Here is a 144,179-nt window from a genome sequence, read left to right as displayed (position 1 = left end):
GACTTGGCCAGTCGCGGTGGCTCACGCCTGTAATCCCAGCACTTTGGGAGGATGAGACAGGTGGATCAGGAGATCAGGAGATGGAGACTATCCTGGCCAACATGGTGAAACCCTGTCTCCACTAAAAATACAAAAATTAGCCAGGTGTGATGGCGTGGGTCTGTAATTCCAGCTACACAGGAGGCTGAGGCAGTGGAATCGCTTGAACCCGGGAGGCGGAGGTTGCAGTGAGCGGAGATCCCGCCACTGCACTCCAGCCTGGTGACAGAGCAAGACTTCGTCAAAACAAAACAAAACAAAAAACAAAACAAAACAAAAAAAAAACAAAACGAAAGGACTTGCTTTTGTTTAAAATTTTTAGGTGTTAAAGAACACAAATAATATGTAAAAATCTTTTTTTTTTTTTTTTTTTTTTTTTTTTGAGACAGAGTTTCGCTCTTTCGCCCAGGCTGGAGTGCAGTGGCGCGATCTCGGATCACCGCAGCCTCCGCCTCCCGGGTTCACGCCATTCTCCTGCCTCAGCCGGAGTAGCTGGACTACAGGCGCCAGCCACCTCGCCCGGCTAATTTTTGTATTTTTAGTAGAGATGGGGCTTCACCATGTTGGCCAGGATGTTCTCAAATTCTTGACCTCGTGATCCACCCACCTCGGCCTCCTAAAATGCTGGGATTACAGGTGTGAGCCACCGCGAGGGCCTTCTTTTTTTCTTTTTCTAAACTATGTTTTGGTCATTTGCTAGTAGAAGTCATATGAATATTCTATTGGCAAGGACAATTTCATGGATTAAAAACCTATGCAGTTTTACAGGACCCTGTGGTTCTGCTAATGCTCTGATACCATCACTTTGAAATGAATAATAAATAATGAAAAAGTAGTTGCACATATGTATTTTGCACTAGAACTTGCAAATTAAGTGCCTGGTCTTGGCTGATGGATTTGGGTGAAGATAGGCAAACATAATTCATTTTTTTTTAAAACACTCTGGGTTATATAAAACAGGTCTTGATGATTAGTGTGCTGATAAAAATACATCATTGCTCTTTTAAAATACTTTGAAAAAGAAAGTAATTCAATTGAGATATTTTGGGAACCACTTCAATAATAATATGCAAACAAATTTCTTTAAGAATATTTTAATGAAACAGGATTAGCACAAGGAACTAAGTATTAGAGGTGTGGAGAATTTACAGACGTGCCTGAATGCAGCAGGACTAGTTTCCTAGGACGTTTCTTTACAGAGTATTATCAAATCTATCATAAATGCTTGTGATTAGAAAATGACTTAAATATAGATTATGTACTATCTATCACTTTTCTTTCTAACTCAGTGACTCTCACACTTTTCTACATGCAGTGGCATGCTCAGCAGTGGTTTTGAATTTAAGTATTCTGGTTTATTAAGCCCAGCATAAGGCCATAGCAATCGTTATTAACAAACACTTGTAGGTAGTCCTAAATGAGGCTCATCCATGCATCATGCTTTAAAAAAATACTGATCTAGCTATTATAGCTCTCTCTCCATCCATTTAGGCTCCCGTAACAAAGTACCATAAACTGGATGCCTTATAAACAAGCAAAATTTATTTCTTACTATTCTGAAGGCTGGGAAGTCCAAGATTAATACAGCCTTTGTGCCTGATATGGGCCCACTTTTCAGTTAATGAAGAGCACCTTCTATCTATATCCTCACATGTGGAAAGAACAGAGAATCTCTCTAGGGCTTCTTTTATAAAGGCATTAATCCCATTTATGAAGGCTACGTCCCCATGACCTAATCACCTCCCCAAAGCCCACTTTCTAATACCGTCATGGGGATTAGGATTTCAATGTATGAATTTTGGGGGACACATTCATACCACAACAATATCCAATTGGTTTGAAGCTGAAAGTGCATTTTGTACCCATTAAACAACCCTATCGCTAGATTCCTTATTAATGAATTGAATGCTTTAGGTATACAATAAATGTTTTTGAAGAAATAAAAAATTTCAGATAGGAGTTACACTTTTGGTTTTATGGAAAAGTTTTCTCCAATGAGCAGAAGATCAAAATCCCTCAGTAGAGGAGCTGGATAGATAATGTTATGAGAAAGCTATGGTTAAATCTAAAACAAACATGTAGAGAATTTATACTATCCTCTTTGATGGAATTATACCCTGAGTTATCTTTTAAGACAAACAGTATGCGGACTGAAAGAAGAAAATCACGTACTAGTAGCAGGAAGAAAATTAATCATACTACTAAGTATTTTTTTCATTCACTAAAAGTAAAGGTGGAATAATTTAATATGTAACAATGTTATTGAAAAAATGTGTTTAATATTATTTTGTATTTATGAAGAAAGAAGCATTACTCAAAACAACATGAATGCCAAGACTCAGTTGGCTTTTTATGTATTAAGTGATTAACAGTTATATTTTATAATCAAATGAAACTATTATAGAACCAGAAAATATTCTCTCGTGTGTGTGCTTTTTTCTTCCTTAGCATCTAATTTTAACCAACTGAATTATTTTAAGCATCATCTTATTCAACATTTGAAATGAAAAATGTGCTTTTTTAATGGAGAATCTGCATTCATCATAAAGATAAAACAAAAAGTTCTTGGCAGAGGTTTTCTTCACAGAAGCAGACTATTTTCGTACTGTACACTTAGCAAACTGTAAAAATACAAATTCTAGAAATTGCATCTCCAGAATTTAAAAACAAAAAAGCATGTATTTAAGAACCATGTTTTGTCCATTATATTGCTTTTAAGTAACAAAAAAATTTCAGTGATGACATTATTATAATTATTTTTAAAGCCAATAATTTGTGAAGATGTATTTTAAGGGGAAGTTGAGAGGATAGTCAACTACAAATATAATCAAATGAAATGAGATCAACATTGTTCACTAGTTGCTTATTTGGGAAAAAAGAAGACCATGCTTAAGGAAGATTATGACCTGTATGAGGCAGCTCTTCAGATAATGTAATAGGGGAAGATAATATTTGATATATATTTAAGTTGATATCAATATCATTAATAATATTACTACCTAAAATATAAAATATCATGGTGACTAATATGGTTTGGCTGTGTTCCCACCCAAATCTCATCCTGAATTGTAGCTCCCATAACCCCCATGTGTTATGAGAGGGATCTGGTGGGAGGTAATTGAATCATGGGGTCAGGTTTTCTCATGCTGTTCTTATGATAGTGAATAAATCTCACAAGATCTGATGGTTTTATAAAGAGCACTCTCTTGCTTTCTGCTATGTAAGACAGGATTTTGCTTCTCATTTGCCTTCTGCCATGATTGTTGAGGCCACCCCAGTCATGTGGAACTGAGTCCATTAAATATCTTTCTTTTATAAATTATCCAGTCTTGGGTATATCTTTATTAGCAGTGTGAGAATAGACTAATACAGCAATGATGTAATAGAACTGAGAGTCTATATGGAATTACATTAGTCAGAACTTGAGAATAGCTTGTTTGTTCAGTAGCTTGTTTCATTGCATGTAAAAATGTCTTATCTATAATAAGATGATAAACTGGAGAAAACATAGATATTTTAATAAAAAATTATGAACACAGTCAACTGGCAGCAAGTTGAATGTGAGTAAAAAGTATTTCATATTTATTATTTTGAATAAAAAATAGATTCAAACCAAGTATATTTATGATTATATGTTTTTATCCTAGTTATAGATCTAATGACAACATCAAAAACACTATTTCCTTTTCTAGTAAAAGTAATAACTTGTGTTCCATGTACATGCAGTGCTACTGCCATAAAAAAATAACATACTTAAAAAGTGACTGCTTCATTCTCCAGAGGCCTATCAAAACATTTACCATGACTGATGAAATAAACATTTTAGCTCTGATTCTTCAGAGCTGAAGTAACTTCAATTCTTCCTTCCCTACATGTCACATCGCTACCTACAAGAAAACAATAGGAGAACTCAAATGAAATTCTTTTCCTAAAATTTGTTAACACTAAATTGTTCATTGACTCATCTGTGAGGTTCTACTTGTGCTCTAATTATTTGTAGCAGAGAGGTGATTACCTACCAGCAAGAGATAACAATAAGATTATTTTTCTTACTACAATGATTAACTAAACTTAAGACATTATTTGGATTTCACAAGTTTTGCCATTAATGTCCTTTCTATCCAAGATCCAGTCAAAGATAACACTAGAGTGCCTTGAAAACTGCATAGGTTTTAAAGTTGTGTTGCATCTTTTCTAGACTTTTCTCCCATTTTGGTTATCCACTTGTTATTTCTGTTTTCAACTATATTAAACAAGTTCTAAATGGCATCCTTCCAATAAATGGTCACACCTTTGATATAACTCAGCAAATCATCCACAATCCGTGTCTCGCTGACTCCATTTCCACCTTCAAAACTGTGTTTTTTGTATGTTATAACGTACTTCTCTGTAAATATCATGTCTCTTTTTAAAAAATGTACTCATCTGAAATTTATTATTTCTTTACAAATCTATATTAGCAGACTCTAAACTCTAAACTGAATTCTATTTACCTGTCTCCAATTTTAAAAGTTAAAACTATTTTGTGTGTCCCATCAAAGTTTAAATTCAAACAATGTAACAAATTTTCCTTCTCCTAACACTAATCTCTTATTTCTATCAGTGGATTAATTTCTCCAGTCATTCAAATTTTAAAACATAAAGCATTTCTGATTTTAACCTTTTTTCTGCCTCACATATTAGCAAATCTTAAAATTCTATCATGTTCCTTAAAAAAATAAAAGTTTATTGCAATTTCTTAGATTTCTATTGACCCAAATAACTCATGACATTTTTAGCTTACTTCTAGATATTTTAGAAGCCTCCCAACTTGCCTGCCTTTATCAAAATATTCTTCAATAATTCATCTACAATTTCCAGAATACTTATTCACAAATCTTATTTTCCAGGTTACTCCTTCAGTTCTAAATATTGGGGATTTTTCCCTTACTTACGGGGCAAAATCTGAATATTTAATACTGGCACTTAACTCCCACTTCCACAGGTTCTTACTTCAATGTACTGTACCACTACTCCCCAGCTGTGTTCATCATTCTACTCCAGCTGGGATACTCATGCATTGAGGGTAAGATCTATGCTTGTTTGACACTGCCTTCTGGAGTAAGGAAATTAAGAACTGAGTGAACATACTGTACCCCTAAAAGCAACAAAATTTGGCAAAATAATAAAAAGCAACCATTTCAAAACTGTGGAAATTAATCCAGTTCACAGAATGAATGGAAAGCACCCATTCGAGAACTACTACTAAACCTCAGTCGGAATAGCATGGTCTGTGACATTTTAACTTGGGGATAGACCCATCCTGCCTTACTCCCCACATCCGAGTATGGTAGGCATAAAAGCTAGCCCACGTACAGTCAAGCTTCCATTTGGAGCTTTGTTGAAAACCCCATTCTCAGAGCACAGCCTAGAGTATGACAAGACAAAAGCCTTTCTGAAAAAAAATATTTACTCCCAGGGCTTTGTAATTATTTAGTTTGGGGTTCAGCTCTGCAAAACAAACAGCCAAAAACCAACGAACGAAATCCCTTTCCCCAGGACATTACTGAAACCAATAGTAATTTGTTGGTGACATCACAATAGCCCAAGACAGTGAGTGCAGTTGGGGTAGACAAAAGCCTGGCCGAAAATTTAATAGAAACCAACAAGTTGTTTATCTTCTCTATAGTGTTGTCTTTTCCAGACTGTCACATGAATGAAATTGTGAACTCAGTAGCCTTTTCAGATTGACTTCTTTTACTCATCGATATGCATTTAAGATCCATCCATGCTTTTGTGTATCTTGATTCTCTTTTTTATTGCTGGATAGCTATTATATGGGTTGCTACAGTTTGTTTTAATTCATCCATTAAAAGATAACTTAGGTGCTTCCAGGTTTGGCAATTATGAATAATGCTGCTATAAACACCTATGCATATGTGCAATTTTTGTGTGCACATACATTTTCAAATCTATTGGATTACTACCTAGGAGTGTAATTTCTGTGGCAAGACTATGCTCAGTTTTGTAAGAAATTACCAAATTGTCTTCAAAATAACTATGCTGTTTTATACCCCACCAGCAACGAATGCTACCCATGCCCACATCCTGTTGCTACACATCCTTGACTAGCAGTTGGTATTGCCTTTTTAAAAATTTCATATATTCTAACAGGTATGTCATGTCATCTCATTGTTTTTATGTGTAGTATTCTAATGACAAATGTTGTTGAGCATTTTTTCCTATGTTTATATGATTTTTCTGTATCTGTTTTAAAGTAAGCTGTTTATTTAGGTATATTGGTCACTCTTACTTGGGTTATTGAAACAGAATAAGGCCCTTAAATATGTTGACACCTGAATCACTGGAACATTAAATGGCCTTGCAAATATGATTAAGTTAAGGCTTTTGAGATGGGAAGATTAACCTGGATTATCTGAGTGGGTCCGATGTAATCACAAGGGAACTTAATAAAGGAAGGCAGGAAAATGAGAATCAGGGCTGATGTGATGTTGGAAGCAAAGGTTGGAGTCATGCAGGACCATAAGTAGCCTTTAGAAGCTCAAAAAGGGAAGGAAATAGATTTTCCCCTAGAGCTTCCAGAAGGAATGCATACCTGCTGGCCATTTTTGAACTCATGATCTCTCAAAACGTAAGATAAATTTTTATTGTTTTAAGTCACTATCTTAGTTCATTTGTGTTGTTATAAAGAAATACTGGAGGCAGGGTAACTTATAAAGAAAATAGGTTTATTTGGCTCATCGTTCTGCAGGCTTGAGGTGCCTATAAGGGGCATGAGGCTGGCATCACCTGGTTCCAGTAAGGGCCTTGGGTTGCTTCTACTCATGGTGAAAGGTAAAGGGGAACCTGTGTGTGAAGAGATCACATGATAAGAGAGGAAGCTATTAACTACTAGAATGACACCAAGCCATTCAGGGGGATTTGCCTCATAACCCAAACACCTACCTCCATTACACCCTCCCTCCAACTTTGAAGATCAAATTTCAACATGAAGTTTGGCAGACAAACATCCAAACTGTAGCAGTGACTAAGTTTTTGATAATTTGTTACAACAGAAACAAAATAAACTAGCACAAGTTATCTAATTTGTCATTGTAAAGTCTTACAATTTCTTTGTATCTTCACAAGGTAGGAATTTTTTTTCTTAACAAGGCTTTTTAATTTTAGTAAATGATATGATTTGGATCTGTCACACAGTTTAAAGCTCATGTCAAATTGTAATTAATCCTCAGTATTAGAGGTGGGACTTGGTAGGAAATGTTTGGATCATGGGGGCAGAGTTCTCTTGAATAGTTCAGTACCATCCCCATTAGTACTGTATACCGAGTGATTTCTCACAAGATCTGGTTATTTAAAAATGTGTAGCACCTTTCCCACTCTTTCTTCCTCATGCTCTGGCCATGTAAGATATGCCTGCTTCCCCTTTGCCTTTTACCATGATTGTAAGTTTGTTGAGGCCTTTCCAGAAAGCCAAGCAGGAGCCTCTATGCTTCCTGTTACGCCCTGCAGAAATCTTTTTTCTTTAAAAATTTTCCAATTTCAGGTATTTCTTTATAGCAATGCAAAAATGGACTAATACAGAAAAGTACAACTCAAATTGACTATTTTTTTTTTTCAAGGATCTTGATGTTGTATATAAAAATTCTTTACCAAATCCAACCACATAGATGTTTTTCTTAATTTTTCATTCTATAACTTCTATATTTTCACATTTCATTTAGTTCTATAATCCATTTTGACATAAAATTTGTGTAATATGTAAGGTATAGGCCTAGGTTGATATCTTTGCATATAGAAATTCAATTGTTCCAGCATCACTTAGTGAAAAGACTTTTCTTTTACCTTTGAATTGCTTCCATGCCTTCATCAAAAAAATCAATTGACTATATTTCTGTAAATCTATCTCTGAGCTATTTCATTCCATTGACCAAAGTGTCTGTTTTTGCATCAATATGATACTCTCTTGATTACCATAGATTTGCAGTAAATCTTGAAATAGGAAAACGTGAGTCCTCCAACTTTGTTCTTCTAAAGTATTATGTTGGCTACGCTAAGTCCTGTGCCTTTCCATATAACATTGAAAATTAATTTGTCAATATTGACAAAGTCACTTTCTGGGATTTTGGCAGGTATTGCTATTGTGTTAAATTTGTGCATCAGTTAGAGAAGAATTGACATTTTCATCATATGGTAATAATTATGAACACAGAGCATCACTCCACTTATTTACATCTTTTATTAGTTTTTAGCTTTATGAATAGGGAACTTAAACAATATTTTGTTAAATTTATACCTAGATACTTCCTTTTGTAAAGTTACTGTAAATAGATTTTTTTAAGTTAAAAATGTCAGTAGTTTAATAGCATATTGATAATATACAAGAAAGTTATTGAATAAGGACTTATATTCCACAGACTTGCTTATTAATCCCAGGAGGCTTATGTAGAATATTTGTTGTTGTCTACATAACCAATCATTTCAACTGTATATAAAGCAGTTTCATTTCTTCCTTTCCAACTGTCTAGGTCTACTTGGGCTGCTATAACAAAATACCACAGACTGGGTGACTTATGAGTAAAGGAAATTTATTTTTCATCAGTTCTGGAGGCTGGGAAGTTCAAGATCAAAGACTCATTAGGCTCAGTGTCTGGTGAGGGTTCACATTCTCATAGAGAGCCTTCTTCTCACTCTAACATTACATGATGAAAGAAAAGCAATCTCTCTTGGATCTTTTTTTGTAAAGGCACAAATCTCAATTATGAGGGCTCCATACCCATGACTTAATCACCTCCCAGAGGATTTACCTCTCAAGGTTAATACTATCACCTTGAAGTGATTACTTCAGCATTAGAATTTGGAGATATGAGGAGTCACAAACATTCAGGTCATATCACCAAACTGTATACATTTAAATCCATTTTGTTATTGCACTAGCAAGGACTTATAGAATTATGTTAAATTGGAATTTTAAGAGAGAATGCTCTTGACTTGTTCCTGATCCTAGAAGGAAAGTGTCTAATCTGTCACTGAAATTGCCCCAGTAGTCCCATAGATATGGATAAACATAGAAATTGACCATTCTGGTCTTAAAGCTTGAACCTTGCATTTGTTCTATGTGAATTCCTCCCTCAGGAAGTGACCTTGGGGCCTCTCACAAAAAGTATCAAAGAACTGAAACTCACCAGATCACCACATTCAGACAATGAAATGCTGGACCCCTATTCATGATTGCTTCCTTGACTCTCCTTAGTTTCTGTTTTCTTACATATTGTTACATTTTTTCCCTGCTATAAAAACCCCTAGTTTTAGTAGGTCACAGAAAAGGATTTGAGACTGAAGCCCCATAACCTCAGCTGCAACAACCAATTAGAGACTTCTTCCTTGGCATTACTCGTTGTCTCAGTGATTGGCTTTCTGTGAAGCAAGCAGCAGGACCTTGACCAAACTCCTGTTGTTTTGGTGACATCACCATTAAATATATTGTTAGCTCTAGTATTTTGTAGATGTTCATTATTAATTCAAAGAAGTTCCACTCTATTACTAATTGGCCAAAAATTTGTATCCTAAATGGATGTTAGATTTTTTTGTCAATGGGTGTTGCTTTTTGTGAGTCAATTGAAGTGATCATATGTTATTCCTTCATCAGCCTGTAGATATGGTAGATTTTATGTATTAAGTGTTTGTATTTTTAAATTTTTAAATTGAGTCAGCTGTGCATACATGAAATAAATCTCACTTGGTTGGGTAATAATTCACAGAATAAATTCCACTTGTATGAGATCTGTTGGAATATCCCATTTCTAGTTTCATTTCTGATACAGGTAATTTGTGTCTTCTTTGTTTTTTTTCTTGGTTAATCTGGCTAGATATTTACCAATTTTATTGATATCTTCAAAAAGACACCTTTTGACTTTATCGATTTTCTTTTTTTTTTCTTATGAATTGGTTGATTTCAGTTCCAATATTTATTATTTAATGGGTTTTACTTATTGTACTGTTAGTCTGCTATTCTTTCTCTACATTCTTAAGGTAGAAGCTTAGGCTATTGATTTTAAGTCTTTCTCTTGTTTAATATATGCGTTTAATGCTGTGCATTATCCTCTAAGCATTAATTTTGTTGCATCCTACAATATTTAGTAACATATATTTTTGTTTGGTTCAAATTATTTTTATTTCTCTTGAAAATTAATTTTGATCTATGTGCTCTTTTCAAGTGTATTTTTTTGGTTTCATGTATTTAAGAATTTTCCATCTCTCTTTAGGTTATTAATTTCTACTTCAATTGCTTTATGGCCTGAGAACATATTTTGTAGGATTTCAATGTTTTAAATTTGTGAACGTGTGCTTCATAACCTGAAATATGATGTATACCAGAAGTTTCCAACCCCCAGGTCATGGATCGTGGTCTGTGGACAGCAGGAGGTGAGAGACAGGCAAGTAAGCAAAGCTTCATCTATTTTTACAGCCACTCTCCATCACTCACATTACCACCAGAGTGATGCCTCCTGTCAGAGCAGTGGTGGCATTAGATTGTCATAGGAGCATGAACCTTATTGTGAACTGCATATGTGAGGGATCTAGGTTGCACGCTCTTTATGAGAATCTAAGTAATGCCTGATGATCTGAGGTGGAACAGTTTCATCCTGAAACCACCACCCCAATCACATCCCCGGTCTGAGAAAAAATTGTCTTCCACCAAACTGGCCCCTGCTGCCAAAATGTTTGGAGACTGCTGGTCTATACTGATGAATGTTCCAAATGAGCTTGAAAAGAATGTGCCTTCTGTTGTTGTTAGATTAAGTATTCTATAAATGTCAATTAGACAAAGTTGATTAATTTGTGCTATTAGGTTTATCTACATCCCTATTAATTATTTGCCTGCTTGATCTATCAATTCATCTGAGAGAGGTGTGTTAAAAATCATGAATTATTATTGTAGATTTGTTTATTTTCCCACAAAGCTCTGTCAGTTTTTTCCCCATGTATTTTAGTGTTCTGTTGTTATGTGCAGAAGCATTAAGGCTTATTATGCCTTCTGGAGGAAAAGACTCATCAGTATGTAATGCCTCTCTTTTCCCATTATAATATTTTTTGTCTATAGACAAAGAAAATGAAATATAAAATAAAATATGAAAATGAAATATGAAGATTTCAAAATATGAAATTAACAGTTATGTAGCTTTTTAAATTACTATGCGTGTGATTAATCCTCCTTGCTCCTTTTAATTTTAAGCCATCAATGACTATACATTTGAAGTGGATTTTATATAGACAACATATAACGGTGTCTTGTTTTTCTCAAGATATTCAACTAAGTGAAACTATATTAAATAAAATAATTGAAAGAAAGTATGAAAATGATGTTTCATCAAATAGAGAATACCAAAAAAGGGATCAACATTATTATTATCAGTGGAATAATGATAAAGAACTAAATAGAAATTTGAGGACTAAAGATTACAATAACTGAAAGGAAAAAAAATTCTAGAGAAAACCAAACTTACTAGAGGAGCTCAACAACAGATTTCAGTTAGCAAGAAAATGAAATTTTTAAATTTGAGCATAGGTCAATGGAGACGATATAGACAGAGAAACAGAACAAATAATTTAGAAAAAGTAAGAGATTCATAGATGTGTAGAATATTCCTATGATTTGAATGTTTTCTGCTGCTCAAATTCATGTTGAAATTTGATTTCCATTGTAACAGTATTAAGAGGTGAGGCCTTAAGAGGTGATTAGGCCATGAGGGCTTGCCTCATGAATGGATTAATGATGTTCACAAAGAAGTGGGTTCATTATAAAAGGATGAGTTCAGCCCCCTTTTCTTTTTCTCTCTTTGCCCTTCCACCATGTGATGCCTTCTGCCATTTTATGTGGCAATAGGAAAGCCCATGCCAGATATAAGTGCATTGACATTTGACTTGTTAGACTGCAGAACAATGAGCCAATAAATTTCCCTTTGTTCTAAATTTCCTAAATTACCCAGTCTCAGGTATTCTGTTATAGCTGCACAAAACAAACTAATACCAAAATCATTGAACATACTAATGTCAGAAGAAAGGAAGAACTAGAAGAAGAGAATGATGGGAAATCTGCAGAAAAAATATTTGAAGAAATTATGACAAGAATGTCCCCAAATTTAATGAAAACATTTAATCTACACATTAAAGAATCTCCAAAACTCTAAGTAGAGATCTCTTTCAAGAGATCTCAATTTGGATACATCTTAATTAACCTAATGAAAGTCAACGAGAAAACCTTGAACATAAAGAGAAAAATGACTTGTGATGTACAGGTACTCCCTGTAAGATCAACAGCTGACTCATCTGAAACCACAAAGGCCAGAAGGCAGTCAGAAAATACAGAGTTGACTCTTGAACAAAGTGGGGTTCAGAGGCACTTAATCCTCATGTATTCAAATATCTGTGCATAACTTTTGGCTCCTAAAAATCTTTTTTTTTTTTTCTTGAGATGGATTCTTGCCCTGTTGCCCAGGCTGGAGTGCAATGGCATGATCTTGGCTCACTGCAACGTCTGCCTCTCAGGTTCAAGTGATTCTCCTGCCTCAGTCTCCTGAGTAGGTGGAATTACATGCACGCACCACCACGCCTGGCTAATTTTGCATTTTTAGTAGTGACAGGTTTTCACCATATTGGTCAGGCTGGTCTCAAACTCCTGAGCTCGTGATCTGCCCACCTAGGCCTCCCAAAGTGCTGGGATCACAGGCATGAGGCACTGCACCCAGCCTTGTCTCCCAAAAATCTTAACTACTAATAGATTGCTGTTGACAAGAAGCCTTATCTCTATATATAATATTTTATATATTATTTACATATAAAATATATAAAATAGACTATTATATATTATATATAACATATATAAAAAGACTACTGTTGAAAAGAAGCCTTATGTATATAATATTTTATACAATTTTATATAAAATATTATCACAGATAATATATTTTATATAAAGATTTTATATAAAATACATTTGATATAATTATATATTCTATACAATTACATAATTATATAAAATATTACTATATATAATATTAATTATATATTACAATATATTGTAAAATATTGTATTATATCATATTATAATAAATTAATATATAATTATGTACAAAATATATAATTATATAATAAAAGTAATTATATACAGTATTATATATATTATATAATAAATATATAATTACAATATTATATGTTGCAATTATTATAATAATATATTACTGTAATATTACAATATTATAGACATCATAATATATATAGCTATAATTATATCTATATTACATATTGTAATATTTCATCTATATTATATATAATATATATAATTATATATTGTATACATCATATTACATATAATAGTATGTTCCATTATATATTAACATATGTATTGGTATATTCCATTATATATAATGGTGTGTGTCTGTGTGTTGTGTATATATATACCATGACTCAATAAAATACAGGAACAAACCATGGGTAGATACCTTGCTACACCATAATTAACTTCAGAAAAATTTCAGTGAAAGTCACCAAACATGTTCAGTGAAAATACCCAACATAAGACATCACATATTGTATAATTCATTTTTTAGTGAAATATCCAGAAAAGACAAAGCTATAAAGATAGCAGGTAGATTAATGGTTGCCCAGAATGGGGGCAGGAAAGGATAAACAGTTTATGTGCCCGAGGGATCATGTTATGGTGATAAAAATGAAAATGGATTAATTGTGATCGTTTTTTGTGGTTTTTTGAGTGTTACAGCTCTTTTACTCCTGGCACCCGCAACTTGGTGAGCAGGACCGTTACATGTCGTTCGTTGCAGCAGTTCGGCAAGTTCCAGGTTCTTGTCTTGCGACTAAGAGGAATATGGTACCTGGATACCTGAGAGTGAGTAAGGCAAAGCAGAATTTTAATGAGCAACAAATAGAAAGCTGTCAGCAATGGGAGAGGAACTGAAAATGGGTAGCCATCTGTGAGTCTAAATCTGGTGTTTTTATCAGCTTAGAATGGGGGAGTAAGTGCTGACTGGACCATGGGTAGGTCTTGGATAAAGCACCATTCGATTGGTTAAAAGGCATCATTCAGAAGGAACCAATCGAGAGAGACAGTGAGTAAATGGGGAAAGGGATAGAAGTTTTTACCCCTGTCACAAACTCTGTCTGGAACTGGCAGTTTGGTTTTCTGACTTTAAACTGTGCTTGGCTTGTAGGTCGAGTTTTACTAGGGACCTGTCCCTGTCTGCCTAGGAATTTGTCTGTCTCCTGTCCCTATCAGTTTCACAACTTCATATATTTACTGAAGTGTATTGGTTTGTACACTTGAAAAGATTGAATTATGTGATATGCAAAATATGACTGGTTAAAGTTATTTAAATAAAACAAGTGGGAGGAGGAAGAAACTATTCTATCGACTGAGAATACAAAGACGAATATGGCACAATCCCTGCCTTTATTAGCTTGCAATGTAGGGAATCTAGTGTGTGAAACAGACATGCAGAAACCAGTACTACGAAAAAGCTGAAAAGAGAAAAGAATCTACCGATGAGTTCTAGTGGAATTTTTTGTTTGAAACAAGGTTGAGTATCGGGATTGCACATTGTCTTGCTTGAGGAACTGAAAGAAGCTGTATCTTGTTGAACCTATAGTAGCATGTAGTGGGTTGTTAAAGGTGAAAGCCAGTTGACAATTTTGAAACAGAAAAGCGTCTATTTTTGCAGTGTGTATAATAGATTAATTCATCAGCAAAATGACAATTAACTGAGCTAAGATAATGAAAGAGAGCAGCTTAACTGGAAATAAGAATTCGGTGATATTTAAGATGTACACTTGCCCTGATTTAGCATGAAGTGACTGGATAATTGCCAAAAAGTAAATTCAAGGAATTTTGCATGTTCAAATATCTAAAGCAGGATGATTCTAGACAAAAAATTATATTTACAATAGTGCTTATTATAAATTATGATTTGAAGATAAAAGTTTGTACTAAAAATGTAAATACGCCATTATACTTTGCAGTTGAGGTCACCATGCTTTCTAAATTACAGTGATGGTTGATGTTGCTTAGAATTAGAGAGTTGTGAATGAATAGTATATTTTCCACAGAAAATCTTCTACCAATCAACACTTAGGTGTAAGCTACGTGAAGTCAGAGAGTTTTGTCTGTTTTGTTTACTTTTGTATCACCAGCACAAAACTGTTGCCTCTATATAACAGGCACAAAATATGTATTTGTTGAATAAATGAATGTACACAAAAAAGAAAAAGCTTTTAAGAAAGAACATGTTTGTCATCAAAGGAATCAATGTTGAAGCAATTCTTTCAACTGAGATGATATTACAATATTGAAATTTCTCAGGAATTTGCAACAGAGTTAACCAGAGGCGCTTGTTCCAATTTACTTTGGACCCAATCATAATGAATTAGATATAAAGAACTAGAAACTTACATCCCTCTTTAAGAGCAAACCAAAAAGAATTTAAGAGATAACATATCCTCATATCATTTACAGAAACAGAATGTCTCTTGTAATTGTAGTGATGAAGTCAAATAATTTAGTAAGACTTTGTGAAGTAATGTATCATGCCCTATGAATAAAGCACTTGGGCAGCAACGGTGTCATTGCCTGAAGGCAACTAACTCATTTCAAATCCAGGGAGCAGGAGTGTGAAGATTTCCTCAATCTAACCTGCCCATGCTTATCACCATGTTTTATTGTTACAATTCTCATGATGATTTATTGAGACTTGCTATGGACTAGAAACTATCTTAATTGCTCTCTGTCATTATCTAATATAATCACAGTAACAATCTGAGTTTTTGTGCAGATGAGGAAATTGAAAATTTAGACACATTAAGTGCAATGATATAAACTCCAAGATAGCAGAGCTTTTGTCTACTTTATTCGGAGCCAAATTCCCATTGCTACTTTTAGGTGCCTGTTATGGGCTTAATTGCATCCCTGCAAAATTCATACATTGAAGCCCTTTCCCTCAGCACCTCAGAATGTCACTGTACAGGTTGAACATCTCTAATCTGAAGCTCTGAAACCCCAAATGCTCCCAAATCCAAAACTTTTTGACGGTTGACATGATGCCACAAGTGGAAAATTCTACACCTCACCTCATGTGGTAGGTTTCAGTAAAATGCAGTCAAAACTATGCTTTATGTGCAAAAGTATGTAAAATATTGTACTAAATTACCTTTAGGTTATGTTTATTTGGTGTTTATGGAACATAAATGAATTCCATATTTAGTTGGGTCTCATCCCTTAAGATATCTCATTTTGTGCATAAAAATATTCCAAAATCTGAAATTAGAAATCTATAACACTTCTAGTCTCAAGCATTTCAATCTGTATTGGGAGATAAGATCTTTAAAAGGGTGATTAGGTTAGAATGAGGCCATTAGGGTGGACCTTAACCCAATTTGATGATGTTCTTAAAAGAAAAGGAAATTTAGACAAATAGAAAGACACAGGGGTGTGTGTGTGTGCACAGAGAGAGCCAACAGGATGTGCACACACAGACCAAAGACTATGTGAAAGCATGGAGAGATGGCAGCCAAGGAGAGTGGCTCTCAGTAGAAACCAACTTTGCTGGTACCTTAATCTTGAACTTCTAGCCTTGAGAACTGTGAAAAACAAGTTTCTGTTTTTTTGTTTGTTTGTTTTTGTTTTGAGACAGAGTCTCACACTGTCACCCAGGCTGGAGTGCAGTGGCGCCATCTCAGCTCACTGCAAGTTCCACCTCTCAGGTTTACGCTATTCTCCTGCCTCAGCCTCCCGAGTATCTGGGACTGCAAGCACCTGCCACCACCTCATTTTTTGTATTTTTAGTAGAGACGGGGTTTCACCATGTTAGCCAGGATGGTCTCGATCTCCTGACCTCATGATCCGCCAGCCCCGGCCTCCCAAAGTGCTGGGATTACAGGCATGAGCCACGGCGCCCAGTCAAATTTCTGTTTTTTAAGCCACCCAATTGGTGGTACTACTTTATGGCAGCCCTAGCAAAACAAGCTAATACAGTGCCCACAGTATCTTTTGTAAAGAGTAAATATTGTGTTAAAAATCATAACATCTGAAGTCTAGCATGTCTGCAATCATTCTGCAGTCAATTTGTTGCAATTATCAGAGGAAACCTGTAGCTTGTAGGAGCTAATCTTTTATACTCCTGTGACAGCCAGATTCTATAAGCAAATTCCAAATTAGATACCTTCAATTCAAGACTCTTTTGCCATGGAAATGTTCCCATTTTCAATTTATAAAAGATGAATTTTTCTGTAGTGTAGGTGTTTGAAACAATCTTTTCATGATGTTGAGAATTGGTCATGGAACCTATTTCAAGATACATATTGAAGAAAATGTAGCATTTATCCTTCAGAGTTCCCAAGAACTAAAGAATATTCTCTCCAGGCCAGACATAGTGGCTCACACCTATAATCCCAACACTTTGAGATGCCAAGGTAGGAGGATCTGTTGAGGCCAGGAGTTCAAGAACAGCCTGGGCAAAATAGTCCTAGCTAATTTTTGAGTATTTGTAGAGACAAGGTCCTAACTACTCAAGAGACTGAGGTAGGAGTATTGCCTGAGCCCTGGAATTTGAGGTTACAGTTAGGTATGATCGCACCACTGCACTCCAGCCTAGATAACAGAGTGGGATCCTGACTGTAAAAAAGAAAAAAAGAATACTCCATCCAACCAAAGAAATCAGCAGGCAACATACAGATAAAATGAAACCAAATCCAATATAAATAGATCCATAGAAAATTAAACAAAAACATTATATTGAGATAAACAGCACCAATACAACTGAAATGCTAGATACTTTCTGAATCATAGAATATATGTATTTTTAAATATTCAAGAAAATAAAGTATTCACATCATTTTTATTTCTCCTGTTGAATCCAAATGTCAAAGACCAGAAGATTTGGTTGAGCCAGATATGTTTTTGGACTTTGCAGATATATTTTATGGTTTATTAGCAGATTTACTTGATGTGGGCCACAGAATTACCTTTAATTTTTGGGAGTATAGTAGAATAATTCAACTAAAGAACACTGGGAAGAAAATAATTAAGTTTATAGAGGCAGAGGCAGGCATGTGCGGTTGAAGAAGCTACATAGATAGGCCCAGATGGCAGAAGTATTCAGAATACATGAAATAAAATACCATAAGAAAGAATACAATGGCACTGTCTGAATTTATTCCTAAACTACAGATGATCCTCTCTTTAGGATGGCTCAATTTAAAAATTTTCAACTTTACGTTTATTGTGAATGTGATCCCACCATAAATCAAGGACCCTCTTATACCTTAAGATGGGGTTACACTTTCTACTGAATGCTTATTGCTTTTGGGCCATTTTAAAGTCAAAAAGTTATACATAGAACTCTCCTAACTCAGGGTCTACCTGCTGTGTTGCCAGCATTAAATGCACTCTCTTTTTCTTTTCTTTGAGACAGGGTCTCACTTTGTCACCCAGGCTGAAGTCCAGTGGCAGGATCATGGCTCACAGCAGCCTCAACCTTCCCTGCTCAAGCGATCCTCTCACCTCATCCTCCCAAGTAGCAGAGCTCTCAGGTGCATGCCATCATGTCCATCTATTTTTTAAAATATTTTGTAGAGAAGGGATCCCACCGTATGTCCAGGTTGGTCTCAAATACCTGGGCTCAAGCAATTCTCCTGCCTTTACCTCCCAAAGTGCTGAGGTTACAGTCTTGAGTCACTGCACCTGACCTAAATGCATTTCTTTCCATTTATGATATTTTCAATTTAAAAAGAGTATCAGGAGGTAGCCATATTGTCAATCAAGAAGCATCTGTAGTAGATTTGATTTTTTTTCACATGAAGAATTAAAGCTTAACTCAAATATACCTTAGGAGAAGGCTGCAGGCCATAGTCAATATTTATTCTCAGTTGTGAACTGCAATCACACTTTCAATTCTGCATTCATTTCCTCTCAGGGATTTCCTACAGGGAAAGTATTTAATAGTAATTGTGTAGGTCCTTGCAAATCTAAATAACTTCTTTAATATGACAACTGAATAGTACTTAATTAGGTAACAAGGATCTCTTCCTAAAAAATCCATTCTGTTGCTTTAAGAGATTATAATACAATGTATTAAAGACATTTATGACCAATAAAATATGTCACTGATGAAAGAATCTGTCTGTGTGTGTATGTGTGCATGTGTGTGTCTCTTAATCTCTGTCAGCAGTCTACCTGTTCTGATGAGCTGAAGCAGTCTTGCGACTCCTATAAATAGACAGCTTACCAAAACTTTAGATTCTATTATTAGCAATTAGATAGATAACAACTGATCAGCATTAACTATCCTAATTGTACTGCATTTGAATTCTTCAAAGCTCCCTGCAATCTTGTCTGTTGATAGTGAAAAACAAAAAACACAAACTCTAGTACTCTTATTTTGTATAATTTTGCCAAAATTATGATTTGATAATAATAGAATTTTCAATAGCGAGGCAATTTTCCTGTTTTTATCCCAAAGTCACATCAAGTGAACCTGAGTCCATGATGAATGTCTACATTAAAGCTATCATTGCTAATAGTATTCCATATCATTTGTCTTTGGTTCTGTGGGACCAAATTACAATCACCACATGACTGTAGCTTATCTTGTGATTAATGGTGGTTTTACTAAGTCACTGGCAGTGAAGCTTCTGGGAGGAAAATGGTAATATGGTTTGAAATTTTAAATTGCACATTTAAAAAATCATTACCTGGTTTTCAAAGAGATAGTTAATTTGTTCATGATAGGGGGTAAAAATCCAGGCCATTAGCCACTAAAGAGAAGAATTTCTCAAGTTAATTACTCCAACTTTTAAAGGTTATAAGGTGCTATAAATAACAAAACATTTCCAGAAGAGGTGCAAACATCTCTTAGAAAAGATGCAGAGTTTTTCAGATGAATAAAAATATAATATGCAAAAAAATACTAAGACTCAGGAAAAAAAAACAGTAAATAAGATTGGGTGATATATTGAAGAGTATTCTGTATGATATATTGTAGATTCAGAAAACTGCTCTGCACCATTTCCCTGAGAGTTATCAGTGCACGTCTAAGTCATTAGTGAAAGAATATTATCAACATCCATTGGACTTTTGATGTTTTCCTCTAAATTATCTCTGCTTCAAAACTAATATGAACTTACATTATTACTACTGGGACTAATTGGCATTGGTTCAGTTTAAGCCAAGAGAAATTTTAAAATCCATTTTGCTTTAGGAAAGAGGTGGCCACTATTAGGGAATTTGCTTTTATTTTAACTTTATCTATTTTTCTACATAAAATTCAATACCTTATTTTGCAAAAGTAGCTTCAGTTAAGTTACATGATAATAGACTATTTGCAACTCAAATGTACATAGAATAATCTCAAAACTCTGATTAGTCATAAATGGCTTTTTTGTCCTATATTTTGGTAAAAAATAGAACGGTGAATTGGAAACTTCATTTCTTTCCCTTCTACAAATCAATTGACCATATCTTCTATGATTGAAATGGTCAAAATATGTCCATCTTTCAAAAGCCCATAATCCTCCAAGTGACTGCAGCACTAACAATGTCAGCTTGGATTGTTATTTTATTTCTGTGCTTTTCATGCTAGGTTAGCTACAGAAAAAAATTTTTTGGTACTGTGTTGATTCTCTATGGGTACTTGGGCTGAAATAGTTCATCTAATGCTTGATATGGTATTGTCTCAAATAATATGAGCATCAAAAAATTGATAATCTCTTGACATTATTACTCTCTATTCAACAGGGTGTATGATGGTGACTTCTGTTTTTAGTGAGAATCATCAAAATGTTGAGCCTGTATTGCTAAATCTGGGCAAGTGATCAATCCTACTTGCGCTCACTCTGCTGTTTAGAAGACTAATTATTGTAGCACTATTAAATGATTCTATTGTGCTAAGAGAGCTTAATGGAGACAAACATTTATTAGAAACATATTTGCCTCTATGAACCTCTAAAACAAGGATATTACTGCATTTTAACCATTTATTTCTTAGTAATGGTGCTGACATTAATTTTTGATGCTTATAAAGCTATTTTTTCTTAATTAATATAATCATTTAATGTATTGTTCCAAATAAATAAGGCAGATAAAGTAAATGATATAGACCATATGAGTGGTGACAAATGACTCATGCCATATTTTGTAAAAAGACCAAGTTAATGAGACATTAGAGGCAATTACTCAAAAAAGTAAAATTATTGAAAGATGTAAAAGAAAGGGAAGAAACTACATTTGTTGAAGAACAGTCTTTGGTATGACTGCATAAGGAATCTTTTGGACCCAATTCCTAGTGAAGTTAGTGAAAATTATTATTTAATAAAAGCACCAGTTAAAATGTCTAGGAATGGTGTTAAGGGCATATAGCCAATGAAGAAATATCTATTCAAGGATATCTACTAACATTCACTAATAGTCAAGTCTATGGTGTTTGAACTTAGATTGCTTCCTCCCTACCCAGTCCCAGCTCAGTCAGCCAGAAACTCCACCACAGACTGATGCAGCAAAGAACTCAGGAGTCCCTCTCTCTCACCTCCCAGTAGAAGGACTACCTTCCCAGGACAGTCAGGATGTCACCATTTCTTATCCTGCCCTAGATGTAACTGAGTCCTAGTTCTGGGTAAGAGGTGGCTGTGGCTCCATTTTTCTGTCCAGTACCCACTGGTGGGAGGAAGCTCTTTCTTGAGCATTGCAATACTGAGAATTATCAGTGTCTAATGACCATTTCCAGCTTATAAAGCAGTGGCTGGCTCCATTCTCCAGATGCAAGCTGAGAAGACCCGATGCTACTGCCTCTCTCCCCTGCTACATCTAGCACTCAGTTCCTACAGCAGGGATGTCACTCAGGGAGATATGCACCATTGTCCCTAATCCCAGCTCCAGAGATATGAACAAATAATTTTACTAAAGACTGGTGCCTGGTAGAGTGGGTGGTGAGTGTAAGAGGTGGGAAGGGAGAAGAAAGTCATAAAACAAACAGCTTCTGATCTCTTCCAAAGTAACAAACTCCACGCTCAATAGTACGTGGAGAAATCAAAACCTAAGTGTGCCTTCAAAAGCAATGGAAATTGTGGTGAAAGAAATTTGGAAAGTGATTTATAAATTCACTAAAAATAAAGGTTAAATTATTGGCTGCCTCATTTGCCAGAGAACCTTCTTGGGATCAGACCAAATCTCAAATACTAATCACCATACTATTTTTTGAAAGTCTCTTTAAAGAAACTTTAATTTTATTGTATTAGTATATGGAGGAGTCTATTTCCGCGGAACACTCAGCCAGCAATTAGTGGATCTCAAGAGTAGGATGTGGCCAGAGAAAGAGACAGTTAGAGAAAACCCTGCAAAAACAATTATCATCCCAAAGTGACTATGGGTGCCCAGTGGGAGTAACATCAAAGGCCTATTATTGAGGGAGTAAAACAGACTTCACTAAAATAATCTAATGACTTCCTAAACAAACAAGCAAATAGAAATAACAAGTGGCAGGTGAGGAAGCAAGAAGAGGTGGTACTTACAGTTGCCATATTATCTAAAATGTCCAGATTCCAACAAAATTTATGAGATAGCCAAAGAAATTTAAAAGTATGACCCATTAACTGAAAAAAATAAACAGCTGAAACTGCCTGTGAGTGACTAGATGTAGTATTTATCATAAAAAGACTTCAAGCGGGCATTATAAACATATTCAATAAATAAAGGAAAATGTAATTAAATAAGTAAAGTATGATGACAATTATTCCTCAAGCAAAGAATATAAAGACATATAAATTATCTTAAAAAGAACCAAATGGATATTCTTCAATTAAAAAGTCTAATAACTGAAATAAAAAATTCACAATAGGGCTTAACTGTAGAATTGAACTGGCAAGAATAAGAATTAGTGAACTTGAAAGCAGGAAAATAAGAACCATGCTCTTTGAAGAAGGAAAATATGAAGAAAACTCAACAAAGATTCAGAAAAATGTGGGATACTATTAACACAACAAAATATGCATAATGGGACTAACAGAACCAGAAGAGAGGAAAGAAGAGATCAAAATATGATGATAGCTGAAAACTCCAGAAACTTATTATAAAACAATGATCTGCACATCCAAGAATCTCAATAAACTCTACATAAGATAAATACAAACAAATCCACAAATAAAAACATCAAAATAAAACTACTGAAAGCCAAAGACAAGGAGAAAATTTTGAAAGCAATAAATGAAAACTGACCTCTCACAAGGGAAGGACAATAACATTATTTAGAGCTTACGTATCATCAGAAACTATGAAGACTAGAAAGCAATGGGTTAACATATGCAAAGTGCCCAAAAGTTTAAAAAAAAGTTTTAAACAAATCAACCCAAAATACTATATCCAGCAAAATTATCCTTCAAAAATGAAGGTAAAAGAAACACTTTCCCAGATAGATAAAAACCAGAGAATTTGATACTAGCTGACCCATCTTAAATATTAAAGAAAATAATTCAGGCCAAAATTAAGTATGAGAGAACTTCAAGAAGTTTATGAAAATGAATATTATGGAAAAAAAAACAGTGCATAAATTTCATTTTTTCCACAAAATAAACGCGTACTAACTTTTTATAACATATCTGAACAGGATCAAGATTGAGGAACTAAGAAAAATAAGACATTCATTTGAAAAACAAAACAAAAAAAACCCTATCAGAGCAATATACATTCTATCAAAATTGAAGTACTAAAAAAAACATCAAATTAATATGAAGCTTGAGTGTAAGAATAGTGAAATCCTTGATACTTTACAAAAAGTTTAGTAAGACAATGCCTTAAAGAAATCAACAGTTTACAAATGGATAATTTATCTTAAGAAAAAAGATGACGTTGAAGAAAAAGCCCACATAGACGGACATCCAACTTTGTGAGAAAAAAACTGTCTTGTTCTTGCCCTAATTGAAAAGAATCAATGATTAACAGCAGAAATAGGCAACACCATAGACATCTCAGTTGGTTCACATTCCACAATTTTCATTAAAAAATTAGAGTTGAGCAAATTTTCCATTGAGTGATTATCAAAACCACCCAGATCAGCTTCAGACAAGAGTAGGGCATCAATGGAAGTTATAAACAAGTGAGATCAAAATTATGAAGCATGTCTTCAAAGAATTGCAACAGGAAGTGAAGCGTGACTTTACCAGTAGAATTCTGAAGACAAAGCACAAAATATTAAAAAAAAAAAAAATGGAAGTCATCCAGTCAAAGCAAAAGCATACCAGTCAAGAGAATATGTTACGGCAAGAGTTTTTAGGGATGCTCAAGACAATTTGCTTGTTGAATTTCTAGATGAACAAAGAATGATAACATCTGCTTATTTTGAGAATGTTCTGAGAAAGTTAGACAAAACTTTAGCAAACAATGTGAAGGAAATCTTCACTAGAGAGTTCTTCACAACTACAAATGGTCTGGCTCCTTTCTCTCATCAAAAAAGGCAATTTTGTGAAAGTTTCAATGGGAAATCATTAGGAATGCACCTTATATTTCTGATTTGATTTCTTCTGATTTGCTTTTATTTCCTAATCTTAAAAAAAATCTCTAAAGGGTATGTATTTTTCTTCAGTAACATAATATAAAATAGATGACATTGACATGGTTAAATTCCCAGGACCCTCAGTTCTTTAGGGATGTACTAAATGGCTAGCATCATCACTTACAAAATTGTCTTTCATTTGATGAAATTTATGTTGAGAAATAAAGTTTTACATTTTCATCTTTTACTTCTTTCCAGCAATTTTTTGAAATCCTCTTGTATTTTGAATGCTTGTACAAATAAATAGCACCAGAAAAGGTAATTATGTAATTATAAAAGACAGTATACATGTATATTTTTATTCTTTATTCTCTTAATTGATTTTAAAAGCAGTTAGATAAAAAAATAGCACATAATATATCTTTGTGCCTGTATCATATAGAAATGCGACACATTTGCCAATAATAGCAAAAAGGTGGCAGGTAGAAGAAGTTTTAAACTAAGAATATGACCCCAGATAGTAACTGGAATCCACAGAATGAATAAAGAGAACAAAAAATGATAAAAAGAATGTTAATATAACTAAAGTTATGTAAAAAGTGCCCCTCTTCTTTAGAGCACTTTTATTAATTACACGTACTCATTGAATATAAAGTGAAACTTAATTATTGGTTTCATTTGCAATATGGACATTGCTTTGGGAAGAGTATAGGATAAATTAGCCTGAATTAATGATATTCAAAAGAATTATGTATTTTCTTAAATTTTAAATAAGTTATTAAAATGTTATTTTAAATGTTGATTAAACAGATTTCTCTTGTTAGAATAGTCACTATAAGTTAAAAGGAAACAACTTTAAATTGCATTTGTGAAAATCTACAAATTGAAACAAGCCTTTAAACAAGAGATTTGACTTAACAAAATAGCTACCATCTATTGGGTACTAGGCTTAGTACCACAAATTGAAACAAGCCTTTAAACAAGAGATTTTGACTTAACAAAATAGCTAACATCTATTGGTTACTAGGTTTAGTACCTGGGTGACAAAACGATCTGTACAATGAACCCCTGTGACATGACTTTATCTATATAACAAATCCACATATGTACACTTAAACCTACACGTTTTAAAACAAGATGTACAGAAAGAAAAAAAATGTCTAACATACAAACCACCACTATTTTGTGATTATTTCACCTGCTAAGTCTTATAGATTTTAGCAGACTAACTCTAGTTTGAAGCCTTTCAGATATATATGCCATAATTGACATTTACAGATCTCAACATTAAATGAATAATGGCAAGAATTCGTCTTTAATGTATGCAAATTTGACATTACAAAACTAATTAAGAAGAGTGAGAAAATTTGGATATTGTCATAGAGTCATTTAGCTCGTTGTTTTGCCCCTAGCGGAGTTTTTAAGCTATTTCACAAATATGGAAATACATAACATTTTAAATCACATCTAAGAAAAGAGAGTCCCTGGGAAATACTTTCCATTTTTTAATCCTTTGTAACAAAAGAAATAAGTTTAACATGACCTAAATAAGTCTATCACTGAAGTATTTTTAGTTCATATGGAAAAGGTTTCTTGATAATATATCTATTCATTACATTTCAATACTATTTTCTCAAGGAAATGTTACAAAAATGTTAAAGAATGAGAGGTCAGAATCTCAAGGTATAGTTTTCATTGTGTAGTATAATTACTGAAATAATTTTATAGTCTGTCTCTCTGAAGCTCAAAGTAGAAAAAGCAGTAAGAGGAGAAACGGAATCTTAAGAAAGACTAGACATCTTTCATTGTCTTTTAAAATCATCAGAGTTGTAATTAGAAGTTACACTAGATCTTATATATGAAATGTCTTATATACATTGTAGGTGCTTGATATGTTTGATGAGGAGGAAGGTAATGTCTCACTTCCTCATTTCAAAAGCAATGAAGTAAAACAGAATAAAGAATAATCATAATTGAGTTAAAATTATCTCTACCAAGATTTTCTTAGGTAGATGCCCTACACAACCTTTATGTTGAAATGTCAGTATTCTTGCACATTAATTTTGTATCCTGAGACTTTGCTGAAGTTGCTTATCAGCTTAAGGAGATTTTGGGCTGAGACAATGGGGTTTTCTAAATATACAATCATGTCATCTGCAAACAGGGACAATTTGACTTCTTCTTTTCCTAACTGAATACCCTTGATTTCTTTCTCTTGCCTGATTGCCCTAGCCAGAACTTCCAACACTATGTTGAATAGGAGTGGTGATAGAGGGCATCCCTGTCTTGTGCCAGTTTTCAAAGGGAATTTTTCCAGTTTTTGCCCATTCAGTATGATATTGGCTGTGGGTTTGTCATAAATAGCTCTTATTATTTTGAGGTACGTTCAATCAATACCGAATTTATTGAGCGTTTTTAGCATGAAGGGCTGTTGAATTTTGTCAAAATCCTTTTCTGCATCTATTGAGATAATCATGTGGTTCTTGTCTTTGGTTCTGTTTATATGCTGGATTACATTTATTGATTTGTGAATGTTGAACCAGCCTTTCATCCCAGGGATGAAGCCCACTTGATCATGGTGGATAAGCTTTTTGATGTGCTGCTGAATCCGGTTTGCCAGTATTTTATTGAGGATTTTTGCATCGATGTTCATCGGGGATATTGGTCTAAAATTCTCTTTTTTTGTTGTGTCTCTGCCAGGCTTTGGTATCAGGATGATGTTGGCCTCATAGAATGAGTTAGGGAGGATTCCCTCTTTTTCTATTGATTGGAATAGTTTCAGAAGGAATGGTACCAGCTCCTCCTTGTACCTCTGGTAGAATTCAGCTGTGAATCCATCTGGTCCTGGACTTTTTTTCGTTGGTAGGCTCTTTATTATTGCCTCAATTTCAGAGCCTGCTATTGGTCTATTCAGGGATTCAACTTCTTCCTGGTTTTGTCTTGGAAGAGTGTAAGTGTCCAGGAAATTATCCATTTCTTCTAATTTTCTAGTTTATTTGCGTAGAGGTGTTTATAGTATTCTCTGATGGTAGTTTGTATTTCTGTGGGGTCAGTGGTGATATCCCCTTTATCATTTTTTATTGCGTCTATTTGATTCTTCTCTCTTTTCTTCTTTATTAGTCTTGCTAGTGGTCTGTCAATTTTGTTGATCTTTTCAAAAAACCAACTCCTGGATTCATTGATTTTTTGGAGGGTTTTTTGTGTCTCTATCTCCTTCAGTTCTGCTCTGATCTTAGTTATTTCTTGCCTTCTGCTAGCTTTTGAATGTGTTTGCTCTTGCTTCTCTAGTTCTTTTAATTGTGATGTTAGAGTGTCAATTTTAGATCTTTCCTGCTTTCTCTTGTGGGCATTTCGTGCTATAAATTTCCCTCTACACACTGCTTTAAATGTGTCCCAGAGATTCTGGTATGTTGTATCTTTGTTCTCATTGGTTTCAAAGAACATCTTTATTTCTGCCTTCATTTCGTTATGTACCCAGTAGTCATTCAGGAGCAGGTTGTTCAGTTTCCATGTAGTTGAGCGGTTCTGATTGAGTTTCTTAGTCCTGAATTCTAGTTTGATTGCACTGTGGTCTGAGAGACAGTTTGTTATAATTTCTGTTCTTGTACATTTGCTGAGGAGTGCTTTACTTCCAATTATGTGGTCAATTTTGGAATAAGTGCGATGTGGTGCTGAGAAGAATGTATATTCTGTTGATTTGGGGTGGAGAGTTCTATAGATGTCTATTAGGTCTGCTTGCTGCAGAGATGAGTTCAATTCCTGGATATCCTAGTTAACTTTCTGTCTCGTTGATCTGTCTAATGTTGACAGTGGGGTGTTGAAGTCTCCCATTATTATTGTATGGGAGTCTAAGTCTCTTTGTAAGTCTCTAAGGACTTGCTTTATGAATCTGGGTGCTCCTGTATTGGGTGCATATATATTTAGGATAGTTAGCTCTTCCTGTTGAATTGATCCCTTTACCATTATGTGATGGCCTTTTTTGTCTCTTTTGATCTTTGATGGTTTAAAGTCTGTTTTATCAGAGACTAGTATTGCAACCCCTGCTTTTTGTTGTTCTCCATTTGCTTGGTAAATCTTCCTCCATCCCTTTATTTTGAGCCTATGTATGTCTCTGCATGTGAGATGGGTCTCCTGAATACAGCAGACTGATGGGTCTTGACTCTTTATCCAGTTTGCCAGTCTGTGTCTTTTAATTAGAGCATTTAGTCCATTTACATTTAAAGTTAATATTGTTATGTGTGAACTTGATCCTGCCATTATGATATTAACTGGTTATTTTGCGCGTTAGTTGATGCAGTTTCTTCCTAGCCTCGATGGTCTTTACATTTTGGCATGTTTTTGCAAAGTCTCAGGATACAAAATTAATGTGCAAAAATCACAAGCATTCGTATATACCAGTAACAGACAAACAGAGAGCCAAATCATGAATGAATTTCCATTCACAATTGCTTCAAAGAGAATAAAATACCTAGGAATCCAACTTACAAGGGATGTAAAGGACCTCTTCAAGGAGAACTACAAACCACTGCTCAGTGAAATCAAAGAGGACACAAACAAATGGAAGAACATACCATGCTCATGGATAGGAAGAATCAATATCGTGAAAATGGCCATACTACCCAAGGTTATTTATAGATTCAATGCCATCCCCATCAAGCTACCAATGAGTTTCTTCACATAATTGAAAAAAACTGCCTTAAAGTTCATATGGAACCAAAAAAGAGCCCGCATCTCCAAGACAATCCTAAGTCAAAAGAACAAAGCTGGAGGCATCACGCTACCTGACTTCAAACAATGCTACAATGCTACAGTAACCAAAACAGCATGGTACTGGTACCAAAACAGAGATATAGACCAATGGAACAGAACAGAGTCCTCAGAAATAATACCACACATCTACAGCCATCTAATCTTTGACAAACCTGAGAGAAACAAGAAATGGGGAAAGGATTCCCTATTTAATAAATGGTGCTGGGAAAATTGGCTAGCCATAAGTAGAAAGCTGAAACTGGATCCTTTCCTTACTCTTTATATGAAAATTAATTCAAGATGGATTAGAGACTTAAATGTTAGACCTAATACCATAAAAACCCTAGAGGAAAACCTAGGTAGTACCATTCAGGACATAGGTATGGGCAAAGACTTCATGTCTAAAACACCAAAAGCAATGGCAGCAAAAGCCAAAATTGACGAATGGGATCTCATTAAACTAAAGAGTTTCTGCACAGCAAAAGAAACTACCATCAGAGTGAACAGGCAACCTACAGAATGGGAGAAAATGTTTGCAACCTACTCATCTGACAAAGGGCTAATATCCAGAACCTACAAAGAACTCAAACAAATTTACAAGAACAAAACAAACCACCCCATCAAAAAGTGGGCAAAGGATATGAACAGACATTTCTCAAAAGAAGACATTCATACAGCCAACAGACACATGAAAAAATGCTCATCATCACTGGCCATCAGAGAAATGCAAATCAAAACCACAATGAGATACCATCTCACACCAGTTAGAATGGCGATCATGAAAAAGTCAGGAAACAACAGGTGCTGGAGAGGATGTGGAGAAATAGGAACACTTTTACACTGTTGGTGGGATTGTAAACTAGTTCAACCATTATGGAAAACAGTATGGCGATTCCTCAAGGATCTAGAACTAGATGTACCATATGATCCAGCCATCCCATTACTGGGTATATACCCAAAGGATTATAAATCATGCTGCTATAAAGACACATTCACACGTATGTTTATTGCGGCACTATTCACAATAGCAAAGACTTGGAATCAACCCAAATGTCCATCAGTGACAGACTGGATTAAGAAAATGTGGCAAATATACACCATGGAATACTATGCAGCCATAAAAAAGGATGAGTTTGTGTCCTTTGTAGGGACATGGATGCAGCTGGAAACCATCATTCTTAGCAAACTATCACAAGAACAGAAAACCAAACACCACATGTTCTCACTCATAGGTGGGAACTGAACAATGAGATCACTTGGACTCGGGAAGGGGAACATCACACACTGGGGCCTATCATGGGGGGGGTAGGGGGGAGGGATTGCATTGGGAGTTATACCTGATGTAAATGACGAGTTGATGGGTGCTGACGAGTTGATGGGTGCAACACAGCAACATGGCACAAGTATACATATGTAACAAACCTGCACGTTATGCACATGTACCCTAGAACTTAAAGTATAATAATAATAAAAAATAAAAATTTTAAAAAAAAAGAAATGTCAGTATTCAACTATGGTTCAGTCTTAAAATTTCATTGTTCTTTATTTTTGCATCTAAAAGTCATCTGCAACAGATGTGACTCATGGGAGTATAAGGAAACCCGTGTCACAGGAGAGAATGAATATGTCCACCCTAAGTGTGGGATAGTCCATATCTCTTCTCTCTGCATTCCTTTTAAACCTGTTCTTTTCTTCTATTTTTCCTCTCATTCTGACTTTAATATATCTTTTAATCACTGATCTTCTTTTCCTCAATGCTTAACTAAGCTGTGTAAGAGGAATGTGTTTGTGTCATATATATATGAAATCAAGTAGAAACTTGAGCCAGCTGCTTTCTTTATGTTAGTCTCAGTCTCTGCCTTTTCATTTAATTAGTGATGTCTTTCAAATAAGATAACTATTTAATTTTAGTAAAATCTCATTTATCAATTTTTTCTTTTATAATTTTTCCTTTCACTGCCCTGTTTAAGAAAGTTACCGCAAGGTCATAAAGATTTTTTTCTATGTTTCATCTAGAAGTTTGAGAGAGAGAGAGAGAGAGAGAGTGTGTGTGTGTGTGTGTTCACATCTCCGCTTTGAGTTAATATGGAGGTATATGATCCTTTAAGCATCAAGGTTCATTATTTGACCATATAGACATATACATCTCCTACTACCATTAGTTGAAAAGACTGATTCCTCTTTATTCAGTTATTTCAGCACTTGCTTTTAAACATCAATGAACCATTCTGGGTTTCATCCGCATTTTCCTGATGACAAGTGACACTGATGTTAAGCATTTTTTCATATACTTGTTGGCCATTTGTACATCTTTGGGGAAATGTCTGTTCAAGTCCCTACCTCATTTTTTAATTGGGTTATTAGTTTTTTCTATTGAATTGTAGAAATTCTTTATATATTTTGGAGATTAGCCCCTTATAAGATTTATGGTTTGCAAATATATTCTTTTATTCTATATTTTATTCTATAGGTGGTCTTTTCACTCTGTAGATAACATTTCACACCTGTTGGGATGTTCATTATCAAAAATACAAAAAACAAGTGTCAGCAAGAATGTAAAAATATTGGAACTCTTGCACATTGTTGGTGGAAATGCAAAAATGGTGCAGCTGCTATGGAAAACAGTATAAAGGTTCATTATCACTCTCATGTTCATCGTAGTCAAAACGTAGAAACAGCATAAATGTCCATCAACAGATGAAGGGATAAAGAAAATGTGGTATATATGTAAAAGAGAATACTACTTAGATGTTAGAAAGGAGACTGCAATATGCAACAACATGGATAAACCTGGAGGACATTATGCTAAGTGAAATAAGTCAGTCACATAAAGACAAATACTGAGTGATTCCACTTACATAAAGTGTCTAAAATAGTCAAGTTCATAGAATCAAAGAATGGAATGGTAAATTCCAGGGGTTGTGTTAAGGGAGAAATGGGGAGTTACTAATCAATAGGTATAATGTTTCAGTTAGGCAAGATGAATAAGCTCTACAGATCTGCTGTACAACATATGTGGGCATATTACTGAATTCTCTATTCTGATGTATTGATATATTTAACTATCCTCATTTCAAAATCATTGTATTGACTATTGTAACTTGATAGTAAATCTTGAAATAATGGGTGGGAATTTCTCCAACTTTGTATATCTTTTCCAAATTATTCATTTTAACGTTTGTATCTGCTAATCCCACTGTCTCTTCCATTTCTGTGATTTATTTCCTCCTATTTATTGCTCACATTTTTCTGCTTTATTTCATGTCTAGTTTTTTGTTTGAATACTGAACTTACTAATTTTTACATTGTTCAGTATCTGGATTTAGTTCCCTAACTTCATGAGTGTTGAGGTTGGTTGGTTGGTTGGTTGGTTGGTTTATTTATTTACTTATTTATTTTTGAGACAAAGTTTCATTCTTGTTGCCCAGGCTGGAGTGCAGTGGCATGATCTTGGCTCACGGCAACCTCCGTCTCCCAGATCCGAGTGATCATCTTGCCTCAGCCTCCCTAGTAGCTGGAATTACAGGCATGCACCCTTACCATGCCTTTCTAATTTTGTATTTTTAGTAGAGATGGAATTTTACCATGTTGGTAAGGTTGGTCTCGAACTCCTGACCTCAGGTGATCCACCCACCTTGGCCTCCTAAAATGCTGAGATTACAGGCATGTGCCACTATTCCCGGTCAAGGTATATTTAGTCAGGTCAGTCAGTTATTTTAATAAGCTTGGTCCTTTAGAGGCTGGTTTCCAATTTTTGTTGACATGAGTCTAGAGTAGCCATTACTATGGGACTATTTTAGTCCTGTAACTTCTTTTTTTCTTCCCTTCTGGGTCATTTGTTTGATGACCTGTGTGTTCCACAAGATCTCTCCACTTTGATGCCATCTCAAATATCTCTAATAATGCTTTAACATACAGATCTCTAGTAGTGCTCTGTTTGGGATATCCTTACTGTGAAAGAGGAGCTTCGATATTTGGCAAAAGAGTTAAGAAGACCTAAATGCAGATTTAAAGAGCTTTTTATCTATACAGCTTCTTATTGAGACACTGGCTTACAAATTCCAGCTGTCACAGCATTCCTAAACTCCGATTTTTTTTTTTTTTTCTCAGCTCAGTGAAACCATTGTGCTTTGTGTTTGCTTTTCATGTGTCAAGGTTCAGAAAGTTTCTGCAGACAGAATGTCAGGCATTTCCTCTCCTCTCAGGAGTTACAATCCTTCATTGTCCATGATCTGGTATGAGAAAATGTTTGTTTATATTTGTTGTTTTGTGTTATTTGTTTTCTACTTGCCTATAGTGGGAAGACAAATATAGTGCTAGCTGCCTCATCACGGCCAGAAGTGAAAATCTCTCCAATTTATTTTACAAGGCTAGCATAACACTGCCAAAGCCAAAAAGCAAAGCATAAGAATACATTAGAACTCCATTTTACTTATGAATAAGAGGTCAATGATCTTAAATAAATTAGTGTCAAATTGATTCCTGCAACATATTAAAGAATAATGCCCTAGAACCAAACAAAATTGTTTCAGCGTTTCCATAATGATACAATGTTCTGGAAACTTAGCATCATGTCCATAGGTCAAAGAAGGAAATCCTTTTAGTTACCATGGTAGGTCCCAATAAATTCTCAGTGTGCAGCTAGCAAAAACAAAGTTTTAACATAATAAAGCATATCCATTTCAAATCCAAAGTTAGTATTAAAAAATAATGAATTGAATAATAGAATAATTTGTAATATATATACAAGGAATATAGAAATGCTTGATATCAATATGAATATTTAATATTTGTCCAGCACTCAGAACCAAGGTAGTTTTAGAAATTTTTGAATTTGAATTTTCCACCAACTGGTATTTCACTAATATTATAATTTTCTATATATTTGCCAATCTATTGGACTGTTCTTTCCTTTTGACTGTTTACTACCTGCTGTCCCCCATTAAAGTTCAAAAGAGAAAGAATATTATTTTTTATTGTCACAACTATAAGCAAGACAGGATTTCAGAAAGCCCAAAGATTGGTTGCACTGAATTTTGAAAATTATGTAAGTCACTCCTTAAGAAAGATTATATAGTTTTCCCACAGTGAGGGTTATGAGTCAAGTTGGCAAATTTTCTCTTGCTGTGGAAAGATGGGAAAGGGTGGTCCCATGATCAATATATGTAGTACAAAGCTTCAAACATGTAAAATGGCAAGAAAAAGAAACACGTTGTATTACTGTAAATAATAATCATTGCCTTTAAAAAATCCACAGAAAATTGTATAAGAAGGAAAAGAAATGAGAAGGTAGAAAGCAATGAATAGAAGAAGAAAGGAAAGAATGAAAGAAAAGAAGGAAAAATAAAGTAAATCAAGTTTGTGAGGTGATTTGGTTAAAAAAGTGTAAAAGTCTTAAACGCTATCAAAAACATGCAAAAATAAAAAAATTCTATTCAGCAGAAATAGGCATTAGATAATAGAAAATGTAATATTTTACTAAGAGAGATAAAAGTAAAAACACGTGAAGTACAGTAGAGACATAGCTTGTTTTATTGTGCTTCACTATATTATACTTGGCAGATATTATAATTTTATAAATTGAAGTTTTGGGGCAACTATGCATTAAACACATCTATTGGTACTACAATAACATATGCTTTTTTTGTGTTTCTGTGTGACATTTTATCAGTTATTTCAATATTTCAAATTTTATTATTATTATTATATCTCTTATGGTAATCTATGACCAGTGATCTTTGATTGTACCATTGTAATTGTCTTGGGGAGCTAGGAACCTTCCCCATATGATGGTGAACTTATTCAATAAATATCATTTGTGTTCTGAGGGCTTCAACAACCAGCTGTCCCCTCATCTCTTTCCGTCTCCTCAGAACTCTCTACATTCTGAGACACAACGATATTGAAATTGGGTCAATTAGTAACCCTACAGTAGCCTCCAAGTGATTAAACGAAAGTTTGCATGTTATATTAGTCCGTTTTCTTTCTTTCTTTCTTTCTTTCTTTCTTTCTTTCTTTCTTTCTTTCTTTCTTTCTTTCTTTCTTTCTTTCTTTCCCTCCCTCCCTCCCTCCCTCCCTCCCTCCCTCCCTCCCTCCCTCCCTCCCTCCCTCCCTCTCTCTCTCTCTCTCTCTCTCTCTCTCTCTCTCTTTCTTTCTTTCTTTCTTTCTTTCTTTTTTTCTTTTTTTTTGAGACGGAGTCTCGCTCTATCAGGAGGCTGGAGTTCAGTGGCGCCATCTTGGCTCACTGCAACCTCTGCCTCCCCGGTTCAAATGATTCCCCTGCTTTAGCCTCCAGAGTAGCTGGGGCTACAAGCACATGCCACCAAGCCCAGCTAATTTTTGTACTTTTAGTAGAGACGGGTTTCACCACGTTGGCCACTATGGTCCCAATCCCTTGACCTCGTGATCCGTTCGCCTTGGCCTCCAAAAGTGCTGGGATTACAGGTGTAAGCCACCATGCCCAGCCATATTAGTCCATTTTCATACTGCTATAATGAAGAGCCCAAGACTGGGTAATTTAGAAAGGAAAGAGGTTTAATTGACTCACAGTTCAGCGTGGCTAGGGAAGCCTGAGGAAACTCACAGTCATAGCAGAAGGCAAAGCAGATGCAAGGCACCTTCTTCACAAGGCAGCCGGAAGAAATGCCACGCAAAGAGGGAAGAGCCACTTATAAAACCATCAGATCTCATGAGAACTCACTCACTATCAGGAGAACAACATGGGGGAAACCATCCTCATGATTCAGTTATCTCCCATTGGGTTCCTCCTAAGACATGTGGGGATCTTGGCAACTACAATTCAAGGTAAGATTTGGGTGGGGACACAGCCAAGCCATGTCACATGTCTCTCACTTGAAATCAAAAGCTGGAAATGATTAAATTTAGAGAGGAAGAAATGTTGAAAGGCAAGATAGACTTAAAGCTAGGCCTCTTGTGCCAAACAATTAGCCAAGTTGTAGATGCAAAGGAAATGATCTTGAAGACAATTAGAAGTGCTACTCCAGTGAACACATAAATGATGAGAAAGCAAAACAGTTGTATTGCTGATACAAAGAAAGTTTGAATAATCTGGATAAAAGAATCAGAGCAGTCACAACATTCCCCTAAGCCACAGCCTAATTCAGAGCAAGTTCATAACTCTCTTCACTTCTATAAAGGCTAAGAGGGGAGAGAAAGGTGCATAAGAAAAGTCTGAAGCTAGCAGAGTTTGGTTTATGAGGTTAAAGAAAGAAGCCATCCCTGTAACATCAAAGTGCAAGGTGAAGCAGCAGGTGCTGATGTAGAATCTACAGCAGGTGACCTATAAGATCTAGCTAAGACATTGATGAAGGTGGCTACATGAAACACCTGATTTTCCATGTAGATGAAACAGACTTCTATTGGAAGAAAATGCCATCTAGGACTCTTGTAGCTAAAGAGGAGTCAATGCCTGCAAATTTTCAAAGGACAGGCACTGACTTTCTTTCTAAGGATTAATGCAACTGGAGAATTTAAGTTGAAGATAATGCTTATTTACCTTCTGAAAATCCCAGGGCCTTGAAAAATTATGCTAAATCTACCCCGCCTGTGTTCTATAGATAGAATAACAAAGCCTGAATGACAGCATGGTTTACTGAATATTTTAAACCCACTGTTGAGAGTTACTGCTCAGAAAAAGTATTCCACTCAAAATACTGCTACTCATTGACAATGCATCGGGTTACCCAATAGCTCTTGTGGAGATGTACAAAAGATTAATGTTGTTTTCATGCCTGCTAACACAACATTCATTCAATAGCTCCTGGCTTAAGGGCTAATTTCAAATTTCAAGTTTTATTATTTAAGAAACACATTTTATAAAGATATAGCTGTCATAGATAGTGATTACATTGATGGATCTGGGCAAAGTGAAATGAAGACCTGCAAAGGATTCACTACTCTCAATGCTGTTAAGAACACTCATGGTTCAGGGAAAGATGTCAAAATATCAACATCAACAGGAATTTGGAAGAAATTTATTCCATACCTCAAGGATGACTTTGGGGGGTTTAATACTTCGGTGGAGGCAGTAATTGCAGATGTGGTAGAAACAGCAAAGGAACCAGAATTAGAAACGGAGCCTGAAGGTGTGACTGAACTACTGCAATCTCATGATAAAACTTAAATGGATGAGAAGTTGTTTCTTCTGGATGAGCAAAGAAAGTGGATTCTTGAGATGGATTCTACTTCTGGTGAAGACGTAAACATTGTTGAAATAATAATAAGGGTTTAGAATAGCACATAAATTTAGTTGATAAAGCAGCAGGGTTTAAGAGAATTGATTCTAATTTTGGAAGATGTTCTAAATGTAGGTAAATGCTATCAAAGATCATCACATGCTACAGAGAAACATTTTTTTAAAAAAGAAGAGTCAATCAATGGGTCAAATTTCATTGTTATCTGATTTTAAGAAATTTTCACAGCCACCTCAACCTTTAGCAACTACCAGCCTGATCAGCTGGCAGCCATAGACATTGAGGCACACCTCCACCAGAAAAAAGATATGAGTTACTGAAGGCTCAGATAATTGTTAGCATTTTAATGCAGTAAAGTATTTTTAAAATAAGGCATGTATTTAATTAATTAATTTATTTATTTTTTGAGACAGTCTCACTCTGTTGCCCAGGCTGGAGTGCAATGGCACGATCTCAGCTCACTGCAACCTCCACCTCTCAGGTTCAAGTGATTCTTCAACCTCAGCCTCCAGAGTATCTGGGATTACAGGCACTTGTCATCATGCCCAGCTAATTTTTTTTTTTTTTTTTGTAGTGATAGGCTTTCACCATGTTTGTCAGGCTGGTCTTGAACTTCCGACCTCAGGTGATCCAGCTGCCTCAGCTTCCAAAAGTGCTGGGATTACAGGCTTAAGTCACATGCCTCAAGGCATGTATTTTTTATACATAATGCTATTGCATATCATAGACTACAGTGTGATGCACGTACAGCTTTTATATGCACTGGGAAACAAACAAATTTGTATAACCTGCTTTATTGTGATATCTGCTTTATTGTGGTGGTCTGAAACCAAACCTGTACTATCTCTTAGGTATGCCTGTAGTCCTTCCTCAGTTACCTATAATCAACTATAGTCTAAAAATGAAACTGACCCAATAGTCTCATACATACACAGTTTGTTTTTAATAAACATAGAAATTGACCACTCTCGTCTTAAAGGTTAAAATTCACATTTGTTTTATCTGAGTTCCTTCCTCAGGAAAGGACCCCTAGCTCTCTCAAAAAGTGTTAAAGAACTGAAACTTCCCAGATTATCCCATTCAATGAGATGCCAGGCCTTTCATTCATCACGACTGCTTCCTTACCCTTCCTGAATTCCTGTTTTCCCATACATAGTTCTATTTCTCCCGGGCTATGTAAACCCCTAATTTTAGTTGGTCAGGTAGATGGATTTGAGACTGATCTCCCATATCCTCAGCTGCAGCACCTGAATAAAGCCTTTTTCCTTGGCAGACTCATCATCTCGGTCATTGGCTGTCTCTGCGACAAATGGCAGGATATATTCCAAACCCCAGGTATTTCGATAACAAAAATATTAAATGGAAAATTCCAGAAATAAGCAATTCATAAGTTTGTGTTTTTTTTTGTTTTTTTTTTTGTTTTTTTTTTTTGAGGCAGATCTCACTCTGTCACCTGGGCTGGAGTGCAATGGTGCCATCTCGGCTCACTGAAAGCTCCACCTCCTGGGTTCACGCCATTCTCCTGCCTCAGCCTTCCGAGTAGCTGGGACTACAGGTGCCCGCCACCATGCTTGGCTAATTTTTTTGTATTTTTATTAGAGATAGGGTTTCATTTTGTTAGCCAGAATGGTCTCGATCTCCTGACCTCATGATCTGCATGCCTCGGCCTCCCAAAGTGCTGGGATTACAGGCGTGAGCCACCATGCCTGGCCAGAAATTCATAGGTTTTAAATTGCACATGGTACTGAGAAGTGTGATGACATTTTGTGCCATCTGCTCCATCCCACCTTGAATTGTGACACATCCCTTTGTCCAGTGGATTCACCTGTAGAAACTGCCTCCTTATGAGCCACTCAGTAGCTGTCTCGGTTATATCAACTGTCCCAGAATATTGAAGCATTTGTGTTTAAGTAACTCCTGTTTTACTTCATAAGGACCCCGAAGTGCAAAAGTAGTGATTCTGGCAATTCAAATATGTCAAAAAGAAGCCATCAAGTACTTCATTTAAATGAAAAGGTAAAAGTTCTCAATAAGGAAAAAAATCATATGCTGATGTTGCTAAAATTAGCAGTAAGAACAAATCTTCTATCCATGAAATTGTACACAGGATACTGTTTTAGTCGTTCTATAGCATTACTAGTTATTGCTTTTAATATTCTACTGCACTTAATTAATAAGTTAAACTTTGTCATGGATATGTATTTACAGGAAAAAAATAGTATATACAGGGTTCAGTTTCAGGCATCTTCTGAAGGTCTTGGAATGTGTCCCTTGTAGATAGTATTCATCAAAGTGAACCCTTACATAAAGTTGTCACTCTTCCAAGATTAAAATATTATTTCAAAATTTATGAGAACTACAAACTACTACTCAAGGAAATAAGAGAGAACACAAACAAACGGAAAAACACCCCATGCTCATGGATAGGAAGAATCACTATTGTGAAAATGGCCATACTGCCCAAAGTAATTTACAGATCCAATGCTATTCCCATCAAGCTACCATTGACCGCTTCACAGAATTAGAAAAACTACCTAAAATTGGAACCAAAAAAGAGCCTGTATAGTCAAGACAATCCTAAGCAAAAAGAACAAAGCTGGAGGCATCATGTTACCTGACTTCAAACTATACTACAAGGCTATAGTAATTAAAACAACATGGTAATGGTACCAAAACAGATATATAGACCAATGGAACAGAACAGAGGCCTCAGAAATAATACCACGCATCTACAACTATCTGATCTTTGACAAAACTAACAAAAACAATCAACTGGGAAAGGATTCCCTATTTAATAAATGGTGGTGGGAAAACTGGCTGGCCAAATGCAGAAAACTGAAATTGGACCCCTTCCTTTCACCTTATACAAAAATTAACTCAAGGTGGATTAAAGATTTAAATGTAAGACCTAAAACCATAAAAACCCTAAAAGATTACGTAGGCTATACCATATAGGACATAGGCATGGGGAAAGACATCATGACTAAAACACCAAAGCAATTGCAACAAAAGCCAAAATGGACAAATGGTATGTAAGTAAACTAAAGAGCTTCCACACAGCAAAAGAAACTGTAATCAGCATGAACAGGCCACCTACAGAATGGGAGAAAATTTTCACAATCTATCCATCTGACAATGGGCTAATATTCAGAATCTACAAGGAACATAAAGAAATTTACAAGAAAATAAACAATCCTATCAGAAAGTGGGCAAAGGATATGAACAGACACTTCTCAAAAGAAGACATTTATACAGCCAACAAACATGCAAAAAAAACAAAACAAAACTCATCCTCACTGGTCATTAGAGAAATACAAATCAAAACCACAATGGGATACCATCTCATGCCAGTTAGAATGGCAATCATTAAAAAGTCAAATGAAATCATGAGACATATTTGTATAATTTTATCATCATAACAGGACGCACCATTACAGAATATAGAGAGAGCTAGGTTTGACAAGGTGAAAATCTAAAATGGTTATGCCAAAAAAAAAACCATTATTTTTTTGAAATGCAAAAGGAAAAGTAGAAACTGCATTTGTAATATATTCCACAACTTAATTTTCATACATAAGCAGTATTGGCAATCAATAAGAATTCAAAAATTCAAATAAAAAATGATCTAGAGACAAATTAGCAATTCATAAAATTAAAATGTAATTAGTTAATAAGCATAGTAAAATGTTCAATGTTATTCATCAAAAAATTCATAAAACATTAATGGTTCAGTGCATGGGATTCATAGATGAACACTTATGAGTGTGAGTTCTAGATCTGACAGTTATAAAGATTACATAATATATTGTGGAACTTAATATGCTTCCTTTACACTGTGTGTTTTCACTTAATATTTTTCTTGTATTATGTTCAATTTATATTTATTATTTCATAATATGATAATATGTCATCTACACCAATCAAGCTGGAAAATATTTTATGTTATGATAACATATTATGTTATTATATAAATATCCATAAAGATTGGATATAGGAAATCAATATTATCATATATTAAGAAAGGCTTATGTTTCTAGGTATTTGCTTAAGAGATAATAAATTATATCCAAATAGGTCTTAGCTACAAAAAAATTATTGATATTTTATTTATAGTATTAGTTCCTGATTCTGACTCCTTTACTTACCAGATTTGTAATGTTAAACATGTTAATATACCTTCCTATGCTACAAATTAATATTACCATCAGATATTAATATTTGAATGTGTTATGTTGACTAATGATGGTTAAAGCAAATAAAATAACTTACATTTCCATAGTAAAAACAATAGTACACATTGGAATTAACACATATTTTAATGCCACAAACATAATGTTGTAATACTATGTATTTGATTTGTTAAAATATGCAGAAGCAAACTTCTTAATCTCACTGAACCTCAGGTTGCTCATCTATAAAATGTAGATAGAATAATTTATTTATGGTATTAGGGGATTAGAGACAATGTAGATAAAAGGCCTAGTTTATAAGAGGCACAAAGAGATTAACTTGATGTATCATTTCTCCACCTACCTTAAGGAATACAAATTTTAAAAAACACTCAAATTTTAATACATAATTATCTTTAAAAGTAAGAAGTGTCTTCATAAGGCATTTGTCTTTTAATTTTTGCAAAATGGCAGAAATAATAAACTCAATACATCATGAATTCATACTTTGGAAAAGGAAAAATTCTTTTAATTCAAGAGAATGTTGGTATAGAGACGCTCAGTAGTACCTATAGTGCTGTTGATTTTCATGAATGTTCCTTTTCTGTTCATCTTCTTTTACCATGGAAAGCGGCCTGTGTTACTGAGAGATTGGTGTTTGCATTTCATATAGATTTGTTCTTGTTAATATTTTATAAGTTGCTATTTTTAGTTTTACTAAAAGACTATACCTAACTCTTTTCTCTCCAGGCTTTTGTAAGTGGATTGTGCTGAAAATGGAAGTGCTTGTGAAATCTACTGGTTGTGCATATTTTGAAAACTCTTTGTAAATTAACACGTTGAGGTTCAAGGTTCCAAGTGGCCTCCAGCCTGGAATACAGCATATTGGCAGGAGCCTCCACACCTGTTTGGCTCACTTGCTCTCTCTCACTCTCTGTTTCTCTCTCTCTCTCTCTCTCTCTCTCTTTCTTTTTTTTTTTTCCCCCCCTCTCTCTCTATCTCTGATTTCTTCTTGTTGGCCACCACAACTGTGGTGATATTTACTTTTTTACTTTTATTAAATGTCAAATAAATCTGACTTCAAAGATACCTCCTTCCATGATTTTAAACCCATTATATGTTAAAAGAAGTTCCATTTGCACAGCAATTCCCAACACTTTTCACCAAGATAAACTGTGAAATTGTCTAGCAAATATGTATTTCATTAGTAATAACATTCAACAATTTACCTAGTGCTGACTAGGTGCCAGCCATTCTGCCAACATTTTCTCATATAATTGCTTTTCATTTCTACAACATCCTTATGAATTAAGATTTTGAACACCCACTTTACATTTTCAAAATGTACAATACTTTAAATATTTTAAAGTTAAAAAGATCAAATTAATGAACTAGTCAGTTTTTTTTAACCTCAATTTCAGAAGAGACATGTTTCTCATTTTCTTTAGTTGTTCAACTTCTGATGATTAAAATTTGTGTTATTGATGATTTTCATACTACTATTCCCCAAAAAGTTACCTTTTTTATAATTAATTTCAATGATAACAGGAAAAAAGATTATCATTCTAAGAGGAACTGAGGATATATTTTAAAATTTAAAAACTTAAGATTTTTTTTAACTGAGATTTGATTTGTTCCTCCAAGGCTCATCTCCTTTCAGCTTCTCTTACCCCCAGACATTGTCCCAAGACCTGAGACAAGGCAGAGGCTGGTGCCCGTCTATACCCTTGGCTCACAAAGGTACAGGAGAGGCTGAGTGCAGGAACCATCCAAAAAAAGTTAGATTGTGTTTATATTATTTTATTTTTCTCAGCAAATACCCTAGGCCTCATGTTTAGTCTGGGTAACCCACAGTGTTAAAGAGTTAACCAAACAAAAGGAGAGGCAATTAAGTTATGCTTAACTGGTATTTTCTATCCTTCAAACTAGAATAGGATTAGTAACTATAAAATTTAGTGGGTTTTGCAAACATTGTTAAAGATTACATTAGAAAAATCCTTTGATCTCTTGAAAGCAGTGTTCTGTATAAAACTAATGTGACTTGGATATTGTATATGCAAAATTAATTACTGTTTGAAAAAGACAATTAGTTTATTTAAATATTCTTCCAAACAGTGAAGTAAATTGTTTTGTATAAAAAAGAATATGATCAACTATATTTGCATTTGTAATAGCTTAAGGCAGTCTATGTAATTGTTAAAAGTATGATTGGCTGTTGAGGACAGAACTTGTTGCTTTCGAAGTAGTGGTAGGTATACACTTAAGTTTGTCAGTAATATATTGTGATGGTTAACACTGAGTGTCAACCTGATTGGATTGAAAGATGCAAAGTATTGATCCTGGAGGTGTCTGTGAGGGTGTTGCCAAAGGAGATTAACATTTGAGTCAGGGGACTGGGGAAGGCAGACCCACCCCTAATCTGGGTTGGAACCATCTAATCAGCTGCCAGTGTGGCTAGAACATAAAGCAGGCAGAAAAATGTGAAAAGACTAGACCTAGCTAGCCTCCCAGCCTACATCTTTATATATATATTTATATATATTATATATAGGAGGATATATAGATATATATAGAAATATATAGAGAGGGATGGATGGATACATAGATAATATATATTTCTATCCTATTAATTATGTCCCTCTAAAGAACCCTGACTAATACAGATTTCGGTACCAGGTGTGGTTCCAGCGGAGCAGAATATTAAGGATGGAGTTCTTTCATTGGTTTGGGAGTTTCCGGAGTTGGCTTTTTAATATGATTAGATGCAAGAATGCTCAAAAAAGGACTCTACTTTTAATAGTATGGAGAACACTGATAGTCCTGCATAAATTGTTTAGAGAGTTATGCAAAATAAATGCATTTGACACTCCTGAGTCACTGCTTGTGAGAGGCAAGGAGTTTAGTGACTCTGTACATAAAACCTTTGACCATATGTGGAGTACCAAGGAACATAATGAAGCTAGGGGGTTGCTCCAAATTTCAGTGGACAAAGAGATGAAAGAAAATGATGAACTCAGGGATTCTAACTCCCAGCTTCAGAAGCAGATATGGAGCCTCAAATCTGCTAAGATTGCCCTGAGTGAGAGTATTATCTCCTGTAGAGAAAGAGCCGAAATTGTGGAAAGACAGAAGCTTTTATCATGCAAGTGGCTGACATGCAACAAAAGAGACATGCAGTGTCACCAGATGTTTACTGCTAAAGTGAGGGCATTAATTGGAAAAGAATGGAACCCTGCTACTTGGAATGGGGACATGTGAGAGGACCCTGATGAAACCAGGGATGCTGAGTTTGTCAATGCTGATCAAGCTTTTTTTTGACAGAAATATACCTTCCCCATCCCCATTAGTGGCAACATCCTCTCCCCACTCATGCTGCCATCAGCCTTTCCACGTTTGTCTGAGGAGTTGAACCCTGAAGTTCCTGAGGCAACAGTGATGACCTCCCCTGAGGCAGTTACCAGGCAAAATAATGTTAATTCTCTTGAGGAGCCAGCCCCAACACCCCTGTTTGCACCTAAACCTATAGCTAAAGTCCTGGTGGACCCCTAGAGGTGAGATTGAGAGTGCGACCCATGAGGAAGTATGCTACAATTTAAAAAACTGCTTGAATTTTCTAATTTACACTAACAAAAATCTGGAGAATAGGCATAGCAATGGATATTAAGGGTGTGGCATAATGGTGGAAGGAACATAGAGTTGGATCATTCTGAATTTATTGATTTGAGCCCACTAAGTAGGTACTCTGCATTTAATGTTGCAGCTCAGGGAATTAAAAAAGGTTCTAATAGTTTATTTGCTTGGATAGCTGAAATATGGATTAAAAGATGGCCCACTGTGAGTGAACTGGAAATGCTTGATCTCCCTTTGTCTAATGTAGAGGAAGGGACCCAAAGGCTTAAGGATATTAAGATGGTGGAGTGGATTAGTCACTTTAGACCTCATCCCAGCTGGGAGGGTCCAGAAGATATATCCTTGACAAATGCCTTGTGAAATAGATTTTTGAGAGCAGCACCTGCATGTTTGAAGGGCCCTGTAATCGCTATACTCTGTATGTCAGATCTAACCGTGGGAACTGAAGTGACTCAACTACAAAATTCAAATACAATGGGAAAAATTGGGTCCTGAGGTGGCAGGAGCCAAGTGGCGGCACTCAACTGTCAAAGGCAAGGTGATCATAGTTGTCATAACAGACAGCAGAGACAAAGCAGCAATCAAAATAGTCTGACTTGTGTAGAGCTCTAGCATTGGCTAATGAATCACGGTGTTTCTAGAAGTGAAATTCATAGGAAGCCTACTGTATTTCTACTTAATTTACATAAGCAGAAAACTTCTAGGTGAAATGGACAAAAGACTAATTTGAATTAGGAAAACAGAGAATCAGAGCCCCTCAATTTTCAGACTTGAGTCTATTTACAGACCCAGAACCTCTTGAATGAAGGGGAGGCTGGTTCCTCTTTAGAAACTTACAATTTATGCAAAAAATCTTTCTCCCATCATTCCTCAAGGAGACATTTAGCATTTTATCAGGGTAACTGTGCACTGGAGAAAGGGAAATGATCAGATATTTCAGGGACTACTGACTGGCTCTGAGCTGATGTTGATTACAGGGTACCCGAAGCATCACTGTGGTCCTCCAGTTAAAGTAGGGGCTTATGGAGGTCAGTTAATTAATGGAATTTTAACTCAGGTCTGATTTACAGTTGGTCCAGGGAGTCCTCAAACTCATCTTGTGGTCATTTCCCCAGTGCCAGAATGCATAATTGGCATGGATATTTTTAGCAGCTGGCAGAACACCCACATTGGCTCCCTGACTGGTAGGGTGAGGGCTATTATGAAGGGAAAGGCCAAATGGAAGCAATTAGAGCTGCCTATACCTAGAAAAAATAGTAAATCAAAAACAATATCTCATCTCTGAAGGGACTGCAGAGATTAGTGCCACCATCAAGGACTTGAAAGACACATAGGTGGTGATTCCACCACATCCCCATTCAAATCTCCATTTGGCCTGTACAGAAGACGAATGTTTCTTGGATAACGATAGTGGATTATTGTAAGCTTAACCAAGTGGTGATTCCAACTGCAGCTGCTGTACCAGATGTGGTTTCATTGCTTGAGCAAATTAACACATCTCCTGGGACCTGTTATGAAGCCATTGACTCGGCAAATGCCTTTTTCTCCATTCCTGTTTATAAGGCCCACCAGAAGCAATTTGCCTTCAGCTGGCAAGGCCAACAACATACTTTTACTGTCATACCTCAGGAGTATGTCAATTCTCCAGCTTTGTGTCATAATCTTATTTGGAGAGATCTTGATTGCTTTTCACTTATGTAAGAGTATCACACTCTTCCATTATATCGATGACATTATGCTGATTGGATCCAGTGAGCAAGAAGTAGCAAACACACTGAACTTATTGGTGAGACATTTGTGTACGAGAGGATTGGAAATAAATCCGACTAAAATTCAGGAAATTTTAGTAAACAAATTTTACTTCAGTAAAATTCCTAAGGGTACAGTGATATGGGGCCTGTCGAAATATTCCTTCTAAGGTGAAGGATAAGTTGCTGCATTTGGCCCCTTCTACAACCAAGAAAGAGGCACAATGCCTAGTGGGTCTATTTGGATTTTAGAGGCAACACATCCCTTATTTGGGTGTGTTACTCTGGCCCATTTATTGAGTGACCCGAAAGACTGCCAGTTTTGGGTGGGGTCCAGAACAGTAGAAGGCTCTGCAACAGGTCCAGGCTGCAGTGCAAGCTGCTCTGCCACTTGGACCATATGATCCAGCAGATCCAATGGTTCCTGAGGTATCAGTGGCAGATAGGGTTGCTATTTGGAGATTTGGCAGGCCTCCATAGGTGAATCACAGCAGAGGCCTCTAGTATTATGGAGCCAAGGCCATGCCATCTTCTGAAGATAACTACTCTCCTTTTGAGAGACAGCTCTTGGCCTGTTACTGGACTTTTGTGGAAACTAAACGTTTGACTATGGGTCACCAAGTAACCATGTGATCTGAACTGCCTATCATGAACTGGGTGCTTTCTGACCCATCTGGCCATAAAGTGGGTCATGCACAGCAGCATTTCATCATCAAATGGAAGTGGTATACACTGACCGGGCTTGAGCAGGTCCTGAAGGCACAAGTAAGTTACATGAGGAAGTGTCTCAAATGCCTGTGGTCTCCACTCCTGCCACCCTGCCTTTTCCCCCACAGCCTGCACCAATGGCCTCATTGGGAGTTCCCTATGATCAGTTGACAGAGGAAGAGAAGAATAGGACCTAGTTCACAGATGGTTCTGACAGATATGCAGGCACCACCCAAAAGTGGAGAGCTGCAGCATTACAGCCCCTTTCTAGGGCATCCCTGAAGGACAGCAGTAAAGGGAAATCTTCCCAATAGGCAGTACGTCAAGCAGTGCACCTGGTTGTGCACTTTGCATGTAAGGAGAAATGGCCAGGTGTGTCTTTATATACTGATTCATGGACTACAGTCAAAGGTTTCGCTGTATAGTCAAGGACTTGGAAGAAGCATGACTGGAAAACTGGTGACAAAGAAATTCGGGGAAGAGGTATGTAGATGGACATCTCTGAGTGGTCAAAAACTGTGATGATATTTGTATCCCACGTGATTGCTCACCAGCGGTGACCTCAGCAGAGGTGGATTTTAATTATCAAGTGGATAGGGTGATCCGTTCTGTGGACACCATTCAGCCTCTCTCCCCAGATACCCCTGTCATCACCCAATGGTCCCATGAACAGAGTGGCCATGGTGGCACTGATAGAGGTTATGCATGGGCTCAGCAACATGGACTTCCACTCGCAAGGCTGATGTGGATATGGCCACTGCTGAGTGCCCAATTTTCCAGCAGCAGAGATCAATACTGAGCCCTCGATATGGCACCATTCCTCAGAGTGGTCAGCCAGCTACTTGCTGACAATTTGATTATATTGGACCTCTTCCATCATGGGTAGGGCAGAGGCTTTTCCTCACTGGAATAGACACTTACCTAGATATGAGTTTGCTTATCCTGCATGCAATGTTTCTGCCAAGACTACCATCCATGGACTCACGGAATGCCTTATCCACCGTCAAGGTATTCCAAGCAGCATTTCCTCTGACCAAGGCACTCACTTTATGGCTAAAGAAGCAAGGCGATGGGCTCATGCTCATGGAATTCACTGGTCTTACCATCTTCTCCATCATCCTGAAGCAGCTGGATTGATAGAATGGTGGAATAGCCTTTTGAATTCACAATTACAGTGCTGACTAGGTGACAATACTTTGCAGGGTTGGGGCAAAGTTCTCCAGAACACTGTGTATGCTCTGAATCAGTGTCCAATATATGGTACAGTTTCTTCCACAGCCAGGATTCACAGATCCAGGAGTCAAGGGGTAGAAGTAGAAGTGGCACCACTCACCATCACTCCTAGTGATCCACTAGCAAAATTTTTGCTTCCTGTTCCTGCCACGTTACATTCTGCCAGCCTAGAGGTCTTAGTTTCAGAGGGACAAATGCTGCCACCAGGAGAAACAATGACAATTCCAATTACATGGAAGTTAAGATTGCCACCTTGGCACTTTGGGGTCCTCCTACCTTTACATCAACAGGCTAAGAAGGGAGTTACAGTGTTGGCTGGGGTGATTGATCTGGACTATGAAGACAAAATCAATCTACTACTCCACAACTGAGGCAGGAAGAGTATGCATGAAATACAGGAAATCCATTAGGGCATATCTTAATATTACTATCCTTGTGATTAAGTTCAATGGGGAACTACAACAGCCCAATCCAGGCAGGACTACAAATGACCCAGACCTCTCAGAAGTGAAGGTTTGGGTCAGTCCACCAGGAAAAAGCCATGACCTGCTGAGGTGCATGCTGAAGGCAAAGGGAATTCAGAATGTGTAGTAGCAGAAGGTAGTCATCAATACCAGCTGCAACCACATGACCAGCTGCAGAAACAAGGACTGTAATTGTCAGAGTATTTCCAGCTTCTTTTGTTAAAAACATGCTTGTGCATCTATACACTTGTACTAAGAAAATATCATTTTGTTTCCTTTTTGCTTTATCATGTGACATAAGACATACTGACTTTATATGAGCATTTATGTATTATTAACATTACATAATGTTATTTGGATTGGGGATTGGTGTGTTCCCAGTTGTACAAAGGATAGTTGTATTCTGTTAGGTTAGGGGTAATTATCACCTTAATATTGTTTTTATTTTAAGATTATGTATGATCGCAGGAGATGTGAATGGGTTCAAGTTGACAAGGGGTGGACTTGGGATGGTTAATACTGAGTGTCAACTTGATTGGATTGTAGGATGCAAAATATTGATTATGTTTGTATCTGTGAGGGTGTTGCCAAAGGAGATTAATATTTGAGTCAGTGGCCTGGGAAAGGCAAACCCATCCTTAATCTGGGTGGGCACCATCTAATCAGCTGCCAGTGTGGCTAGAATGTAAAGCAGGTAGAAAAATGTGAAAAGAGAGACTGGCCTAGGCTTCCAGCCTACATCCTTCTCCCATGCCGGATGCTTCCTGCTCTCCAACATTGGATTCCAAGTTCTTCAGTTTTGATACTTGGACTGGCTCTCTTTTCTTCTCGTCTTGCAGATGGGCTATTTTGGGACCTTGTGATTGTGTGAGGTAACATTTAATAAACTCTCTTGAGACATATATATATCCCCTAGAGAGAGAGAGAGAGAGAGAGAGATACACACACACACACACACACACTCCCTTGAGAGAGAGATATATATATATATCTCCTATTAGTTCTGTCCCTCTAGAGAACTCTGACTAGTACATATATCTATGTCCTGAATGCTTGTAATCCATACACAAACTTTATTTGATAGTTTATTTTATTGATTTACTTCATTTGAACTGTGGATTTTGCAATATGAAAAAACAAGAGTAGAATTTGTGATTATCTGTTTAATTTTACCAAAGCATGTATATACACACAAGATAACTCAATCTAAGACAAAGCAGATATTGACATGAGTTGTAAAGTTTTATTTCACACTTGATTAATTTGGAAATTGCTAAATTCCCCCTTTTTTCTATAATCACCATTATAATTTATCTCTATATATTATTTTTTTATAGGTTTAGTTGGTGTCAGCTTAAGGGGGAGGGAAATAATGTTGACTATGTCAAATGGTGTGCAAATTTGACAAATGTTTTAAAATCAAGTTCTTTACTTAAAGCTTTGGAATAATGGGAAAATAACAGATCTATTTTCATAAGAATTAATTGAATCAATTACTTACTGGTATTTTTGAAAATTTCATATAACAGTGAAAATGTCTTCATATATGCCTGTAAATTAGCATATGCCCTGCAAAGTTTACTGGCCATATTTAATTCTGAGAACTAATTTTATAAGTTAATGAAGTCAAGAAAAATGAATTCCTGAGGAAGAAAGTTTTCAGATAATATCCTAAATTTTCAAAGGCCAAATAGAGCACAGCAAAGTGTAAGGTGGTGGTAATGAAGAAAGCATTAAGAATTAAACTCATCTGGAGGCCGAAAGCAATAATGCAACAGATTGATTTCTTATTGCTCAGATCTATCCTCTCTCTCACCTCTCTTGCCAAAGATACACTTTTTAAATAATTTTAAAACAAGACCTTGCTTTTAAGAAGCTATCTGCTAAATGATCCAATCTATACCTCAAGTTCAGCCCTTTGTCAGCAACTAAGTTTGTACATACCAATTACATGTTTCATTTTTCACACCATTTTATTAGGACAAAACAAAAAAACAAAAAGCCAACATCTAGCTAAACTAAAATAAGCTACATAAGTGTCCTAAATTATCTGGACTATAAGATTAAATTTATTCTTATCATCTAAAAGTTGACTATGTGTCAGAACTGAATAAATACCTTGCTTTTTTTTTTTTTTTTTTTTTTTTGCTTCTAATGTTTTCATTTGATATTGTCAAATCCTACTTTTCATGCCTTCGCTTCTTAAGTGTGGAGCTAACCTGAAGATACAGTGAATACTGTTGTTGTTGTTTTTTTCTCAAACTATTAAATCAGAGCTAATTTCCTTGAAACAAAGGACCTCAAAGAGCCTGATTTAAACATGTTTGGGAAAGGATGATATGAACTGTGGCCGGCCCTTTCCAATGCTAGCTTTAAAAGGTCCTGATTGCAGAAAATACCTGATAGAAATAATATTAATAAGAGTTTTCTTTTTCTTTAACTTTACCAAATTTTTATTATTTTACCTTGTTCTTAATTCTGAGATTACTCTTGTATGCCTGTATCATGTGCATCTTTATCTGTAGCTTTAGAACATGATGGTTTTTACCATGTTTGATAATGCATTACCTCTTATTTCTGTATGGGAAAAGTGTAGAATGCAGTACAATATCAAACTTTACTTTTTGGCAATAGTTAAAATCATAGCCTGATATATCATGATATGGTTTGAGCAGAAATGAATTATTGTGGAAACACAGATAGTAGATGATAATTAAACCTATGATTTGCTAATTAAATTTTGATATAAGTATGGATGGTTGTCCACATTATGACATAAAGCAAAATGTACCTAAAAATCCCTTAGAAAAATCTTGTTGCTTTTATTTTTACCCAAGTAATCTTTTCTTTAATCTGTAAGACTACTATGATGGCTTTATTTTTACCCAAGTAATCTTTTCTTTAACCTGTAAGACTACTGTGATGGATTAGTATGATATCCTTTTAGCTAGAAAGAAATCTAAGTTAGAATGGTATTAAATTTATCATAATTAAAACAAAAATGAGCATTCTTCTCTGCATTAATTTTTATTGGAAAGTTCACGTTCTATCATTAATACATCTTTACTAAATACAACATTTATTGAGTATTCATAGAGTGAATATTATTCTATCATTTACTCTGAAATTTGATCAGGAATGATGGCTCACACCTGTAATCCTAGCATTTTGGGAGGCTGAGGTGGGAGGATCTCTTGAGGCCAGGAGTTTGAGACCAGCTTGGACAATATAGTGAGGCCTCATCTTTCCAAAAATAAAATAAAATAAAATAAAATAAAATAAAATTCACAGAGGTTTGCTGTTTTTTCACTTCTTTTGTTTGTGATTGTATGCATATATGTAGAAATAAATGAACATATACATATAACATTCAAAGACTTTACAGTTTATTGAAAATCAGAGGGATAAAACAGAGGCAATACAACAATACAATGTAATTAGAATTATAGAATATAGAGCTTACAAATAACTGAAGGCCCCATCTGGTCATTATCTACAATAACATTTCCAGAGAACTGAAATCAAAGTAGATGTAACTATACAGTGGTAAAACTGTTCCAGTGCGTGTCATAGGATAAATATTCCAGAAAACTTTAATGAACAAATGAATTGTTCATTACCTAAATAGCAAATAAATTCAGATCTCTTCTAAGTCTTAAGCTTCTTTTTTTTTCTCAGATGACTATTTCTTTTAAATATTTAAGATTCATTCAATTTACTTTGGATTGTGTAACTGTTGGGAAATGACCTAAGTAGATATTTCCTGTGTAAAATAGTAACACTCTCATTTTTATTTGAATCTACCTTGCGCCATAAATAATGTTGGAATCTGGAAAAAATCCTGAATGACTTAGCATTTTATAACTTTTTTGTTTTTATCTTAGTTGAACTAGAACGTGAAAAAGTGCCAAGGAGTGTTTATAAAAGAAAGAATTATCACTCTTACTATTTCTGGAGATTGACTTCTTAGTTTTAAGAGAATTTTGAATTTCCTACATTTATTTTGATAATCTTACACCCATATATATGAGCATACCAAGGATTGTTTGTATGACCAATTTATATCCATGTTCCACTGCTTTGCTGAAGTCCTGGAGTTTGCATTTGCATTGGCCCCAAGTAAAGGACAAATTACAACATGACAAGCTGTACAAATAAAGCTTTTACAGCCATTTACATAAGGCATAGTAGTGGGGAAATTAAGTCACCAAATAGCACATGGTCTTTCAACTGTGAAGAACTCAACAGAATCTGTACCGTAGCAGTCAATGTCATCATTACTTCACTGGCAGATGTGTTGTATAGATTTAATTTTGAACAAGTAATTATAATACTAAATATATAATAAAGGACTTCATACTCCAAAATTTTTTTACCTTTTAATGAACATGATTGAATTGATTGGATCTTCAAAATAATTCCCTGACGGTTAAAATTATGAGTTTTTTTAAAGGCAAAAATAAAGGCAAGGATAACTACTACAATTTAAATAAGGATCAAAATAAGAATGATAAAAGTGAGAAAGTATTGCTTCATATTTTTAATTTCATTGGTAATTATATTTTTTTTAAAAATTATAATCTATGGCATATTAAATTAATGTTGTTAATTTGAATTTTATTGATTTGGAAGGAAGCATTAGTATTTGAAAATGAAATTTAATAGAGTTTCAGAACTGTAAGTAAAATAAGTTTGTATCTTATTTTACATATAAATTTTATTGTATACATTTATGTTCAAACATATATATTAAGTTTTGTTGGTATGTTTTTAGGTAATATTATAAAACTTGATACTTAGAATTAAAGTGTACTTATTATTAATTTTTTTTTACTGAAAATGGTCCATAGATTAAGGAAGTTGAAAAAACACTGGGAGAGTCCTCATTATGGATGCTTTAAATGTAGACCAACATTTGCTATTTTGTTTCCTGCTGTTTCTTTTTTTTCATAATTAGTAGGAATAAAATGCCATAAATATTTTTAACAATGTGTATGTTCATTTCCAGATTAACAGAGAAAAATAGAGGAAGTAATACTTTCTTCTTTTTTGCAAGAGGTTTAAGGGGACCTATTTGGTGACACAGGTAGTATCCGTAGAAGTGAAATAAGCAAGTTATATGCTATTGAAACTAAAAACAAACCAAAAGAGATACATGCCCCACTTGTGATGGAAATATGCTTATGGGAATGCAATCAATGAAAAGCTCTCACGTGTTCCCTGGTCATGCTATTTGAGGTTCCATAGTAAACCCCAAATAGCGTGACCAGGGGACATGTGAGAGCTTGGGCTAGACCAGAGCAGGGCTGACTAAGACATGAACGTGACAAATTCAACTGTAACATCCTTTGTAGGCAACACTACCAACCATGGTACCTTCTGGACATCTCTCCAGCATAAGGAGCAAGGCAAGTCCTCTTTTCTCAAGGCTTTTATTCCCTCAGCCACGTCTTCCCCTGCATTCCCTTCCCAACCCCACACACATAGAACAAAACTTAAGAGAACAAAAACTGCATCCTCCTCTAGAAATGGTAAACTAGAGAATATTTTCTGGATGCAGTTTGTTAAATTCAACATATTTTGTTAGATAATGATTTCACCTCTTTAACACAGATAAATGAGCTATTACTATTGCTTTCTTCTAGACTTGTGCTATATTTGTAATATTAGACACTATATCTAATAACAATAAAATGTCTGAATGGTTGTCTGTGTGTCTTGCTATTAGATATTGTGTCTAATACTACACACATACACACACATATATTACACACATATATATGTGTGTATGTGTGTAATCTCTATATATAGAGAGAATATATATCTATATACAGAGATATATATGTGTAATATTAGACACCATATCTAATAACAATAAGATGTCTGAAGGGTTGTGTGTATTATTAGATATTATATCTATATCTCTATATAGATACACCTATATATACACATAAACAGATACACACACACACACACATATATATAGAAAGAGAGCGATAAGGTTAAAAATAAATAGAAGTATTGAAATTTTCTCAGGATAAAAATTTAAAGACATGGAATCCTAGACTAAAAGAGAGTATCATGGCCTCACTGATACTGCTATTATTTCAAAATAGCCTAATCATTTATATGTAACGATGATGTCTGACTGTTTTATGCTGAAGTAATACATCTAATACTGATGACACATGTGTGTGTATGACTCTGTCATATTTATATTTTCAATTTCTGTCTCATTTTATGCCTGTCATATGGAGAAGCTGAGAATATCTAAGTCGCCTATAAAAAATACAAAAAAAAAAAAAAGAAACATTTTAAATAGAGGGAACGCATGGCTTTATGACTTAGAAAACGTAAAGCCTTTATAAAAGGACGGTTTGAGGTATGCATGGGACTTTAACAGATAAGTATGAGGTGAAGGAATTCCACATAGAAGGAACAATGACAAAATCAGAGGTGGTAACATATAGAATATTCTGTATATTTATAAATTAAACAGCTGAACTAGAGAGTAGAAAACCTGACAAAAGGAAATTTAGGGTAAGCTGTATTTGATGGCCTTGAGTGTAAGGAGAAGTGCCAGGTATTTAATTTGAGAGCCATATACTTTTATTGAAGGATTTTCTGCAGGAGTAAAATATAGTTTGGTTTCCTTTTTTTTTTTTTTTTTTTTTTTTGAGAAAATCTTGCTCTGTAACCCAGGCTGGAGCGCAGTGGTACAATCTTGGTTCACTGCAACCTTCACCACCAGGGTTCAAGCAATTCTCCTGCCTCAGTTCCCCGAGTAGCTGGGACTACAGGCGCCCGCCACCACGCCTGGCTACTTTTTGTATTTTTAGCAGAGATAGGGTTTCACCATGTTGACCAGGATGGTCTCAAACTCTTGACTTCAAGATTCACCTGCCTTGGTCTCCCAAAGAGTTTGGTTTACTTTTTAGACAATATATCTTGGAGAGATGTGAAGGAGATTGGACGAAAAGATAGAAGTGTAGGAAAATGGGACACTACGCATAAAATGAAAAAAATCATGAGAACATAAAGCCACGCAACGTCAATGAAAATACCAAGAAGATGAAGAAGTTATAGAGGTAAATGGCACAATTCAGCAACTAATCCTAACTGTTGAGTGAAAATAAGTTTTTGCAGATGTCTCTGTATGTTTCAAGGATGAACAACTGAAGAAACTGATGGACTGGCATTAATGACACTGGCATTAATTTTCAGAGGTGAGTGAAGTCAAATTTTAAAACTGGCCGGGCACAATGGCTCACACCTGTAATTCCAGCACTTTGCGATGCCAAGGCGGGTGGATCACGAGGTCAGAAGATCGAGACCATCCTGGCTAACACGGTGAAACCCCATCTCTACTAAAAAGTACAAAAAATTAGCCGGGCATGGTGATGGGTGCCTGTAGTCCCAGCTACTCAGGAGGTTGAGGCAGGAGAATGTGTGAACCCGGGAGGCGGAGCTCGCAGTGAGCTGAGATCGCACCACTGCATTCCAGCCTAGGCAACAGAGCGAGACTCCGTCTCAAAAAAAAAAAAAAAAAAAAAAAAAAAAAACCAAACCAAACCAAACCAAACACAAAAACAGGGCCGGATGCAGTCACTCACGCCTGTAATCCTAGCACTTTGGGAGGCCAAGGCGGGAGGATCACTTAAGGTCAGGAGTTTAAACCAGCCTGGCCAACATAGTGAAACCCTGTCTCTACTAAAAATACAAAACAATTAGCTGGGTATGGTGGCAGGCATCTGTAATCCCAGCTACTCAAGAAGACTGAGGCAGGAGAACTGTTTGAACCCAGGAGGCAGAGGTTGCCCTGAGCCAACATCGTGCCACTGCACTCCAGCCTGGGCGACAGAGCAAGACTTTGTCTAAAAAAAAAAAATAATAAAAATAAACAGGTGAGAACTTTTTTTTGAACATGTGGAGTGTGAAATGCCTATTGGTAAACCATGTGGATATCTCCAGCAGGAAATTTGATATGAAGGTCTACAGATTAGGCAAATGTTTAGGGTTTGATCAGTATATCAGGAAATCAACTGCTTAGACATGATTCTTGAAGATGGGGCAGTGCTTGATCTTCCCCAAGGGAAAGATTAGAAAAAAAAAATATTGTTTAGCCCAGTGTGCTCGTTGCATTTTTTATTTGGTAAGAGCTCCCTGTAAGGAGAATCCCACTCTCATTTCACACTCCTAGCTACTTCCATACTTTCTTTTATCACACAAACACAGACAGGCATACATACACATATGTGTACACCCTGCCACCAACCCCCACAAACACGTGCATAAACAATTTCACCACCTTATGTTAGCACAATACACAGCATCTTGCGTGCCGTGTCTGAACTTAGGACATATTACCAAAGCCTGCATAGTTAAATGGGGTCAGAATGTCAATCTAAATTAAACTCACAGTTGAGATGATGGACACCATCCCATCTGTCTCAGGCAGTGTTTTGCTTTACCAGAGAGAATCTGACAGCTGTTGTTTAAAAGAAGTCTCACTTCCACTCATTTTATTATTATGACATTCAATTTCCTTCCTGAGACCTTCTTCCAAGTTCTTGATCCCAACCCTAGAAATTTGCATATAAAGTTCCCCGGGCAGCAACAGCATTGAAACAGCTGCATGATTACTCCAGCAATCATTCTTCCACCTTTCAACTCTTAAAGCACCTGCATTTTTGCTCCTCAGACAGCGCTCTGTTCATACTGCCTTGCAAAAGAGCTGTCTTGGACTAGTCTTATCACTGCTATTAAAATTGTAAACAGTGAGAGGGCAATAACCTTCCTTATGCTTAGCATACAGAAGGAACTTAAAAATAGTACATTCTTGATAGGTTGAATAAATTGCTAAATGAAAGAAGAGCTTTATTTGTGAGAATTATTTTAATTGTTTGACATTGTTAAAATAAACAGAATGCCTTAGATATACTCTGAGATCCATCAAGGGTATGCAAAAGTCAAATGGGATTCCCGCATTCAAGAAACCTGGACAAGAAATTGCAAGAGCTTGCCTCTTTCTATGGCAGAATATTGAAAGGGGTATTATTTTATTTTAATGCTTAAAATAGATTTTGAAGAATAAATATTTCAAGAATTTATTAAACAGTGAGTTCATTCAATGTAATATTTATAAACTATCCGTTGTCAGGTATAAAGAATAACGATAGCCTGAACACCTACGTGTAGTAGTAGTGAGATAAATGTTAAAGAAAAAAATAATCATTAGTCTCACACTGTAGATTCTTGTGTGCCCTTACAAATTTCTTTTCTTCCCCAATCTAGTCACCCAAATTTTATTTTCTCCATTTCCTTTGTGTTGCTTTTACTATAAAATTTCAAACTTCTAAGCAAAATGTCACTTTGTTTTGAATTTTAAAGAAAGAAATTGTGAACAGATATGCTGCTACAATTTACTTTTTTTCATTTTTATGTTTTCAGTATTCATTTACATCATTGCATGTGTACATATCTATTTTCTAACATGATTTTACTGAAATATATTTTTATTCTAACATTGATGAGTGTTTTGATTGTTTTCAAAGTTTTGCTATTGCATAGGCTACTGAGAATATTCTTCCACTTATCTCCTGGTGGACATGCACAGGAATGGAATTCTTGGATCATAGAGTATTAATATCTTCAAATATTCTACATACAATCATGTGGTATTCAATGACAAGGATACATCCTGAGAAATGGGTCATTAGGCAATGTCATAGTTGTGGGAACAGCACAGAGTTTATTGCATGATCCTAAATGGTATGGTGAATTACACATCAAGGCTATATGATATAGCCCACTGCCCCTAGGCTACAAACTTGTACAGCATGTTACTGTGTTCATTACTGTAGGCAACTCTAACACAATGATAGGTATTAGTGTATCTAAACATAGAAAAGGTACAGTAGGCCAGGTGCCGTGGCTCACACCTGTAATCCCAGCAATTTGGGAGGTCGAGCCGGGCAGATCACAAGGTCAAGAGATCAAGACCATCCTGGCCAACATGGTAAAACTCCATCTCCACTAAAAATACAAAAATTAGTTGGGCATGGTGGCACGTGCCTACAGTCCCGCTACTCAGGAGGCTGAGGCAGGAGAATCACTTGAACTTGGGAGGCAGAAGTTGCGGTGAGCCAAGATTGTGCCACTGCACTCCAGTCTGGCAACAGAGCGAGACTCCATCTCCAAAAAACAAACAAACAAACAAAAAACAGTACATTAAAAAATATGGTAAAGAAGATGAAAAATTGAACACATATACAGGGCAGTAACCATGAAGAAAGCTTATAGGACTGGAAGTTGCTCTGGGTATTAGTGAGTTAGCAGTGAGTAAATGTGAAGGTATAGGGCATTGCGGTACACTACTGCAGACTTTATAAACACTGCACACTTAAGCTACACTACATTTATTTTAACATTTCTTTCTTTAATAATAAATTTAGCTTACTGTAACTTTTTTACTTTATAAAGTTTTTAATTTATAACACTTTTGACTTTTGTAATAATAATTTAAAACACAAACATACAGTTGTACAGAAAATATTTTCTTTCTTTTTTATAAGATTTTTCATATCTTTCAGTTTTTTCCTTCTACTTTTTAAACTTTCTGGTTAAAAACGAATACACAAACACACACATTATCCTAGGCCTACACAGAGTCCGGGTCATCAATATCACTGTCTTCCACCTTCACATTTTGTCCCACTGGAAGGTCTTAACATGCACGGAGCTGCTGTCTCCTATGATAATAATGCTTTCTGAAATATCTCTTGGAGGACCTGCCTGAGGCTGTTTTATAGTTAACATTTTTTAAAAAATAACAGAAGAATGCTATAAAATACTGATAAAAATTATAGCATATTAAGTAAATAAACCAGTAACATAGTCACTTATCATTTTCAAGTATTATGTACCATACATAATTGTATGTGCTACACTTTCATTAAATTGGCCGTGCAGTAGGTTTGTTTACACCAGCATCACCACAGATGTGACTGATGCATTGCACTATACTTGAATGGCTACATCGCTAGGGGGTGGGAAGTTTTTAGTTTCATTATAATCTTACAGGACCCCCATCCTATATGCTGCCTGCGATTGACTGAAACATGCACTGGGAAAAATCAACACCAAGCAGTCAGGTTTTGGAGCTTATTCTTTTAATTCCTACTATCCTCTATATTTTCTTCCTTCTACTTAGTTTGGGTATATTTTGATCTTATTTTTTGGGATTTCTTTTTTCTAATGTAAACATTTACTACTATAATTTTCTTAAACTTGAGTAATACATCACTTTTAAAACTTAGAAGAAGTCTCATTAAGCTCAGGTAGTGACTAATTATTTTACTAACACTCTGTTGAATGGTACAAACATGAATAACTGTATGATATTCTTATTCTTACTGCTTTTATACAACTTTATCTAAAACAAACAGGCAAAATTAAAGGAATTGAAATAAGTTATGTTAATATGAAAATGAGGAAGTGTTTCTTAAACGAAATAGCTGCTCACAATTAGCATACATAGCTAAATAAGCTGATTAACTGCAGTGTGCTTTTGCTGAGCACATTATATCACTATTACATACACCATGTGCCACGTGATGACTCAACTTTCTGAACACATTTCTCTATGTAAAAGTTCCTTTGTTCAACTAGCCATGATATAATTTAATCTTCATTTGGCAGGAACATCATTTATGTTTTAAGTACCATTGAAGTTTTGTTAATTAAATGTGTACCACAAAGCCAAAAAGATAAACACAAGAGGCATTGGAATTAAATATATGAGTTTATAATTGCAGAGCTCAATCATCAACAAACCTTGAAAAGATTCAAACTGTACTTTTATGTATGTTTTAGTCCATTACGAAGGTGAAGACATTTGAAAAATCATATCTGTGAGATACTAATGTCACCTATGGTGTGCTTCATTTCCTACTGAGGGAAATGAATCTTTCAACTCGTGGTTACAGATTTTCACTTTAAGAGAACGTAGGCAGTAACCACCTACCTCTTCAGATTCATCAAATTGCATCCCAAACTCACCTTTCCTAGAAATCTAGAATTCCCTGTATGTCGTTTTTACCTGCCAAAGTTTGTGTGGTAGACTGAATAACTGTCTTAAAATATGTGCCTGCCCTAACCCCTGGAACCTGCAAATGTTACCTTCTATGGCAAAAGTAACTTCGCAGATATGATTTACTTAAGTATCTTGAGATGATGAGACTATACGGGGTTAACCTACGGTCCTGACGTAATCACAACCATCTGGGAAGAGTCAAATTTCAGAAAATTCAGTGTAATGACATGATAGAAACAGAAATTAGAGGAATGCATTTTAAAGATAGAGAAAGTGGCCACAGGCCAAGAAATTCAAATGGCCACTAAAAGCTGAAAAAAGCAAGAAATAGGATTTTTTTTCCCCTAGAGCCTCCAGAAGGATCTAGCCTTACTGAGACCTTGATTTTAATCCTGAGAAATTAATTTTAACTTTCTGATCTCCAGAAACTTTAAGAGAAAGAGACTGTATTGTTTTAAGCCACTAAGATTTTGGTAATTGACTACAACACCAATAGGAAACAAATAGTATATTCTGTTTGGGAAAGATCCCCAGTTTATGTCTAATTAATTACTGAATCTCCTAGTTGTCTCAGTCTCCCCACATTCTTTCTTCAGGAAAATTACAGTAGAAGGCACAGTGAGGAATAAGTCTTCCCATTTAAGAGTTTCTTTAGTTCCAAGGTCTTACGTTGACCATGTCACCTACACTATGACCTTTAAAGTTGTCCTTTAAGTTTCTTCCCACCTAGAATATGAGCTCTGTGGTGCTAAAGCCATGCTTTTATTCCTACTTTTAGTTTTCAACAACTAGAATAGAATCTGAAATAGAGTGAATAACAAATCTTTAATTGATTTTTGCATACAGGAAAAGACTTGCAAAATATTTTTAGAGCATATGCTATCTCAGAAAAGATGAATCTGGATAGTAAAACAATTTATACGTACATATCCCTGAAAATATTCTGAGTTTTCAATGGGCATTGACCTTTCAAATGCATTGATGATAGATGACCTGTATGACAGATAAGTGGAAAAAGTTCAGGGTGTGTATTCTTGATTTTGCTGACCTATAATGATCCCAAGAGTTAGAAAGAATATTAGAATTGCCAAAGCTAGGTTAAAACAATCACTAGAATACATATAAATAGGTTATTACTGTGTGAGAAATAGCATTCTGAGCCTCATGCAATGTCCATCATTTTGTTTATGCCCTGATTTGTTCACACTGATTAAACTAGATCACAAAACTTGGTTACTGAATGAGTTCTTTGGAAATGAGTGATGTTCCTTTTCCTTGAAAATATTTGCTTATGAGTCAGAAAAGTACTATATGTGGAAAATGTAGTTATTAGAAGATATTTTATAGCTTCAAATTGACTTTATGGTGATTGGCACCTACAGTTATATCAACCATTCTCTTTGCTTTTTCTTTTGTTGTTCTTGTAGTTAGAATTCTTTCTGTACCTGGAAATGGTATTACAGAGCCAAGTGCAATCCCTAAGAATAATGAATGATTGGAATAATCAAACGTGAACCATATAATATCTCAGCCATATGTCAGTGCACATAGCATGCTTTTATTTCTGGGACTGATTTTCATGTTGGTTTTCACAGCCATAGCATCATGCTAAAGGGGAACATACAAAGAAGAGGAACCAATGCATGTCCTGTGACCATGGTTTTGTGGAATCACTTTAGCCCAAGGATTGCTATATTCCATGTCAACAAAAGTTGTCATGATCTATGGTTAATGTACATACATTAATCAAGTGATAGCATTATAATACAAGTTATGTTCAGTCAGGATTTATAGCCAGAAGTCTTATCTGCCATCTAGCTGCATGAATATTTTTCAAATGTCGGTATTGCTAATGGTTAAAGAAACGAACATTGATTCAATGTGAAGTTTTTTTGTGTTAATCATTATTTCCAGATTTGTAAGCACTGAAATACTTAAAACATGTCTCCATAATGGCACATTTATAAAAGCTTTCTGGTTATTTAGATTTGGATTTTTGAGGACCTGGGAAGAGGTACTAAGAGTACTATTTCCCATTTGTTTATCTGTGCATTATTAAAGATGTTTAGAGCTAATATTTTCATTGAAATTTCTAATTATCACATATGCAAATGTACTGTATCTCTGTATCCTAGCCTACAATCTATAACAAGAGACATCTATTGAGTTGAATATGCTTCATGGGGTCTTGGTCTCAAAACTGTTTTAACTGCAGAACATATAAATCCCCATCCTTGTTTGACCCAGAAGAAGCCATTCTGTACACAAATTAAGCGTGATTAGATAAAAAAAAAAGTTAGAAAAAATGAGAAGGAAAAACCCTATCCAGAGCTGCAAAAGATTCTGTTCTAACCTCTCAAGCCTACAGCCTAATATATATAGCTTATATGTATAGAACAACTTTGTGTTTCTTTGCATATTCTAAGATGTACAAGAGGAAGAGAAATACACATTTTTGTGTGTGTATGTGTTTTTTTGTTTTTTTTTTTTTTGAGATGGAGTCTTGCTCTGTTGCCCAGGCTGGAGTGCAGTGGCACCATCTCGACTCACTGCAAGCTCTACCTCCCAGGTTCATGCCATTCTCCTGCCTCAGCCTCCCGAGTAGCTGAGACTACAGGCACCCGCCACCATGCCCGGCTAATTTTTTGTATTTTTAGTAGAGATGGGGTTTCACCGTGTTAGCCAGGATGGTCTTGATCTCCTGACCTCATGATCTGCCCTCCTCAGCCTCCCAAATTGCTGGGATTATAGGCGTGAGCCAATGCACCCAGCCAGAAATATACATTTTTAACATAAGTCCCCACACTTTAGATTTTCTTGGAAGCCAGAACAGAATGATGCATTTGACCAGAATGTGATGGCTTGAAGAGCATAAGGTATGGAGAGTGATTGGTGAAAGAACAGACTCTCTAAAAGTCACCAGGGCCGCTTCCCTTCAACCTCCTTTTTCCTATTACAAAGGAGATTACTGGCAAACTGGTATAAAAATTTTGTGAAGATTCTACGTATCTGTCTGCTTATGATTCAAAGGAAAAAGTGGAGAATGCATGTATATGCATCTATAATTGAATAAACTTAAGGAAAAGTGATAGGTCCTTTTGCTCCTCAATGCAGAAGGGTTTTAAAGTTATAGAAAAAAAATTTAAGTGAAGTAGGCTTATTTTTACCTCTCTGTAATCCTTTATCCACACTTGTCATATCCAGCCCATTAAGATTTCAGAATATTGCTTTAAGTTTGTTTGTTTTCTTTGTTTGTCTTTTATTGGAGGGAAGACACAAAATAGAGAAAAACGGCCTCTAGGCTTTGTGTTCAAAACAGACTGCTGAAAACTATAACAGATTATACTTTTAAAATTCAGTGTTTTCATATGCAAGAACCAAGTTACTTTGATAATCATGTTTGAATTTACGTGTAAAGATTATTTACGGCATTCCCCTATTTTACCCCAACGTCTGATAGCATCTGTAGTGATATCTCCTCCATTAGTTCCTGATGTTGGTCATCTGCTTGTTCTCTTTTTCCTTGTCAGAGTTGCCAGAAGTTTGAAAATTTTGTTGACCGTTTCAAAGAACCAGCTTTGGGTTTCATTCTCTCTCTCTCTTCTCTCATTCTCTCTCTCTCGCATTGATTTCTGCTTCTTTATTTTCTTCTTTTGCTTACATTGGGTAAATTTTCATCTCATTTTCCTAATTTCTTAAAACGAAAACTTAGGTTTTTGTTTTGAAAACTTTCTTCTTTTCTGACGTAAGTATTGAGTAGTATAAATTTCCCTTTATACCCTGATTTAATTAAATTTCACAAATCTTGAAATGTTGCATTTTCATTTCTAGTCACTTTAATGGGCTTTCTAATTCTCCTTAAAAACATTAGAAAGTGCTCTTTAATGCGTGTATTAGTTTGCTAGAGCTGTCATAACAAATACCACAGACTGGGTGGCTTACACAAAAGAATTTATTTTCTCACAATTCTGGAGGCTGAAAGTTCAAGAACAAGATGCCTGCAGGCTTGGTTTCCTCTGAGGCCTCTCTCCTTGACTTGCAGATGGCAGCCTTCTTGATTTGCCTCTTTACATGGCCGTGCTTCTGTGCATAAGTACCCTTGGTGTCTCTCTAAGCATACCAATCACCTCTCTTATAAGGACACCAGTCAGATTGGATTAAGGAATACCCTAAAAGCTTATGACATCTGTCATTAACTTATGACATCACTAAAAGCCTTGTTGTCATATGCAGTCACATATTGAAGTACTAGGGATTCAGACTCAAATTATGATTTTTAGGGGGACACACCTCAGTCCACAACACAAATTAGTTAGAGTTGTGTTGTTTAATTCCCAGATAAATATAAATGTTCTTATTCCTTTATATTATTTTGTTATTATTTTTAAATATCTTGTTTTATAAGCCAGTATATTATCTATATTGGTGAATGTGTCGTGTGAACTTGAGAAGAATATGCATTCTGCTGTTTGGGGAGAAGTATTTTATACACGCCAGTTAGATTTCATTGTTTGATGGTGGTGTTCCATATCTTTGCTGATTTTCTGTCCATTGGTTGCATTAATGATGAAGACATAAGTTTTGATGTCTTCAATTTTAATTTAAAATTTTTATTTTCCTCCCTTCTGTTTTCATCAGTTTTTTCCTATGTGTTTAAAAGTCTTTTTCTTGTAAATATATATTTAGGACTACTATATCACACTGGTGACTTTTTATCATAAATTACCATTAATTTTATAATTAAGTAATTTTCTATTTTGTTCATGGTATTTACTTTGTGCCCTGAAATCCACTTTGCATGATATTAATATGGTCATTTTCATTTACTTTTTATTATTATTTTTATAGTATTTTTTTTTCAGCCTTTTGTTTTTAAGGTCTCATATCACTACATTTAAAGTGAGTTTTTTGTAGACAGCATAAAGTTAGGTCATTTTTTAAAAATCCATTTTACTAATCTGTTACTTTTAATTAATAAGTATAGACAATTTACATTTAATGCAATTAGCATGTATATGTATAGTATGTTTTAATTTAGGCCTACTATTTTATTATCTACTTCCTGTTTGTTTCCTTCATTTTGTTTATCGTTTTCTGTATTTCACATTTATTGCCTTCTTATAGGTTGTTTGAACATTTATTTTTTTTGACATGGAGTCTTGCTCTGTCACACAGGCTGGAATGCAGTGGTGCGATCTCAGCTCCCTGCAACCTCCATTTCCCTGGTTCAAGCAATTCTCTGCCTCACCCTCGAGTAACTGGAATTACATGATGCCTGCCACCATGCCTGGCTAATTTTCTTTTTTTTTATTTTTAGTGAGACAGGGTTTCACCATCTTGGCCAGGTTGGTCTTGAACTCCTGACCTCATGATCCACCCACCTCGGCCTTCCAGTTGAACATTTTTAAGTATTCCTTTTTTAACTTGTTATGGTAATTTGACTATAAAATTATGCAGAAATTTTGATAATTCTTTTCCAGCTGAAGGAAGACTACGAGAATTTATCATGAATAAGCATACTCTAAAAGAATGGCTAAAGGAATTTTTTTAAACAGAAAAGAAATAAACAGTAGAGAAGATATATTTGAACATTGACAGTAAAAGAGGAACAGAAATAGTAAATACCTGAGTATTTACTGAATACCTGAGTATGCTATTCTTTTCTCCTTAGCTTGTTAAAAATGGGTTGGATGGTTGAACACACACATGCAAAAATGTTACTATGATATTGTAGTTCTGTTCTTTCTTTAACTCCATAATAACAGATTTCAGTTTGATTATGATTTTATGTTATTTGTTTTGATGTGCTTAAATATTTGCCAATTATTTTCTGAATATTTTCCTTATATTCCAGTTTTCTCATTTGGATAATTTACACTTCCATCTGAGGAATAGGTGTATTAGTCCATTCTTGCATTGCTATAAAGAACTACCTGAGACTGGGTAATTCATAAAGAAAAGACGTTTAATTGACTCAGAGTTCTCCAGGCTGAACAGAAAGCATGACAGAGGAAGCCTCAGTAAACTTACAATTATGGCAGAAGGTGAAGGGAAAGCAGACACCTCTTAACATGCTGGAGAAGGAGGAAGAGAGAGAGAAGGGTGAAGTGCTACACTCTTTTATAAACAACCAGTGAGAATTCACTCACTATTACAAGAACAGAAAGGAGGAAATACACCCCCATGGTTCAACCACCTCCTACCAGACTCCTCTTCCAATGCTGGGGATTACAATTCAACATGAAATTTTAGCAGAGACACTGACCCAAATCATATCAGTAAGTTTTGGGTGTTTTTTCATGGAATATATGTTCTCAATAAAGTCTATTTGTGTTTATCTTCAAATGTTTCTATTTTGCTTTTGTTATTGAAGGATTATTTTCTTGTTATTAAGTAAATAATTCTAGATTAACTATTACTTTGTCTCAAAATTTTGAAGAATTTATGATGATATCTCATGGCTTCTGTTGTTGATGTTGTAAAAACTGTAATCAGTGTGTCATTCTTTCAAAGTTGTCTTTTTTTCTCTCATTGTTTTAAATATCTTTTTGTCTTTGGTGTACTTCCTTTTCATTAAAGTGTGACTAAGTATAAATGTTTTTTTTTAGGTATACATTTAGCTTTTTGTGTCTATAAATGTGTCTGGAAAGTGCTCAGCAATTAACTCTTCAAATATTGCCTCTTTTCACTATCGCTTCCTTTGAGGATCCTTATTAAACAAACTGTAGCCTTAGGATATTTGTACCTTTTGTTCTTTCTCTTTGCAATGACCCTCTCCTTGAACATTCTCCTCCTCCTGCAGACATACATATACACATATACACCCACCCTCCCTGGACTTTGAATAGTCCATACACATATTGTCAAATATCTCTCACTACCTATACCAGATTAGCTCTCATTATTCTATGTTCTTTTGTATCTTTTCCTTCATAGCATGAAAAATTACTATAATTAGATGAATGATATATAATAGAAATAAGATCTTTTTTGTCTCGACATCATCCTATCCTCAGTACACAGTACAGCTCCTACCTCCGTAAATACTATTAAGAGAATAATTTAAAATAAGTGGACAAGGAAATGCAATTTATCACAGCAAGTAGGGGTAGAGTACCAAAATTGACCTCATCAAAATTAGAAGAATTAGATGAATAAATTAAATTTGAAAATCCTTCTAACTACTCAGTATATAAAGCACATAACTTCCAAAATGCTTTATAATCCAATGTTATTTAAAACCTAATTTTGAGTAGCTTAACAGCAATTGAAACTAGGAATTCAGATGTAAAAGGCCATATTCATGCCATTGTGTAAAATATTCAAAAAGCCTATATCTTATCATAAATATTCTTTGAATATATCTCTTGAAGAAATAGATACCTGATTTGTAGAGATTTAATAAATAGCAGATATAAATAGTTACTATAAATAACAACACTGATTATCTTGTGTAATCAAACCCTTCACCTGCTGTGATATGCACTGCATTTATGCAGATCAGCTGTAGGCCTTTCATCCATGAAATTATAGAATGTATAATGTGATGGCCCATGATATATTCAGTATAATTGCTTATTTATAAAAAGAGCTATCAACAGCCCACTTTAAGTAAATTCAGAAATCACCATAGGGCATTTAGAAATGAATATTTTATATGACATTTTAAAAAGATTATGAGAATTTCTTTGAACAGTAAAATTAATGGCTGTTTGGCGGTTTAAACTCATCCAGTGTAGATTCTGGATAATAGCATATAAACCATAATTACTATATTTGTATCTTAATTAGGAATAACCCCATATACCTTACTAGTAATGTATTTTTAGCTTAAAATATGAATAAAGGGAAAACAAAGTAGTAAGTTAAATCCCCTCATGGGTCATTTGAATGTAAAGCATAATTTAATCATAACTCTGTATGCTTTTCTATCTATCTATCTATCTTATCTATCTATCCATCCATCTATCCATCCATCTATCTATCCACACATCTATATTTTACTACAATAGCCTTTAAGTGTATATTTCCCACCGAAAATATAAAACTTTTGAACTTTGAATGTCATATTTAAACATTTAAAGCTTTTAATACACTCAGAAACAATGAATCTTTTGTATCTTTGATCTTTAGTATAATGGATTTTACAATAGTTTAAGATGTATTATAAAGTTAGAATTACTTATCAGAATCCCAAATTTCCCAAATTCCCCAAATTCCCAAGAATAATAATCTTAGTTCAAAATTAGCTAAAGAATATTAAAGTAGTGAATCATTCACAGTAATGTTTATCACAGTAGAAACGAAAGGACACAATTAGAATTTGTGAACTACAGGATAATAGAAGTAGGTGTTTGTATAATAATAATTCATTAGATACTCACCGATCACTTCAGACGGCCACAGAGTTTCCTGCATATTCTCCTATATTCTAAGAGCAAAGAACATTTTCCATAAATTATTTTGTACTTTTTTCCATGTTAATTTTGAAATCTTTAAAATAGTACTGTATTGTCTTTTTATATATTTTTAAGTTTTCTTCTGATTGTAGCACATACCCTCATGCAAAAAATGTTATCATTCTTAGCAGTAAACCAAATGCTGTGAAGGATATAAAATACACAGAAAACAGTGTCTGGGGACCACTTTTAGTCAATAGAACAAATTCTATGTTTAGAGAAACTTGGAAGCTCGCTATAAATGTAGTGGAAATCATTTCACTAAAAGTAAGGATAATTATGGCAATATATCAAGTTCATATCATCTGCGTAGGCTAGGAAAGCAAGATGGAAACAACAAATTCATACTTTTAACTTTGTCATTGTAACACTGATACTGGGGGTGAAGGATAAAAATAAAGTGAATACAAACTATAAAGAACATGCAGCTAAAACATTAATTTTGTGAGAATCAAGGAAGAACATTAGCCATGAGATCTACTTACATGAGACATGGGATCTATTCACATAAGAAATGTGACTTGTTTTATATGTGTGTGTGTATATATATATGTGTGTGTGTGTGTGTTTGTGTGTGTGTGTGTGTGTGTGTGTATTTTTTCTATGAAATACAACAGTAGATAGAATTTCAGGCAGTAGTAGTAAGGCTGTAATGTTTAAGCTGATTTATCTAGGAATTCCACAAAAATATAGTGAAGATAAAACCAACTTAAAGTTAAAACATATATAGAGATGATACATTTTTTAAAATGGACTTAGGTTTTTAGAGCAGTTTTAGGCTTACAGCAAAATTGAGCAGAAGAGAAAAGAGATTCCCATATGCCTTCTCCCACACAAGCATAGCCTCCCCCATGTCAACATTCCCCACCAGAGTAGTACATTTTTCCCCCAATGGAAGAATCTAATTAGCACATTATTATCACCCAGAGTCCATGATTTACATTGCGTTCACTTTCGGTGTTGTAAATTCTATGGCTTTGGGCAAATGTATAATGACATATGTCTATTAGGTTGGTACAAAAGCAATTGTGGTTTTTGCCATAAAAGTAAAGGCAAAAACCACAATTACTTCTGCACCAACCTAATACCATTATAGTATCATACAGAGAAGGTTCACTGCTCTAAAACTCATGTGTGTTCTGCCTATTCATCCCTCCCTCCCCTACAGACTCCTGGCAACCACTGATCATTTTAACGCTGCCGTGGTTTTGCCTTTTCCAGAATGTCATATAGTTGAAATCATACAATACATAGCCTTTAGAGATTGGCTTCAGATTGAGACAAGGATTTTTGAAACACGTGTAGGCATTAGTTTTTAGACAACAGTCTAAACCAAGCTTATCCTGATGTCAGTTAATAATAAGACCTCCAGTCCTTTGATTGAATGAAGGCTTAAAGAACACGCAGAACTATGAGGAAACTGGTAAGTGAGTGCTTAGGCACCCCTGTTCTTTAAGTCCCCTCTGTCCCTATTCACATGCCTTACAGGGGCACTTCATTAATTTATGCCTGAGAATATATATACATGGGGAAAAGGAAAGGAAAAGAAATATCTTCTCCCCCCAATTGAATCCCCAGTTTTTACTTCAATTTGACATCTCTTTCCTCTACTTATTTTCATGAGTGCAGGAGCAAAGAAATTAAATTTCCTTTACTACACTCAAGTAGTAAAAAATGTGGAAAGGGAGAATTAATTTCAAATCTTTAAAAATGAATTTAAATCACAGAGATTCCATTAATTTTATCTTCTCTATATATATTTGTAATAAAAGCAAATGCTTTCTCATTTTAAGCTATTAATTCGTATAAACGTTGTAGAGTTAATTTTACGATGCTACATTTTTATAATCTGTTCCCAAATATTACAAGATTCTTGGAGTCGGGCAAAAAGTAAAAAGATATATTGTTATATGAAAACTAGGTGGTGATGCATTTACATTGTAGATATCTAGAATATGTTCCTTATTGTATTTGTATATTTATAAATTATATTTTAACTCACTTTCTAGAAAAGTACTGATGAAAATAATGATATTAGATGTTTGCTTGAGTAATGGCACATAGGATTTTAAATTTTTTGCTTCTTATTTTCTAGGTTTTTTTTTTTTTTTTTTTTTTTTGAGACAGAGTCTCACTCTGTTGCCCAGGCTAGAGTGCAATGGCACGATCTCCGCCTCCCGGGTTCAAGCAATTCTCCTGCCTCAGCCTCCTGAGTAGCTGGGATTACAGACGCCCCCCCTCCACCACGCCCAGCTAATTTTTGTATTTTTAGTAGAGACGGGGTTTCACCATGTTGCTCAGGCTGGTCTTGAACCCCTGACCTCGGGATCCACCCGCCTCGGCCTCCCAAAGTGCTGGGATTACAGGCGTGAGTCACTGCAACTGACCTTTCTAGGGTCTTTTAATGATAAAAATCAGATTGGAGATGAATGATGAAGTTTATGTGTTTAAGGCTATTACACTACTTGAAAAAACTGTATAGTACACATTACATTTTTAAAAGTTATTATTTGTCCTTCCTGTCAATTAAAGGGAAGTTTTTTGTGACAGATGAGAGGACAATACATATGAACTTCAAAAAGAAAGCTGAAATATACTATATGACCAACCAACACGGGAAAGGATTTTTCAGGTTGCAATTGTATCTTCGTATGGTTACATGGTTTGTTTCCTATTTTAATATGCACTTTATCTTGCTGTTTCAATGTGCTAAAGGTAAGAAAACAAATGGCTTGTGAAATAGGTATAAAATAAACTTAACTCCATTTTCAAACACACATACACAAAGTGAACTATATTTGATATCTACTACATGTTTTTCATGTAGGAAAAGTATTGTTGTTTACACCAATTTCTTTTGCCATATAAAAACTATAATCTGTAGAGAATTAAAAAGTGGCTTTTTTTAAAAGCACAGTACTTTTCCCCAAGGCAGATGTGAGAATATTCTAAATGAATTATTAACCCAGAAGAATTTAGGAAAATTTCATTGCACCCAGGAGAGGGAAAAAAAGAATCCGTCCTCCTCCTTGGTGAAGGTGAATGACAGCCAGCATCCCAACGTCCAATATGTGGTCAGAAAATGTCTCTTCTGAATTGGACATAAAGTGTGTGGTCTTGCAGTCAACTATGATGAATAGCCTTTAAAAAACCTTTTTCAAGCTTAGCATTCTATAAATTAATGAATACCTACCAGAAATTTGCAGGTGCACAATATTAGTAGAAACAGAGAAAACTAACATAATAAAAGAAGAAAAATAAGCCCAACAGAGAGAAGTATTAAAAAATAAAAGTTGTATTATGGAGTGAAAGGAAACAGAAATAACTTAGTAATGGTTTGTATTTGTATAAAAGCTAATTATATGAAGTACATTATATGAAGTACAATTCCATGGATCAGAAGTTTTGTGTGTGTGTGTGTGTGTTTTAGCAACGAATATGTTATGGGAGTTTAGATGAAAAGAAAAATTTTGAGTGTAATCAAATACTGGAATAAACTTTTCCAAATATTGGCAGAATGACCATCACTAGAGGTATTTTTAAAAAGTTTATGTCAGACTAGAATATGACTTCAGTAGGTTTCTACATTCAAACAAAAATTCAACAAAATAATTATTAATAAGCCAATGATTCCACGGCTATTGAAAATGGTTAAAAATAAAATTATTTTAAAAATAATATTGGAATAGTAAAATGTATTCACAGGAGAAAGAAAGCAAAGAAAATCCTATATTTTTTATTGTGTAAAAAGATATATTTGAAATTATTCATAATATATGAAGCCAATCAATACTCATGCAGTTACCAAATGCAACTTAACCCTTCTAATGAAATTCTATATCTGTCTTTGGTTTAAGAAAGCTTTAGCTGTACAAACTTGAATGTTGGAATTCATGAAGAGTATTTTTTTCTGCCTTTAATGACAAGATGTGAGCTAAAAAAAAAAACTTACTAGTTTCATGGAAGGACACCAGCAAGAAAATGAATAAAAGCATCAGTGTAATAATGAATTTTCCAAAAAAGTATGTGTGTATAATAATGGATTCAGAAACATTGTCATTGAAAATTTTGAAAATTATGAGTTAAAGATAAGAAATTAGGCAAAAGAAGGGAGTAAATTTAAATTTGCTTTTTCATTATAAAAACACAAAATATAAAAATAGATTTTTCAGATCAGTCATTAGGTCACCTAATTATAATCACTGCTTGCTATTCTCTGCTCTTTGATATATTATTATTTTTAAAACTGTGATTTTAATAGATTTGTCTCAATTGAATGATTATGCCATGACTTATACACTACTTCCAAGACATTTGATTATTTCCAAAGTTTTGTTATTAAAAATGTATTTGTTCCTTTAGATTTCCTGTATGTGAAATAATTCTTCAGTAAGAATTCCCAGAAGTTAAACATGTCAAAGGCGAAAACATTTTTCTCCTGATGTATAAGCTAAAAATATTTTCAAAAGGTTTATGCCAATGTGAAATGCCATGAACAACATCTGAGAGTTTAGCTGCACCCTATCCTAGGCAACATAAAATATCATGTTTCTCATTAAGTGCTAATTTAATAGATGAAAATTAGAAATTCATTTTGATTTTCAAAGTGTTTTTAAATTATAAAACCTAATGTGATTAAAATATATTACCAATTGATGGTTATAGGGGAGATACTACCTCTTTTTACTGAAAACTTTTATTATTCTTGGACTAAGTATCTACTAGTAAGGTGGTAAAATTTGCATTTCTACAATTCAGTTCAATGGAGTAGTAGGAGAACCAGGTTGCACACATTTATTTCTGTTTTTTTGTGTATATAAAGTTTTGAGCTATTGGTATTGTTTTTCACCAGTTTTAATAGGCTGAGTACTGGCCACTCAAACAATTTATAAGGTAATACTTACAAATTCCAGGTGTTGGGGAACTCCAGGTCCCCAACACCTGGAATTTGTAAGTATTACCTTATAAAGAAAAAGGTTTTTTTGTAAGTATGATTAAATTAAGAATCTTGACATGGAAGATAATCCTGTATTATCAGCTCTAAATCCAACCCCACCATTTTTATAATATAGAAAGAGAAGCAAATGTAGACACACACAGAGGAAGTGAAGGCAATATAACCAAAGTGATGGGAGGCAAAAACCAGAGTGATGTAGCCACAAGTCAAACAATGCCCATAGCCTGAAGAGACAAGGAAAGGATTTTCCCCTAAAGCTCCAGAGGGAGCACAGACCAGGCAACAGCTTGATTTTGGCTCAGTGAGAATGATTTTGAATCTGTGGCTTCCATAACTGTGAGAGTTTGATTCTGTGTCCTTGCTATTGTGAATAATGCTATAATGATCATATGAGTGCCTGTGTCTTTTTGGTAGAAATTTATTTTCCCTTTTGGTAGCTACACAGTAATGAGATTATTGGTTCAAATGATAGTTCTGTTTTCAGTTCTTTGAGAAATCTCCAAACTGCTTTCCACAGTGGCTGAATTAATTTACGTTTCCACCAAAAGTGTATAAATATTCTCTTTTCTACACAACCTTGCCTGAACCTAAAATAAAAGCTGAAATTAAAACTAAACTTTGAGAGAATAAATTTTTGTTGTTTTAAGCCACCAAGTTTGTGTATCTATTACAGAAGCCAAAGGGAACTAAGACACTGTGTATTTTCACTCGTAAACCTTTGGAAAAATTTAAGTTGGTTTATCAATTATTATACTAAAATTTGAATCCAGTAGATGTTACATTTATTCCTTTGTATTAGTCATGGTTCTCTAGACAGACAGGACTAATAGGATAGACATTTATATGACAGGGAGTTTATTAAGGAGTACTGACTCACAGGATCACAAGGTGAAGTCTCACAATTGGCCGTCTGCAAGTTAAGGCGCAAAGAAGCCCGTCTGAGCTTCAAAACCTCAAAAATAGGGAAGCCGACGATGCAGCCTTCAGTCTGTGGCCAGAGGCCCAAGATCCCCTGGCAAACCACTGGTATAGGTCCGAAAGTTCAAAAGCTGAAGAACTTGGAGTATGATGTTCAAGGGCAGGAAGCAGCCAGCACAGGAGAAAGATGGAGTCCGGAAGACTTGTCCAGTCCAGTGTTTCCACCTTCTTCCACCTGCTTTTATCCTAGCTGCACTAGCTGCTGATTAGATTGTGCCCACTCGGATTGAGTGTGGGTCTGCTTCCCCCAGTCCACTGACTCAAATGTTAATCTCCTTTGGCAACACCCTAACGGCCACATCCAGGAATAATACCTTGCATCCTTCAATCCAGTCAAGTTGACACTCAGTATTAACCATCACATTCTCTAATATAGTTTCCCCCTTTCACCTTTTGATGAAGTATCAAAGTTAGTAGGTTGTTATGGTTTGAATGTTTGTCCACTTCAAAACTTATGCTGAAATTTAATTCCCATTGTTGCAGTATTAAGTGAGCACCCTAAGAAGTGATTAGGCTGTGAGGGCTGTATCCTCATGGGTGAGACTTGTGCCACTGTAAAATAGCAAGTTCAGCGTTTTCCTGTCTTTCTGTTTCTGTCATGGGTTGACACTGCAAGAAGATCCTCGCCAGATGCTGACCCTCAAACTTGGACTTCTTATCCTCCAGAATTCTGAAATAATAAATTTCTGTTCATTATAAATTACTCAGTCTCAGGTACACTCTTGTGGAAACAAAAATTAACTGAGATACATGTCTTGTCCTAACGCTCTGGGAAAATCATTAAAGGCTTAAGATCTGAAAGTATACATCAACGAGGCAAGATGAACACAAAATTGCTTATCTTTCATTAATAGGAAAAAAAACTCACAAATATTCAATTTCCCAAAGCAACTTCAAAATAAAAAAATGTAACACTTAAACATAGATGTGTGAATGCCCTCCTTTTGCATTTAAACCTGATGGGGTTTAACAAGTTCTATATCATGCATCTAAAAATGTTTGTCTTATAAAACTCTAAATTTAAGTAGTAAATATTCTAACAGCTTGTGCACATTTTTATGTCACATTTTTTCACATTTTATGTAATCTATTAAATCATCCCATTTGTCATAAAAAGAAAAATGTATATTTTTTTCTATTTCTAGTAACTAGAATAACTTCCAATGAGGACAGAAATTAAAAACCTTATAATCTTCACAAATAAAAAGAACGTATTTTTTCATATTCAGATATGTCATATTTGAGAAATTTCTTTTAAAATATGTACATAGCAAGGACTATTAGGAAGAACACTACATATAATGTGTGAGAGCCTGAGTAGCTCTGATTTGATACTTTCTCTTTACATGCAAACTTGGGAATCTAAATTTTTGGAAATTTCCACTGGAGATCTATTAAAAACAGATGCCACTTTACTTGCAGGACTCCTATAAAACTCAAATATGTAAAATAACTTGGAAATTATAATGAATTCTGCAAAAATAACTATTATGTTGGAATACCAATATACTTGTATACATGGATGCTAATTTATCAATTAATTATCAGATGATGACTATATGGCATTAGTGTGAAGTGGCAGATTCTGGCATATTTTAAAAATTGATTTTTTTATTTGTGTAGCAGGAGTGACACTGTTGTGAGGAAATGTAACCTGCCATTTTCAAACAACTTCCTCAGAATTATGCTGACTGGAATAGTATTCCAAAATGTTTCTTTTTACTATATTAGTACAATATCACTGATAAAATAGAACACAAATATAAGTTTAAATCTAATAACAAAGTGTTACTCAAATGCATTTAAAATCATTCTACTTAATGAAATCATGTTACGTCAAATGTTGAACTTAATTCAATGGATGAGTCATTTCTAGTGTTCTGGGATCTGATGTGATAACAGACTCTTACACAGCAAACATCACCGGATAAATACACCTTTTCCTCTTCCTGGAACAATCTTTCTTTAGATAATATCATGGTGCACTCTCTCACCTTCTTCAGATCCTGACATATTTGTCTAATGTCCACTGAAGACTTGCCTTCTCCCTTATCTAAATTACTCTATCCCTGACACTGTCGCCTGCCTTCACTGCTTTATTTTTTTTCTTGTCGCCAGCTAACACACTCTATACTTTATTTGTTCATCTGCATTGCATTTTGTCTGAGTATCTTAATAGAATGCAACAGCCACAAAGTCAGACTTTGAAATTTCTGTTTTATTTTTAGCGTATCTTAACACCTAATACCTACAATGGTGTTGGCACTTAAATGGTTTTAGATAAATGAATTAATTAGCAAATGGATAAATGCCTGACCGAATAATCAAATTAAGGAAGACAGCAGAGACTTTCTAACTTAACATTAACTTCTTTAGCTAATAAATATCTAATTGGTAACTCAACTATGCTTAACTCCATGTAGGGTGACATAAGAATAAGAGTAATAGAAAGATAGGAGTAATAAAAAGAAATACTAAATTATTCTTTTGGAAGGGGTACTTTAACCTCTTCCTTTCCTTACATATGCAAGGTGATACAGATATTAATTTGATAATAAAATAAAAAATAACTAGAGATGTAAATTGCAATGAAAGTATAATCAAATATAATAAAATATAGTAAATGTAAAAATCTTTTTCACTGTTTTAAATAAAATGCATTGACTTTCTTTAAAAAATAAAAGTATATATTTAAATACTTATTGGAGGTCTAATAATAGAAATATAAATAACCAAGTAAATGGAAAAGGATCAATTGGAAGGAACTTTCCAATTGTGTGTGTGTGTGCATGTGCGTGTGTGAGCACTTTATTCTCTCAATTTTAACTTACATTTGTTTGGACGGTATACACTCTGTTTCTATCCCCTTAGGAGTTGTCCTAGAAATTGCAGCAAACATCATTAGCTTATAAAAATATGATGTTAACCTGTATTTTAGCCTCATCTGCAACAGTCCAAGGAACTTACATAAAAGTGAATAAAACTTATTTTACTGCCCTTCCAACTTATATCATGTTGGTGCCATATACTTTAATTTCAGCTATTTTAAGACTTTAGAAGATATTATTTATTAATATTGTTGTATACACTCTAAGTTGATTTGTATTTACTCTCATTTTGAGTACCGATTTTTGTCTTTGTTTAAAATGTTAGTAAAATAAGTAGTAAGCCTAAAAATGAATAAACATGGTATTTTTCGTTCTGCATAACAATGTTTTTAGGTTTGGGTTTTTTTTTTTCTTTTGACTAAAAAATAATCTTCATTTAGCCATCTTCCTTAGTATGTCTTCATGGGTATGGAATTCTACATGAAAGATAATTTTTTTCATCATATTGATACTATGCTTTGGCTTCTAGTTTCCATTGTTTATACAGAAAAGTCAACCAGCCTTTGTAAAACAAGTAGTTTTTTTTTTTGTTTGTTTTTCTCAAGATGTTTTCAAGATATTTCTACTTTTTTTTTTCTTTGTAGTTTGACAAGGATACTTCTAATTGTATTTTTTCTAATACTACTTCTAGTTGTACTCCTTCTTAGAAATCTTAGGCATTTTTAGTGTATCAAATTGATATCTTTTAAAAATCTGTAATATCCACAGACTTAATTCTTGAAATGGTGTTAATATTTTACTGCTCTATTTTCTCTCTTTCTTCATTTAAATCAACTGTATGTGTTTAATTGATTTGATTGACTTAATTAATTTAGATGATTTGGTTAATTTAACTTACATGGCAGGTTGAATGTATACGACTCTTCCTTCCATCAAGGAGAGGTCAACAACTTATTGTCATTGAAATTAGAATTTCTCACTGAGTATTCTGTTTCTCTTAACTGTACTTCTGTACTTTTCATCCTCTGCTAGCTTCAGGCTACATTCTGGATAATCTCACTGACCTATTATTCAGCTCCTTATTTCTCTCCTTAGCTATTTCTAATCTTGGGTGACATTGATCCATTGAGTTTATAACTGTTGCTATTTTTCTTTTCAATGCTAAAATTTCTGTTTGCTTCCTTTTGAAATCTGCACTCCGTGTTGCTTAAAAAAATTTTTTTCAAAATTTTCTTTTATTTTGTCAAATATGGGAATGAGAATTGTTTTGTATTCCCTGATACATTCAAGATGTAATTTTTTGGAATAATTTGTTTATGTTGTTATATTTTCCATGTCTTACTCATGATTTCTTGTTTCGATAAAAGCCTGGTTACTTTTGCTTGTTAGATGCTCATTTATTTTGTTTTAAAATATATAGTGAAAGTAAAATAAGGTTAAGAAAACTCACTCCTCCTTCAAGTAAGATGATTTTTTTTGTTTCTTTCAGGGGATAGGAAATGCTACCTATCTCATTTTAATCCATATTGAAGGCTTCAGATTTCCCTCATTCTCCAAGTGATGCAAAACTAAGGTGAGCAGTAAATTCATAGGTGATTTAATTAAGGCTTTTTTTTTTTTTTTTACTTTAAAGGTTTATCCCTTGGGGACTGCAGCTTAATGCCTCAGCTTAATTTCTTGTATAATTAAAATTATCGTATTTCATAAGTTTATGTTGTAAATGTTATATTATAAACTTATTTCCTTTATAAATAAATTTCATAACCTTCATAAAGCTTGAGCTTTCTACTCACTGAGGCCAATAAAATTGTATTTCAACTTCACAGTTTTTTCTTACTGATTGGCAAATGTCTTTAAATTACAAAAAATTTTGGGTAATCTTCTCTTTCCTAAGATTTTGGCCTGGAGCTTCTTCAGTTTCTTCAAGGCTCTTAAGCCAATTTTTAAAATAATTTCACCCTGCTCTTTGAGTTGTCTTCAGCAGGAAGGTTGGCCTCAATCGCCTGGCCCATCACTACCAGAAACAGAATCTGTTTTTCAGAAAGACCACTTGATCTCAGCATATTCACATCAATGCACTCTGAAATATGTTATAGATAAATGAATTGGCAGATAGATGTGAATGCACATATACATGTGCACACAGACTGAAGGTATATATAAACAGAATATTCATATAAATAAAACCTTGTATATCTACTCATATTTTTAATATTTACATGGTTTAAGAAATGTAGAAGTGATTCAGCTCTAACCATACCCAATAAGCAAGAAACCAAATGTATCATCTAGGAGGTAATTGTATTGATCTATAGCTGCCAAGTATAATAGTCTTCATTTGATTTCTTTTACATTTTACCTAAAATGAGTGGTAGATTTCTCTGCAAACTAAATAAGTTAAATACTTTGAAAAATTTCATGTACTTACTGTAAATATTTATTGAGTATCTTTGTAATACCTTCCTTGGCCTCAGGCTACTTAAGTGCTTTCTGTTTGTGTTCCACAGACCTTTATTTATACTTTTATTTTGACATCTTTCATATTATTTTAATTAATTATTTGGATATATGTCTCCTCTTAAAAGAAACATTTTAGACAAATTAAATTTGACAGAGTTTATTTGAACAAAGAGTAATTTGTGAATGGTGCAGTACCCTCAACCAGGAGAGGTTCAAGCACAACCAGCAAGCATGGGTACTCAGCAGTGACCACACGAGGTCAGCTTTTGTGAGTGGAAGTCCATGTTGCTGAGCCCATGCATAACCTCCATCCCTGCCACCATGGCCACTTTGTTCATGGCCCCATTGGGTGATGACAGGGTGGTTGGGAAAAGAGGTTGAGTGGTGCCCACAGAATAGGTCATCCTATAAACTTAATTAGTAAAATTTTCCTCTGCTGAGGTCCCCATTGGTGAGAAATCACATGGGATACAAATATCTGAGTGGTTTTGGATCACTCAGAGAGGTGCATTTATATACCTCTTCCCCAAATTTCTTTGTCACCAATTTTCTAATCATGCTTCTTCCAAGTGTCTGGTCATCCAGCCAAACCATTGGCTACTGTCCGTGAAACAGTATATAATCACACATCTGGCCATTTCTCCTTACATGCAAAGTGCACAACCAGGTGCACTGCTCAAAGTTATGCCCACTGGGAAGATTTTCCTTCACGGCTGTCCTTCAGGGATGTCCTAGAAAGGGGCTGTAGTGCCATAGCTCTCCACTTTCGGATGGTACCTGCATATCTTGCAGAACCATCTGTGAACCAGGCCATATTTTTCTCTTCCTCTGTCAACTAATCATAGGGAACTCCCCATATGGCCATCGGTGCAGGCTGAGAGAGAGAAGGCAGAGTGGCAAATGAGCCACTTCCTCATGTAACTTATCTGTGCCTTCAGGACCTGCTCAAGCCCGGTCACATATATACCACTTCCACTCAATGATGAAATGCTGCTGTGTATGACCCACTTTATAGCTAGATGGGTCAGAAAGCACCCAGTTCATAATATACAGTTCATGTCACAGGGTTACTTGATGACCCATAGTCAAACTTTCAGTTTTTACCAAAGTCCAACAGGTCAAGAGCTGTCTCTCAAAAGGAGAGTAATTATCTGCAGAAGATGACAGGTCCTTGCTCCAAAATCCTAAAGGCCTCCTCTGTGATTCACCTATGGGGTCCTGCCAAAGGCACCAAACAGCAACCCTATCTGCCACTGATACCTCAAGCACCATTGGATCTGCTGGATCATATGGCCCAAGTGACAGAGAAGCTTGCATGGCAGCCTGGACCTGTTGTAGAGCCTTCTCTTGTTCTGGACCCCACTCAAAACTGGCAGCTTTTCAGGTCACTTGATAAATGGGCTGGGTTAACACACCCAAATGAGGAATGTGTTGTCTCCAAAATCCAAATAGGCCCACTAGGCATTGTGCCTCTTTCTTGGTTGTAGAACGGCCAGATGCAGCAACTTATCCTTCATCTTAGAAGGAATATCTCAACAGGCCCCATACCACAGGACCCCTAGAGATTTTACTGAGGTAGAAGGTCCCTGAATTTTAGTCAGATTTATTTCCCATCCTCTGGCATGCAAATGTCTCACCAAGAATTTCAATGTGTTTGCTACTTCTTGCTCACTGGATCCAATCAGCATAATGTCATCAATGTAATCGACCTGTGTGATATCTTGTGGAAGCAAAAAGCAATCAAGGTGTCTCGGAATAAGATGATGACACAAAGTTCGAGAGTTGATATACCCCTGAGGTAGGACAGTAAAGGTATACTGCTGGTCTTAGGAGCAGAAGGTAAATTGCTTCTGGTGGGCCTTATGGAAAGGAATGGAGAAAAAGACATTTTCCAAGTCAATGCCTGCATATCAGGTACCAGGAAATGTGTTAATATGCTGAAGCAATAAAACCACATCTGGTACATCAGCTGCAATTGGAGTCACCACTTGGTTAAGCCTACAATAATCCACTGTCATTCTCCAAGATCCATCTGTCTTCTGCACAGGTCAAATAGGAGACTTGAATGGGGTTGTGGTGGGAAGACCACCCCTGCATCTTTCAAGTCCTTGATGGTGGCATTAATCTCTGCATCCCCTCAAGGATTCAATATTGTTTATGATTTACTATTTTTCTAGGTAGAGGCAGCTCTTATGGCTTCCATTTGGCCTTTCCCACCCTAATAGCCTCACCCTACTGGTCAGGGTGCTAATGTGGGTTTTCTGCCAGCTGCTAAGTATGTCTATGCCAATTATGCATTCTGGCACTGGGGAAATGACCACAGGATGAGTCCAAGGACCCACTGGACCCACTGTAACTTGGACCTGAGCTAAAATTCCATTCATTACCTGACTGCCATAGGCCCTTACTTTAACTGTAGGACCACAATAACGTTTTGGGTACCCTGGAATCAACATCAGCTCAGAGCCAGTGTCCAGTGGTCCCCAAAATGTCTGATCATTTTCCTTTTTCCAATGCATAGATTCCCTGGTAAAAGGCCAGAGGTCTCATTGGCAAAGGATGGAAGAAAGTTTTACTGCATAAATTATTGGTTATGTAGTGGGATCCTTCCTCAAGAGGACCCAGCCTCCCTTCATTTAAGAGGTTCTGGGTCTGTAAATTGGCTTAAGTATAGAAGTTGATGGAGGGGCTGTGATTCTCGGTTTTCATAGTACAAATTAGCCTTTTTCCATTTGACCTAGAAGGCTTCTTCTTGTATAAATTAAGTAGGAATGCAGTAGGAATGCAGTAGGCTTCCTATCAATTTTACTTCTAGGATCACCGTGATTAATTAGCTGATGCTAGAGCTCTACATGAGTCAGACTATTCTGATTGCTGCTTTGTCTCTGCTGTCCACTACAATAGCTATGCCCACCTTGCCTTTGACGGTTGAGTTCCACCACTTGGCCCCTGCTGCCTCAGGATCCAATTATTCCCATCATATTTAAATTTTGTAGTTGAGTAACTGTGGTTCCCACTGTTAATTTGACATACAGAGTAGAGCAATTACAGGGCTCTTCAAATATGCCATCACAAATCTATTTTACAAGGCATTGGTCAAAGGTATATCTTCTGGACCCTCCCAGCTGGGATGAATAGGTCTAAAGTGACTAATCCACTTCACCATCCCAATCTCCCTAAGCCTTCTCATCCTTTCCTCTACATTAAACCAAGGGAGATCAGGCATTTCCAGCTCGCTCACAGGGGGCCATATTTTAATCCATATTTTAGCTATCCAAGCAAATGAACTATTAGAACCTTTTTTTAACTCCCAAGCTGCAACATTAAATGAAGAGTCCCTACTTAGTGGGCCCAAATCAATAAATTCAGCCTAATCCAACTCTGTGTTCCTTCCACCATTATCCTAACCTTTAATATCCATTCCCATGCCTGTACTCCAGATTTCTGTTTATATATGTGACAGAATTAAAGCTCTCTTTTCAAGTGTAGTGCACCTCCTCATGGGTCATCACTCTCTACCTGACCTCTAGGGGCCCAGGGGAACTTTAGTCTAGTTATAGGTCTAGAAGCAAACAAGGGTGTCAGGGGTGCCATTACTGATGATGGGGAAGCTATTCCATCTGGCAAAAAAGCTTCATCAGAGTTTACAAACTCCATGTCCCCAGATTCATCAGAGTCCTCTTACACGTCCTCATTCCAAGTTGCAGGATCCCATTCTTTTCCAATCAATGCCCTCACTTTAACAGTAGACACCTGACGAGGCTGTGCATCCACTTTCATTGCAGGTCAGTCACTCACCTGATAAGAACTTGTGTCTGTTTTTCCACAATTTCAGCTATTTCACTACAGGAGATAAGCCTCTCACTCAGGGCAATCTTAGCAGATTTGAGGCTCAGTAGCTGCTTCTGAAGCCAGGAGACAAGATCCCTGAGTCGATCATTTTCTTTCATCACTTTGTTCACTGAATTTAGGAGCAACTGAGCAGCTTCATTATGTTCCTTGGTTCTCCACATATGGTCAAAGGTATTATGTATAGAGTACTATATTCCTTGCTTCTCATGAGCAGTTAATCAAGAGTATCAATTGCATTTATTTAGCATAACTCTCTAAACAATTCATGCCAAGGAATATCAGTGTTCTCCATACTATTAGAAGTAGAGTCCTTAGCATTTTTGGGTCTAATCATATTAAGCACCCAACTCCAGAAACCCCAAAACCAATGAAACAATTCCATCCTTAATATTCTATTCCTCTAGAGCCACTCCTGGTACCAAAATCTGTATTAGCCAGGGTTCCCTAGAGAGCCAGAACTTATATGATATATAAGTGGCCACGGTAGACTGATAAACTCATATATATATGAGTTTATCAATAAACTCATATATATATGAGTTTATCAAGTATTAACTTACATGATCACAAAGTCCCACAATAGGCTGTCTGCAAGTTTGAGGAGCAAGGAGAGCTAATCCAAATCTCAAAACTGAAGAACTTGGAGTCTGATGGAGTCCAATGTTTGAGGGTAGGAAGCATCCAGTATAGGAGAAAGACATAGCCTTGCAGGCTAGGCCGGTCTTGCCTTTTCACATTTTTCTGCTTGGCAACACCCTCACAGATACATCCAGCATCAATACTTTGCATCCTTCAATCCAATCAAGTTGACACTCAGTATTAACCATCACAACATGATTGTGCTTTAAAATGTGAGGACATGAAATCTGGAGGAGCCATGGGCAGAATGAAATAGTTTGGCTTTCTGTCCCCACCCAAATCTCATCTCAAATTGTAATCCCCATGTATCAAGGGAGGGACTAGGTGGGAGGGGATAGGATCATGGGGACTGTTTTTCCTATGCTGTTCTTGTGATAGTGAGTGAGTTCTCATGAGATCTGATGGTTTTATAAGGGGCACTTTTCTCTTCACCTTCTCTCTTTCCTGGCCCCTTGTGAAGAAGATACTTGCTTCTTGTTCACCTTACACCATGATTGTAAGTTTTCCGAGGCCTCCCAGTCCATGCTAGAACTCTAAGTCAGTTAAACCTTTGTTTATAAATTACCCAGTCTCAGGTAGTATCTTTATAGCAGTATGAAAACAGATTAATACAATTTACTAAGTTCAATTGCAGTTTGCTACGTATGGAGACAGCTTTGGACCAAATTTAATATAATTTAACACTTTGCATCTAGAATATGAGACTCCATGTGTTGGAATTTCTTTTCATTCATGAGTTTCTTTTCATAGCTACCTCAGTGACTTACAGATAGGAGGTACTTAATAAATGATTATCAAATGAAAGCTAGGTATGATAATAAACATGGAGAAAACAGACAGGAATAAAGCATAGTTTCTTGGTAAAAGGACTTCTTAATGTAGCAGAATGATATGGTTGGCTTTGTCACCACCAAAATCTCACCTGGAATTGTAGCTCCCATAATTTCCATGTGTTGTGGGAGGGACCGAGTGGAAGATAATTGAATCATAGGGGTGGGTCTTTCTTGCGCTGTTCTCATGATAGTGAATAAGTCTCATGAGATCTGATAGTTTTATGAAGAGAAGTTCCCCTGTACATGCCTCTTGCCTGCCATATGTAAAACATGCCTTTGCTCCTCCTTCACCTTCTGCCATGATTGTGAGGCCTCCCCAGCCATGCTGGACTGTGAGTCAATTAAACTTCTTTCCTTTAAAAATTGCCCAGTCTCTGGTATGTCTTTATTAGCAGCATGAGAACGGACTAATACAGTAAATTGGTACTGGTAGAGTGGGATGCTGCTGTAAAGATACCTGAAAACATGGAAGTGACTTTGGAACTGGATAACAGGAAGAGATTGGAACAGTTTGGAGGGCTCAGAAGAAGACAGGAAAATGTGGGAACGTTTGAACTTCCTATAGATTTGGAGGGCTCAGAAGACAGGAAGATGTGGGAAAGTTTGTAACTTTGTAGAGACTTGTTGGATGGTTTCAAGAAGAATGCTGATGGTGATATGGATAGTAAAATCCAGTCTAAGTGTGTCTCAGATGGAGATGAAGAACTTGTTGGGTACTGGAGCAAAGGTCACTTTTGCTATACAGAGACTGGCCACATTTTGCTTCTGCTCTAGAGGTCTGTGGAACTTCGAACTTGAGAGAGATGACTTAGGGTATATGGTGAAATTTTTTAGCAGCAAGGCTTTCAAGAGGAAGCAGAGCATAAAAGTTGGGAAAATTTGCAGCATAATAATGCAATCGAACAGAAAAATCCATTTTCTAGGGAGAAATTCAAGCCAGCTACAGAAATTTGCATAAGTAATAAGAAGCCCATTGTTACCAAGAAAATGGGGAAAATGTCTTCATGGCATGTCAGAAACTTTTGCAGGAGCCTCTCCCATCACAGACCTGGAAGCCTAGGGGGAAAAATAATTGGTTCCTGGGCTGGGGCCAGGGCCCCCTTGTTGCATGCAGGCTAGGGACTTTGTGCCCTGCATCCCAGCCACTCTAGCCATGTCCAAAAGGGGCCAAGGTACAGCTGGGGCAGTATCTTTGGAAGGTGCAAGCCCCAAGCCTTTGCAGCTTCCATGTGACATTGAGCCTGCTGGTACACAGAAGTCAAGAACTGAGGTTTGGGAGCCTCTACCTAGATTTCAGAGGATGCATGGAAATGCCTGAATGTCCAGGCAGAAGTTTGCTGCAGGGGTGGTGCCCTCATGGAAAATCTCTGCTAGGGCAGTGTGGAAGGGAAATGTGGGGTGGGAGCCCCCATATAGAGTCCCCACAGGGACACTGCCTAATGGAGCTGGGAAAAGAGGGCCACTGTCCTCCAGACTCCAGAATGGTAGATCCACTGACAGCTTGCACCATGGATCTGGAAAAGCTATTGACAATGACAGCCATGGAAGCAGCTGGGAGGGGGCTGTATCCTGCAAAGTCACAGGGATGGAGCTTCTCAAGGCCATGGGAGCCCATGTCTTGCATCAGTGGGACCTGGATGTGAGACATGGAGTCAAAGGAGATAATTTTGGAACTTTAAGGTTTAATGGCTGCCCCATTGGATTTTGGACTTGCATGGGGCCTGTAGTCTCTTTGTTTTGGACAATTTCTTTCATTTGGAACACATGTATTTACCTAATGCCTGAAGCTCCATTGTACCTAGGAAGTACAATGTGACTTTGCTTCTCCTTCACCTTCTGCTATGATTGTGAGACTTCCCCATTGTGCTGAATTGTGAGTCAATTAAACCTCTTTCCTTTATAAATTACCTTGTCTTGGATATGTCATTATTAGCAGTGTGAGAACAGACTAATACACAGAGTAAATAAACACGAACAAAACAAAAGATTACTCAATATGCATTTCAAAGCCTCTTTTGCAGCTGAAGGCATGTGACCTAGGTTTTGCAAATCAGGTAACTCACATGTGATTGATTTTCAAGTGAAGTTCTGTGCAGGGCCCCAGTCTACTGATTGGAGGCAATAGAAGCTATGCTGGACATTTCTCCAAAAAGTTATTTTTGCAGGATGATTGTGAGATTTTCCAGGAATTGGAAAATTAGTTCCCTTTAAGCCAGCCTGTGTGAGTATCTTGAAATATTGTTAATACATGCTTGTCTTGGGGAGCATTGGGGAACTTGTTCTTTTCTAGTCCTTCCATGCGAGCTATCTAGTTTTTTAAAGCAATTTTTAAAACTCAAAATATAACATACTTAAAGGAAAGCACAAATCATAAGTAAACTACTTGATGTATTTATCAGAAAGTGAATACACCCATGTGGCAATTACACAAATAAAAAAATAGAAAATTATATTAATCTGAAAGCTTTTTTATGGACCTTCCCATTTACAAATTCTCATCCTCCTCAAAGCCAATCACATTCTAATTTCAATCACCATTTGTTTTGCCAGTTTTTGAAGTTTATACATGGAGAATGACACAGTAGGTACTATTTTGTGTCTGACCTCTCTAGAATTCCATGTCTGAGTCATTATAGGATACTCCTCATTACAAGCACAGGACACTGCACCTAATAAATCTTACCACTAAGTAAGAGACTCAAACTAGTGCATATTCTTCCAAGTTTCAGTTAAATTCAGAGAATATGATAGGTGTCCAGCTTGTTACAGCAGTAATGTGAGTGACTCTATCACGTACCTTTTAAAACCCAGCAGATCCAATGTGGTGGAAGTGCCCGAGGTTGTGCTGAATGTTGTATGGATCTTGTTCATGCTCCAGTAAGAGAATTGCAGCAATGTCTGTTGGGTTTTGGCAGAAAGCAGCATTATACTTATAAGTAGACTTATATAAACAAAGTGGCCATGGTAGACTGATAAGAGGTTTTATTTAGTTTCACATTATAAACTTTTCACTTTGATAGGCCAGAATATAGTCACTGCTGGGTAAGTGCAAAACCAACTCTGACCTTCTAACACGAAACCTACTCCATGAGACACTCTCCTCCCTCACATGATGGGTTGATTACATCGGAGCCCTCTATGAGCAGCAATTTGTCTTCACTGAAGTAAATACTTATTCTGGATCATAATCTTTCTTCCTATCCATGGAATTATTGACAGAAACACAAAGAGTGGTTCCCTTGAATATCTCCTTCACTATAATGATATAATGTCATGGGATTTCTTACTAATAAACTAATTTAATCACAAAAGAAGTAGGCAATGTAGTTAGTAATGCTCATGGGATTCTCTAGTCTCACTATTTACTCCAGATCCCCAATGTAGCCAGCCTTATAGAATGTAAAATGGATTGTTGGTCAGTCATATATATCTTCAGATATAAGAGATTATACTAGTAGTTTAGTGGGGTGGTGTTGTTAATGATGTGGTTAATGATTTGAACCAGGAACCAATGTGTGCTGCCATTTTTTCCCACAAATTGAATATGTGGTTCTGAAAACAAAGAAGTAGAAGAGGAAGTAGCATTTCTCACTATGACACCTAAAAGATTGATGTTAAAAATCTTGAATACCATATAAGGTAATTTGAAGTGTGTCTTGCAGGTAAAGGCAAATAATGAAGAAAAGTTAAGATTGAGAGTGACCTGGATTTTTGGGGAAGAGGGGAAAGCTTTGCATGGAGAAGAGTTAGAAAGTGAATGCAATGGTCAGACACAAGCTGCTAATGCCTTGGACTCACACCCGGCATTGGAAGGGGTGAAGAGAGGACAACATTATACAGATTAAGTCATCCAGATTTATGACTGCTTGAAAATATATTGACAGAGAAAACATTAAGGATAATATTATATTTTTTGAAATTGTGTAGGTTTAGATTTAAGAGCAGCAGGCTTGATAGTAACATTTTTAGGTTTTGTTTCTTCTAGATATGTAGTTCAGGTGTTTAGAAAAAAATTACAATGAAGAAAAAAGAGCAAATGGCAGTTATGTGCAACATTGTTGCATCTCAGAAACAACTCTGTGGAATGAAAAAATAAGACACACAAGACCACATGTAATATGACACCACAATTACAAACAAAAAACCAAATTGATATTTTATTTAGAAATATCTAAATAGGTTAAAAAATTTTTTTCAAGTGGCATGGTAATGATGCATGCAAATACAAAATCTAGGGTAGTGGTTATTTCCCAATAGGAAAGTAGGAAGGTGGGATTGGAGAAAACCGTGGTAATATTTTGTCTTAGGAAGGGGCATGAATTCATGGATATTTGTTTTATTATTATGACTAATAATAATCTATGTCTATCACATAAATATCACATGTTTAAATATTACATAATAATAAAGTATTTTATCAGATTCAAAGGACTGTAGGATAGAGAAAAATCTTGGAGTTTTTCAGCATTTAGATGGCAGTTATAAATATGTATGTGTGTAAAATTTCCTCTAGTGAGATCATGGAGACAAAGAGGATGAGTACAATATCCAGGAAGTACCCACCTGTAATGAGTGAAGAGAGGAATCCATTAGTAAGAAGTCAGGGAGAAAGCTGGAAAACAGGCAGCAAATTGTGCCTTGAAGCAAGGGGAATAGAAATATGAGGATCATCAACAATGCAAAATGAAGCAGAGACATCTAAGTTTGGAAATAAGACATTAGATTTACCAATTAATAAGGATGCTGTTTGGCATATCGTCTGCATTACAGTTTGAGGAATGAGGTAACTAATGGGAACGATTCATGCAGATATTGATAAAGAAGCTCATATTAATAATTGATTTAGTATGGCTAGGACTGCCAAAACAGAGTACCACAGACTGGGTGATTTAACAACAGAAATATCTCTTTCACATTTTGGGGTACTAGAAGTCTAAGATCAAGGTGTTGTCAGGGGTGGTTTCTTCGGAGGATTGGATTAGGCCCCATCCTAATAGCTTCATTTTAATTTAATCACCTTTTTAAGGGTCCTCCCTCCAAATGCCATCACATTCTAAATTGCTAGGGTTTAGGGATTCAACATATGGCTTTTGGGGGAGGGGGGGTGGGGAACACAGTTAAGTGCATTAACAAGGGTCTTATTTTGGGTATCTCCAGATATGCCAGAAAACTTTTAGTCAGCTGGTGCCTTCTATCAATTAAAAATTATTTTAACTATTGAACCCAATTCTTGTTCTGATCCCTCATTTATTAAAACAGTCATCCAATTCCTGTCACTGTAAAAATTATATTAATAGGGATTAAAAGACCTCTTAACTTATTCGTAAGAAAGGATTTAATATTCAACACATCTCACAAAATGACCAACATATCATAATGCTTGAAGAGGGTATATAGGAATTGTTATAATTATTTTTTCCCCCTTCTCCGAACAATCTAGCGATGCCTCTCCAGTATCATGAACATTTCTCTTCTTAAGTTTGAATGGTATTTTTGGTGTATGTTTGTTTTAGGGGTGGGATACGAAATAAAGCATTCTTGACAGGTGCCCTGGAGATATTCAGGATGTTGCTCAGCAGGTCAGTACGTTGCGGCTAAGGAGAAATTGTATCTCATTATGTAGTAAGTTCAGAGCCTAACAGCACATCACAATGGAGTCAAATTAACTTTTCATTGTCATGTAAGGCATGGTATAATAACAGTCAAGTAAAACTCTTCTTTTTTTTTTTTTTTTTTGAGACAAAGTCTTGCTCTGTCACCCAGGCTAGAGTGCAATGGCATGATCTCGGCTCACTGCAACCTCTGCCTCCTGGGTTCACACCATTCTCTTGCTTCAGCCTCCAAAGTAGCTGGGACTACAGGCACCTGCCACCACGCCCGGCTAATTTTTTGTATTTTTAGTGGAGACAGAGTTTCACCATGTTAGCCAGGATGGTCTCAATCTGACCTCGTGATCCACCCGTCTTGGCCTCCCAAAGTGCTGGGATTACAGGCGTGAGCTACCGCGCCCGGCCAACAGTCAAGTAAAACTCTTAATGCAAAGAGTGTGTTATATCAGCTTGGCTTGGATCAAATCTAATTTCAGGTTCAGAGTCTGGACAGGAAAACAAGTTCAATTAGAAATTAATGTTAATCTGATGGTAATATTCCTATAGAGAAACTGATACAGAAGGACATGTCTAAGACTTGAAAATTATATAGTAATCACATATGTATTTGAATCCAGAGAGGTTTGATCCTGGAAAGTCTTTTTTCCTAACAGCTTTGACTTTCTGAAGGTCAGAGATTTGAGCTGACATTATGTATCACGTCCTAGATTCCATATAGTGTCGTATACTAGTTGTTGAAATGAGAAATATGAATGCCTGGCCAACAAGTGGGGAGAGGAGAGATATGTGAAGAGGAGGAGCATTAGCACATGACCAGTCCCCAGGGAAAAGCTAGAAACATGGAGTGGTATTTTTAGATACATTACATGTTAACATTACATTAATTTGTTGTGAAGCCACCCTCAAGGACCTTATTATACAGAGAAGAATAATTTCCCTTCCTCTTTCAGTGAAAGCGTTGTTCTAATGTGAGAACTAATGTTGACCAGCTGACAAGGTATTAGAATCTATATTCTCGTCCCCTATTCTTCTCAATCATTCTTCTCTGTTATTTTTTTCTCTCTTCTTCTCTATTATTTTTTAGTGTGATCTCTGGCAATTTACTTAATTCTTCTTTAGCTGTTCTCTTTGCATCCTAATTTTCTTTTATAATACTAGTAAGCACATCCATGTTCTATTATGCATGCAATATATGGAAAAATCAATACATGAATTAAATATGTCATTCTTGTTTATAAAAATTTCATATTCAAAAAAAAATACAAATTTGGAAGCATCATAAAAGGGTCTTCCAACAAAAAATGCTGAGTAGAAACCAGTTTCTGCCCAATTTCAAAAGGAATGTTTTGATTTGTTGGTTTTCTTTGCATTGTTCGTATACCGTATTGTTAATTTCTTGAGGTCTTGCAATGTGCTATATACTGCAGTCTATAACTTATCATTAATGTGCAGAATGATCATATCAGCCAAATGTCATTATTTTTATTTTACAAAAGAGGGACAGAATTTTAAGAAATTTAATTAACTTGGCTAAATTTACATGACCAAATTACTCCAACTTTGGGGAGAAAAACAGTTTTGGTAACCTATTTCCTACTGCTTTGGTTAGGGGCTTTACTTGTTTATTTGTTATGTACGAAATTTGTACTAGATCGAATATTTGGGGCCAATTTACATGATTTAAAGTAGATCCTACATTTTTGAGTCTTTTAAAATGATTGAATGACTAGAGAGGAATTGACACAAACCAACGTGGAGTTTACACCTTTAACTCTCCTGTCCCTCAAAAAAAAAAAAAAAAAAAAAATCCTCTCTGTGATTATTACACATTGTGTGCCTGTATCAAAATATCTCATGTATCCCCAAATATATGCACCTACTATATACTCATAAAAATTTAAACAAATGAAAATCATCTTTTTCTTTCCCTTTATTATGCATTTGCACAAGGATAAAGAAAAAAGGAAAGAAAAACCATATTTTGGAATAAAATTTATATGTTATAATACATGTATCTTACAAGACTGAACTTGTACAGGATATATAAAAATACATAAATAAGTAGTTTTTTATTCCCAGTGCCTAACAAGGTGTTATAGATTCATACTAAATTTTCATTGGATTGAATCAACACTGATAGAAAATTGAAAGAAGATGATAAGGAGAAGAAATAGACAAATAATCAATACGGAAGATACTTGTATACATGATAATAGTTTCTAAGAACTGTAAATACTATGCAGAAAGCTGTTGTGTTAAATGCAAAATGATGCTGATCACACCATCATCATCACTATTGCTTGTTTTCAACTCAGCCAAGCAGCTTTCAAAGGCAAGAACAGCTTTACAGCTCCCAGGAATGAAGCGTGGAGCCAAATCTTCCTAGCGCAATAGTCTAATTACACTGAGCATCTAACACACCAGAGCATTCTTTACCCTAACCCAGCAGTAGTCTGTAAATTCAAAGAGGGAAAGGAAAGGGTGCAGAGAGTGGGAGCAAAAAATGAAAGCACCCTTGATGACTACCTAAGCCTCAGGGCTTTGTTGTTGTTGCTCTAGCATACTGTAGCATTTAGAATGTTCCCTCTTCTCGCCTTATATAGACATGACACAGTTTCAAAAATAGCCTTTGCTTTTTTAGACCTTTAAAGACATCATCAATCATTGTCTTCTATGGTAATGCTTCAATTACCCAGGAGGAAAAAAAAAAAAATACAGTAGCCATGGAAGTGACATCCTAATGTGCTGAAAATCAAAACTAAAAAAGGGCAGTGTTTGCATATTAGCAATGTAAGCAGTGCAAGAACTGTGATGAACCATTAATAAGCCTCTCTCATGCTTTCTAAGTATTCAGGAAATGTGCCGCCTGACAGGCCAGATCTTTATAGGATTAGCTTAATGGTTTGTCACTTTCTGCGTTGCTTGCTGCCCTTCTGCCTTTTTTATGCTGAACAAAATCGTACAAAGCATTCTGTGTGGCTGAACAAGCCCACTGTTTCTCCATGATAAGCACCCCCATTTTAGACACTTACAGTCCATCCATGTTTAATGACATTCAGCAAGAAGAAGCCCAAGAGCCGTCACCTTCTATGCAAATCACGTTGGTTTCTTTCTTACTGCCAAGGTAGTTTCCAACTGGTCACTCCCAAGTGATCACCCAGAATAATGAATCCCCCGGGGTGCTGTGCCCTCCACTCCACATCATTTGTATCTCTGGGAAATGAACACATGCTACGTCAGCCTAGAGAGACACACAGGGGCAGCTTGTTTGAATGCAGCTTGTGTCACGCTCCCATATATCGGCCAAGGCGTCCAACATGTGTTTGAAAAAAATAAAATACCATAGCACATACACATACATGATTTTGATCACATTGAGGTGCTTTTGTGAACTACTTCTGCAGAAAGAAAAGGTATGAGTGCCTATTATTGAAATAAACAATTTTTCTGCAGCTCCTTAGGTGAACAAAACATGTTCAGTTTCTACATTAAAATGTTAACTGTGGTTTGGAATAGATAACAAATATGAAATATTAAGAGGATAGGTTCCATCTATTGATAATTTTATTGATACATTTGAGCACACCATTGATATATTGGCAGTAAATATATACTGTGGCATTATTTTTAATATGAAAGATTTCACACTGCAATAAGCCTGTAATTAGAGTTTTCGCATTATTATCTGTAATTGTTTTATGTATGTTCACCAATTCCTTTGAGACGTTTGAGGTACCTACTGCTGCACCACTGATTTTATGAAGGTTCATAGTCTGTGAATACCATCAAACTTAAACTTACTTTGTATGCCAGGCAAACCCCAATATATACATCTACAAAATCACATTCGATCTTTACTGCTGAACACACATATGTACACACATTATTTGTAGCACTTTAGGTTACTATTTCTATTGTTTTAATTTGCCTCAAGGGATTGATAATGGGACAAAGAGCTTTTACTACTTAATAACATATTATGAAGCTACTTTGAGTCTGCAATGACTGCTAATGCTTAGTTTGAATACTGCTGTCTGCAATCCATTCTCAATGAACTGCCTATGTTTTAAATAACCTATTTCTGGATATTATTAGGCATTTTTCATGGTAATAACTTTTTGAACTTTAGTGACTGGCTGGAAACTTCTACAATGAAGATTTACTATATTTTAGACCACAATGATTTATCCTTAAATGGTAAAATTTGGAGTAAGAAATAATTAACATGCATCATATATACATACAAATCAAGATTATTTGATTAGACAAAGTTAACCACTGCTTAATATCTATCCCAGAAGTCATGCTATGAACAGGAACAGTTCTCTACTAAAAACTAAAATACTAAAAGTCTGTGCTAAATACTAAAACACTAACTTTTTTTTTTTTAATTTTACTAAAGTACTAAAATTTTGCATTCAAAGAAGCTGGTACTAATTTAAATTGGTGGCTGCTACAAAGGGCTTGTGATCTAAAAATCAAACAGCATTTATAAGAACCCCATAATGAATTTCAAATAATAGAGGTAGATATATAGAAGTGGGTATATACATACATATGTAAAAGAATGATACATAGATGCATATATATATAAAACTAGATATAAATATGACATGTATATTTTTTCCCTCAATAGTCTCTCTTTCATGAATTTGAGAATATAAACAAGCATCTGGTGCAAAAACAAAACAAAAAAAATCTCAAGATTCTATGAACACTAGTAAGTATTATAATAATGACCACTAAAAGATTCCATCGTCTTTCACAGAATGCATCCCAATGGTTTCTGCCAAGTTCACAAGTCTTCTATTGAGTCATCAGAAAGGATACTTTAAGGCTAGGTTCATGAATGAATGGAGAAAGGAACAATTTCTTACTAGTGGTCTCACTCTAGGAAAAAGAGACAGTTATTATTACCAACATGAAGCTTGAAAAATGTACTTAAACATTTGTCCAAACAGAACTGTCTCTTTGGAAAGTGACACTTTGCGACTCCCATGGTATCCTGTCTCCATAGTCCACATTCCACCTTGGTCAGCACTGGCCAAAGGAGAAGATTCAAGTGGAAGACTAAGGTGGGAGAAAAATAAGATGGACATTCAAAAACAAAAACAAAAACAAACCCCAGAGACACAGAAGCATGGAAGATGATGAAAGAAAGAAAGAAAGAGAAGAAAGAAAGAAAAAGAAAGAGAAAGAAGGAAGGAAGGAAGGAAGGAAGGAAGGAAGGAAGGAAGGAAGGAAGGAAGGAAGGAAGGAAGGAAGGAAGGAAGGAAGGAAAGAAGGAAGGAAGGAAGAAGGAAAGAGGGAAAGAGGGAAGGAGGGAGGGAGGGAGGAAGGAAGGAAGGAAGGAAGGAAGGAAGGAAGATAGTCCACAGGATATGTTATTAGATCAGGAACTGAAAAAGAATGTATAAAGGGCCCCAAAGTGGTAAAGAATTGTGAATCAGCTGTTGCTATTTGTCTCATGAGTCTCTGACATGAAAATTGGACCTTCATCAAAAGAAGGGATACTGATTTTTCTTACAGTATGGGATTACAACTCATCACAGACATTCAATTGCTAAATAATGGAAGGTTCCCTGTAGACATACATTGGTAGGAATTAGACTCGTAGAAATGACCAAGGCAGCGAGATGAGGAAAAGGAAAATCAGAGATCCTGAAATCCCTGTACAAATGTGTGAATGGATTTAGCAGCCAAATCGTGACTCGGATTTGAATTTAAGATAATTTTTAGACAGGTAAATGTTGGTGGACTTTTCTTTACTGAAATATACTTTTCTTTACTTTGACATCAGAGTTATTCTGAAATATGTAACATTTTAAAAGAAATGATTAAAGTCCTAGGCATTATGCTAATCTCTCTCCATCTCTCTCTCTCTCTCTCTCTCTCTCTCACACACACACACACACACACACACACACATACACTTCATCTTTACTCAACCCCACTTTTCCTTTATTTTTTCTCTTCCTATTACTAGGTAGCATTTCTGTAGAAAATGATTAATATTTCTCCATCAAATATTCTAGTGTTGAAAATAAACAGATTTACACAAGCATATCTATGTCTTTCTAGTGTCTAGTTAGCTGGTAAGACAATTTAATGGTTTATTGGTTTAAATGGAAGAAACACGGACCTGACTAACTTTTTACTAAAGATCATTTTCTGGATAATAGTCATGAGTCAACTTTTTAGTTGTAAATATCTCTGCACATCAGTTTAAAGCAAAAATAATTTCTTTATAATTAGAGAAAGAAAAAAGGCTACCCCCATTCCTATTCCAATTTTCTGAGTACACTGCTTTTGTGTTTAGGCTCTTTCTCTCAGTGCCAGGCATCTAGAAACACTTAATAAATGTTTAAGGTGATATATATAGTACTTTGTGAATAGGCCCCACCGAGGTCAAGAAAGTTATGATAATGATTTTCCCAGGGTCAGTTCCTGCACTAAATGTTCATCAACTGTTAGACTATATTTTGATTTTTTTGATTTACTGCTTAGTTTTTGTTTTTTCTGAATTATCTTTAAATCAGAGAGAAAATTAGATTTGTTTTCTTGTTTGAAATAGTATCCATCTGTTGCATGAAACAAATTGCATTAATTCACGTCTCTCCTATTCAAAATTAGATTTCCGTTTTTACAGATTTTGCCATTAACAAATTAGTTATCTAACAATGCTAAATATCAGCTTGATTCTTAGTTTAAAAGTTTCCATTTTGAAAATGAAATGTGATCACTATCCACACCATTAGGCCAAATATCTTCCCCTCTTTGTTTTCATTAACATTTAAGATGGAAAAGTATGCAAATAGTTATCTTGTATATTACAACATCTAAAAAGAATGTTTTAAACAGTATTTATTGGATCCAGTAAGTACAGACACATTAAAAAAACTGGGATTTTTAAAAAACTTGTCCTTTTATGAGAAATAGATTAAAATGTAGTTCAAAGAAAGTATAGTATGTGAGGCTTAGGAAACAAGCACATTTTACTGTATAGTTTTTAAAATTTTAACTTTATTAAGTTTTTTAAGAAGTTAAATCTAAAAGAATAATTTACCTAATATGAGATATGTAGATATAAATTATTCAGAGAAGAAAATATATTGTAGACATTCTAGTTTATTTTACCAAATGCTGGGTAGTGGTCCTTTTACTCTTTTCATATCACTAAGCTCTTGGTAAAACCAGAGCTGATAAAATACACAACATACACCTATAAGTGCAGCTTATTCAACTCTCTGGCAACAGGGACATTTAAGAGATGTTGTTCAGTCAAAACTGACTTTTTAAATATTTTTAACAAATATAAATATTGATTCTCTATATTTCATCTTTATAAAGTTCCCAAAAAGTACAGGAGAGCTCAACAATTCTTCTAAGTTACTGAAGAACATACACATTTATCCCAGTATAATTTTGTTTCTGAAAAAATTTACATCTTCCAATTTTTATTTCTATAGACAACCTATACATAGTGTGTGTGCTAATTATTCTTAATCACTATACTTGAGTAATCCACAGATCACATGTTATAGTAATCTTCGTATTTTTTATTCTATATTTACTATATAAAATCTTATATGTACTATATTAAATATCATATTTATGTTACAGCCCTTCAGTAGGAAAAACCACTATTAGAAGCACATTTGTTGGGTTTTAACAAAATCAAATTACTGCATTTTAATAAATTCTGAATCTTCAGTGTCTCCATTACAAGAAATAACTTGATTAAAAACTGTAACTCAGGATCATGTGTTCTTTCTGTGGTTTTTTTTTTTTTTTATGAATCTAGACTGCTAGGAAGCAGCAATTATATAAGGCTGCAGACACAGAATTTTATATTACTGGTTACCAGAATTATTTAATTCTCCTGAATTTTATGGGCATTTTTATGAAAATGAAATATCAAGAATCAACAATTAGATTTGTTAGACAAACCAGCAGGGTGTGGTGACACATGCCTGTAATCCCAGCACTTTGGGAGTCCTAGGCAGGCAGATCACGAGGTCAAGAGATCGAGACCACCCTGCCCAACATAGAGATGGTGAAACTGCATCTCAACTAAAAATATACAAATTAGCTGGACATGATGGCACATACCTGTAGTCCCAGCTACTCGGGCGACTGAGGCAGGAGAATTGCTTGAGCCCGAGAGGCGGAGGTTGCAGTGGGCCGAGATGGAGCCACTACACTCCAGCCTGGGTGACAGAGTGAGACTCCATCTCAAAATAAATAAATAAATAAATAAATAAATAAATAAAATTTTAGACAAATGAACTTTGATTGAACAACATTTCTTAGTTGTCCCTATTAGTATAAGGTAGGATGAACTGCACTTGTATATGTGTAGTGTGTATTTTACTGAGAGCCTTGATGCATAAAAAGAGAAAAAGGACCACTATCCAGAAATCAGTAAATTATTGTTTCAAATTATGGGATATATTTTGAGTAAAGATACATCTTCATGTTTTACACAGTTCATTGGAATCTGTGGTATTTGGAAGCTAAGTCAGGCATACAAAATTGATTGAGAGTTTGTCTTCTTAACTGAGTACCTGAATTCATATGTATACTCAGTCGCTCTAAGGAGAAATTACTAATAATTCTACTATCAGTGAGTAATACTATACTTTTAATTTGAAGCTTGTTTCCATATGCTTTTTTTTTTTTTTTTTCCAAGATGGAGTTTCTCACTTATGCCCAGGCTGGAGTGCAGTGACACAATCTCAGCTCATTGCGACCTCTGCCTCCCAGGTTCTAGCAATTCTCCTGCCTCAGCCTCCCAAGTAGCTGGAATTACAAGCACATGCTGCCACGCCCAGCTAATTTTTTGTGTGTTTTTAGTAGAGACGGGGTGTCACCATGTTGCCCAGGCTGGTCTTAAACTTCTGAGCTCAGGCAATCCACCTGCCTCAGCCTCCCAAAGTGCTGGGATTACAGGTGTGAGCCACCATACTGGGCCCCATTTGCTTTAATCAGTTGAAAAGTTATTCAACTTTCATTTGAAGATTCATTAAACCCTTAGTTCAAAGGTTTCCATCTACAGAATTTTAAAATTAGCTCAACCTACATTTATGCTTGTCAGGTAGCCTGACACCAGTGGATTTGATAATAACCATGGATAATAATTCACCTAATTGAAACTCTAAAGTGATTGAGATATAAATATACTTGTAACTTAAGTCTTTAAGTGCATCCACTGAAAACAAAATAACATCAACACTGGTAAGGAGACTGGCTGATTGTTCTTCTGGTTTATAATCAGAAGAGGGTGCCAATTAGATAATTTAAACAAGCTGTATGAGAAGAGAATTGTGTTTCTCCATTTAAATTATTCAAAACAAAATTAGCTCGGGTAAAAATATTTAACAAAAATATTCTGCACTTATTATTGTCTTCTGAGCTTGACAGAAGAGTGTAAAATTTTAGGGTTTAGATTTGTTTATGCTGTGTTTGGGATATGGAACAATACCTATCGAGCCTCCATGATACGGCTCAGAGGAAATCTCATTGTTGCATCTTCACAATGAAACAGCTAGAGAAGTGCTTAAAGGGATCATGGAGGTTTGTGCTTAAGAACAATTAGGATCATTTATTTATTGAACCAATATGTAGGAATTTTCCTAACAATCTCTATAAATTCAGAAATGTCTGAGTTCATCTACTAGGGAACTTTAAATACATTAATAACTTGCAATATTGGTATTACCACAGTCTCAGTATATATCTATGATATCCCAAAAGTTAATTCACTATGGTATCATTAGAATTATTTTGGAAAGCCCCAAACCATGGAGTAGTTTTTGGCCTCCCTGGAGCCTTTATTGCCTTGAGAGAGAAAGAAGAATGTATACAATTTAGAAGCCCATGAGAATCAATCTCTGTCTGCATTCACCTTACGACAATAGGAGAATTCTATCAAGGACTTCTGGAATATCGGGTTATTTTAGTTACTCATTGATTTGTAATGTGCCTTTAATAAAACATGTTTTGAATATCATTGAAAATGGCCTTAGTGAATTGAAGATTCATTAAATTAAACATTAAATGTATCAATTTTTTAATACACTTGTGTGCTCATGTTTTTTAAATTGCACCATTAACAATAAATTATTTCTGTAAAATAATTTTTATTTTCACCATATTTTTAAAATGAAAGATTAGTGAAACCATTTTACATTAGGTTTATGCACATATTAATATCTGCTTACATGAATCTTTACAAAAACACAGTCATACTATATCTAATGATGATCTTAGAACTGCCAGATGTTATATTTATTAAAAGTGATATGCATACCTGCTTCCTCCATTCAATCCATTTTTATTTCATAATGTGTATTGCATACACCCTCTGAACAAAGCTCTGCTTTACATGTCTTGTAATACATAGAATCACTTCTACTCAATGAGTTTACTATTTTATGAGTACAGCTAAAAGCCTCCAAAGTAATCATGATAAAATATAAAAAGAGGAAATGCCCAAAACATGTCTAAACAAAATATTTAAATGATTTATTGAGAAGGGAAAAATATTTTCTGTAAAAGTCTCGAGATTTTATTTAAAAAATGGTATTTGATGTGATATTTGTTTGATTTTGAACATTTTATTGAGGTATAATTTAAAATTTAAAATGTTTACATACAATAAAATATACAAAATAATAAGTATGTAAGCTGAATGATATTTCATATATACGTGATATGCTTTGGCTGAGTTCTCCACCAAATCTCACCCCAATAATCCCCACATGTCAAGGGCAGAGCCAAGAGGAGATGATTAAATTATGGCGGCGGTTTCCCACCTACTGTTCTCATGATAGTGAATAAGTCTCATGAGTTCTGATGGTTTTATAAAGGGTAATTATCCTGCACACACTCTCTTGCCTGCTGCCACATAAGATGTCCATTTGCTCTTCCTTCATTTTCTGCCATGATTTTTAGGCTTACCCAGCCATGTGGAATTGTGAGTCCATTAAGCCTCTTTCCTTTATAAATTACCCAGTCTCAGATATGTCATTATTAGCAGCATGGATTAATGGATTAATACAGTACATTGGTACCGAGTAGTAGGGTGCTGTTGTAAAGATACCTAAACATGTGGAAGCAACTTTGAGACTTGGTAAAAGGCAGATATTGGAACAGTTTGGAGAGCTCAGAAGAAGATAGAAAGATGTGGGAAAGTTAGGAACTTCCTAGAGACTTGTTGAATGGCTTTGACCAAATGCTGCTCATCGCAGATGGAGATGAGGAACTTGTTGGGAAATGGAATAAAGGTGACTCTTGCTATGCTTTAACAAAGAGACTGGTGGCATTTTACCCCTGCCCTAGAGATCTGTGGAACTTTGAACTTGAGAGAGATAATTTAGGACATCTGGCAGAAGAAATTTCTAAGCAACAAAACATTCAAGAAGTGACTTGGGGGCGGTTAAACAAGCATTAAGTTTTGTGTATTCATACAGATAAGGTTGGAATTGGAACTTATGTTTAAAATGGAAGCAAAGCATAGAAGTTCAGAAAATTTATAGCCTGTTGATGCAATAGAAAAAAAAAAACCCATTATCTAAGGAGAAATTTAAGCTGGCTGCAGGAACTTGCATAAGTAATGTGGAGCCAAGACAATGGGGAAAATGTCTCCAAGGCATATCAGAAGTCTTCATGGCAGCCCCTCACATCATAGGCCTGGAGGTCTAGGAGGAAAAATGATATTGTGGGCTGGGCCCAGGACTTCGCTGCTTTTGAAGTCTTGGGACTTAGTGCCTCACATTCCAGCCATGGCTAAAAGGGGTCAAGATACAGCTCAAGCCATTGTTTCAGAGGATACAAGCCCCAAGTCTTGGCGGCTTCCATGTGGTGTTGGATCTTTAGGTGCACAGAAGTCAAGAATTTAGGTTTGGAACCCTCTGCCTAGATTTCAGAAGATGTATAGAAATCCCTGGATGTCCAGGCAGAGCTCTACTACAGGGGTAGAGCCCTCATGGAGAACCTCTGCTAGAGCAGAGTAGAAGGGAAATATGGGGTCAGAGCCTTCACAAAGAGTCCCCACTGAGGCACTGCCTAGTGGATCTGTGAGAAGAGGGCTACTGTCCTCCAGATGCAAGAATGGTAGATCTATTGACAGCTTCCAACATGCTCCTGGAAAAGCCAAAGACACTCAAAGCCAACCTTTAAAAGCATCCAGGAGTGGGACTGTACCCTGAAAAGCCACAGGAGCAGAGTTACCCAAGACCATGTCAGTCCACCTCTTACATCAGCATGACCTGGTTGTGAGACATGGAGTTAAAGGAGATCATTTTGGAAATTTAAGGTTTAATGACTGTCCCATTGGATGGCAGACTTTCTTAGGACTTGTAGTTCTTTTGTTTTGGACAATTACTCCTATTTGGAATTAGTTTATTTACCCAATGCCTGTACCACCATTGTATCTTGGAAGTAACTTACTTGCTTTTTTTTTTTTTTTTTTTTTTTTTAAGATGGAGTCTTGCTCTAAAGTTCTGCCCAGGCTGCAGTGCAGTGGTGTGATCTTGGCTCACTGCAGCCTCCAACTCCCAGGTTCAAGCAATCTTGCTGCCTCAGCCTCTCAAGTAGCAGCAATTACATGTGTGCATCACCATGCCAAGCTAATGTTTGTATTTTTAGTAGAGACGAGGTTTCACCATGTTGGCCAGGCAGGTCTTGAACTCCTCACCTCAAGTAACCTGCTTGCTCTCATGTCCCAAAGTGCTGGAATTACAGGTGTGAGCCACTATGCCTGGCCACTAACTTGCTTTTGATTTTACAGGCCCATAGGTAAAAGGGGCATGCCTTGTCTCAGATAAGACTTTAGATTGTGGACTTTTTAGTTAATGCTGAAATGAGTTAAGATTTTGGGAGACTGGTGGGAAGGCAATATTGGTTTTGAAATGTGAGGACATAAGATTTGGGAGAGGCCAGGGTGGAATGGTAGGTTTGACAGTGTCCTCACCCAAATCTCACCTTGAAATATAATAATCCCCACATGTCAATGGTGGGGCAGGTGGAGATAACTGAGTCCTAAGGGCAGTTTCCCCATACTGTTCTCATGATAGTAAATAAGTCTCGTGAGATCTGATGGTTTTATAAAGGGGCATTTCCCTTCACACACTCTCTTGCCTGCCACCATGTAAAACTTGAGAATATTCTTAGAAGAATTGTTGAGTCATATGCTAGATACATGTAAACAGTATTCCCATAGTGTTTAATCATTTTATACTCCTCTGCAATTAGTGAGCATTATAGTGACTCCACATTTTGCTCTCACTTGGCATTTCTGGTCTTTTAAAGTTTTATCTTTAAAATGATTTTATAATCACATTTCCTTGTGATTTTTATTACCTTTTTCTAGATGACTAATGATGCTGAGTGTCCTTATACACCTTTCAGATACATTCTTTGGTGAAACACTTGTCCAACTGTAAATCTTCTGTCAAAAATCAGAGGAAATAGAAAGAGAAAGATAGATTATAGAAAGATAGAGACATGTGAGAAAAATGGTGTTAGGGATACAAAACTTTAAAACTTTGTTCATCACACATACATATACACACAAATAAAGACCCTATTAAAATTATAGCACTATTTTCCACATAATAAATTATTAAGAAATGCATAAATATTATAATAAATTTGCCACGTTTTTCCTTGAGAAAAGCCATAACTTTGCTTGAGGAAGTGGGCATCAAAAAGATTGCAGTTTGTGATTATTATGAATTGGTAGAAGGAGGGTTGTCTGAAATGTGTTGAAAAGTTGTAACACCAGATGGAAATGTGTGACTCATAGCTCACATACAGCAAAGTGAGGTAGCTGGTAGATGTTTGAGGTGTGTGTGTGTGTGTGTGTGTGTGTATGTTTGTGTATTCTGTGCATTAGTATGCAGCTCTGTTCAGCTGGGTGCAGTATTTTTCTTTATTCAGGTAGTACCTTTTGCAGAAGAAATTACACATAAGCAAAGGCAAAATTTGTGTTATGCTCAAATTGTTCCCTATTATATCAAATGTGTTGGAACAAATCCATGTTTCCTGAATAAGTGTTAGAGCAGAACAGACTGCATACCCTTTTGAACATAATTTCCAAGATTTATGAGTAACAACATAAAATCCTTGGCTAATTGAATTAACAAATGTAAAAACCTTGAATACTTAAATGAAGAGTTGGCAAACAGTTCCTGTAAAGGGCAAGATAATAAATATATAAAGCTTTGCGGGTGATAAGGTCTTCAATGCAATTACTTAATTCTGCAATAGTGGTGCAAAACATCCATAGACAATGTGAAAATGAATGAGTGTGATTGTGTTCAATTAAACTGTAGTAGTCCCCCTTATCCACAGGAGATACTTTCCAAGACGCTCAGTGGATTCCTGAAACTGCGGATAGTACCAAACCTTAAATATAACTACGTGTTTTTTTTTATTTGATAACCAAGAGGGCTCCTAAATGACTAAAAGGTGGGCAATATCTACCGCGTGGATTTTCTGGACAAAGGGATGGTTCACATCCTGGCAGGATAGAGCAAGACGGTGTGAGATTTCATCATGCAACTCTGAATGATGCAAAACTGAAGACTCATACATTGTTAATTTCTGAAATTTTCCACTTAATGTTTTTGGACTGTGGTTGACTGCATGTGACTGAAACTATGGATAAGTGGACAACATTGTATTTACAAAAGCAAACAAAGCAGGAAGTTTATAAATATTTGCTTCTTACTTCTACTTGCCATAGAGAGCTATAACTGGGAGAAATTAATAAACTTGAAGGTTTTGCCACTTTAATAAATTATAAAATGGATGGATGAAGCTGGTGAAAGTCATTCTATGTCTTAAGCTTTTCTAAACTTCCTAAAATACTGGACAATTTGCATTGTATCCTCCAGTCTTTGTGAAATAGAAGTTAAGTTACCTCATTAAAATTTACAATTAATAGTGATTGGGGCTATTCTAGAATGAAGCAATAGTAATAGAAAAATACTAAAAATGTTTATGTAAGGTAATCAATTTTTTTCAAGGAAAGAAAAGAGAGAAGTTTTAACCTAAAATAAAGTCTTAATTATCTAGAATATGAATGAGTATAGCGAAGGACAAACCTTGAATGCTTTTAGCAAGTTGTAGAGGGTTTGGGGGAAAGTAATTTCCCATTTTCCTTGATATATAATACTTGAGTCTGAAAAAGGCTATGAAATATGCTAAAATTTTGGAAAAATTGCTCCAATTATGGGCTAATTCACAAGATAATTATGTTATAAATTGGAGAAAGAAACTCACGAAACATTTATTGCAAGACACTATGTTCATCCAAATCTAGGTTTTGTCTTTTCCCTGTCAAAATAATAAAGAGGTCTTATAAATCTTAACAATGGCTAGTGAAAAGTATTCTTTATACTCTGTGTAATATACTGGTATCACAGAGATTCCAAAACTCACCAGAATAATTTTCTCTGTTCTGTGGGGACTTTGTCAGGTACTTGACTATTATATAATGTTTTTGAAATAAAAAATTAAAAACCAAGGTTTCTCACTTGTATTAACATATTTATGTTTATTTTTAAATACTTTATTGTCACTTTAATTGAATATGTAACTAAGTCGTCATTTCCTAGATGTCCATGAGCATATTTCATTCTTGCAGTCAAATCTCCTGATATTCTTTTGATTTTGCCTTTGCAAGAGCAGAACCAATAAATAAATAAATAAATGAAAATTAATGATGTATTTTACCTGTACAGTCCTCTTTGAGATATTCCACAAGGCTGCAACAAATCAAACATTTTTTATTCTACATTATAAAAATAAAAGTGGTAGAAATAATTCAACTTGTTTGGTATGCTCATTTTTGTTCATTATTATGTTGGTGCTAAAGTAACTGTGGCTTTTGTCATAACTTTTAATGGCAAAACCCACAATTTCTTAATAGCTCAAGACTACTAAGAGCTGCATGGGAAGAGTTGTTGACCCAAAAAGATGCTCAGACTTTTCAAGATTAAGTTTGTATAGGTAAAATATTTTTAATATAAATATTTCAGATATTTTATGTTTTATAAAAAGGACCTGCAGATTCTTTTATGGCTACACTGTCCGTAATATTCTTACACTCAAGACTGCTGGGCACGGTGGCTCACACCTGTAATACAAGCACTTTGGGAGGTTGAGGTGGGCGGATCACTTGAGGTCAGGAGTTCGAGACAGCTTAGCCAACATGGTGAAACCCCATCTCTACCAAAAATACAAAAATTAGCCGGATGTGGTGGCACATGCCTATAATTCCAGCTACTGGGGAGGCTGAGGCAGGAGAATCACTTGAACCTGGGAGACAGAAGTTGCAATGGGCTGAGATCATGCCACTGCACTCCAGTCTGGCAACAGAGCGAGACTCCATCTCACAAAAAAATAAAAAATAATAAATAAATAAATAAATAAATAAATAAAATATATATATACACACACACACACATATATTTATTACATTCACAGTAAAGTTTTACCAAACACTTATAGTATATATTTAATGGAATTGAACAAATAAATAAATGGATTGTAGACGACTGGAAACAGATTTCTCACTGTTGGTGTGGGAGGCTACAGATAAGCAAGCAGAAGGCTAAAAGGATCCATGTGGTATTGGATTAGAATTGGAAAAATCATTAGGAATGTAGATTATCTCAGTATAAATAAAGACAAATAGATATATTTAAGTTATGTGTGTACATGTGAATATACACACACATATTTTCTTGCTCCTTCAACTGAGAGGACAGAGAAGCAATATCAGTAGCTGTCAACATACCTAGTGATCAAATCTTGGTTACTAATAACATTCACCAATTAAAAGAACTGAGATCCTTAGATAAATGGCTGACACTTGGACTAGGGCAATAAATACACAACATGGAGCAACTTGTAGTCTCTAAAAGTTAGGAAGTCTTACACACACACACACACACACATTGATGGGGCTATGTCAAAGAGACATGGAGGTTCCAATTGCCAAAGCTAGAACAATTTGGGCAAAAATAATGTACTATTGGATTATAACACAAAGAAGAAATTAAACAGCTATAAGTCCATACTGATTATATTAGGCAGTTCTCATGTTGCTATAACAAGGTTACCTCAATTATACCTGAGGCTGGGTAATTTATAATGAAAATAGGTTTAATTAACTCATGGTTCTGCAGGCTGTACAAGCATGGTGCTGGCATCTTTCCAGCATCTGTGGAGCCTGCAGGGAGCTTTTACTCAGGACAGCAAGTGAAGCAGGAGCAGGTATGTCACATGGCAGGTAAGAGTAGGAGCAATAGAGAAATTAATGGGAACTGCCACACATCCCTTTTTTTTTTTTTTGAGACAGAGTCTCGCTCTGTCACCCAGGCTGGAGTACAGTGGCGCGATCTTGGCTCACTGCAAGCTCCGCCTCCCAAGTTCACACCATTCTCCTGCCTCAGCCACCTGAGTAGCTGGGACTTCAGGTGCCCACCACCATGCTTGGTTAATTTTCTTTTTTTTTTTTTTTTCTTTTTTTTATTTTTAGTAGAGACGGTGTTTCACCATGTTAGCCAGGATGGTCTCGATCTCCTGACCTCGTGATCCACCCGCCTCAGCCTCCCAAGGTTCTGGGATTGCAGGCGTGAGCCACCCCACCCATCCCTAGTGCCACACACTTTTAAACAACCAGATCTCACAAAAAATTATTCACTATCGAGAGGACAGCACCAAGCCAGGAGGTATCCACCCTCCATGGCCCAAACACTTCCCATAAGCCCCACCTCCGATACTGGGGATCACATTTCAACATGAGATTTGGGAAGGACAAATATCCAAGCCATACCACTGATATGCATAATTGAACAAATAAATACGTGGAAGAGAATAGATAAATCTCTCATGCAGAAAGATCCCAAATAATTTGTGCAGATGCTCTGCCCTCACAAAGGTTGAGGCATAACTCATAACTTCCCACTCACTATTATTGATTGCATATAATGACTTCCTCCCATGAATGCAGTACGGAATTAGAGAAGAGTAACTTTGCAATGAAACAGCATAACAGACACTAACTCATCCAGGTGTTGACCCATGTTTATAGTATGCGCTCATGATTTGATGTGATGAGGATGGCATGTTTCCACTGTGATTTTTCTCACAAAACCCAATAACCCCAGTCTACCCATGAGAAAAACATGGGATAAATCTCAATCTAGGGAAATCCTACAAAATATTATCCCAATATGCCTCAAAACTCTCACAAAGTCATCAAAAATAGGAAAAGTCAGAGAAACTCTTACACGTAAGAGCATTCTAAGTAGACATGAGGACTAACTGTATTTTTTATATGGAATAGAATTCTGTATGAGCAAAAGAACACTGGATGACAAACCAGGAAATCTAAATAAAGTATGGACTTTATTTAATTCATAATAATGCATCACTATTGGTTCATTAATTATAACGAATGCACCAATCTAAAGTGAGATGTTAATAATAGGACAAACTGAGTTGAGGGTGTATGGAAACTATCTGCTTTATCGTCTCCATTTTGCTATAAATCTAAAAGTGTTGCAAAATGAAAAGGCTATTTCAAAAACCGATAGAACTCAAAAAAGAAATGAACAAATCCTCAATAATAGTTATAGAGTTCAATGCCCAGTTTTTGCTGATTGATAAAATAGATGGACATAAACTCACCTAGATTAAATATGAACTGAACAACTCCATCAATCAGCAGTATTTAATCAACATTTATAGAAGACTCACCACCAACAGCAGAATAGATATTTTCTTCAAGCACCCCTAGAGCATACACCAAGATAGGCCATATTCTGGGCCTTAAAATAATCTTCAAACATTTTAAAATATTTGAAATTATACAGAAGCGTTCACTGATCACAATGGAATATATTACAGATTTGGATATTAAATAACATATTTCTAAACAATCTCATTGGGTAATATGAAATCTCAAGGGCAATTATAAATATATTGAACTGACTAAAAATCAAAACTGCGCATAAAATTCTTGTCCGAACAGCTAACACAATTTTGAGGAGGGGGGAGTATTTGGCACTAAACATTTATATCAGAAAGAAGGAAAAGCAATAATGTAATACTACATCACAAGAAAATAGAATAAAAAGAGCAAAATAAATCCAAAACAAGCAGAAAGAAATAACAAAGATAAAAGCAGAAATAAATGAAACTGAAAACGAAAAACAGATAAAATCAAATTACAAATCTTGTTGTTTGAACAGATCAATGCAATTGACAAATACGTAGCTAAACTGACAGAGAAGACACAATTACCAACACGAAAAATCAAAATCCTAGCATCATTACCCAATATTCAGACATCAAAAAGATAATAAGGGATGTATGAACACATCTACAGACACAAATTTGACAACTTAGATGAATTGGACCAGTTCCTCAAAAAGCAAAAACGATAATTTACCCATATAAAAAAATTAGTTGAATAGCCATGTTATTAAATAAATTGAATTCATAATTTTAAAATGTCCCAAAAGAAATCTCCAGGACCAGGTGGTTTCAGGAGACAATTGTACCAACTGCTTGACATTTAAACATTTAAAGAAGAATAAAACAAATTCTACAGAATCTATTCTGGAAAACAGAAAGGGAATTATTTCCCAATTCATTTTATGAAGCAAATATAACTCGGAGCCCAAACTATACAAAAGCAGTACAAAAAGATGAAACTACAGACTAATATCCTTCATGAATACATACACAAAAATTATTAACTTTATTTTCACTAACAGAAATCAGAAAAAAACATATATATAGATATTTATATATCTATATATCTATCTATATATATATAGCAAGATCAAATGTGGTTTCTTCCAGAAATTAAAACCTACTTCAATATTAGAAAATAAATCAATATATAATCTATTATATTAGCAGGAAAATGAAGAAATCAATTGACATGGAAAAGAATTTGACACAATTCACTACTTATTCATGATAAAAATGTTTAGAAAATCAAGAATAATTTTAAAAATTATTCTTCAACTTAATAATAACATCTTCAAAATGCCTACAGATAAGAATTATTTAATGATTAGAGACGGAATGCTTCTTCCCTGAGACTGGAAAGGAACAAAGGATGTGCTCTCATTACCCCTACTGAGCATAGTACCAGATGTTCTATTTAGTTCTCTATCTTGCAAAAAGGCAAGAAAGTAAAATTAAAGGCACAAAAACCTCAAAAACAGAAATAAACTGTATTTTAGGATGACATGACTGTTCACATAGAAAATCCCAAGAAATCTAAAAAAACAAACAAAAATTACTGAAATAATAATTGAGTTCAGCAAAGCCTCAGGATACAGCATCGACGCATAAAAAAGTTTCAATATACTAGCAATGAACATGTGGACACCAAAATTAAAAATACAGTATCATTTCCCACAGTCAAAAATGTGAAGCTGGGTGCAGTGGCTCATACCTGTAATCCCAGCAACTCAAGGAGGCTGAGATGGGAAGATGATTTGAGCCTAGGGGCTCCAGACTGCAGTGAGCTGTGATCATGGCATTGTACCCCAGTCAGGGCAAAGGAGTGAGACCCCATCTCTAAAAAAAAAAAGGATAAAATTTTTAAGTGACATATTTAGGCATAAACCTAGTAACTTCTATGCCAAAAGCTATGAAATGATAATGAAAAAAATGAAAGAATATCTAAGTAAATAAATCAAGAGATGCCTGCTGGGTTCCAGGCTTGGAAGGCCATGTAATAAAAAGCAAAAATAGTGTGGGACTACATCAAACTAAAAGGCTTCTGCACATTGAGGTGGTATATACACATATACACACACACATATAATGTATATGTGTATATGTAGATACAACATATAGTTTATATATAATGTATATATGTATGTACATATATTATACATAATGTATATATGCACATTATATATACATACTATATACAATAGAATATATCCAGCTTTAAAAAAGGAGGAAATTCCCAGTACTTGACAACCTCATTGAACCCGGAGGACATCATGGTAAGTGAAATAGGCCAGTCACAGAAGGACATATACTGTATGATTCCACTTAGTGTATTAGTCTGTTCTCATGCTGCTAATAAAGACATACCTGAGACTGGGTAATTTATAAAGCAAAAGAGGTTTAATGGACTCCCAGTTCCACATGGCTGGGGAGGCCTCACAATCATGGTGGAAGGCAAAGGAGGAGCAAGTCATGTTTTACATGGCATCAGGCAGAAGAACATGTGCAGAGGAACTCCCCTTTATAAAACCATCAGATCTCATAAGATTTATTAATGATCACAAGAACAGCACAGAAGAAAACTTGCCCTCATGATTCAATTACCTCCCCTTGGGTCTCTCCCATGATACATAAGAATTATTCGAGCTCCAATTCAAGATGAGATTTGGGTTGAGACACAGCCAAACCATGTCAATGAAGTTTCTAAAATAATCAAATTTGGCCGGGCGCGGTGGCTCAAGCCTGTAATCCCAGCACTTTGGGAGGCCGAGACCAGCAGATCACGAGGTCAGGAGATCGAGACCATCCTGGCTAACACGGTGAAACCCCGCCTCTACTAAAAAATACAAAAAACTAGCCGGGCAAGGTGGCGGGCGCCTGTAGTCCCAGCTACTCGGGAGGCTGAGGCAGGAGAATGGCGTGAACCTGGGAGGCGGAGCTTGCAGTGAGCTGAGATCCGGCCACTGCACTCCAGCCTGGGCGACAGAGCGAGACTCCGTCTCAAAAAAAATAAAATAAAATACAATAAAATAAAATAAAATAATCAAATTTACAGAACCGAAAAGTGGAATGGATGTTGCCAGGGCCTTGTGGAAGCGGGAAATAGGGAGTTGCTAAATGAAGGGGCACAACTTTTCAGTTAAGCATGATGAATAATCCCCAGAAGTTTGCTGTACAATACTATGCCTCTAGTTAACAATATGATACTGTACACTCAAAATTTTGTTTAAAGGGTATATCCCATACTAAGTGTTGCTAGGAAAACAAAATAAAAATTTTAAAAATGTCAATTATCCCCAGATTGGCATACAGATTTAACAAACTACCATATTTTGTTGTAGTTGCAGATAAGATTATTCAAAAATGTTTAAAAAGTCAAAATAATTAGATTTTCTAAAAACAATTTCCAAATAGTATAAAATAAGAGGAATCTGTCTATCCAGTTTCAAGTTTCATTATGTAAGTACACTAATCAAAACTGTGTGATCCTGTGTGTATTGATAATTACAGTAATCAGTTCTGGTGGAATAATAAGCACATAGATCAGTAGAATATAAAACAGAACCCAGAAATAGACCAAAATAAATATATCCAACTAATTTTTGACACAAATCACAAAGCAATTCAATGGAGGTAGGATAGGCTTGTCATCAAATTATTTTAGAATAATTGGGCATCCATAGGTAAAATAAAATAAAATAAACCTCAATCCAAACCTCATATCTTATGTAAAAGTTAAATCAAAATGAATCACAAACTTCAATGTAAAACATAAAAGTAGTACATTTTTAGAAAAAAACAACTATAGGAGAAAATCTTTATGATCTATATATGGACAAATAAATATTGATACCAAAAGCACAAATCATAAAAGGAAAAATGATAAATTGGATGTTATTAAAATTAAACACTTCTGCTCTGAAAAAGAAAGGCACTGTTAAGAGATAAAAAGACAATCTATGGACTGGGTAGAAAATATCTGCAAGCCATATATCCAACAAGGGACTATGATAAAGAATATGTAAACAAGTCTTAAAGCTCAACAGCAGAAAATAAGCAATCCAACTAGAAATTGGTCAAAATAAATGAATGAATATTTTACTGAAGAAGATGTATAAATGGCAAAAACTACATAAAATATATTCAGTACCATTATCCATTAGGAAAATGGAAATTAAAAATTAAAAATATAACTATGTATTACTTTACACCCACCAGAATTTCTCAAGTGAACTATCATGATAACACCAAATGCTTGTGACGATTCAGAGAAACTGCACCACATTTAGCAATATCTTAATAAACCACATATTCAACTACCTATGACCCAGCAATTGCATTCCTAGTCATTTATCCCAGAGAAATGAAAACATGTTCACACAAAGCCTATACACAAATATGTTCATAGCAACTCTATTCATAATAATCCCAAAGTGAGAATAACACAGGTTGATTCAACAAGTGAAAAAAAGTTAAACAGACTGTGGTACATTCATGCCATGGAATATCGTTCAGTCACAAAAAGAAATAAATGATAGGTATACACAATGACTTGGATGCATCTCCAGAGAATTATACTTCATGAAAAAATATTAAAAATTATACATTGTTTGTTTCTTTTTATAGCATTTTTGAAATTACAAAATTATAGAAATAGGTAACAGATTAGTGGCCTGATGTTAAGCAGGGAATGGAGATGGTAGAGAAATGATTATGGCTATAAAAAGGCAACATGAGAGACAATTTGGGTAATGAAAAAGTTATGTTTATTGACTTTATCAATGTCAAAATTCTGATTATGATATTGTAGTATAAGTTGTCAAGATACTACTATTTAAGAGAAATTGGGATAAGAATGCACAGAATTTCTCTGTATTATTTCCTACAATAGCATGTGAATCTACCATTTCTCAAAATTTAAAAACGATTAAAAATAAAGATATCATCTGCAAGAAGCAATGATAAAATTCTGTGGTAAATATTGAATATTGAGATAATTAAACCACTGGGGAATTATGTTTACAGAACACACAATTGATATTACATACTTTAGCAAAGTAGTAATGATCTATGCAACAGAATGAAAAAATAAGTTGAAGAAGGAAAAAGATAACAGTGGCAATCAAACTATTTCTTATAATACTTGATAAATGTCAAAGTAATTAAAATCTTTCTATTAAAACAATTAAGAAACTAAATCAATCTTTTGTTCTAAATATTAAAGGGCCTTTTACAAATTGTCTTTTGAGGTGGAAAGCAATAGTATGAATTTCTGATCCTCTTCAGCTTCACTTCAGAATGATTTTTGTTATTAATTTGAGTAAAATTAAATTAAATATGTTATTAAATAGAATTATTGTATAATTGTCATTACTATAAAATCTCTATCTGGACATAAAGCACATTTTAGATGACGTTAATAAAAATTAAACTAGGTTATTGGTAGATTATTTAATTTTGAATTATAGCTATTAATTCATTTATTTATGTATTTGATTTCTCTTTCATAGTTTTATGTAAGCATCATTTGAAATTTAAACACTGGATATTTTCATTAAAATATTATTCAAAATAAATTAAAGCAGGCAATTCTGTTATTTGTTATTTACACTTATTAGATGAATCTAAGTAGAAGGATGATGTTAGCATAGGAATTTTGTCTTTCCTTTCCAACATGAATAGGTTCCATTAAATCAATACAATATCTATAGTCAAAGAAAAATATCCCAAATATTAGCATTTTACTGTAGTTTACAATAATTTTGCTATCCAGGGGACACACCAAGCATGCCAATCTATTTTGTATATATGAAAATAGATTTTTTCATATATACAAATAAATATATGTAAAGTTACAATCACGTTTTAGAGTAATTCATACCTTCTAATTTTCTTTTTCTTTTCTTTTTTTTCTTATTTTTGAGACAACAGTCTGGCTCCGTTTCCCAGGCTGGAGTGCAATGGCACAATCTCGGGTCACTGCAACATTTGCCTCCCCAGTTCAAGCAATTTTCATGGCTTAAGCTCCCGAGTAGCTGGGATTACAGGCATGCATCACCACACCTGGCTAATTTTTGCATTTTTAGTAGAGACCAGGTTTCTACTAAAACCCCAGGCTGGTCTCGAACTGTTGGCCTCAAATGATCTGCCCACCTCCACTTCCCAAAGTGCTGGGATTATAGTTGTGAGACACCTCCATGCCAGGCCTTCAAATTTTCCTTACGGTGAATGTTTTTACATTGGGCCTTGGCATTCATCAGATTCCACTGAGATATGCCCCTATAGGGAATAAAACATTACACAATGAAACAATATTTTGCTTAGAAATTTTCCAATTGAGATAAATATTACTCAATAAATCACATCACATGTTTACCATGAGAACATATGGAAGTGATTTTTTTTAGGAGAGGGGGTATTTTCCTAAAATAATAATAATGAGAAATATAGAATATTTGATTATGGTTTCTTAGTTCTTTTAGGTAAAACTGTTGGTTCTACCTAGTTCCTAAGTAAACATTTATTTTTAAGTCCAAGGCCTTTAAAAAGTTCTTTATGTTTAAGCTATTAAAACAATATTTAATAGCTTATAAATGTTATTTATTAACAGGACAGTTACTGTTTCTACTTTATCATTCTTTGCAATTCATTTACCAATGGCTTAATGTAGGTTCTCATATTATAATTTCAAAAGATTTTAATGAAAATCTATTACTTTGGAAATAAATTTTACTTTTATTATACCTACATAGTGTGGGATAGGTGTTTGTTTATATTTCTTGAAGATATCAAAGTGTAATATTCCAAATATGGAGATTATAGTATAGTACAGTGGAGAGGGTAGTAAAATGAGGGGGTTGTAGTACCAATTTATTTGATAATTGTGTTTCCTTGATTACTTTAACTCCTGATGTTCTCATTTCCCTTGTTTTAACAAGGAGATACTCTATCCTCCTTACAGTGACATGTGATTTAAGAAACGAGAGATGCTTGTAAAAACACTTAAATTCAATGTTTGAAGAATAATATATTCAATGTTACTTTTCATGATCACAACTCTCTGCCACTGGCAACAAGGATATTTTATATAAAATAATATTCTACACATTTTTTCTCTTCATTGTTGGTAATATTGCTGTTTTCAGAGTAGTTTTCCTGTTTAAGACAGGATTAGACATTTGAATAGATCAATTTGATATTGATATAACTTCATTCATGAATCAATAAGCTCAGTATTTCAGAGCCAGAAATGTAATTTTTCAATAAAACATAATTTTTGTCTGGTTATTTTCCACTTTATTTCCTAATCTATCTAAACTGCGAACAAAGTTTAAAAAGCTTGCAGGTGTAGCAACAGGAAGGTGTGATTTTACCGTGTTTAGAATTAAATTGTTGTAACAATTAAGAGGAAATGAACAATGAAGTTGAAACTCATTCTTAATTACCAAATCTTTTAAAATTTACATAAAATTACACTCATCTAAAGTCATTAGTTCAGCGATCAGTTTCTTTTTTTTTTTTTTTTTTTGTTGAGACGGAGTCTCACTCTGTCGCCCGGGCTGGAGTGCAGTGGCCGGATCTCAGCTCACTGCAAGCTCCGCCTCCCGGGTTCACGCCATTCTCCTGCCTCAGCCTCCCAAGTAACTGGGATTACAGGCGCCCGCCACCTCGCCCGGCTAGTTTTTTGTATTTTTTAGTAGAGACGGGGTTTCACCGTGTTAGCCAGGATGCTCTCGATCTCCTGACCTCGTGATCCACCCGTCTCGGCCTCCCAAAGTGCTGGGATTACAGGCTTGAGCCACCGCGCCCGGCCTCAGCGATCAGTTTCTATATTTTTTGTTTAATTTCACCTGGGAGTGGAGTGAAAGTAAAAATTAGTCTATATGCAATTCTACAATGGAGTTCAAAGATGAAAGAACAGTAAATTATTCATAGCTCAAAAAAGGAGTTTCTGTTAGGAAAAAAAAATCATTAAGTTTCTGAATCTCTAGGACATAGTAATAAATATTACATGCAACTCTAAGGACAACTCTTACCTGAGATGTGCCATGGCATCTTTTAGGGTATAGAACATCTGCTGCTTAAGCCATTCATTTAAGGGGAGTGAAGGGATTCTCCATAATATGCTGGATAGACTGATACCATCTCTTGCACTCTTAACCATCATAATCAGAAGAAATCCAGTATAAATTAGCTTTACATTAGGAGGTAAAAATCACTATGACTCAAAGTCTAACATATGCCACAATAAACATTTTTAAATGGCATGAAAGTTCCTGAAGGAAGAATTTAAAACTTCTGGTATCTACAGATCTATATCATTATATTGTTTTTCGCTCTTCTGAGCTAAAGAGCATTTTTCCTTTGTCCCTGCCTCTATTTGTTGACAATGAAAATGTAATTGAACTATCTTTACAATTTCAGATTCTCACCTAAGTGCTGAGGTTACACAGGTCTCTGTCCTCAACGACCTCATAGCACAAAGGGGAGACAGAAATTTTAAAAGGTAATTATGATACATAAAGCAGATGCTAAAATAGATAGATGGGCAGATACCTGTGGGACTGCAAAGCAAAACAAATTATTAAGAGTTTGATGGTCAATGTTATCTAACCATTGTGTAAACTTTTAAATGTTTATGAAGTCTAGCTCACAGGTGTAACTAATATTGTGTGTGTGTGTGTGCGCACGTGCACGCTTGTGTGTGTGTGTGATATACTGAGCAAACGTATACCACCTAGCAAGTGGCCTTCTTGTTTGGTCACTTACACTGGCCTGTTTACTAACCCTGCTGTAAAGCTCTTCATCATCCTTTCCGAAGGATGTATTTTTTCCGTACTCTAACCATGGTCAGTATAAAACCTTCTGATAGTCCAAGCTGTCTGCAGCAAAATCCTCTAAGGAAAGATGGCTGTCTAATGCTTTTCTTCAGTCTTTGAGGTATAGCACAGCTCTCAGCTCTTTGTGGGACCTTTATCCAGAAGGCAGTCTTGGCTCCAAAGTAGACAACATTCTTGTATCTGTGCATTGCAATTCTAGTCTCCCCCTGTAAGTCAAAACACATTTATACTCTTTTTCTTATATGGATAATTCTTCTCCAAAAGTACATAACACCCCGATTGTTCTTCGGTTCACCCTTTTTTTTTCTTTTTTCTGCTCAATGAGCACAGGAGAGTAACTTAAGATCACAGTCTCACTTGTAACCAAAGAAAAGACCCGTCATCTCACAAGATCATGGTAAAGAAAGAACAAGATGATTAAATGGAACTTATTGTAAAATTATAGTCCAAAAGGGAAAATGTGGAGTGGTTTATTAGTAATCTTCTTGCCTAAAGTTTAGAAAAAGCACTTTAGTATTAGTGACAAATACTTTTGTATTAAATATAGCCATGCAGGCCGGGCGCGGTGGCTCACGCCTGTAATCCCAGCACTTTCGGAGGCCGAGGCGGGTGGATCACGAGGTCGGGATATCCAGACCATCCTGGCTAACAAGGTGAAACTCCGTCTCTGCTAAAAATACAAAAAATTAGCTGTAGTCCCAGCTACTCGGGAGGCTGAGGCAGGAGAATGGCGTGAATCTGGGAGGTGGAGCTTGCAGTGCGCCGAGATCATGCCACTGCACGCCAGCCTGGGCGACAAAGCGAGACTCCGTCTCAAAAAATAAAAAATAATAAATAATAAAAATATATAAATAAATAAATATAGCCATGCATATTTTATGGAATGTTGTATCAGCAGATTAGAGAATACAATATAAAAACATGATGAAGATATCCATTCTAAATTAATGTGGAAGAAAGAAATAAAATGAACTATTTGAATGTGACAAGGCAGCCCACAGGGTTTTCTGTGTGACACCCTTAGAAGTCTTCACAAGGAAAATCATGGCAAATTTAAGAGCACTGCGGTATAAAAAGGAAAAAACAAACTAAGACCAGTCACAAAAGAAAATCGAAGTCATGTACACTAACAACAGCTAAATAAAGCTAAACCCAGTGTTTAAAATGTACAAAGCCATGAGAGAGGCAAGAAATAGGCTCAGTAAAATACAGATGCTGCATGTCTGCTAAAAATCGGATAGAAGCATATTTACTCCACTGTTTTCTGCAGAATTACTGAAAACAATAAAAGTAACAGAACCTACATTTTTAAAAATAATGAAACATGCAAAAGGTTTTCTTAAAAAGGTCAAAATATGAATAACCCTCTTTTGGATATAAAGTCTCAGTGTTGTGAAGATACCAATTAACTTTTTAACTTCAATGCATTTGTCATAAAATTTTAACAAATGTGTCACTCTCTTTGTAAGTGATTCTAGCATTTCATCTGGAAAAATAAGCAGGTGAGAAAAACGAAACCCAAAATCTAGAAAGGAAGATGATTAAGGCAGACTTTACCAGTCATAAAATAGATTTGCATTATTAAAAAAATATATACTATAGGCAAAGAAATAACTAGGAGTATAAATCAAGATATTTCAAAAAATAGAGTCTCCGAATTTGATGGGAACTTATTGTCTACTAAAGATGGCATTCCAGTCAAAGGAGAAAATATGAATTATTTATTATAGCATTAGAAAAACTGAGTAGCCAGAAAACAATATAAATTTTCTTAAAGCAGATATCATTTGAACTGGATCACTGAATTAAATGCATAAAGCAAAACATGATAATGTGAAAACAAGCTAATCAAGTTGCTCCAGAAGTAAATGGACGTATCACTTTGAACAAAAAGCAAAATCCTGATTTGTAAATGTAATTAATGTATCTGTTAAAATTCTTTGTGTTATACACATTAGAAACTTGAATCTAACCAAAACAAGATATTAATTGCTGATAAATACTTTAATTGAAGGAAAAGCTGAGAAGGCAACAGGACAACCTAAAAATGTTCTCGGTATAGTCCTTCGCATGACTCAGCTGCAACAATTTCCAAATCTGATCATTTAAATTTCACAATTTCAGAAGAGAAAATCTAACAACCCAGTCTCAGTGAAGTGCCTTTGCATGAAAAGTTCACTGTGGTAGAAATGGAGTCCTCTGGCTACTGATAGAGTGTCTCCTTTGCTGATGTGATATCCCTGGACAGGTATCTGTGAGCCAGGATTAGCCTTGGGTGATAGAACAAGTATTAAATAAACAGCATCACAATGAATGTAATTGAAAAGTCAAAAAGCAAATATAAAAAAAAGAGGGGAACATTGTACAACACGTTTGATAAAGAGTACATTTCCACTTTTAAGAGAGAACGCTAAAAAATGAATTAAAATGGAAAAAAAAAATGGCTGGGTGTGGTGACTCACGCCTGTAATCCCAGCACTTTGGGAGGCCAAGCCAGGTAGATAACCTGAGGTCAGGAGTTCGAGACTAGTCTGACCAACATGGTGAAACCCCCATCTCTATTAAAAATACAAAATTAGCTGGGCATGGTGGCACATGTCTGTAGTCCCAGCTCCTCGGGAGGCTGAGGCAGGAGAACCGCTTGAACCCGGGAGGCAGAGGTTGCAGTGAGTTGAGATCGAGCCCCTGCACTCCAGCCTGGGTGACAGAATGAAACCATGTATCAAAAAAAAAAAAAAAAAATAGTCATGAGAGAATGAATATCGAAATCAATAAGGGCGGAGATTCTAGAGAGGGAAGCTCAGGTACAGACCTCAGCTCTACTCTAGTGTACCTGTGAACTGGAACCAGTTTCTCTTCCTCTGGTGTGTTTCCCCACCAGAGGAATAGGGATCAAAATGGTGCACAACTCACGTATTTTTTTTGTAGATTAGATGAATCAGTTCTAGCAAAATATTTACTTCAGAATCCAGCATGGAGCAAGCACTCAAAAAATAATGGAGTACTTGCTTTGATAAATATTTTTATTAACCCCTTAGGAAAGGGCAACTTATTATATACATAGAAGTTTAGAGGTGGCTGGGCGCAGAGGCTCACACCTGTAATCCCAGTACTTTGGGAGGCTGAGGCAGGTGGATCACCTGAGGTCAGGAGTTCAAAACCAGTCTGGCCAACATGGTGAAACCCCGTCTGTACTAAAAATACAAAAAGAAAAAGAAAAAAATAGCCGGGCCTGGTAGCAGGCACCTATAATCCCAGCTACTCGGGAGACTGAGGCAGGAGAATCGCTTGAACCCGGTAGGCGGAGGTTGCAGTGAGCGAAGATTGCGCCATTGCACTCTAGCCTGGGCAACAGAGCAAACATCCATCTTAAAAAAAGAAAAAAAAGGTTTAGAGGTGAAGAATATATACAGTCAGTAAACTTATGGGAAAAAAAAAAGAAAACACAACAAAACTTCAACTTCGTTGATATTTAAAGTGATGAAATTTCAAACAATTAGAGAAGTCTCATTTTGCTTATTAGATTGGTGAAAATTAAACAATACCAACTACTGCTGAGAGTTTTCATTTGACCCTAAATCGCTACAAACTTTTTAAAGGCAATTATTACAAAAGTAACTCTAAAAGTGAGAGGCATGCCGCATCCGTATCAGTGGCAGAGATATTTGCCTTAGGATCAGAAGCACACCCCATCAGCTCCCTGGGCTACCTGCTCTTTGCTTTGTTAGGAGGCTTACATTGTGCTTGTCCAAGGCTCCTGTTTTCCTTTTTTTTTTTTTTTTTTTTTTTTTTGAGACAGAGTTTCTCTCTTGTTGCCCAGGCTGGAGTGCAACGGTGCAATCTCGGCTCACTGCAGCCTCTGCCTCCCAGTTCAAGCCATTCTCCTGCCGAGGCTCCTGGGGTAGGTGGGGATGCCTGTGATGGGCTCCCCACCTCCCAGGCGGATCCAAATACAAGTTGGCAAGATCAAACCCTATTATCAAGTGCTATTGAAGCCTAGGTAGTAAATAACAGGCGATATCTGCTTGGCTGCAGGTCTCAGCCTTGTACTTCATTCTAGCTTCACCGAGAAACCCTGAACTTGTAGGGTTTAGCATAGTTCCCATCACTCTTAAACTACTTATTTTCCCTTTCATTTGTCTCTGTGTTTCCCCATACCACTACTTAAAACACATTGAAGAGACAAATGGTTAATACCTCAAATTTCCAACTTAATCTATTTCTATACATTTATCTACAAATTGAGTCAAATAAATAATGGAATTTATATGTATGGAATTTTCCTTCCAACATTGTTATAATCATCAAGAAAAATAAAACATTATTTATTATTCCAGGACAGGCTCAACAAATTATGATATATGCTTAAAATGGGATACTATGTATATATTTAAAAAGCATAATGTAAATTCATATGTACTAATGCAGAAAAATGCTCATTACATATTATTAAGAAAAACAGCAAAGTGGACTACAGTAAGGGTAACATGATCATTTACATAAAATATGTTTATGCTTATCTTGCAAGTTTGCCTCAAGGGCAACAATTTAATTGCGGCCCTTCAAAACCAGGCAAGGTCTGTTGGTCCTAAGTAAAATAATTGGAAGTCACGATTGTGAATTATACGATGAATTTCATACCTAAATGCAACGACAGTGTTTTAAAAATTTTAAACTACGATAGTGTTCAAACAAAACAAAATGATTTGCCTCAATCCTACACTGGAAAAATAATGATACAGACATTCATATTCATTTAACACTTCTAGAAGTGAAAAATTATTCTTAAGAAATTCTTAACAGAAATTACTATTTTGGAGTGGAACAAAGATGGTGAAAAGTAACCTTGCTGTTACGATACATACTCTTTTTTGTGGTTTGCATTTATTTACTGTGAGCATGTATTTCTTTATGCTGAAAAGACTAACATAAACAAATATATATAAGAAGCCAACGAAAAACCTCTTATACTTCAAATATATACAACATACACGTTTTCACAAAAATACGACATAGTCATGTTTTGATACTCCCACTCCAGCAACGTCTAACTACATATATTTCTACATATGTTCTTCTACTAAGTTTTATATGTTCTTCTACTAAGGTTTTAATTACCTATAAAATATTTATAATATGTCATATGACTTTGCAAATATTTTTTATACAGGATGTTACTTCACCTGAATTTTTCTTCCATCGCACTTCTTAATATCTGGTAAACATATGCTCGTTCTTCTCAAACTTGCATATGAGACTTCCTTGTATTATTCCAAGCTCTCCTCTCCCCCAGTAGGGGTGACTCAGTTCCTCTCCTGTACTGCTTACTTATGCTGCGTACTTTTATCATGTATACATCACATTGAGTTCTTTATCATGTTTCTTCTCTCTCTTCTATAATCTGAAAGTTCCTTGAGATCAGAAATAGCACTTTATTTTTCTTAACGTCACTAGTGCCATGCAGAATGCCAGAAACACAATTGGTTCACCATACGTTCTTTTAACTGACCTGAGAGAAAACATTTCATATTTTGGTCAGTCTGTAAGTCATCTCTACAGTATAGAGGAATGGTAATTACTGCTATTTATTGAGGGCTTACAATGACATTTCTTATGTACTTGATATGCATTATCGTATATAAGATTTACAGAAATTCTAAAGATATTATTATGATTACTAAGCTCATTTTTCATATGAGGAACTTGAGATTTTGAATCATTAATTTTCTTGGCCAAACTGTGATCTAGAACTTAATTATGATATCCTTAGTTTAGGATTTGAACCTAAAATAAAGAAAATCAATGCAATTACCTTAAGATTCAAGAATGCCTAAACTAAAAGTAATGCTTTACATTCTATTTCTTCAGGTTTAGCAATTAAGTAGAAACAAAACACCCAATGAATATAAATAAATTGGCTTATAAATACATATATATCTATATATGTCTCAGCATCATAAAAATACTATAATATATTCATTAATTATTGGAACATGTATATTAGAAAACATAGTTTGCCCAAGAAGAGAGCACAGAAGATAAGCAAAGCAAATTACTGATTTTAATACTTTTCACTCTAAAGAGATATAAATCCACAAGGACTAAAGATATCTCAAATTATACCTTTCAAGAAGAAGCACCACAGGAGCCCCAAAACAGGAAACCTCACATATACAGTTTATAAATATTATTTTTAAAAATATAAAAACTATCAAGAATCATAGAAAAATCAAATGTTCTAAAGCAAGAAGAATCAGCCACTGATTTAGTTATAGTATCATCATATCAGAAAAAAGATGAAAAGTCTTAGAAATCGGTTTTATTAAAGCATTTAAATTTTATTAACAGAAATACGTAGTTTGAGAAAATGGAAATTTGCAAATTAAAAAAATATGTCTGTGGCCATAAACCTGTTTTTAAAAAGTAGGAAAAAAGAAGAAATTATTTCCAATCTCCATTCTAGTATTATGTAACATAAAAATGCTGTGAAATATAATTCCCTTACAGTCTGAAAAAGAATAGAAAATACTTTCCAGCATAGAAATTCATATACTTGAACTTGAATAAGGAATAAAATTCCCTACTTTAAAGAAGAGTTACAACTTTATCACCTTCTCTGTCTGTATTGATCCCAGTTGGAGAGTTATTGTCAGTGGTGATATAAAGGTATAGGGAAAAACCTCATTGCCATTAATTGCTAACTGTAAATATAAAGACATTCAAGAAAATTCACGATGTCACTATGTCTTGTTCTTCAGTGCATTTATGTAAGAAGAAAGCACCCCGTGAGAAAGGCACCACTCTCTACTAAATGACCTGCTTGGGGCCTTAAGGCTCATGGTCTCCAAGCTGTTTAGTGGCCTGTGTCAAAAAAATGACTTGTTTCGGTCCAATTTCTCTCAATTCAATAACCCCTAAGCCTCTCAAAACAAAGCAAAGTTAAAATGATTTTCAATTGCTTTGGACTAGGATGTGTCAGGCAGTCACCACCATTTCATGAACATCAATAGAACAAAGCACTCACCCTTAAACCTTTCTCTTTTTCTCATTAATCAAAATTCCAATGAGCTGATTTCTTTTTTAGCCTACTCTAGAAGAGATTTATGAGAAATGGGATTTTTCTGACTCATGACTTTGAGCTAAGTACTCTGGATATATATTCCAGAGAAAAGCAACACAGCTAATCATCCCACTTAACTCTAAATAATATGCCCTTGATTATAAATTGTATTCCAAAAGTCCAGCAATCAAGAAACTTGAGGGAAATGAGAGCATGGCTTTCTGTTCTCAACTCTATTTCTCTGTGAATGACTTTTTTTTCTGTGGTTTATTTAGTCATACATTCTCATATAAGTTCATTGTGTCAGAAAGGTAAAATCACAAGAATTAGCGATGGAGGATTTCACCTACTCAGCCGCCTGTCGTCATCTGTCAACCTTCTACCCATTCATCACCTAGCCTGTCACACTTGACATAAGCTTCTGAAGGGATGGGCGAAAGGGAGGCAGGAGAGGCTAGATAAATGTCTTCATGATCATCTTTAGCAATGTCAGACGCTCAGCACTCTCAGTATTTTAGACTTGCCTGTGACAGCTTTTCCACTAGCGCTAAAGCTGCATTCCAAATTGATATTTGTGGCGGTGTGGATTCTGGGCTAGAGCAACGCCTTAGGCAAGCCAAATTCTGCAGTTTGATACCAGTAAACAATATGATCTCTCTTTGTGTTTATGTGGATGTGCTGGAGTGGAATGAAGGGAGGATAACTTCAAATGACAGTTGCCACAGGTGATTAATTTTTTTTTTTTGTCTTTTACAAATTTACTCTGCCTACTTTAATTTAAATTGGTGTTCCTAATGATCCTTTCATTTTGCACAAAAGCTGAAGAGATGCTTTCACTCATGAAACAAATAAGCAGGCAGGATGTCATCCATAAAGATGATGCTTCTGACTCACTGTAAAAAAAAAAAATAAATAAAAAAATAAAACAAGACCTATACTCTGAGGTGTTTCTTCTTTATTGACATCTACCTGATCAGCCCATTTGTGACCAACAAATGCAATTGTGAGGTGAGACAGCTGATGGAGAAAGAAGGGATGCCAGTAAGATGGGATATAGAGAGATGCAACATAAAAGTTTTAGGAGAAAAGGCCAGACTGAGCCCAGAGAGCAGAAAATATGCTCCAGCTCAACGTTGCTAATTGTAATCAGGAAAAAGTAAATTAATCTCACCATGGCTCAGTGACAAAGGGGATAATAAATGAATGCTACTGCAAAAGGATACCATAAATTGTGACAATGCCTATGAAAGTATTTAAAAGTTACAAAGTATTATTCAAGTACTAGTTAAATATTATTTATAATTCTCTCATATCAAAGGGAAGTCAATGGACTGATAATTGAGCCTTTAAACTTTGCCTTGGGAATCAGAGAGAATATAAAATCTCATGTTTTATTAACTTCACTCTGTTTTTTTATGGTCTAATCTTAGTCATCTTTTAGGGTTTCCATTTTGGGATATATGTAAACATGAAAGCAGTGGGATTAGTATATATCAAAATATTTAAGCAATACATATTTAGAGAAGTTGGCAGCACAGAAATGAGCAACTTTTAAGAGTAATTTTAGCCATCTCATGGGAAAATTAGAATAATAAAGTAATACAATGCTAAATAAAGATTTTCAAGGATAATGGCGACTCAAATCACAATTCATTTTTATGACCTGAATTAAGGTTTTTTTTGAAAACAAACAAAAAACTTTACAGTTTTTATTTTATTGCAGAAATATCCTTTAGAATTTATGATTCTAAAGGAAAATATCAGGATTTTTCACTTTCTCTTTACTCAGTCAATAGTCAGGGTCTGTACTGTGATTACCTGACATACATTCAAACAAATGTGAGCTCCCACATTGATCTATCACTCTCTGGGGACCAGAGCTCTCAGAAGCTCTGTTTCTGAATAACAAGGTGAGAGTGAGCCGATACAAACCTTCTTTGAAAGAAAATGTCAGATTCGGAGTACAGAAACAACAGAAATATCACAGCCTTCCTTAGAAGATACACAGGGCTGCATTTCCTAAAGTATGTCCTCTAGACACACTCTATTAGAAAATCTGATGAGCACGTATAGCCAAAGTGTTTACTGCTGCTGACTGCCCAAATCCACTCTTAGAGGAAAAGAATTGAAATGTAGATAACCTTAAGTTGTATCCAAAATATATTTATAATTTGAAACTCAAAGTTGAGTAATGACTTCTTTGTTCTACATAGACAATACCCTGTCTGCCTCCTGTAGCAATGCATGACATTTATTCAATTGGTGGGAACCCACAGGGTAAAAAAGATCTCAGAAAATAAAACATTGATCAATTATTTTTTATTTCCCAAAACATTTTCCTTTTTATACCCCAAAACACCTTACCTGGACCAATATTTTAGCTTATGAACTACCTACCTCCAGGTTCTCCTTAGTCCAACTCATCATCAGACCATTAATAGTCAGATTTGGATTTTCAAAACCCACCTCTGATCATGACTCTTATTCTTAAAACTTTTGAAGGTTTTCCAGTGCTAACACACACACACACACACACACACCCTTTACAAGGCACATGATAACATTGCAGCAATGTTTTTATCCTTAGTTCCCATTAAACCTTCATATACAAGCTCACACTGCAGTTAGACAAAACCACCTATTTTCTTTCTAACACTGGCTGGGTTTTTCTTCTCTGTTCACACTGCTTTATTCTTCTGAAATATTCTTACTCTTCTGTCTCTGCCAGGTTGAAATTTTACATATCCTTCAAGTTCTATGTCAAAGATTAAACACTAAGTTTTCTGACTGAATATCATTTCTCAGTATCCCAAATTTCCTTTAAAATACTCAGGAATACTCAAAAGCATTTGGTAATCCTCCACAGTGGCTCTCAATGGTAGAAGCCAAACTGTAACTAGAATCTGGGAAGGATTTTCATCAGTTACAAGACATAACAAACCTAAGTGTCATTCCAATTTGGCAAGAAATGCTGGCTTGCTTGCTGTCATTTGAGGAACACCACATTGCAGAGCCTACAGAATGGAAGCATTGTCTCCACCCTCTTGAAAACCCCCCTTGTTAAGACCCAGATTCTCAACTTTGTGAGTTTTTTTTACATTGCATTTTATTAAATTTTTAATAACAAAATCTATTAATTTTCTAATGGCCAAATACTTTCATTATATTTTATTTTCTTAAATGGATTATCATTTCCAGAAAATTGATGAAAGGAGGTGGTCTGGAAGAAGTAGAAGGGATGGGCGGTAAGGCAAAGATTCTGCAGTAGTATAATCCAAACACTGTGGAGTTGGTGGGAGGGCTTAGAGAAACAAGAGGTAGGAACAAATTTTCCTTGGAGGAACCATATCATGTCATCTCTTGGTCAAGGTTTCAGACAAAGAGGTGATTAGAAATTATATACATATATATGTATGTGTGTGTATAGAATATAAATGCATTAAATTAACATTTAAGAAAACAATTGGAAATTTGACCAACAACTACATATATGAACATGCCTCTCAGCTGCAGATCTGAGACAAAAAGTATACCAAATGTTCAAGTGCAGGTGTGTAGTTTTTTCTTTTAACTGCATGATAAAAATGATTTAGCTTTATTTTTGAGAATCAAAGACATTGTGTGAAATGAATTTTGTGCAACTATTTTTTGCTTACTATGTAGGTCTGTAATGCAAATTATAATACACAATTTATGCTCATGTTTGATGCCATAAGATTTACTACATTTCTGTTGAATTTATCTGATAACCCTCCCCAACTGAATTGAATGGTGAATAGTAGAATAAAGATATGCCTCCTATTTTTCCTTCCATCAATTCTAGACAGGATTTTCCCACTTTCAGGACAGGTAAAAAGGAAAATAACTTGAATGGGACCTGTGAAAAATACTTACTATTCAGAAAATTACTTTGTAAACTTGTTGGATATGTCCAACTCTAACACATAGGTAAATAACTGAGTATTATATAAACATTAATCCTCAAAACAAACATTTGGTTGGGACACATTAGAAACAAGATATTGTCCGAAGATACACAAGTTATTATGAATGGCTGAGGTAGTTGCTGTCGCATCAAAAAGATATATTAGAATAAAATTTTCTAAAACAAAACAATATAGTCATAGCATTCTCAGCATATTAACAGATTAGCTAATAAAGATTTCAATGAATACTAGTAAATGTAGCATATTGGTAAAATAGTTAATGAGCCTCATATAAAAGAGTATGTAAGTCAGAGATAAAAGGTAAATCATAAATGTTTTTAAAGGTGAAAAATAAACTGCAAAAGTATGTGAAAAAAGCAATCAGTAGATATAAATACTGAGATATTAGTAAAATAATCAATAAAATTATGTACCAAATGTATTCAAAAATTTTTTTTCTTCTAAAAAATAACGGGATACACGTGCAGAACATGCAAGTTTGTTACATAGGTATACATATGTTATGGTGGTTTGCTGCACCTATTGACTCACCCTCTAAGTTGCCTCATCTCACCCCCACCCCCAACAGGCCCTGGTGTGTGTCGTTCCCCTCTCTGTGTCCATATGTTGTTCTCATTGTTCAACTCACACTTACGAGCGAGAACATGCAGTGTTTGGTTTTCTGCTCCTGTGTTAGTTTGCTGAGGATGATGGCTTCCAGATTCACCCATGTCTCTGCAATGGGCATGATCTCATTCTTTTTTATGGCAACATAGTATTCCATGGTGCATATGTACCGCATTGTCTTTATCCAGTCTATCATTGATGGACATTTGGGTTAGTTCATGTCTTTGCTATTGTAAATAGTGCTGCAATAAACATTCATGTGTCTTTATAGTAGAATGATTTAATTTATTTGGGTATATACCCAATAATGGGATTGCTGGGTCAAATGCTATTTCTGGTTATAGATCCTTGAGGAATTGCCATATTGTCTTCCATGTTATCTGACTTCATGGTACCTGGCTTCAAACTGTACTACAAGGCTACAGTAACCAAAACAGCATGGTACAGACATATAGACCAATGAAGCAAAACAGAGACCTCAGAATGCCACACATCTACAACCGTGTGATATTTGACAAAACTGACAAAAACAAGCAATGGGGAAAGGATCTCCTATTTAGTAAGTGGTGCTGGGAAAACTGGCAAGCCATATGCAGAAAATTGAAACTGGACGCTTTTCTTACATCTTATACAAAAATTAACTCAAGATAGATTAAAGACTTAAATATGAAATCTAAAATCATAAAAACCCTTGAGAAAAACCTAAGCAATACCATTCAGGACATAGGCATGGGCAAAGACTTCATGCCAAAAATTCCAGAAGCAATTGTAACAGAAGCCAAAATTGACAAATGGGATCTAATTAAACTAAAGAGCTTTTGCACACCAAAAGAAACTGTCATGTGAACAGTCGACCTACAGAATAGGAGAAATTTTTTGCAATCTGCCCCTCTGACGAAGGTCTAATTTCCAGAATTTTCAAGGAACACAAACAGATTTACAAGAAAAAAATAAAAACATCAAAAAGTGGACAAAGGATATGAACAGACATTTATGAAAAGAAGACATTTACACATCCAACAAACATGAAAAAAAGCTCAACATTACTGATCATCAGATAAATGTAAATTAAAACCACAATGAGATATCATCTCACACCAGTCAGAATCGCAATTACTAAAAAGTCAATTACTAAACAGATGCTGGTGAAGCTGTGGAGAAATAGGAATGCTTTTATACTGTTGATGGGAATGTAAATTAGTTCAACCATTGCGAAAGACAGTATGGCAATTCCTCAAAATTTTAAAAATATGGCATCTGGGGAACTGTTTTGCCATGTATACAAAGCTAGCTTAGAGACAAGAGGAAAGGCTAGAAATAAGTAGGCACTTTTCTAAATAAAGAAGTGTAAACACCAATGTTCCTTATGGAATAGTGCCAGTATATCCCTTATTTAATGTTTTTATAAATGATTTAGAGAAAAAGTACATACGAGAATCTTGAAGTTTGTGGAAATCTTTTCTGTGTAATGCAAAGCTATGCTGAATCTAAGTGATCTAAGGAACAGTTTGTAATTTGAGTTATAAAGAGCAAATTCATTTTAATCTGGGGCAGTGTATTTAAAAATATATAATGTATATGTAGAATATATGTGTCTTGGTAACACCCATTTGCACTTAAGTTATCAGCTTTTGAATTATTATACTCATATCCTGCAAGACAACAGGAAATAAAGATTATTGCTTTCAAATATAACTATCAAATACTCATCATCGAGCAACTTGGAATATATTAATATATTTAGTGTAAAACTAAATATACTAATTTTGCATTTATGCTATACTTAAAGCCTATATATCACTGTGAATGAGGGTTACAAAGATTATTATTTTCAGTTATCTGGATTTCTCAGTAGCATTTGACACAGTTCATCATTCTATCTCAGAAGTACTCTGATTACCTGACATCAGAGACATAAAACTCTCGGTTTTTCAGCTAACTCTCTGGACTCTGTCTCAAAGTATTCATAGTCACTTTCTCCTCTACTTTGTGTCTTTGGAAAACTGTAAGTCTCTATTACCTGGAACTCCACAGAAGGCCATTTTTCTACTCAAGCTGTACCTTCTCCTTAGGTTTCCTTCCACTACCATAACTTTAAATACCATGAATATGCATATTACTCACATTTTATTCCAGGTTTCTCTTCTGAATTCTGTAGTATGTATTTAAGTATCTACTTGGTATCATCACTTGATGTCTCATGAACATCACAAATATAGCATGTATGAGACCCAACCTTCAATGGCCCCCATCCCAAACATATTTCTTTTCTGCTTTTCCTTATCTGAGCAACAGACTTGACCTCATATCCAGTGCTCATGGCAGAAACCTGGGAAGCATTCTTGAAACAAGTCTCTTGTCACCCACCTTCATTCCATCCTTGCTTGGGTGAATTTTGATTAAAATATTCCCTTCTTTCCATTTTATTCCAGGTAACTTGAACTTTTTAAAAAGTCTTCTAATACATCTGTCTGGTTCTATTCCTATCTCTCTCTAATCCTCTACTTAAACAGGAGGAAAAGTGATATTTTTAAAAGACATAATAAATGTAGCTCTCCTTCTCAAAAATCCAGTGTCCTTAAAATAAATTAATACATCAAACACATTCTGCTTATAGTACAGCTTGATCTGTTCTATTGCATTTTTATCTTCATTTCCTGTTGTTTATTGAAAGAATATTGGGTTATTTCTATTTCTGGACAACATCAAATCCTTTTAGGTTCAAGCATGTTATTATTTCTACCTGTTGTCCAATTCTTCTGTTCAATCTTTTTCTTAGTGTTTCCCTCTCCCAGGACAAACAACCATCTGTCAACATCTACTCACTTATTTCATCTTAGATTCAATTCATTTTTCACTTAGAGACCATTCCTCTGACACCACTACTTGATTTACACACCTCTGTTATTACTTTGATAGCATTTTTTAACTTCTCTTTCATGCAAATTGTGGGAGTTATACAGATATTTAGTTAATTGTGTGTATGGAGACTGTAATAGTCCGTTTTCACACTGCTGATAAAGACATACCCGAGACTGGGCAATTTACAAAAGACAGAGGTTTAATTGGACTTACAGTTCCACATGGCTGGAGAGGCCTCACAATCATGGTGGAAGGCAAGGAAGAGGAAGTCACATCTTACATGGACGGTGGCAGGCAAAAAAAAAGAGCTTGTGCAGAGAAACTCCCATTTTTTAAAACCATCAGATCTCATGAGACCCATTCACTATCACAAAAATAGCATGGGAAAGACCTGCTCTCATGATTCAATTGTCTTCCACCAAGTCCCTCCCACAACACCTGAGAATTATAGGAGCTACAAGGTGAGATTTGGGTGGGAACACAGAGCCAAAACATATCATTATCATTCCATTCCTGTCCCCTCCCAAATCTCATATCTTCACGTTTTGAAATCAATCATTCCTTCCCAAGACTCCCCCAAAGTGTCAACTAATTTCAACATTAACTCAAATGTCCACAGTCCAAAGTCTCATCTGAGATAAGGCAAGTCCTTTCTGCCTTTGAGACTGCAAAATCAAAAGCAAATTAGTTACTTCCTAGATACAACGGGGGTACAGGCATTGGGTAAATACAACCATTCCAAATGGGAGAAATTGGCCAAAACAAAGGGGCTACAGGCCCTAGGCAAGTCCAAAATCCAGTGGGGCAGTCAAATTGTAAAGCTCCAAAATGATCTCCTTTGACTCCATGTCTCACATCCAGGTCACGCTGATGCAAGAGGTGGGTTGCTATGTTCTTTGGCAGCTCCGCCCTGTGGCTTTGCAGGGTACAGCCCCTCTCCTGGCTGCCATCACAGGCTGGCTTTGAGTGTCTGTGGCCTTTTCAGGTGCCAAATGCAAGCTGTCAGTGGACCTACCATTCTGGATTCTGGAGGATTGTGGCCCTCTTCTCACAGCTCCACTAGGCAGTGCCCCAGTAGGGACTCTGTGTGGGGGCTCTGACTCCACATTTCCCTTCTACACTGCCCTAGCAGAGGTTCTCCATGAGAGCCCTGCCCCTGCAGCAAACATCTGCCTGGGCATCCAGGTGTTTCCATACATCTTCTGAAATCTAGGCAGATGTTTCCAAACCATAATTCTTGACTTCTGTGCACTTGCAGGCCCAATACCATGTGCAAGCTGCCAAGGCTTGAGGCTTGCACCCTCTGAATATGCAGCCTGAGCTCTGCATTGGCCCCTTTCAGCCACAACTGGAGTGGCTGGGATGCAGGGCACTAAGTCTGTAAGCTGTACACAGCACAGGGACCCTGAGCCTGGCCCACAGAACCACGTATTTTTTCTCCTAGGCCTCCAGACCTATGATAGGAGGGGCTGCTGTTAATATTTCTGACATGTCCTGAAGACATTTTCCCATTGTCTTAGGGATTAACATTTGGCTACTGGTTATCTATGCAAATTTCTGCAGCTGACTTTAATTTCTCCTCAGAAAATGGGATTTTCTTTTCTATTACATCGTCAGGCCGCAGATTTTCCAAATATTTATGCTCTGCTTTTCTCATAAAACTGAATGCCTTTGACAACACCCAAGTCACCTCTTGAATGCTTTGCTGCTTAGAAATTTCTTCCACCAAGCTGAGCATGGTGGCTCATGCCTGTAATCCCAGCATTTTGAAGGCCAAGGCAGGTGGATCACCTGAGGTGAGGAGTTCAACATGACCTGGCCAACATGGTGAAACCTCGTCTCTACTGAAAAATACAAAAAATTACCTGGGCATGGTGGCAAGCATCTGTAATCCCAGCTACTTGGGAGGCTGAGGCAGGAGAATCACTTGAATCTTTAAAAGGCAGATGTTGCAGTGAGCCGAGATCACACCATTGCACTCCAGCCTGGGCAACAGAGCAAGACTCAGTCTCAACAAAAAAAAGGAAAAGAAAAAGAAAAAGAAATTTCTACCACTAGATACCCTAAATAATATCTCTAAAGTTCAAAGTTCCACAAGTCTTTAGGGCAGGGGCAAAATGCCACTAGTTTCTTTGCTAAAACATAATAAGAGTCATCTTTCTTCCAGTTCCCAAAAAGTTCCTCATTTCCATCTGAGACCACCTCAGCCTGGACCTTATTGTTCATATCACTATCAACATTTTTTTCAAAGTCATTCAACAAGTCTCTGGGAAGTTCCAAACTTTCTCACATTTTCCTGTCTTCTTCTGAGCCCTCCAAACTGTTACAACCTCTGTCTGTTACTCAGTTCCAAAGTCACTTCCACATTTTCGGATATCTTTTTAGCAATGCCCCACTCCCGGTATCAATTTACTGTGTTAGTCTGTTTTCACACTGCTGATAAAGACATACTGAAGACTGGGCAACCTACAGAAGAAAGAGGTTTAATTGGACTTACTGTTCCCCATGGCTGAGGAGGTGTCACAATCATGGCAAAAGGCAAGGAGGAGCAAGTCACATCTAATATGGGTGGCAGCAGGCAAAAAAGGAGCTTGTGCATAGAAACTCCCATTTTTTAAAACCATCAGATCTCATGAGACCCACTCACTTTCATGAGAACAGCATGGGAAAGACCCACTCCCATGATTCAGTTTTCTCTAATCAGGTCCCTCCCACAACATGTGGGAATTATAGGAGCTACAACATGAGATTTGGATAGGGACACAGAGCCAAACCATTCAGAGACTGACTCACAGCCCTGTGCTATTAAGATAAAGCTCAATGTTCTGTGAAGTAAGAATTCAGTCTATATTTTTACTGTTGATTTCACATGATCTAAATCAGTTTTTAATGAATGCTTAAGACATTTAAAAATTTCTATGTTGTAAATTTTATTTAATGTGTGACCCTGATAAAATGGGCACGAGCTAAGTCAACAACAATTCTGAGAGCAGTGCAAAGGAGGCATTCCCTTCATAGATTTATGCTGAACAAATGTAATTATTGCTTCACACTTGTAAATTTAGGAAACGTCAATTCATTTACTATTTCATACACAAGGTAAAAATTTCATGAACTGTATTACTTCCAATAGATTGTAAAGGCTAAAGTATAGGTAAGCACAACAACAACCAGCTGTATTTATGGAAGATCATCTATAGGTTGCTAAGGAAAATAAGAATGTTTTGAGAATCACCTGGGATTTGATTTGATGTTGGTATTTTAATCTTTCAAAATGAAGGCATTTTAATTTCAAAATTATACATGTTCATTTTTACCTGACATTCCCAATTCTAATAAATTAAATTTGGCTCAACTTTAGCACACTGATGTTTAAAGACATCTTAGCCTGTGACCTAGACTATTCTCCAATTGTAATGTATCTGTTTCATCAAATCCCATTGTTAGTAATGATTTTTCAAATTTCTATGGAAAATAGGTTCCTGAAATTTTCTCTCATAGTAATTAAGAGAAAATGCAAAGTTTTTTTGTTTAACATTCTGTCTTACCTATTGACTGTAGGAGCTGTAAGACAAAAATGGTGTATTTCTCACTCATTATTTTATTTCTAACATCTATCTAAAACAGTGTTTGAAACAAAATAGATATTTCTTAGTAAATATAGTCAAGGAAGGAGAGATGTTTCTAGTCTCTTAAGACAACAATTTGTATAAATATTGCTGTAGTGCAACTCAAAGTAGTTAAACATCTCAAGCATATCAAATACAAAGAATCATATAATTTATCCTGAATAATAATCATTGACAGTATATTTTATGAGCAGAGTAGGATCAGATATAAATTTTACTGTGGAATTTAAACAAATGAAAAGGATCAAGTAAAACAGCTTGGTACATTACCCTATTTTCTTCTGAAAGACCAATTAAAATGACCAATTTATATATCATGATTTCAACTTGCTTTACAAAATCATAGAAAGTTGTTACTATTTTAGACTATTGCCCAGAGAGATCACTGAGATTGAAGAAATTTTAGTAACAAGTAAAGAAATTGGATCTTTTAAAAGATCCATATTCCAAAATATCCATAATCTAAAACCTAGACTTTTTGTTCAGACCACAAATGTTCTGATATCCTTACAGTTAATCCAAGATTGGAGTGATTAGGGCCAATATGATACAAATAAATAAGTTAAAATATAAACACTAACATAGGTAGCACAGATATTTGCAAATAGAAGAAATCCAGAAACCAAAAGTTGAAAGATCTAGATAACAGAAAGGTGAAATCGGATTACTCTCAATCAGAGGTTATTTGTTCTCTTCCTTGCTTTATAAATCCTGCTGGTGTAAGCTGCATGACTTTTCAGGTAATGACGACTCCTGTATCCAGGATGAATTGGAAGTGCTGCAAGTAAATTTGCCTTCAGTTTTAGCAGAAGGGAAGCGCCTGGGAGATTCTCATATTAAAATTTAGGTTAGTTTCTTCAGAGTCAGCAAAACAAAACAAAATAAAATCCAACACCCAAAACCTGTAACAATAATATGATGAGAAACAAATTAACATTCACAAAAATCTCTTTTGGAATTAACACATTGCATTGTAAAATTTGCTTAAATATCTATATTATTGTAATGGCTGTCGCTAAACCTAATTACTGCATGTGGAAAATAATTTCATTGCTGAATCTGTCAAAATAAGCCTGGCATATTACATTATAAAGTCTATCTATAACAATTAAACATGAACATGAGTAACCATTTCAGCAAAGAAATACTACAGACTAATAATGATCCATCCTTACTGTGAAATTCAGTAGTGTTATGACATAGATTGCAAAACTCAGTTAATATGAATTTCCTGCTTTTTGTATATACAAAATGACATTTTCAGTACATATGCATACACACATGTACATACACTCATACATAGTGTGTATTGTGTGTGTTTATTCACATATTGCATGTTACTTTTTTTGATATAGCATATTAGTCATTTTATTAAGTCTCTTTATAAGTCTTGGGTAACAATGAAAGATATCATGTCAGCGATGTTTGGAGAGCTAACTCTAAAACTATATTAGTTGGGATGTCATGATGTTTAGATTGCACTTTGACAAAGGAGAATGATATTTGTCTTTAAAAGCTGAAATCATGAAGCACAACATTGTTCATTATAAATGAAACTACTGGTAGTATTGGTTATGGATGAAAACTGACCAGGTAACAACACATAAATAACACTTGTTAAAGATACACCAACATTTAAAATACATACTAATAAATTATTCCCTTGCAAGATTGTGCATGAAAATATTGATCCTATTTTGGTGACTTAAACTCCACCAAACGTTAGTTTTCTAAAGGTATATTTTTGTCCTTGAGCACTATTAATTCTTGAAAGCTATCATTTAGTTGCCATATTAAATGAGATAACATATGTAAAAGTATTCACATTTTTTAAAGTATAATAAGAGTAATTATTATCTTCCTGAAAGAGTGAGAATATAACAATAATATAACTTTCTCTTCTGTAAAGTGTTATAGTAAAGTGTAATAGCAAAGTGTTACAGAAGATAAAGTTATATTATTGCTGCATTCTTACTCTTTCAGGAAGATAGTTCCAGGTTGCTCATCTAATTTTCTATTACATAGATTTCAGAATGTTCCCACAAAAAGATTTTATACTTTATGAAATTCAGAATGATCATCAGTTTGAGATTGCCAGGTGGCTGATAAAGGTGTTTGATAACCCCAGTTTTATATATGTTTATAGACATTTAATGAGACAATGCCATTAGCTTAGAATTAGTTATGATGAATTTCAAAAAAATATTGACATTCATAAATATTAAAAATGTGTTTAAAAATTGAGAAAATATTTTCCTATGGGAAAAATAAACATAAACATATTACAAACATAGCCATTTGGACTAAGGAATTTTGGCCAGAGTAAATTGAATGGGAAATTGGAAGTTACAAATGTGTTAATATTGTCTTACACACAGTAGTTTATCTTTTCATATGTCATATGTACCAGGAAGGCAACTATACTTCCTTCCAGTTGCCTACCAGAAAAAAAATGATGTTCTTTCAATCATACATAATTGTAGAAATGTTTATACCCACCAGAGATATATGAGAGTGTTCATTTACCTAAAAGAATTTTGACATTTTGTGTTATTATTGTTTTTAGGCTTTGGCAGTGAGATCCATGAGAACAGATTTTGTAGTGTAAATTAAAAATTTTGTTGCATGCAAAGTTAAAAAGTGCTGTATACATTTTTAATGAATGTTTTATTTTGAAATACTTTAATATTCACAGAAAACTATCAAAGACATTGCAGACTTTTCTTATACCCCACTCCCAATATTTCTCACTGTTTATATCTTATACTACCATGGTACATTTGTCATAATAAATGAATCAATATTAATACATAAATGAATATTAATATTAATTGGCTTATACAACAAATAATACATTATTAAAATAATATATAGATTTATAAATAATTACCAAATATTGATATATATAACTAATATAACTACCATTATGTTATTATATCATAAACTACTATTATAGTTACTATTAACTAAACTCCATACTTTATTCTAGTTTTTTAGTTTTTTTCTAATGTCTTTTCATTTTTCCAGTATCTCATCTAGAATATAACATTACATTTATTTATCAGGTCTCCTTAGACCCCTTTGAGCTGTGTAATTTCTCAAATTTAATTGTTTTTGGTGACATTGACAGTTTTGAGAAATATTGGTCAGGTATTTTGTAGAATTTTTTTTCAAGTGGTATTTGATTCATTTAAAAAAATAGACTAGGGCTATGGGTTTCACGTAGAAGGTCAAAGATGTAAAGTGCTGTTCTCAGCACAATATATCAATGATATGTGTAATTGACTGAACTTTATCAGTGATGATACCAACACTGATCATACACGTACCTGATTAAGGCAGAGTTTACCAGATTCTTCAATGTATACTTATTTATCTTTATCTCCCATTTCTATGCTGTATTATTTGGGGGAGAATCATACTGATTTCCAATATATCCAATATTCCAAACACAAAGAAATGATAAATGTCTGAGATGATGATATGCTAATTAACCTGATCTGATCACTATACATTACATGTATCAAAATTACAATGTACCCCAGAAATATGTACAATTATGTGTAAACTTAAAACAAAATAAAGAAATAAGTCTATGCCATACTTATGGGGTGGCAGTTGTATTCCACCTCCTTGAGGGGATGTATCTATATGAAGTGTTCGGAATTTATAAGAAAAATTTGTATTTTCTTCTCCAGGGATTGAGTTATTGAATCACTTATTAAATCACTTATATCACTTCTTTAAAATTACCCAGTCTCAAGTATTCTTTATAGCATGTGAAATCAACCAAATGCACCAATCGTTTTGATTTTTCAGAATTTCCTTACTTTCTGGTGTGAGAAGATGCACCCAGCCTTTTGTTGTGTATTCCCTAACTCAGATATAAAATTAACCATTTTTTCCAAGAAGTCCTGGTTGCTTTAGTGGAAAATGGTGCATGATGGGGTGCCCTTTATATGTGACCTGCCCCTTCTCTCTGGCTGCCTGTAAGATTTTTGATCTCTCATTGACTTTGGGGAATGTGATAACTATACATGTTGCGAAGGGTTGTCTTGTACAGCAACTTGCGGGATTTCTCTGAATGTCCTGAATGTGCATGTTGACCTCTCTAGTGAGGGTGGGAAAATTTCTATGGACAATATCTTCAACTACGTTTTTGAAGTTGCTTGCTCTCTGTCCATCTCTTTTAGGAATGCCAATTAATCATGGTTTGTGTCTCAGCATAATCCCATATTTCTGAGAGGTTTTGTTCATTTTTAAAATTCTTTTTTCTTTATTTGTGTCTGCCCACACTGATTTGAAAAAGTGGTCTTTGAGCTCTGTGATTCTTCTTCAGCTTGGTCTATTCAGTTATAAATGGTTCCAATTGCACTTTGAAATTCCTATAGTGAAATTTTCATTTCTAAAAGTTCTGTTTGGTTCTTCTTAAAATGGCTATATCACCTTTCAACTTTTGAACTGTTTTACTGTCTTCCTCGAATTCGATCTCAACCTTTTCCTGTAACTCAAAAAGCTTCCTTGCCATTCTAATTTTGAATTCTATCTGTCATTTCAACCATTTCAGTATGATTAAGAACCATTGCCGGGGAGCTAGTGTGGTTGCATGGAGGTTAGAAAACACTCTGGTTTTTAGAGTTGCCAGTGTTCTAGCACTAGTTCTTTGCCATCTGCGTGGGGTTATGTTCATTTAATCTTTGAAGTTGCTGGCTTGGATGGGACTTTTTCTTTTATATTCTTTGATATCCTTGAGGATTCAACTATGGTATAAGTTGGGTTTAGTCAATTGGCTTTGTTTCTGGATACTATTATGGGCCACGGCTCAGCTCAGCACTCCTGGCCTGCATACTCTAACCCTGACAGGCTGGGACCTGGCCTGCTTGTTTATTCTCTGGCCACTTGAGGTTAGGCACCTGCTGCACTGGAGGGGCTGACATTTTCCCAATTGTTCCCACTGGCAAGAGCACTCTAACAGGGACTGCCAGCAGAAGCACTCTGGTGAGGTGGCAGAGGTGGCAGTGAGCTTACATGCATATGCATGCTTGAAAGGAGGGGCGAGGAGGTTGTTACAGGCAAATGCACACTGCCAGGGGAAGCTGTGGGCAGGTGTGTGCTGGTGGGGGAAGACTGCAAGTGGGTATGCACTTGCAGGGGTCTGTCTATAAAAGTAATCCCATGAGTAGGCAGGCTCTGCCAGGAAAAGAGTTATGGCAGTGGCTGCTGGCAAGAGGAGGCTGTGCTATAAACAGGTTCAGCCAGGGAGGAACCCTGGGAGAAGCTGTTGGTCAAGGGAGTGCTCAGATCAGACTGGCCTCATCCCATGGCCAAGATAGCACTGCTCTGTCCAGGTCTAGCAGCTAACAAAGGTTGAAACTGCCTAGAGGAGTATGGTGAGACCAGGGGGATGGGTGCCCATGGCCATGCAGTGCCAAAACTTCTTGTCTCTGCAATGGCTGGCGTTCTCTCTGACAACTCTCCAGGCAGTTCTCCCTGCTATATTAGAAGTCCAATGTAGGTCATGGGGTCTCCCACAGTCAGGATCCCAGAGGTCCATGGTGAGAGTGGGCCACTTCACACCTATAAAACTTACCCCTTCCGTAGGAGCTGTTTGGGGCCAGGAGCAAGTCCTGGTGCTCAGCAACCCCCGGCATGGTTCGCGCTTCCTCCTCTTTCAGCCCCAGGGGCTGTGTCCTTCCTCTGTCAACTCTCAATGCCTTCTTTCCAAAGAACTGTTCAGAGTGTGCTGGTCTACTCAATGGTCTAGTCTCTCTTGGTGCAAGAAGCTCTTCCTGGTTGCATCTAGTTGGCCATCTTGTCTCTGCCTTCTCATCACTGTTTTGTAGTTTTCCTTGTAAGGAGTTTTTACCTCTTTGGTTAAATTTATTCTTACATATTTTAAAACATATTTTAGCTATTTTAAATGAGATTGCCTTCTTGAAGTCCTTCTCAGCTAGTTCATATTGGTGTATAGAAACACTACTAATATATATAAGATTATATCATCTGCAAAATGGAACAGTTGACTTCCTCCTTTCCAATTTTAATGTACTTTTATTTATTTCTCTCTTTCTCTCTCTCTCATTTATTTATTTATTTTGAGACGTGATCTTGCTCTGCCACCCAGGCTGGAATGCAGTGGCACAATCTGAAATCTCTGCCTCCCTGGCTCAAGCGATCCTCCCACCACAGCCTCCCTAGTAGTTGGGACCACAGGCATGTACTACCATACCCAGCTAATTTTTTAATTTTTGTAGAG

At 35.5% G+C, this 144,179-nt stretch overlaps 1 long non-coding RNA gene across 2 annotated transcripts; it reads right to left on the bottom strand.

Moving 5' to 3' along the window:
* Nucleotides 1-66,882: 66,882 nt before the first annotated feature.
* Nucleotides 66,883-95,440, bottom strand: LOC144340719 (uncharacterized). 2 transcript variants are annotated; one of them, XR_013417000.1, is made up of 5 exons: nt 95,235-95,419; nt 91,157-91,230; nt 89,391-89,491; nt 69,972-70,018; nt 66,883-67,661 (listed from the first exon to the last, which is right to left on the bottom strand). It is a non-coding gene; the product is annotated as an uncharacterized LOC144340719 (long non-coding RNA). The 2 variants fall into 2 exon arrangements; XR_013417001.1 differs by lacking the exons at nt 66,883-67,661; nt 69,972-70,018 and adding an exon at nt 75,432-76,651 and having other exon boundaries at nt 95,235-95,440.
* Between the last annotated feature and the right edge of the window lie 48,739 nt (nt 95,441-144,179).

This window comes from Macaca mulatta, chromosome 4, assembly GCF_049350105.2.
Source record: "Macaca mulatta isolate MMU2019108-1 chromosome 4, T2T-MMU8v2.0, whole genome shotgun sequence".
Lineage (NCBI taxonomy): Eukaryota > Metazoa > Chordata > Mammalia > Primates > Cercopithecidae > Macaca > Macaca mulatta.
The sequence above is the reverse complement of the archived record's forward strand: the minus strand, read 5'-3'. Positions and strand labels throughout refer to the sequence as shown.